Below are 128,182 nucleotides of genomic sequence, written 5' to 3' on the forward strand. Positions count from 1 at the left end.
AAATACAAAATGAGTTACGCAGAATGTTAGATGTCTAGATGGAACTAGTATATACTATGCATAAATATACTACTAGGAACAGCCTTTTAGTCAAGTGTTATATAGTACAGTATAACACATTACTATGATCAAAAGTAAACATACGATATTTTTGCTATAATATATGGTTACAGTGGTCAATGTGGCTGCTACAAAGTATACATGCAATTAAATTTCCTCAATAAGCCTATAATTACAGGCTTCTTCAAGTTCAAGTTAAAGTATGTTTATTGAGACAAGAAAAAATACATCTCAAAGGGATAGAGTAGCTTAGGCTATTTCTACCCCCCTCTACTTCAAGTCCCTCAAGGGGCGCACAAATTCAGTGAGTACAGATACACAAATCACAATACAACATTTAACATTGCATATTAATATAGTAAGTGTTACAATCACTGGGGCAAAATTCTTGTAGTTCCTAAGTATTCTGTCTATCATATCATTATCACACATCCAAACAATTTGAAGTGGTACACTACTTATTTCCTTATTTCTATGGTTATCCATAAGTTGACACTTTAATACATAATGGTCTTCCAAGTTCAAGTAGGTTTATTGAGACAAGTTAAAAAAAACAAAAAAACTCAAAGATTAGCTTAGGCTATTTCTACCCCTTCCCATACTTCAAGTCCCTCAAGGGGCGCACAAATTCAGTGAGTACAAATACAAGAATCCCATATAACATATCAGGTTAATATAGTACTATCTAAGAGTATAATAGTGTACATCCACCGCACTAGATTTTAACCCATTAACGCTCCAAGATAATATTCTCACTCTACTTTCATCCATGATTTAATAAAATTACCTTTGCCCTGTCTGTCACATTCCATGAGATACGAGATTTTCTCAGACAGACTCTCCCAACACTGTAACATTTTTGCTTTCTCCTCATTTGCACAACAGCTACTAACATCAAAGGTGATCTTATTCATATCTAAGTTCTTTCTTATTTCTCTATACCGTTTTACTTTAACCTTTGTTTCAACATTTGTCACTACAGAAGGTTGAACGCTAACACTACTAGAAAGTTCATTTTCCTGACTATCCTCTATCATCAATACGTCATGTTCTTCCTTACTTTCTTCAACGCACATTTCACGTCCTGTTTCACTTTCCACTTCACGTCCTATTTCACTTACTATTTCACGTCCTGTTTGGCTTTCCATTTCACGTCCTGTTTCACTTTCCATTTCACGTCCTGTTTCACTTTCCATTTCACGTCCTGTTTCACTTTCCATTTCACGTCCTGTTTCACTTTCCACTTCACGTCCTGTTTCACTAATAGAGGCTAATAGATCAGCATTAAGTATTTTGTTCTCCCCTAATTCCATGTATGACTGGCCATCCTGTGAGGTGAGGATGTTGGGTGAGCTTGTAGCTGGTTTTTGATCTACACTGTGTGGTCCTTTATACAGAATAGGGAAGCAGCACATTGCTGTGTATACCTAAACATGTTTAAAAATACATTAAATACTATTAAACAGTAAATCAGAGAGCGTGTAAGGTTCCGTGTTCCATGTCCGAAGAAACAGGGAGATTTTACATAAATACAGTACATGATAGTTTAAGTAGCGAACGCATACCAACAAATAACGATTAGTATCTATAACAAAAATATTGTTCTATGGAGTTGATTTAACTTCCAACCATGTATTTTTAAATAATCTTTAACGTTTTCTGGCTAGTTATGTTAGATTTGATTAAAAATACGCATTCTACTTGTTAATATCGTTAGATTTGATTAAAAATACGCATTCTACTTGTTAACATCATAAATTAAATTTGCGATAATTTGAGCAGAGAAGTTCGACGACTGGATCACTGTGTACAGAAGGTTGATATGCCAGCAAACACTTTCCAGAGAGCAATATATCTTGGATAAGTCGCTCCACGATATTGTTGCTTGGACCATCGACTTCCTTTGATATTACATATTTACATCTTATTTTGTTATGAAATTATATTTTTTCAGAGTAAAATTATGTTTTCTCATTTTCTGCATCCAGCATCCACATTATAGTGAGTAAATATACCATATTACTTCATTGCTTACGTAATGCTAGGAAGGTTTGAGTAGCTTTGGGTCTTTAGTGGACAGAATCTCCAATAGATGGGGCGAGAGTCGCCCCATCTCTCTCGACCGGGCGGGACTCGAAACTTAAATTAAAATTGCTATATCATTGGTCTCCAACATGATATATTTCCTTTGATGCACTCACAATAACGATTATAGCTCTGTCTTTCTGGAGGCATGTAATATTTTAGGCTTTATTAGCGTATCTTTGTTAATTACACAACATATTGGCAAGTGCGTAGGCGTCTGCACTCCATGACCGAAAAGCTACTGAACGCCACTATAAAAACATATATATCTTCACTTGAGCTTTAAATATGTCTAATGTAATGTATTTAAAATAAAGCTTATATTTCTATCTTTCTTAAGACGTGTAAAACATTTGTGTTTATTAACGAATTTACGTAAAATAAACATTCTTCTGAGAGAGTTGCTCTGTCGCTCAGTCTATGCGGGGGTCGGAGCTCGGCGATTATTAAAATACATGAATCTTCATTAGAACTTTAATTATGTCTATGATAAAGTGTTTAAAATGAGCCTTATATTCCTATCTTTCTTGAGGCATATAAAAAATTTACGATTATTTACAAATTTACGTGAAATAAGCATTGTTCTGAGAGAGAGTTGCTCCGTCGATCGATCTGTCCGGAGTCGGAGCTCGGCTATTATAAAAGTACACGTATCTTCGCTTTAAATTTAAATATGCCCATGGTAAGGTATTTAGAACGAAGCTTATATATCTGTCTTTCTTGTGACATATAAAACTCTTACGTTTATTAAGGAATCTGCGTGAAATAGGCATGGTTCTGAGATGAATGCTGTGGTTTTCGATTTTAACGAGCGATGAAAACTGCCACTTTTATACAACTACAAATATCTTCGGTTTTACTTAAAATATTTGTCTGGTAGAGGTTTTACATATAGATCGCGTTTCTGTCTTTCTTCTGACTAATAAATAATTTTGGTTTAATCAGTTATCAAGATGTTTTCAACAATATTCTTTCAGCGTTCGTCTTTTCCATCTTGGGCGACCCTTTTGGAAGCGCGATACTTGGGTTAACCCATCCTATAGTTGGGTCTGTTTCCAACTGGGGTTCGAATATATATAGGCCTTCAGCCTACTTAAAATTGTCTTAGAATAAGGACCTGCCCGAAACGCTGCGCGTACTAGTGGCTTTACAAGAATGTAATTACTATGCTATGTATCCCCCAATGTACCTTCTTGTATATCTATAAATAAATAAATATAAGCAATGTTCAATGATTCTTTCACCAATCGCAGCTGCATTCGTCAACCTTCATTTGAATCTAACCCCACCGAAAATGATAGCATAATCTGATAATATTGAACTTTCAAAGGAGTGGAAAAGTGATTGCACCATCTGATGCTGGAAATTATTTTATATATAGCATATGCTGCTTTAATCTATCCATTTAAAAAGCGTTCTTCCTTTCATATTCTAGGTAAAAACTTATATATTTGCCAAGTGTTTATATTTAAAAAAATATATCTTTTGTCTGATTAATACCATTTAATATTTGTTGAATACAAATATATTTCAAATTATGATGCAATAATACAAGGAATGAAAACTGAGGAAAAGTATACAAGTTCCCCCTCAACACATATCTTTCGTTCTCTTTAACCCACACATAACTATAAAAGAAAACCTTTCGTCCTAATTTTATAATGTTTATTATTTGAATAAAGGTTCTATATGATTTCTCGTGACAACTACGCACTCATTAAATATTTAGGAAGGATATACAAGCAGGGAAGGCGTATATTGGGCGTAATAGTGAAGACCATAGCGCAGCGTGGAGGAGCAGACAGTAGGGACGGCCTGACCCACCTCACGCTATTATACTTCACCTCCTCCAGAACATTCTCCCAAACAGCCAATTATGACAGACAGTGAATGGGACTCGGTGACAGTACTTCGCAAGAAGCCTCAAAAGTCTTCACAGCTGAAGAGCGAGCAGGTAGTGTGTGTGTGTGGCGAGGGCGGCGTGGAGGGAGATAATAAGGTGCGTGGGAGAAGGTCCAGGACTCCTGGCATGGTGGCCTCGGCCAGCCACAGCCTCCCATGGCACCCCTCGCTCCCAGCTCTTGGCACTGGGTTATGACACTGTGGGAGAAGAAGGAGAGACACACAGCTTAGGTGGTTGGGCAGTGCTGCTCCCCCTACACTTCCTCCTATATGCCTCGTCACATAACTCATTGCTCTCTTTCTGCTCAAGTAAACTCTAATTCAACTCGCTCCTATGCTACAACTGACTATTCTAATACAGTATATCCTAAGCTACTTCAACACGTCAAGAAATTGTATTCAAGTAATGGCTTTATTAGTTAACTTGTCCTGACAACCTGCTCCTTGATGGCCTCTTAGAGACGTGTGTAGGTGTCTTGGGCTGGTTTCTTAGTTTCTTATTCCATGTTGATATTCAGATAATACCAAACTCTTGAAAGCATTTGAAAGTACAAGGCCAAAATGTCACTTCGAGTTAGTCCTGCATTTCTTGACTAATTGATATGCTAGGTTATATTACGCTAGGTTATATTTGGCTGTGTAGAGACTGGGGTAACATAGTTTAGAATTGACAAGTACATAGGCCACTATTTTTGCACATTTGGATTATAAATCCTTATCAGAACAGTGAAATGATTTGTTTTGTCGAGTAGAGAAAATGCCTAGCTGCCTGGTTGTTAGTTCATTGGTTTTCAGAGGCAACAAGAGGTAGACTAGAGGTAGGCTTGTACTGACGTCCCTCCGAGGTCAAATTACATACTCCTCCCGGTCCAACTGCACAACAGTTGCCGAACTCCCGAGCACCTATTTACTACTAGTTGAGCACTGGCATTAAGTGAAAGGAAATGTGCCAAACCGTTTCTTCTTCTTCATATCGGCAGTCTCAATTTTGCTTTTATCCATCATGTACTTTCTTTGAGACATCTGACTGTTTCAGTTTCTTCATTCTGATACTTTTGCTGAGATTGTGTTAACCCCTGTACAGTGCCTGTTTCATGTGGTAACTTTTTGGTGCTGGGCTTAATGAATTAACATCAACCTCATAATTTAAAAAATATGAAAACTATCAAAATATAGCCAAACAACCATTTTCATTTTGAATCACAGAGTGGAAAAGAAAATTAAAAAAATTAAAATATTGCTAAATTAATTTTTTTTTACACCACTCGTTGAGCGCCTTAACCATGTTCAATGTTTGTTGACCATACTCAGTGCAGGGGTTAAGCAAGCTACCCCTTACCTTAAAAGATCTTCTTCTTTGGATGTCTCCTTTGTTCTGTGGGGGCCTCTACCTCCATTACTTGACTTACTTTATAATGCTCTAGGATTTTTGGGTTGGGTGTCTAATGTTATTGTGACTTATCAGCTGCATCTGTTTACTGATGTGTATCACATGGGCTCAAGCTATGTCTCCAGCCATTACCCTGTGGAACAGTGGTCTCTGGCATTAGTGCAATTTCATATCGTTGTTTGGGAGATTCCAGTATTGTTGATTGCAACGGAGTTCGGAGGTTTCTGGTGGATCAGTGCTTTAACTGGGAAGTCTTTCTGATCCCTATTGTACTGTACTGTCTTTTCAGGCTTCTCATTCTTTAGTCTTAATAGCGTTCCACATTCTTAGGGTGTGTGTATGTGAGCCACTGCTCGGTTTTTATCTCTTATTTAACTGATTATTATTGCAGCAACTTGTGTAATTATGAAAACTTATTTATTGTTTTTGTTAATTAATACCCATCAGTGTTTAATAGTATTTTTTTTTTTTTAAGGCTGTGAATCAAGCAAGACGAAGTGGAGCCCAAATAGAAACCAGCTCAAAATGCAAGTACAGTACTAGTATTCTTTCTTTATAGATTCAAGTGCACTTTCTTTCCTACGATACTTAAGCCCTTGCATATGTTAATTCATTGGACATACTGTAATAGTTTCTCAGCCAAGAACACACTCGTATTCAAAAAATAGTTACAGTACATGCATTAAGTTAAAATTTGTTTCATCCATTTCCTCAAAAGCCTGAATTTTACATAAAATATGATGCAGACTGGTTGAATCACACAACCTCACGAGTGTGTTGAGCTTACCGAACCATACAGTAGATGGGCTGTGCTCCCAAGTTTGCAGCAAAACTCCTTACCAGTCTAGCACCTTGTACCTTCTTGCATGTTTATAACAGTTTCTGTAGGAATTACTTATGTTTGGCACTACAACTTCCAGTGGATAGTGTACAGTATATGATATCCATCATGGAGTAGCAGTGGGGAAAAAAAAAAAAGAGCACAAGTCATTGATAGGTGTATCCCAGTGTGATTGCAACTGAAGCTCTGTCATCATTGGGGAAAAAGGTCCCATAATCATGGAATCATGTGTCTAGGTGTACCTTTCCTTATTTTTATTTCTGCCTCACCTTCCCCTCTCACCTTATTTTGCCTTCATTCTGCCTCTTTTTCCCCTCTCTTCCTTTCTTTTCCTCCTCCCCCTTTCTCCTCCTTATCCTCTTTTTGAAGCATCTTTTCCTTCCTCTCACCTTTTCCACCTTCTCACCCATTTAGTTCACATTCCCCAACTCCTAACTACATTTTACAATTTCTTCCCTGTTCACTCATTCCTTCTAGTCCTCTGTTTTAATGTACTTTTTCTTGTCTTCTTCCACCTCCTCTCATACACTACAGTACTTCAGAATGTAAATAATTAAATGATTTAACTTTGTACATTTATTAGTTGTCTAAACTTTGACTAAATGCATACTAATGTTATGCACAGATGGAGCTGCAAGCAATAAGCAGCATGGTACATCTATGAACACAGCCAAGCTTGACAGGGAGACAGAGGAGCTCAAGCATGAGAAGATAACGCCAGATGTGGGTAGACTCATCCAGCAGGGTCGTCAGGCTAAAAATTGGACTCAAAAGGACCTTGCTACTGTGAGTGTAACCCTCTTGACACCTGTAGAACCATTATCCATCTTACCATAAACACTTTGTTGTTGATGCATTCCGAGTTTAATGATTATTATAAATTTCTATGGTTGCTCTTTCTGCTTAAATGCTCTTTTAGGTCGCAAGAGAGGCTAGAGACATTCACAGCTCATATCCTAAATTATTGGGATCGTCTCAAAGCTCTCCAAATGTACTCACTAGAAAGGAGATGAGAGAAAGAGAGAAAATAATATACACGTGGAAAATACTGGAGGGCCAGGTCCCAAATCTACACTGTAAAATAACATACTAGAGTGAACTATATGGAAGAAAATGCAGAATAGAACCAGTGAAGAGCATGGGTGCCATAGGCACAATCAGAGAACACTGTATAAACATCAAGAGGTCCATGGCTGTTCAACATACTCCCAGTGAGTATCAGAAATATTGCCTCAACAAACGTGGACATCGTCAAGAGAAAACTAGATAGTTTTCTTCGAAAAGTGCCAGACCAACCGGGCTGTGATGGATATGTGGGCCTGCAGGCCACTCAAAGTAACAGCCTGTTGGACCAAGCTCTCACAAGTTGAGCCTGGCCCCAGGCCGGGCTTGGAGAATAGAAGAACTCCCAAGACCCCCAGCCAGCAGGTATCCAGGTATATATCCATCCATCCACACAACACTTCACTCTGTGGATGTAAAGTACAAACTATGAAATGCATGCAAATGGGGATTGTGCAATTTATAGAAGGGTTGAGAAAGGAGCAGCAACTAAGCCTAACATTTCCTAGGTACACACATACATTATTATGCCTAAGATTATGCTTATTTAGGCCAAGGCAGTTTAAGGTAAGTTGTTGTAGTTTTTGTTATGTCCTTTATTATACCATTTGTACAAAACTTTACCCTTATATTCTTTGGGTGCAACACTCCAAATTTTGTACATTTCATCCACTGTCATTACATGCACTGTAATTTTTGGATGATGTTTTTTTTTTAATAGGAATAGATGAAATATTGATTTTGAAGCCTCTGAAATGCATCTCTATTTTGCTCATATATTCTGTATGTATGTCTGTATGTACTATATGTATAGTATTCCTAACTTAAATTTTCATGTTAATCTGAAATAGAAATCGATACTTTGCTAAATCAAGTTCACTGCACATAGTCACCATTTATGATACCATCAATGATAGTGATTTTTAAAGATAGATTTGTGTATTCATCTCTCAAAAATTCAATGTTTTACATCACAAGACTGCTAATTTGATCTAATTATACTGTCCTCCCTTTCTATCTTTGTGAAAGTAATGAACAAGGAAGGTTTATTGCTTATTTACTGCATTGCAGTGCTAAACAGTTGTATGTCCTAAGAATGTTGTTGTAATGTACAGTAGATTCAATTTTGTCCAACTACATCAGCTTGCAATGTTGCCCAGGGCTGACTGCTTGCAAAGTTATCTAAGAAGTACTATATGTAGATGCTAAAGCAGCAGCACATGATCTTAGATCAACTCACTGATGTTGGGCCTTGCAGTGGATGCTTCCCTCAGACAGGTGTTCCAGAGATCATGGTTCTACTAGATCATGCAAATCTCCGGCACAACACTTAGGTCTGGAGAGTCTTGGAGGTCCTAATCACATTTATTAACACTTTGAGGTTCCACAGACTGACTATCTCGTCACTCATTTTTCTACTGAATGTGTTCCAACGACGCAGTACTGAGTCACTCATTAAAATATTTTTTAAAAATTTAAATTTTATCAGATCAATCTGGTAGTGGTTTTAAAATAAGCGCCTTTAGATTGCACACAATTTGATACCAAAATCAAAGATATAACATGAAACCTGATGTCCAAACACTTAAAATATTATAAATAGGCCTATGGTCCGAATATTAAAATATTTGTTAAAATTCTATTTATTGTCCTATTATCTTGGGACTAGTTTTAAAATGCGCGCCTTTTTATTGCGAACAATTTGATACCAAAATGAAAGATGTAACACAAATATTTATGTCAGAACACTGGAAAGTTATAAATAAATTTGTGATGATGAGCGTCCAGAATTAAAATATTTGTTAAAAATCCAGTTATTGCTCTATTATTCTGGGACTAGTTTTAAAATACTCGCCTTTTTATTGCGAACAATTTGATACCAAAACGAGCGACGTAGCACGAAATTTGATGTTATCAAATTGAACGAGTTGAACATTAGGTTGCAATGTACAAAATGGCGCTCGTTCACAGGTAACTTTAGGCTTTTCTGCGGGGAGGTACTCCAGCCTTTTGTACATTTTATTCATACACATCTGTAGGGAATTTAATTGCGAACACAATGATACCAAAATGAGCAACGTAGCACGAGAATTAAGGTAAAAAAATGGAACGAGAATGCACATGTTACTGATTTTGTGCGTTTTTGCCGACTTTACGCTTTGCTGTTGGGAGTCACGCTAGGCTTTTGGACATTATATTTATACACACCTGTAGAGAATTTAATTGCGAACACAATGATACCAAAACGAGCGACGTAGCACGAGAATTAAGGTGAGAAAGCTGGAACGAGTATACACATTTGGGTGTCACCGCGCGCTTACCCGCACAGAGGGGCCACGTTCCCCCTGTCAACCGCGAGTTTCCACGGAGCGCGAAAGTGTTAAGTATGAATAGCACTATCATCATTTATTAGATAAGACCTTTGTTTTGAAGTCCCTTTAAATTTTGAAGTATTCTCGCTTCAACTGTAAATAATGATTCTAATTTTATTCGTATACTGTATTAATTTTAGTAAGTAACTAATAGTTAACATTGCTGAGCACCTTTGTGCAGTGATTTCACCAACTGGCTGATAAGAAGAAATTATACATAACTTGAGCATGTTACTGGCTAACTTAGAATGACTTCTTTACTCTCTCCTCCTCCCTGATGGCTGCCTTCTTTAGATGCGCAACCCTAGCTATGTATTGGCCAATATAAGGCGAGCACTTTTTCTGGCTTCTTTCTAATAGGCTGTTCCGAAAATGTAAGCTGGAACCTTGCCAATATCAATACTGGTGGTCAAAATGGTTGGAAGTCTGCTCTGACCCCACTTTCTTCTTAAGTCATAGTAGTTTGTAACAGCCAGGATGGATACCAGTTATATTTTATTTATACTCAATAGGATTTATCCAAGAATTGACAAATTTAGAATCCAGTGCACTCTGCCTGTGCACCTCCCCCACCCTCCCATCACAGCTACTTTATAGGCAAATATTAAAATTACATTAAATTAGGAAGTACTTTCATTGTAACATTTGACCCATTTAGTACTGGGAACAATTTTGATCACATTCAATACTGTATCTGCTATTTCACTTGTGCGTGCACACACATACATTCATAGGCAATTACAAATACACATTGGACTTCTTTTTATGTGTAATTTCACTAATTTTGCTATTTTGCTTTCTTGTAGCGTATTAATGAGAAGCCACAGGTGATCCAAGAGTATGAACAGGGTAAGGCAGTGCCAAATCAGAATGTCCTCGGAAAAATTGAGAGGGCTATAGGTGAGTGTTGGCTTGCACTTTGGCTATAAATGCATGAGGAAGGCAATGGACTTTGTTGGTTGGGGTGAGGGGCTATGTCTATATCTGGATCTTGTTTGGCATTATTTGGCAATAATACGCCCAAAATAATTTGGCAGTAATACTCGGTTATTATATGTTAAGTTCATATGCCCAAGCACAGAAAAGTGAGGAGGCGAGTACATATTTTGATAGTTTTGATTCTTTTATATTGCAATGAATGTTCTGATTGGAAAATTAAGGTAGAAATAGATGATGTCGGGAGTACATGAAGGAGTGTTACTTGCCTAGTGTTGACCCTTATGAACACATGTGAAATGGTGGTTTGGTTGGAATGTGAAATATCAAGATTTAAAGCAGTAGAATTGAATAGTCTGAGAATCGTGTGCATTTAAAAAATAAATTATAGAATGAAAATGTCTTTGAGAGATGGCAAGTGAGAGTGAGTTAACAAACCACAAAATTATTAAGAACCGACTGAGCAATGGTTTTGAGCATGTTGAACAAATGAATGTTATGGTAGACTGAAAATGAGTAAGTATTTATGTGAATTTGAGGGTAGATGGAGGGAAGAATGGCAGAAAAGGAGCAAACGGTGAGTGCGTGTGTTAGAAAATTAAATTGAACGTGTACAACACGGGATATGGCAAGGGTGGGTGTAAACAGTTTGTTTAGATAGCATTCATGCATTTGTTTATCTTCCTCATGACAATTCATGAGTAGCACTGTACATTTGGCATGTGGAGATGTAGGATGCTGTTGTAGATTTTTGCTGAGTATGTAGTATGTTTGGTGTTTCTTCATGTGTGATGCTATATAGTGTGAATTATATGATGAATGAAGGGATGAGTGATGCATTTTTTTATATCTGTACTGTTATTTCAGTATATAGCATTGTTTTCATTTTTTACTCCGTGCTTTTGCCTTCCATTCCATTAAACTGGGAAGGTGGGTAATAATGATGTTCATTGTGTGTGTTAATCATGCTTGTTGGTGAAGTATCATTTTAAACTCTTTGGAAGTGTCTTGAGTCAATTGGGCCTTGTTTTCTTTATATAAGTTGGAGAGACCTGCAGATTAATGTAACTAATTTAATTTTATTAATATCGCTAGAGTGTGTCTCTGCTTGGTAAATTAATATTCTAGGTTTAAGCCCTGACCTTCATCAATCAGTTTGAAAGATCTTGTGATGGTAAGGAAAAAAAAAACTCGTACTGAAAATTGATATGATTCATACTAAACATTTTCAGGGCTACGCCTGAGGGGGAAGGACAAAGGCCAAATTATGCAGCCTATTGTGAACAAGAAGAAGTAAAGTGAAGCAGATCGTAGCTTGCTGTATTCACAAGGCTTACACCATGCAACCTGAGTTGTTTGGCTTCACATTTTAATTTGGTAACCCAAGTCTGTGTGAATGCTTTATTGCTTTATAAAGCTTTGTTTATTAATTGTGTAAGGAGCTTATAGGTTTTGTTAATATTTATTTTTCTTGGAAAGGAAGGACTGTTACTTGTTAATGTTGGAAACGTATGCAAAACTTGGAACTGCTTTATATTAAAGGATTCTACTGTTTTTATTTCATTGTTATCTCTCTTAAGAAAAATTATGCTGTAATTGACCAATGTAATCAATGAAATTTGTAAGGAAGTTATTTTGCTGATCACATCTTCTGCATTACTTCCTCTTGATGTTAAGCTTTCCAACATAATATGTTTTGATACCTCTGTATCCATGCAGTTTGATGGGTAAATATTTGAGAGGGTCTTTAGGCTACCAGACATTTTGAGTGTTTACAAACAAAGACAGGTAATGGTAAATTAAGGAGGAATGAGTTAGTCATTGGATCTTTAATTTGTTTCGTTCGGCATACCTAATTGTTAAACTTTTTTTTTCAATTTTTTAAGGTGTATGCTGAATAAAGACCTTTCAAATTTCTGCATAGTAGTTTTGAAGTATCCTAAAGTGAAGCTGTAAATAAGTACTCCAGCGAGTGTACACACTTTACCTTGCAGTATTACAAAACTTATTTTGACTTGCAAATTTATTTGCAAAAATATTGGCTTTGTCTCAATGACGCTGTCTTTCTGAGAATTTTTCCTGAAGGGCCACAAACAGCACTTTGCAGGCCTCCGATTCATTAACTGTCCAGGTGTAAAGGCGAGTTTTTTAACTATGAAAAACATTTTTCACTGCTGTATCTAATATTTAGCTGCAACAGCTACTATGCACTTGCACTGATAAAAAAATGTCAAGGAAGGAAAACACTCAATTCAGGAGAGAGGGAGAGAGATATGTAAAAAATACAGTGCACACTCAAAAATGTGGACTGAATCGTTCCAGACATTGTGTGGACATCTAAAAGATTGCCGCTTTTTTTGGGGGAGGCTAATGAAATTGTACAGATTTTTCTTTAGCAAATGGTAACACTACACGTTTCAGCATATTTAGACATCCAAATAACACAATGTAAACATTTTTGTTCCTGGGTTATTTTATTACCTAATTGCTTATGCCTAAACAGTACAGAAATTAACTTTTCACTCAAACTTTGCTTGTGTAACTAGGACGGATTCTTTTGAAATACATCGCTCCAATGAGAAAACTGTTGAATTTTCATCTTTTTTGTTCACATAGTCTGAAAAGGCAACAAATGAATCAAATTAACATGTATTTATACTAAAGTTACACAAAAATTACCACAACAGATTTAGAAGCGAGTAGTTTTTAAGATTTATGCTTCCTGTGATCTGAGACGTACACTTTCACCCAACAAGTTGCACTGCCTGAGCCTAGAAGTCAAAAGCTCAGCACAGAACTTGGTGAGAGCAACATTGTTAATTAAGTCATTGAGGTCTTTTTGGTTTGGGAAGTATGGGTTTCTCTCCTCAGCTCCACTTCTGAAATTGTCGTCTGGATCTACAACATCTTCCCCGCTCCCAGACTTGCAGACAGCTGCACTCACTGGAAGAATGAGTATGGGGAGCTCAGCAGTGTGGCACCAAGGTGATGGATGAAGGAAGGTCCAGAGATGTGATAACAGGTGTATTCTTGCCAATCTGAAGTTTGGAAGGGTCCACCATGCAGAAGTAGCAGCCGCCCGAGTGGTTAGTGGCTTCCTGTCAAATTCTTGTTATAACAAATCTCATGCCTCTCTCTTTTTCCTCTATCATCCTACAAAAGAGCAAAGTAAAATTGAAATAATGAAACTTTGTTTCTTAATAAGTTTAATTCTAACTTTGTTTTATGTATCAACCATTTTAAATTCTGTTTTCTTAAATTTGTTTTATACTTCACACAGCTTCTAGTTTAATAATACATTTAACTTCATGACCTTAATATAGTACTGTTTATTCTTAACCATTTCTTTAATCACTCCAATATGTACATCTGTTATTGTGTCATCATTTCCACTAGTTGGAACGATTTTGAATTCTAAAAATCACATTACTGTACCTAAATGTAGATTACAAAACATCTTACACAAGATTGGTAATTAGAATAGCCTGGAAAAACATGATGTAATATGCTTCTTTTGGAACCTAACCTGTTCCAATATGTGGTATGTTGTGCACTCAACTGATACAATTATCAGTGTGAGAAAACAACCATTTAATTTCCTAGGATGCAGAAGTGTGTGAAATGGAAATGGTCAAGACAAGATTAATTCCAGTGACTTCCTGATGGAGAACGTGTGTTCAGATATCGAGGCAAGATTGTTGTCTGTAGGTAAGCGAGACTGAGCAGTTTTTTTTATGGCAAAAGTTAAGATTTCATTTTTCTGCTCCTTAGAATAATTGTATCCAGTATACATTTGACAGGTGTAAAGTGATGTTTTAAGATAACAAAATGACAGGTGTTCATAATGCTTGGCTCTGTTACAGAGCAAAATAGTGCACACAAGGGTGAAAATGAAATTTAGATGAAAAAGTGGACTTTAAAATTAATATGTAGGTGTTGCCTAAGTGTTTCAGTCAATTTCACCTGCAATATTTAGTCATTATTATAGAATATTTTGCATGTTCTAAGCAATGATGATAAAACATTTGTTACTATTCTTGAATTTTTTATGACAATTGTTAATCATCTACATTTTACAGGAATATAATATTTAAATGTCAGATATATAGCAGAAGGTAGCATATATCAAATCTATGAATAATTTAACATTAACCTTTTTTAACTGTAATACTGTACTGTAAGTGTATGATTCATTAATTATCATTGTTTATGGAATACTATATTTATTTATGATTATACTTTTAAAACCCCTAGAATTTAAAGCTTCAATAGTAAATGTTAAATTTTACAGGTTTTCTGTGAAAATTTTTACCCTGTTCTTCTTTTCCCAAGTCCTTGATGCCTTTCAAATTGATCATGCATTGCCCTAAATGGGAAATACGTCTGAACTCATTACTAGATTCATACCAAATGGATCTTTCCCAGTGTTTTGCAGTTTGTGTACTGTATGATGTATCAGAATATCTTAAATTTAAATTGTTCTCCATTACAGTATTCTGTACCAAAATTGTGATATTTGGATGATTACCATCATTAATTAACTTAACAAATCTGTTTTTAGCTTATTGTTTCATTGTTGGCAATTATAAAATTTTATCATTTATAGCAAAAATATGTAAAAATATAGATATCACTACTTGTAGATAGGTAGCAGGTATCTTCTGATAGTACCTACTACCGTTTGTCATTGTTCGCCCACCCTCCCTCGACCGCCCCTTGTGTGGCGCTGCCTCCCTCTCCATACCCCATTGGTATTTTAACCTCTCAACTATGTTCTTTGCTGGATTTACCTCTGGCCCCTTCCTCCTAACTTCACTGCACGTTTTCCCTAGTTTTGTGTGTCCTTTGCCTTAGTTTTTTTTCCTTTATTTGTCTTTTTCTTGACCTCTGGTCCTTACTCTGTTTATTTTTCAGTGGAATATTTAAAGTTTCTTTGCAAATTTTCCAGAACAACTTCTGAATTTTCAATTTTCGCCGCTTTGTGCCAGTCTCCAGGAGCCAATGCTTGGCAGTCGTCCTGGTCACTTTAGTTATGCTTTTCTTTCCTCCCCTGCTGCTTTTACCGAGACTCCTAACTAATGATTTCTTGATCTGGAATGATTTTCCCTTTGTCCCTCAACTTTAGTCAACAGTTCATTCTTCTGCAGCTCGTATATTTATAGGTTAATGGCACACTTGTTCCATTTTTATTCCCCTGCATGTTCTTTCAATTCTTGATCTTAGTTACCTCTTGGACTAATTTCTGGAGCCTGCACTTCTTTTGTGTGATCATAACTGTCAACATGTCCTCTGGGGTGAAGCTGATGAATACCCGAGGCCATCTCTTGGAACCTTTCGTCCTCTTTTTCTCCATTGTTTCTCCTAAAGTCTGTCGAGCCAGTTTGTGTTGACTCACACTTGCACCCTTTCCTGTGCAATCTTTTCATCTTTGCCTCTGCTCATTCTCCATTTATATAGACGTGGGATAGAGGGTCCTGGATAACCTCCATAACAGTGACCATTACCCCATTCTCGTAACACACTTCTTTCCACCTCTCTCGTTCCTTTGGTGGAGGTTTGATAAGGCGGACTGGAATCTTGTCGCCCTCTATGCTCTTACCAACCTATTCAATCTGCCACTCTGGCACCCCCCCCCCCCTCCACTTCCCCCTCCTTTTTCACAAGACCTTATTGAATATTGCCCCCCCCCCCCTTCCCTCATCTATTCCTCGCCGTGCCTCTCTCGTAGCTCGTGGAAATGGTGGAATTCACTGTGCTCAGGGTATACGCTGTAAGTGTGCAGTCTAGAAAAAGACATGTGCAGTGGCCCATAGGGCCTTCTGTACAACAGAATGGGAGAGTTGGAGATCTATGTCTCCACCATAGAATAGGGGAGGGGCCTGACAGCCAAATGGAAGCACTTCGGATTTGTAGTCCTGAGGTTCCAGGTTCAATCCCCGGTGGAGGCGGAAACAAATGGGCGGAGTTTCTTTCACCCTGAAGCCTCTGTTACCTAACAGTAAATAGGTACTGTACCTGGGAGTTAGACAGCTGCTATGAGCCACTTCCTGGAGGTGTGTAACAAAAAAAAGAGGCCTGGTTGAGGACCAGGCCGTGGGGACACTAAGCCCTGAAATCATCTCAAGATAATCATTGCAATTGACACTTCTCTCCATCAAAAGTAAATTTGTAAGATTGCTGGTAAATTTGTTCTAGCTATTTTGCTCGTCCTTCGTTTCCATGGTTCTGACCTGGTAAATCCTGGGTTTCTCGCGAACAAACTGGTTCCACTCTTTTCAGTCGTTAGCTCTGATACTCACCTTCCTCCTCCTTTCCTTACTTGTAAGGGGGGATGGAAATAGGGATGAAACTAAGCATTTTATTTATGAAATACTATTTGTGAAACAAATGTGTACGAGATAGTTAATTTAAGATACAGTAAAAAAAAAAGCAAAAGATTTAATTTATATACTGTATATTTATACGTGTTGGTCTATAACAAAGCACATTATATGTATTGAAATAACCTGGATTATTTTTTGGGGGGAACAAATGAAACTTGTTAAATATTAGAGGATTACACTTATCATTATAAAATACACCAATGAGTAAGATTTTAACACTTTCGCGCTATCTGGACGCGCCGGCGCGTTCGGTTTCGTCTAACGTAAACGCATAGTGGACATAAAGTTATGTCTACTTTTAAAATATTTGTATAAAATTCAATTTTTATCCGATTTACTTTGGGTTTGTTTCAAACTGCGCGCTATGAGGCTCTCTTTCTCACCACTAGGCTGCATGGTACAATAAGTTCATGAAAGGTGTGGATAACTTCGATCAAATGGTATTTTGTCCCAAACGGGTTGCAGGTGGGTGACTTTAGCCGTTTATACTGGTAATTCTTCCCCCATATCATGTATTATATGCATATGTCTGTTTAGGGAATTTTATTCCGATCAATATACAACCAAAAATAACTGTGTGCAACAAGAATAAACTTGACAAACATAACAAAAGTAAAAAATATTTCGTGTGTGTTTGACGCTCACTGATATGTTCTAGCGTTGTTTTATATTTGTCGCTATTCTAACTTACGCTTTGTTGATATTTTTTACCTATGGGCACATAGAACATTCTATTGCGAACACATTGACATAAAAATGAATGACGTACATAGAAAATTAATGTCATGAGAGTGAAATAAGTATAAACTTTCAAAGCGCCGTGCGTCGTCCCGTCACCGATACCGGGTAACAATTTCACCACTTCCCACACTCTTGCGGGCGGGCTGCATCATTATTCTACGCTTATATTCATATCACCGTGTTGGGAATTTCATTGCAAGTCCATTGATACCAAAATTAACGCTGTAGAACAAGTGTGGAGGTGATTACAATCCCAAGAGTAAAAACATTTTGTTGCTGATGGGCGCTCACGGCGAGTCATCTACGTAGTTATTTATTTGGTGCTGGTATCCCTATATGTTTCGTGACTTATTTTACTGATGTTCTTCTAGAGAATTTTATTGCGAACACGTTGGTACCAAAATGAAATACGTAGCATGAGAACTAAGGTCAGAAGAGTAAAAAGAGTACACACATTTTTGTTTTTACGCTTAAGCGATAAAAACGCAGCGCGCACATTCGGTTGGCTGAGTGACCTTTGCGGAGAGCGCGAAAGTGTTAACACCAACATTAATGAATGATTGTTGTATGTCATATACCTGTGTGTGTGTGTGTGTAATACACACATACATACATATACACACACCCTAACCACTAACTTCAGACATTTCTAATAGGTCCTGACCATTTACCGAATCTATTAAACATTTAAATAAATTTAAAATGTAGATCTTGGACAGCTATCATCACTAATCTAAGAGTGTCGCGTCCTCGTCTGAACTGAGAGTCCCTGAACTTAGAGCAACTTCCGTTGCTGCCTTTTGTTTAACATTTTCCTTGTACATTTTGCCATTTCCCAGCAGGGCAGCAGTGTCAGAAGTCTGGTTTGGATCACCATAATCCAAAATGTAAGGATCATCCAAGTCAGTTTCTTTTGGTACAGACTTGGTCTTTGAATGCTTTTGTCGAGATATCTTTGGCTGGTTATTTTTCATTTTTACCAATTCTTCACCCATTCTTTCAGCTGGAAAGAAAGATACAGTGTCTTTGTTGTTCAGCGATTGTTGGTCACTCGTAGTACATGGGTCTTCTTGCATCTTTTCCTGCCTCTCCAACTTAGCTTGTTGTAGAGATCTCTCCACACTATCCTCCTTGCTAATCTAAAATAGTAAAAGAATAAAAATTATCTCCTCCCTTGTGGAGTCAGGGTTATAATTTTATAATGATCATACAACCTATGATGCCACTCGTGCCCTTCATATTACATCACTGTATTCACAGATGTGAGTCATCAGATGAATACAGTAGTGAATATAGACTTGGGCTTCATCTTCAATTACCCAACAATGTTCTCAGCATGAATGAAAATTTGTTTCGAAGTCTGCAGCAACAATTCTGATATTGTCAACTGGTTAGCAGATGACCCCTAAGACACCTAAATCGCCCACTTATTTTCAGTATACCAAACCAGAGGTCTAAATTCCATCATTAAAAGATTGAATTTAATATAAAATGGCTCACCTTGATAATGGGTATAGTCTGCATACTCTGAGAATCCTCGGAACTGCTTCGCTGGTGTCCTGGCTGTGTACCATTTTGGGGTCGATTGTTCTTGCCTTGAGAATTCCTACGGAAGTCATCTATCTTCAGTATAGAAGATTCACGGCGGTGATAATCTGGTGGGATAACTTTTGTTGGCGTGTCAGGTTCTGCAGTTTTTTGTGGGTCAACCTTGTTTACAAGTCTTGTGGATCTTCCTTGTTTTAATTCTTTGTTCTGCAGAACCTTGTTCAGCTCCTGGACACATTCCTGTGGCATATTGTGCTTCAATTTATCTGTCTGAGGTCCGGATCCTTTTCTCCTTTCCTTTGGCGAGTCGATGCTTTGTCTATGACCAGCTTTAACCGAGGTTGACGAGTCTCGGTGACCGCTGTCATCAGACTCTTTCCTTTTTTGTGACATTCTAGTGGACTTGTGCTGGCTTCCAGAGCTTCGGTGCCGCCCTCTTTGTATCTTGGATAAACTTATTTCATCTTCATCTTTAATTCCATGCGAGGAGGAATTGCGCCTGTTCTTTGGTCTGGAATAAGGACTTCTTGGAGCAGATTCTGTACCTCTTTCTTTTTCCACTTCCTTCCGTTTATCATGCCGCCTGGCCTCTTGTTTTGGCATGACCGTATCTCCGCTGTCTATGGTTGGCGTGTCCTTCCCCGCTCTACGAGGCTCTGAGAGGGAGTCATCGAACACCTCAGACTGTCCCAGATCAGTGCCATCATCAGGCCAGGACCCATCATCCTTGCCCCTGGGAGAGGAAGGGAGGGGGACCAATGGGCCAATGTCTCCTGTGGGAATAATGCTATAAACAATATGCTGGAGTGAACAGAAGAGGCAAACTGATGGGAAATACTAATTACAATAAATTGAAATATGACTGAGAAGGCAGTATGCACCATACATTCACCATAAATATAAATATTTTTTTACAAAAGCCAATATGCTGTTTTTTAAACATCCAGAGTAAAGATTAACATACGCTATCAACTGAAATGCACAATGTATAATACAGTACAAAAATTATGCAAATTTAAATATAAACGAGAGGTTATACTAGACATGCCAGTTAGACTAGATTTCTTGTCAATTGGCTTCTCAGGATCACTGGTAGCATCAAGGCGTGCCCGTGGCATGGGTGTCAGTGGCACCACCCTGCCCCACCTGTTGAACGTATACATTCATTAAACACAGGAGCACAAGAAGAAAATTCTCCAGCAGGCCTACTAGCTTGTGCTAGGCTGGCTCTGACTTACATCCAAATATTTACATCCATGTATGTAGTGTATTAGATTAAGCTTGAGTTTTCTTTCAGTGACTGTTGAATCAATGCTTGCCTAATAGATATATTTTAAATATAAATGTCTAATTTGTATTCATTGTTACTAGTTCCTTCGTGACAATACTTTCAGCACCATACACACATATCTGCCCACAGCCAGGTACCCCATCTGGTACATTACCTCAAGTAGTATGACTGACCTAGTGGTTGGAGTTTCAGGGCGTCCCTTAATGCCAGAGCGAGCATCCAGGGCCTTGCGCTTCTCCGCTGACCTCTCATGGCGAAGCTGATCCTGTGGAGGGACTCGATCAGCACACATGATACAACAAAATACTGTAGATTAGATTTAAAATTCATTAGTGCAAACTTCTGGTTAAATACTGTATATCATTTCGTAAGCAAATATATTTAAATGGGAATTTAAAAATGCAGTTATGATTTAACGATATGAAAAATACTTCACATGGCTTGACACCATGTCGAGGCAGAAAATTAATTCTGCATTATTCCTCAACCAATCCTCGGACCAAGTCCATTCCATCCAGTGGTCGACCTCAATGACGCATTCATAAATTTTAACATGCCGTTCATTCAAAACAGGAATTTTATGAAATATAAAATTATTATTACATATATATTAGAATAGTGCCTATTTAGGCACTGGTCATCTTAGGGTAGGTGTTTAGGTTCTGTTGGCAATTATTTGTATTTGTAATACAGTACGTGGGTGAAGCATTTACAGTGTTGCGATTCGAAAAAAATTTGTCAGCATTTGTTCCGGAAGTGTTAGGACGTCATCAGTTGCAAGTCTTGTGTAAACTGTTTTTCATTTATAAACGGAGTTTGGCAGGTGCATGCAATGGACTTTTTGATCTTTGGAGGACAGGCTGTATTCCTACACCCTCTTACCCTGAGGTCGCTGTTGGCCTCCCTGAGGGCTGCTGTCAGGGATAATAGATAGTAGATTATCAGGACAAGGAGGAGGCCAGCTGGAATGACCACACCAGGAGAGGAGATGTAGTCAACTACAGGGTAGAGGGAGGTTGGGAGGCCTCCAATCAGTGTGGAGGTTGCCAGCTGGTAGATCCTGGGATAGTCACTGAAAGGCCCACAGTGCCACGATGGTTCCAGCCACACCACCGCATACCTGCCACAGATGGGAAGTTTGCTCATTTCATGGTAGAAAATGTGGCAACAACTTTGTGTGTAAAAAGGTAATCAGTATAGCATCTACAGGACTTTTGTTATTGAAGGAGAATTATTTAAGACATACTGCAGGAGTGCTTTAATGTTCTACAAACGGTGCAATAGTTGATGTTTGGGTAGAAAATATGTAGTGTCATCCCCACATAAATTTCACTAATTTGAAAATTGCAGAAGTTGTAGCGAGGTAGTATATTATCCGCAGGTGAATGTGGTCCAGTATATTAGCCAATTATGCGACTCACTGTAATCTTCATGCCACTTGTCCACAGGATGGGTAGTTGGTTAAACTAACATCCTGGGAGGTAGGAAAGCAATTTGTGGTTAGTGGAGGAGTGCCGCCATTGTGGTGGTCTCAGGGCGAGGTTCCCATGCTGCAATGGAGCTCCACTTGTCCATGGTTTTCCTGCCAAGGCATCTAACCTGGTCAGGTCCAAGATTAAGGCCAGGTATATATGTACAGCCGTCTTACAGGGAAGCCTCCTCAGGGGATAGAGGGGGGGGGGGGTTACAGTTAGGAGCACTTTCCAGTTTAATTTCAGATTTAAGTTTTTATTAACTGAAATTATTTTTGCTTTTGAAAAATTTGCTTCACCCAAGTGTTTTGCATTTGTTTTATAGGGAGAAGGAATAATTTATGTCCTCCCAGGGTTCCTTGTAGGAGCTTGTGGCATGCAAGAGGTCCCGCTCCCAAGTGACAAATGGAGTTTTTTCCAGTTAATTTCTAGCTCAATAAAAATCAGGACAAATTAGTGACCTTTAACATGCTGGTGGCTTTCCTGTCCTCATCGAGGCCACTAGATATATAATGACCCTCAAGTAAAACCGGGGGAGCCGGTCGGCCGAGCGGACAGCACGCTGGATTTGTGATCCTGTGGTCCTGGGTTCGATCCCAGGCGCCGGCGAGAAATAATGGGCAGAATTTCTTTCACCCTATGCCCCTGTTACCTAGCAGTAAAATAGGTACCTGGGAGTTAGTCAGCTGTCACGGGCTGCTTCCTGGGGGTGGAGGCCTGGTCGAGGACCGGGCCGCGGGGACACTAAAGCCCCGAAATCATCTCAAGATAACTCAAGATAAATGCAGGTAAATTTATTATACACCCATACTACGAGTGGTAGTGTAGAAGGTTACAGTAACACATTGGGTTCAGGAACTAGACGCTAATGTTCTATAATCTAAGCAATTTACAGCAGGAGACAATGATTGAGATGGGGACAAGTAACTAAGTCACCCCCTTAGAACAATAGACTACTTCCTTAGACCCCTACACTTTTAATAATAAAAGCTAGAAGAGGTCTAAGAGACCATAGCATTATCTTGGAACTATAGCTGGTTGGCAAACTACACTGCAGCACAAGTGGTTGAGGAAGGTGTATTAGAATAAGTACCAACAATATATAAATCTAGTGTATATTACACTTACTATTCATACAAGTTGTGACAGCTGTGAGGCCATTAGTATTAACATCAGTATTAGTAACAAGTACCGATAATCATATTGGTTGAACACATGACAAGGAACTTCTAGAAATTCTAGTTCAAATCTTTCAGCAATAAACCAGCATTCCTAGCAACCATTCAACTACAGTTTTTTTTATTATCTAAAACTTACCCAACAGGGAGGGTACAAAGGAAGAGCATAGTGAGGAGGAAGAGGAGGTAGAAGTTGTTATTGTTGGAGGCCTTGAAGACTGTCTCCGGTGGGACGTTGGAGGTGACGACCGCCCACGAGCGCACGTACAGCAACACCACCAGCTTAAACGTGTTGAGCGCCGGCAGCCCAGGCGAAAAAAACATTCCCATCCTGATGGAGGGGGAAGGAAGGATGCTCGCATGAATACCAGTGCCATATTTTACTATGGGCGAGAAGACTGGTATACATGACAGTGTGTCACTCAATACTAGCTGACACTTCTCACCCCCCTCCCAAGGACCCGGGCCCATCTACTCTTCCAAGATTCACTGTTCTAGGGGAAATCTCTTTTTTTCCATGAACATTAAGCTATTATAATGATCAAACCTTTTCCAGTTTGGCTGTCTTTGAACCCCACTAGTTTAAATCACTGCCATAGGATCATAACCGGTTTTAGAAGAGCTTCACATATCCTATGAGAGCCTCTACTCATCTACTCACCAGACCATGCCTTGATTGTTGACGAGATGGAGAATGTTCTCGGCTATCTTGAAATCCGGGTAGCCAGGGAACTGCTTCTCCAGGTCCCAGCAACAGCAGTTGTTGAAGACGCGCACAATCACCGCCCGGATGTAGTCCCCGATCACAATGGTAACAACTGTTACTACCTGTGGAGGAGACGGAGGGTAGAGGGACAGTCTATTAGGACCTAAGATAGATGAAGAAAAAAAAAATGGACAGACAACTTAAAGACAGTTGTGCATTCACTATTTGCTTATTGGCAGTTGACACTAATAAAAAGTTGATGATGTTATATTTACGACGCAATGTATAATCTTTACTTTTTAACATTGTGTTTTGAATTGTAGGTAGATTCACCATCTCTAAAAGAAAGGATAAGATGCTCTCACCCGAGACCATAGATAGTATAATAAACAGCTGCGAGGCAGGCAATGCACTAACTCACCATGTCCATAACAGTGAGCTTAATTATTTCCTGGCCAAACATGGTCTCCCAGCACAGCTTCCTAAGCCGCTGGCGCATCTTGCTCGGCAGCAGAGGCGCCCACTTCTCCGGGTTGTTCTTCATGGGCTGTACCAGGAAGTGTTGCGACTCAGGGCCCATCAATGGCGGTGGCGAAGCCTCGGACCCGGATATCGATGAAACGAAATCTGTAGCAGTGACTGTTGCCTCTGAGGCTTCAGTGGGTGCAGGTGATGTAGGCGTTACTGAAGTCAGTGGTGCAGTAGCACTCGACGTATATACTGGTGAAGTAGGGGCCGTCCTAGAGATCTGAGTGGATCTTAAAGTGGTGTCTTCTGTTGGCGCTGGAAAGGAAGAGTAGACGAAAGGTTGGGGTTGCATACACGTTGTCGAGACATCAAATTCGAATGGGATATTCCTGACTATAAAAACTAGTCACTTTGAAAACAAAATTAAATATTGCACACAATATCACCTGAAATTAATGTATTGCAAATTTTACACTACATAGTACATCTCTTGCTGAAAAAAATGCAAAAATATAATTTTAATGGTCAGGTTGAATTCATGGAGCATGTTAGCTACAAAAGTATCGTTTCCACAGGTATTTTGTCAACACCTTCGTCAACACTCCACCACACCGCCTTAGTCTTCAAACAAAAATATTCCCAAGTAAACTATCGATAAACAAGATAAACACATTATACTACAGTACTATTCTGCTTAATTAGCTACGATTCAGCAACACTTCAAAATGAATCTGTAGTTAAAGTGTAAGAATTTTACCTATAGAAAATATAGAACCTCGCAATCATGAGATAGGTATAGCATTTAACAGACGTTATAAAATTTAACTTGCAAATGCATGGTTAAACCTCATAAGCACAACTGATGACCTGTCAATATTCAGATTTATAATACTGGTAATCATGAAAGCCCAAGTCGTTGAGTGTCTTACCATCACACACTATAATATAACAATCATCGTCTTCAGGTTCAGAAGTCAAGCTCCAGGGTTCACCCATCTCTGCCATCCTCCAAGTGGCTGGTCGCGTTGAGTGCTCCGTCGACCACCGTGTCGCTGCTCCGTCTTCATACGTCAGCGATTCCGATGCATTTCCGTTTTCAGCATTCAGATTTTTTAACATTGTGTCCCAATAGCTGGCTCGATCATGGGTAGTCAGAGCGAGATGATCACCAGGTACCACGGAACTATATTGATCTGCTTCCACACTCTCCCTCACATTTAAATCATTCACTGCTTCAGTCTTTAAAGCTTCATTTTTCATCTCAAAACTTTTGTTTTCTTCCCCAAAATGTGGTTCAAAATCGATGCTGCCATCTGTTTCTAGTTTGAATCTTGGGGAATCAAGCAGATCATGAATACTCAAGCCCTCATAATCGTTGATGACTCTCTTCACACGGTTCTTGCCTCCTTGTTCTTGAGTCTTTCCATTGATGCCACGACTTATTTTGTATAGGTCTCGAGATCTTCGATCCACAACTCTAATCTCTCTGTTTTCACCTTGATTATTGAAGTCTCGATTTTTTTTAAGTCTTGTACGTTTTTTTTCATTCACCTCTTTAGCCATCTCGCGTTTCTTTGGGTAAGGCTTAAGTATTTCCCGTTTCATTCTTCTTACTGGAGAATCATTTGTATCAAGTGAATGTTTGTTTATGGTCTCATCTGATTGGCCTGCCCCATTCTCACTGGCATAATCTAGAAAAAGTGTGTTAAATCTTGCAGGAATGCCAGGAATGGCTCTTAAGAGATGCTCGAGCGCCTCATTTGAATTACCATTTCTTTCAGACGTTAAAGGCAATGATTCTGCATGATCAATAGGATCACCTGGAGAAAATATTTCTCGACTGACAGAATCCGGTGTTGCTGTTTCGTCTAGAAGTAGAGGCGCAGAGATTTCTGTTAAAACCGACTCTGTGCTTTCGAAAGGCTTTTTGGAAGCGTATGCTGTTGCATCATTTCCGCTAAAGTCTTTCGACGTAATGTTGGAATCTAACGTTTCTTCTAGATGCAAGGAGTTTAGCAAGAGATCTGTTCCATTAAGGGTCTCACTATTGAGGTAGCTCTCATTACCTAGACGAGTCTCAATTGTAGTTGTCCATGATGATTCTGCCGAGGTGGTGACGCCCCTTTGTGGTGAATCCTGCGAGGTGGTGATGGAGCCCCGTGGTGAATCTAGCGAGGTGGTGGTGGTGCTCCGTGGTGAATCCGGCAAGATGGTGGTGGTGCCCCGTGGTGAATCCGGCAAGATGGTGATGGTGCCCCGTGGTGAATCCGGCAAGGTGGTGGTGGTACCCCATGATGAATCCGGCAAGGTGGTGGTGATGGTGCCCCTTGGCGAATCCAGCAAGGTGGTGGTGTTACCAGGTAGTAGCACCGTTGTGGGATTTGTAGTGATGTTGTCGTCGTCATAAATATAAATTGCTCCCTCGTCATCAGGGGCTGGATCCTCAGTTACTTTGTCATAGGCAGCTCTGAGCCAGTCTTCATAATCCAATGTCGTCGGTGTGGTCAGCGGAGTAACTCCAGTGTTAACTTTCGAGGTGGTTGTTGGCGCTACTGTGGCCTCCGTAGGAGTGGGTGTAGTGACGTCCGATATGGAGGGTACCATGAGGCAAGGATGTGGCACCAGATGACAGTGAGGTGGAAGAGGCTCCTTCAGACTGGGATCGCTCTTTGACAGCGGTATACTGAAAGGAAAACAGCCGATAGTTAAGATTGTGTTTGCAGTCACTAGCATCAATGACTTGCACCCATTACATATAAACTAGTGAATAAACACACTAATGCAACAACTGGTATCACTTAACTCACCCTGTGAAGGCGGCAGCAGCCAGTAGTGACGTGGCCAGGGTGGCGCCGTGGCTCAAGTGCTGCCCTCCCGCTGCAGTCAGGGTGGCTGGGTCTGGCGACGCAGGTGGCAGAGACCAGGAGGCTGTGGTCAGCAGGTCCACTAAAGAGTTATTTATGCCTGGTAGCGAGGCATTTAATACATCATGCATGGACATACTTAAGGCATTAGGCAGGTTAGAGGCATCCGTAGAGTCTATGTAAGAGAACCAGGACGAGCGTGGGTCATCTGTGAGGAGCGGTGTAGTTTGGGAGAAGCCCATGGTGAAATCTAGCGTGGTCGATATGCTGTAAGTCTCTGTTAGATTGGTCTTCAGCTCCCCCAACTCTGTCGTCTGAAAGATCATTTCTACATCCTTTATTTATACAAACACGGGAATCTTACACTATCTCCAATTCTATATAAATGTTATTATCTCAGCAGGTAGAATTGCTTACCATGTCGTCGACCTTTGAGAAGAGGGCGAAGATGAGTGTGTAAAGGTTGAGGAGATTGAGAGCCATGATACGGCCCAGCTGCCACTGAAGCTGGTTCCTCGGGTGGCGCACCTCCAGGAGTCCCACCACCTGTCATACCCAGGGCGCCACGGTACATGTAATGCATGATAAAATGGTGGATGGTGCAGTGGTGTAGGATATTCAGGTTACAGAAGAGGGTGAAAATAATTACAAGATACATAATTACATGGTACGATACTAAAGGATGATACAACAGTATACTAAAGAACATCAGCACACAAAGTGCGACATAGGAAAATAATTATACTAATCACAATATTACGAGATATAATGAAGAAAAATGTGAATAAAATGAGCAATATACTTAGATAATAACATGAAATTAGCTTTTCATATATGCTGATATTCAAGATTCAGCTGTTGCCGATTCTGGAAGACATTGCAATAGTAGCGTCTGGCTAATCCTCTGTAATCAGTATAGCTCTTGTTGGGACCAACAACATCCTGATGTTGAAGTCAGATACTTGCAAGACCTCAGATTAGTATGCCAGTCATCTATATAGCCTAAATATCCACAAAGCTGCAGGATACAACAGGCTTGAATATTCGTTGAAAGACACAAGAACAAAACACGTGAGAAAGGAATGTTTAGAAATCTTACTACATTCCGTCCCTATAAATGAAGCTCTGGCAATTTCCTGGTATAGCAACGGGCAAGGAAATTGCTAGACCTGCCTCCGCATAGAATGCAACAAGATGGAGGTACTCAGGTTCTTAGAAGCCACTCTCCAGGGGTTCAACATGAGAGACAAACAGGTTGTCCTCAGCAAGCCGCCACTGGCGGATCTAGCATCACTCGCTCATGTAGCCATGAAGTTGACAGTCGCGTGTTGCTGCATGCGTCAAATGCTGAACAATATGGCCACCACAAGATCCTTATCCGAGTGCTTGACTCTGATGTCGTGGTGTTGGTGTTGCCTGTGGCACAAGGTCTGTAACCAAGAGATGGAATTTGTGCTGGTATTTGCAACTGGAATGGGCTTCCGGAACGTGGCAGTCCTCGAAATGGCAGCTGAGTTTGAACCAGAGAAGACCCGGGTATTGTCGATGCTTTATTCCAACATTAAGACATACACTACTCAAGGTGTATGTCTTCAACACCAATCACCATACCAGGAGGCTTCTGTCATGCATGGCAAAGTTTTGTCATCATCTTAAAAGACCAAACGCTGACAAAATTATGAAGAAGCATTAGCAAAAAGCTGAAATTCGAGCTGGACCCCAAGCAGATGACGACTAATATGACACATTGGACGCCTCTACCGGAGGCAACTTAGGCCTAATCAAGAATTGGTGTGTTTGCCAATGCAAGAATGATAGTGTAAAGCGATGAAGGCTCTACTTCCTTGCCGGGCCTTGTGTGTGACGAAGGAAGTTTTGTCAACACTGATATCCTAGTAAACCACGACCCACGGTTGAAATATCCACTGTCATTGTTGGGGTCAGTTTGATTAAAAAATCACAATGCTCAGTCTTTTGTAACTGTAATATTCAGTTAACGCCACTGACTATCTACTTCTTACTTTATTTTCTGGCAGGCATTTTGCAAGATGATTGGGATTTTATGATGCCAAAACAACTATCTGTTCACAACATATTGTACCGTAAAATACACAATTGGTTTAATATGCCGAACTACAAATAAACAATGAAGAGAAGATTGCAAATTCCAGAGGCATAATTTGTTAAAAGAACATTAAATTGTAAGGAAGAGCAAAGTGTTACTCACGTCGAAGATATTGGGGTAGACCATGGAGATGAGGGTGAGGGTGATGGTGAGTTCGTTCTGCCGGTACCAGGAGGAGGACCCGTCGACGTCTTCAGAGCGTTTGACTAGGAGCACCACGGCGTAGGCGCTGCCCATGATCAGCAGGAGTACTATCAGGTGAGCCAATACCCGCCGTACACGGAGCTTCCAGCTGGAGGAGGAAAGGGTGACGCAGGCGCCGTAACTTCTCTAGTCGATTAAGATTAAGCCATCCAAAAGGTGGCACGGGCATGAATACCCCGTAAGTCTCTAGTCTATTGGGACATGAGTAATATAACTGTCACTAAGGAGGAAAGTATAACCCCTCGTCCCAGAAACTAGCTTCCCTTACTCTCGTGCATAACCCGAATCACTACCTTTATACCTTATTTTCACTACTACCTACCTTACAGCGCAAAAAAATAATGAAACATATATTATATATGTATATATAATATATTATATATTTATACTATATATATATATATATATATATATATATATATATAATATATATATATATATATATATATATATATATATATTTTGAAAGGTCTGATGGTGTAGTGGGTTAAAGCATACTAGTTATGCCTGCTACTGGAAGGTAGTTGTGCTTTCTGGGTTCGAGTCCCACTGGTGGGTGTTGTCCAAAGATTATTTAATCTTCACTTGTGGTTTATGCAAGTATAGGCTTATAAGCTGGACACGAGTTCTCTCACATTGACAGTGGCTTGATGGAAAATGCAGACTGACCCCACACTCATCTGGTGCCTTCGGGAAGTAGAGATGTTTGAGATATATATATCTCGAACTATCTACTTCTTTTGAAAGGTCTGATGGTGTAGTGGGTTAAAGCATACTAGTTATGCCTGCTACTGGAAGGTAGTTGTGCTTTCTGGGTTCGAGTCCCACTGGTGGGTGTTGTCCAAAGATTATTTAATCTTCACTTGTGGTTTATGCAAGTATAGGCTTATAAGCTGGACACGAGTTCTCTCACATTGACAGTGGCTTGATGGAAAATGCAGACTGACCCCACACTCATCTGGTGCCTTCGGGAAGTAGAGATGTTTGAGATATATATATCTCGAACTATCTACTTCTTTTGAAAGGTCTGATGGTGTAGTGGGTTAAAGCATACTAGTTATGCCTGCTACTGGAAGGTAGTTGTGCTTTCTGGGTTCGAGTCCCACTGGTGGGTGTTGTCCAAAGATTATTTAATCTTCACTTGTGGTTTATGCAAGTATAGGCTTATAAGCTGGACACGAGTTCTCTCACATTGACAGTGGCTTGATGGAAAATGCAGACTGACCCCACACTCATCTGGTGCCTTCGGGAAGTAGAGATGTTTGAGATATATATATCTCGAACTATCTACTTCTTTTGAAAGGTCTGATGGTGTAGTGGGTTAAAGCATACTAGTTATGCCTGCTACTGGAAGGTAGTTGTGCTTTCTGGGTTCGAGTCCCACTGGTGGGTGTTGTCCAAAGATTATTTAATCTTCACTTGTGGTTTATGCAAGTATAGGCTTATAAGCTGGACACGAGTTCTCTCACATTGACAGTGGCTTGATGGAAAATGCAGACTGACCCCACACTCATCTGGTGCCTTCGGGAAGTAGAGATGTTTGAGATATATATATCTCGAACTATCTACTTCTTTTGAAAGGTCTGATGGTGTAGTGGGTTAAAGCATACTAGTTATGCCTGCTACTGGAAGGTAGTTGTGCTTTCTGGGTTCGAGTCCCACTGGTGGGTGTTGTCCAAAGATTATTTAATCTTCACTTGTGGTTTATGCAAGTATAGGCTTATAAGCTGGACACGAGTTCTCTCACATTGACAGTGGCTTGATGGAAAATGCAGACTGACCCCACACTCATCTGGTGCCTTCGGGAAGTAGAGATGTTTGAGATATATATATCTCGAACTATCTACTTCTTTTGAAAGGTCTGATGGTGTAGTGGGTTAAAGCATACTAGTTATGCCTGCTACTGGAAGGTAGTTGTGCTTTCTGGGTTCGAGTCCCACTGGTGGGTGTTGTCCAAAGATTATTTAATCTTCACTTGTGGTTTATGCAAGTATAGGCTTATATATATATATATATATATATATATATATATATATATATATATATATTTTGTGACGATAATCTCCTTCAAGAGATTGAGCCTGCTCTTCCCTCCACAATTACGTCGTTGAAATTATATAAAACTACTATGGAAGAAATGTCCAACAACGACAACAACACCAGCAAGGTTTGCCAGAGCGCAAAACGTATGCAGCCAGAGACACCTGCTCCGACTCAAACCGCCAAACTACCTGTCTTACTACTGGCTCCGCTGATTGGTCGCCGGTCTGGCTGCAACTGCACTCGCCATCCCCATACTACTTGATGTCTGGGGTCGCCACGACCTCAGACCTCAGAATATTCAGTGCTTTTGCAGTTACCACTCCTCCCGGCTAGACGTTAGCGTATACTGAGAGAGGTGGTAGCTTAAAGCCAATATTCCAGCACCTTACCTTTATTTTTGTATTGCACTTCTTGTTATTTTGTCTTAACGTAACTTTTCATTGTGTCATTTAATTATCCTTATTATTTTGATTGATTGATTTTATTATACAAATTTGTTTGTCCATTTTTTTTCATGTTTTGATTTATTTAACGTAATTAAAATTTCATTGTTAAAGTTTACTTGTGTTTTGTGTGTCTTCTCCTTACCTTACCACAGACGAAGTTCCAGTTTTTCTATTTTTTTTTAATAACTGTGACGAGGCCATACCCCTAGCCTTAAACAGCCGAACACCAACGCGTTACCGTCACAATATATATATATATTATATATATATTGTGACGGTAACGCGTTGGTGTTCGGCTGTTTAAGGCTAGGGGTATGGCCTCGTCACATAGTTATAAAAAAAAATAGAAAAAACTGGAACTTCGTCTGTGGTAAGGTAAGGAGAAGACACACAAAACACAAGTAAACTTTAACAATGAAATTTTAATTACGTTAATTAAATCAAAACATGAATAAAATGCACAAACAAATTCTTATAATAAAATCAATCAAAATAATAAGAATACTTAAATGACACAATGAAAAGTTACGTTAAGACAAAATAACAAGAAGTGCAATATACAAGTAAATGGGAGGTGCTGGAATATTGGCTTAAGCTACCACTTCCCTCAGTACACGCTAGCGTCTAGCCGGGAGGAGTGGTAACAACGAGAGCACTGAACATTCTGAGGTAGGAGGTTGGGGCGACCCCAGACATCAAGTAGTATGGGGGGGCGAGTGCAGGTACAGCCAGACCGGCGACCAATCAGCGGAGCCGGTAGCGATCAACATGTAGTTTGGTGGTTTGAGTCCGAACAGGTGGCTGGCTGCATATGCTTTGCTCACCCTGGCAAGCCTTGCTGGTGTTGTTGTTGTTGGACATGTCTTCCATAGTCGTTTTATATAATTTCAACGACGTGTTTGTGGAGGGAAGAGCAGGCTCAATCTCTTGAAGGAGATTATTGTCACAACTCTCCCCCGAAGCCTGCGGTTCTGGAAGAAGTACGTCGTTATGTGGTGGAGTAATGGATGGAGTCGCTTCTACTTTATAAACTCTGGAGAGATCATGGGCTAAGATGTTGTCAGACTCTTGGTATAGCGTGTCTCCAGGTTGAATTTCTGCAGGTAGCAAGCCCATAGTAGAAGACGTTGAGATGAGAAGTGGGCGTGCTGCAGGAGGTGTAGGGTGGTGTGGTCCGTATTGATGGTGGACCGAGCATTTTTCAGGTGTGATGTGAAGTGCTGAAGCTTCAGGATGAGGAAGAGTAGTTCCTTGCCAATTGTTCCGTCGTTCCTTGTAGCAGTAGTCGCTGACAGGTGTATTCTTCTCGCCTCGTTGCTGCATCACGACACCACCATCGTCGGTACCATTGGCGTCGACATGGAGGATGAAGGGCTTATCTGACGAGGTGAGAGTGGAATTAGAAGAGGGCAAAGGAGCACGATTATTATCCTGAAAGCATTTGGGAAGATCATTAAGGATTTCGGAATTAGAAAGCGCTGACTCCTTGTCAGTGCTTTCGGGAGGAGAAGCTGGGAAGGTCTCACTGTGGATGTAGGGTTCTGTGAATGTGGAATAGTTAGTCAAGACAGTGGGAGGAGTACCATTATATTGCTTCAGGAGGTTGACGTGGCACAGCTGGGTCTTCCGCCGCCTATCTGGAGTCTCTATGACGTAAGTGTTGTTGCTTCTGCACTCTTTGACGCAGTAGGGTCCTGAAAATCGGTTTTGTAAAGGTGAACCTGGGATAGGGAAATAGGCAAGGACGAAGTCTCCCGGCTTGAATTTTCTTACTTTGCTGGTCTGGTCGTAATGAGTCTTCATTCTCACCTGGGCTTTCAATAGATTATCATGGGCAAAGCGGTGGACTCTCTCTAGAATGTGTTGAAGGTTTTGAAGAAACTGGGGCACATTCTGATGCTCACTGAAGGTGGCATCTCTGAGAGAGTCTTTGAAAGCCTTAAGGGGAGTACGGCACTTACGGCCGTAGAGCATCTCATAAGGAGATACTCCTAGGGACTCATTGGGGAGACTTCTGAAAATACACATTATTAGGTCAATCTGCTTATCCCAATCCTTTGAGGTTTCACTACAAAACTTTTTCAAGAGTGCTTTGATGGTCTGATGACTACGTTCAAGAGAACCCTGTGAAGCAGGATGATAGGGGCTGGACAATACCTGTTTGATGTTGAACTCCTCCAGTGTCCTTTTGAAGAGATCACTGGTGAAGTTGGTGCCACAGTCACTTTGAATCTCCCTGGGAAATCCGTATTGAGTGAAGATCTTCAATAGATGTTTTATAACCGTAGCAGCCGTGATGTTCTTCACTGGAACTGCTATGGGAAATCTGGTGGTAGGACACAGGATGGTTAGGATGTAGGCGTTACCTGAACTGGTCCGAGGTAAAGGACCAACACAGTCTATTATGAGTCTGTGGAAAGGTTCCGCAGGCACCTGTATGGGAATCAGTGGTGCTCTGGGAATGGAGACGTTCGGTTTGCCTGCCATCTGACATGTATGACACTGTTTTACGTACTGTTTGACGTTATTTACCATACCTGGCCAGTAGTAGTCTTGACGAATCCCATGGTAAGTCTTGTTGAAGCCGTAGTGGGAGAATGCTCCGTGGGCCAGGTGTAGAATAGTGGGCCGCAGGCTGGTGGGAATCACAAGTTGTTCGATGTTGGCCCAATCGTCCTCCTCCTTCAGTTTACTGGGTCTATATCTGCGGTAGAGCAAGTCGTTCTCTAGGAAGAACCCAGGAATACTGTCGGGTTGAGTCTCAGCCTGGAAAAACAATGGTGTTAAAGTAAGATCTTCCCTCTGCAACTTACGGAACTCCAACTTGGTCAGATGCGGGGGGAGTTTCTGAGGGTCTTGAGGGACAGCGGTAGCAGTAGAGTCAGCTGGCTGTGGACGTGCGGCTTGTGCACGGGTGGTCACGAGAACCGGAGGAGAAACTTCATCACTCTCTTGAACCTCTGCTGGAACATACTCAAGAATAGGGTTTATTGGCACAGAGTTACACACCTGGGGTTTGTCCATGACGATCAGGTTGGTCGGTTGCAGGTCTTCTGCCAAGTCGTTGCCTAGGAGAAGTTGCACTCCAGGCATGGGAAAAGGCTTTTCCCTGACGGCGACTTGGACTTCCCCGTTCACGTAGGGACAATCCAGGTGGACTCTGGCGAGAGGGTATGGAGTGGTAGCAGTGAGGTCAGTGATGAAGACTGTTTCCCCGGTGTAGACTATGTTGGGCACAGCCGACTTCAAGATGATCGATTGTAGAGCCGCTGTGTCCCTCAAGATCTTCAATTTGAAACGTCCCTCCGGATTTGAACCGTTGGCAGAGACAGTTCCAGTATACAGGTGGTTACTGAAAAGAGAAAGATCATTAACATCAACACCAACATTCATCACAGGCTTACCGGACTTAGGAGGAGTTGGTTTGGGTCGTTGTTGGTCAGTGGTTCCCTTGTATTGAGACTTACCACACTTGTCTATGGTATGTCCATAGAGTCTACAATACTTGCAGTACAGTTGTGAACCAGCTTGATCGGGGCTCACCTTCTCGTAACTGTACCACGACTTCTTACTGGAGGATGGTTCGGGTGTCAGCCGGTGGATGAGGCTGTAAGTGTCAGCCGACTTAGCACACTTCAGGTAGTCGGTTTCTTCTTTATCTGCTAAGTAGAGGCGGACAGGAGGTGGCACACGTCTCAAGAATTCTTCAACAAGCATCAGGTTGACGAGTTCTGTAAAAGTAGAGACATGTGCTGCTTCCAGCCATTTCATGAAATACCTCCGTTTCGTGTTAGCAAACTCAAGGAAGGTAGTGGTACTTGCCTTCAGGTGGTCACGGAATTTCCTTCTATAACTTTCTGTGGAAAGTAGGTAGGCGTCCAACACTGCTTGTTTCAGAGTGTAGTAGTCATTCTCAGACGCCAAAGTACTGAGTGTGACTGCAGCTCTACCTGTAAGATGGACTCTGAGAAGTGTGGCCCATTGGTCGACAGGCCAACTGAGTTGATTAGCAAGGGTTTCAAAGGTGGTGAAAAACACATCAACTTCTGCTTCTACAAAGGATGGCATTAACTTACTTGCATGTGATATATTAAAACTGACGGGAAGATTGGCAGTAGCTTGCTGGCGTTGAGTGAAGTGTGAAGTTTCCAAGGCGATTTCGCGTTGACGACACTCTAGAGCCAGAGTCGCTTGTTGCTTGTCATGTTCGCGTTGTATTTCCAACTCGCGTTGTTTTGTTTCAAGCTGTACTCTCTCACGTTCATGGAGCAAGGCGACCTCACGTTCGTGGAGGGCGAGTCCACGTTCGTGTTCTTCTCTCCTCAAAGCAGCTTCGCGTTCTCTGAGGGTGATTTCTCGTTCTTGTTCTTCCCTCCTCAAAGCAGCTTCGCGTTCTTGTTCTTCCCTCCGTATGGCAGCTGCTTCTCTTTGCTGCTCACGTTCAATCTTGGCCAGCTCTAGTTTAAGTTTCATCGTTGCCAAGTCAGTTTTCTCTGCAATATAGTAAGTTTCATGAGTTTCAGAGTCTATCTTACCTTGCTCTAAATAGTAATCCAGCAACAGGTTGTGTAGGTCATTTTTGTTGGCTTGGTAGGAAACTTCTAGTTGATACTCATGTGCAAGAGTTTGTAATTCAGTCCTCTTGGCACGACTTAAAGTCCCTATTTCACCTGCTGGATTTGCACGGAAAGTTTGGAAACGAAACATGGTGAAATTAGCAAATAAAGGTACACGAATATTCAATAGTGAAATGTCAGAAACAGGACAACGTGGCAACTGGTACCTATCCTGTGTGATCTTTAACAATTAACGTTAAGTGAAAGATATTAAATGATTAAATTAAATCAAGGGCGCAGGAAATCTTGTACCCGGTACTCATGTAAGAGAATAAGGGCAAGAAAATCCTACTAACAAATGAAACAAAGTTTCGAAAACAAATGAAACAGTTAAATGCTTCAAAAGTAAAATTGGTAGTCCAAGGATGTAGGCATACCTTGCCAAGTCTCTATAGGACATAAAGCAAGTTTTTCCTACTGAATTTAATATGATACTTACAGAATTAGCGAACTTTTGTGCTCTGAAAAAATAAGCTAATTCCCTACCGTTGTATGTATCATCATCTCTGACTGACGTGTAGGGGTGCGAGGTGTCAACTGGTGACGAGAACTGCTGCTGAGGTCCCAATTCAGCAACTAAAGTTCGAGCTAGAGGAACTATGGCCCTCTTTGTCCTCCTACAGTCAGATTGCAGAAGATTGGGTACTCTTGACCCGGGGCAGACCACAGTACCAGGGTACCAATATGATGATCTGTCAGAATGAGAAATATTCAAGGGACATAGATGGTAAATACGAGTAATAACAAGGAGGGAGAGATGACCAATTAAGAGTATGACTGAGGCCTACAGTCACCACGTAATCCAAAGTTGTCTCACCTTCACTATATGTTACTCTCGTAATGCACAATACACCGCACCTTATAAAAAATGAAATTGAATATGAAAAATAGTAAAGCTACGTTAACAAAGTTAAATACGCTTACCATAAATTACCACTTGGCACCAGTACCTGAGTGAAGCTCCTGGACAGGCCCCCATATAACTTGTGACGGTAACGCGTTGGTGTTCGGCTGTTTAAGGCTAGGGGTATGGCCTCGTCACATAGTTATAAAAAAAATAGAAAAAACTGGAACTTCGTCTGTGGTAAGGTAAGGAGAAGACACACAAAACACAAGTAAACTTTAACAATGAAATTTTAATTACGTTAATTAAATCAAAACATGAATAAAATGCACAAACAAATTCTTATAATAAAATCAATCAAAATAATAAGAATACTTAAATGACACAATGAAAAGTTACGTTAAGACAAAATAACAAGAAGTGCAATATACAAGTAAATGGGAGGTGCTGGAATATTGGCTTAAGCTACCACTTCCCTCAGTACACGCTAGCGTCTAGCCGGGAGGAGTGGTAACAACGAGAGCACTGAACATTCTGAGGTAGGAGGTTGGGGCGACCCCAGACATCAAGTAGTATGGGGGGGCGAGTGCAGGTACAGCCAGACCGGCGACCAATCAGCGGAGCCGGTAGCGATCAACATGTAGTTTGGTGGTTTGAGTCCGAACAGGTGGCTGGCTGCATATGCTTTGCTCACCCTGGCAAGCCTTGCTGGTGTTGTTGTTGTTGGACATGTCTTCCATAGTCGTTTTATATAATTTCAACGACGTGTTTGTGGAGGGAAGAGCAGGCTCAATCTCTTGAAGGAGATTATTGTCACAATATATAAATATATATATATATATATATATATATATATATATATATATATATATATATATTATATATATTATTACACGCGCGCGCACACACACACACACACACACACGCAAGAGTTCTTGCGTTACATTGGACTTGTTACAAAAATGGTTTTCTTGTAGCACATTTAAGATCTCTCAAAACAAAAACAAAAAATTACTTCTCTCTGAAATAATAGTACTGATCTCATCTTTGTTCAAGATGGATACTTAACAATTTAAGTAAACATTAACAAATACTAACAGGAAATAATTAGAGATATGAAGCGTTATAAAAGCGACTCTAACGTTAATCTCCCCTTCCCATAGTGTACCGTCTTCCAGCCGAGGTTACTTTGCTTCGAGCAGTGCTCTGATATGTCCAATTGTAAGATGGCATTCTCTTATCTCATCCCCTACTTTTACCTTCTCCCCCACTTATCTCTACCTCTTCTCTTCCTTCTCGAGCTCCTTAGCTTCGAGCAGAGACTTCCCGGAAGCCGGTGTTGATAGCGGCCACTTTGTTCTGTGCCGCCTCCAGGTTGCCGATGGTGAAGTCCCAACCCGCCAGGAGACGCCAAGCGAAGGTACACTCCTCGTCCTCCGCCAGCTTCGACATGCGCGAGTTGGCTGCCATTCTGTCGAGCAGGTGGCACGCCTTAAGTCACGGTCCAGAACCCCCTCCCCTGTCCCCACACAAACTATTCAGGAAAAAGTATACAGAAGATTTGGGTGCCTTTTCCACTCACTTCCTCAGTATGGCGATGAAGCTGTAAGCATAGACGGCAAGGGAAGTGAGGAAGTAGGCGAGAGGGAGCCTGTAACCTTCTCTGGTGGTGGGGATCTTGCTGTAGTAGCCATAGAAAACCGGGGAGTACCGGAGGACGCCCTCGAAGTCCCACATTACCTTGAAGTCGTATGCTCTGACCCGGTCCTCTCTCAGAATGCTCTTGCGCTCTCCAGCCGCCGAACGCTCCGAGGCCAGGAACTGCAGGGGGAAGGGTTAATTGACCCAATGCTCAATTCAGTTCCTTAATTAATCGGCCTTGATTCATCCGTGATGAATTTACCCGTTTGTTGACTCACCCGAATTTGAATTACGTCTATTAAATTTCGTTGAAAATATAAGACAACAATCAAGAGGAAATATGACATTCCTAACGCGCAGTTCTCACCTCGGGGATGATGACAAAGGCGGCGAAGAGAGCAGTGAGGGCGACGTTGAGGCCAAGCACCCACCGGAGGAAGGTGAAGTAGGAGGCCACGGCAGACCCGAAGTGGGACTCTATGGTCTTGATGCGTCCCTGCCATGGCTCCAGCCCCGCCACCCAAAGGTACACGGCCCGTACCCCCGCTCGCGCCACCTGCGGTAGGGAGGTAGTGGATAGGATGATGGATACAGGTTTGTGGGGAGCAAAATTCATTTTTAAAATATTTCTTGTGTAAAAAACAATCATTGTTGGTTATACGGCTACCGCGGTCACCGTAATAATACTACATTACTCCTACCTGTCCTCGAGTAGAAATAACCTAATCCTCAAAAGCCTAGCTAAGCCAAGCCAAACTTGACCAAGCTAAAGGTAACCTCATCACTTACTTTCACCTCAAGTAGTTAATGTAGTCGTGTTCCCGTCACTATGTTATAGTAATAAACAGGTAAGTGGGAGTTGGGCAACTGTTGTGGGTTGCATCCTGGGAAAGTTCAGTGGCTGGCTTAGACCTAAAGGTGACCTCGATAAGCCTCACAGGCGTCCTGACTACGACTATGAGAAATAATAAACACCAAAAATTAAGACAGTTAATGTTTTACAGAGTGACCGAGAGAACTAACTTCCTAACAGGAAACGCTCGCCATTTATTTTCGCATTCATCGTTAAAATACTCATTACTATGAAACTATCACACTAAACGTTACCTGATGGTTGTAAAGTTGAGGCAGAGATGGACGAGAGCCAAAAAGAGAGCAAGTGACAATTAGAGAAGGGGAAAAGCAAATGAGAATGAAGAGGACGGGGAACCGACCCTCCTGACGCGTATGAAGTGTCTGAGGAGGACATCTTTGGTGCTGGAGCTCTGGGCCAGACGTTCCTCCAGCTCGCCCTCGTGCCGCTGAATATACTCTCTTGCTGACCGTGCCAGCCGTAGTTTCCTGCAAGACAATACACACTATTCGTGTACATCCATATACATACCACTCAGTAGTACCTGGCTCGCTACACTTTTACAAAACACCCAGTTCCAGTTGCGATTTCCAAAATTCTCCTTTCCCCCCCCCCCACAACTATTAGATACTTAACTAGGATCAGAGCCAGGAGAACTAGCAGTGTGGATGTGAACTTGCCTGGCGATCGGCCATGGTTGTTGGTTGACGCCGGCCAGCACCTCCTTATGGATCCGGAGGGTCTCCGCCACCTCGTCCGCAGTCGACTCCTCCACCTCCACCACCGTCCTGCCGCCACGCACAAATGTTACTGCCATATTTCACTGTCAGTGAACTTGCACACACTCACTAGGGAACTTACATACACACTCGCACAAAATATATTTGTACGGATGCCTACCAATACCTGGAACTTCTAGAGTTAACAATAACCAATAAACTTCTGGAGTTTACAATAACCCGTGTTGCGTTGACATCCTTCAACGATACTACTGCATACCTGATAAGAATTGTATTACTGTGTGCCCGACAACAAGAGCACTCTAGCGTGCCTGCCTACAAGTGTACTACTGCAAACCTGCCAATAAAGGCACTTCTGGGAGCTGATGACACTCCTAGTCGTCAAAAACAATCGTGACCCCCTGCTTTAAAACTCACTCTCCGGAGCTAGTAGTCATGGTGGAGGTCCTGCGAATCTTTTTCTTTTTCTTAGAGCCTCGTCTGGAGCCTTTAGAGTTAGAGCGCTTGAGGATGGCAGAGATGCTGGCGTTGAAGTCATCCTCGACGGGCGGCTCTTCCAGGGAGGTCCCACACGCTGACCAAGGAAACCCACACTATAGCACTTGTATACCAACATCAGAAAACTTAATAAAACACTAAATCTCATCAGGTTACAGTTTTGAACACGCCCACTATGTCCTTCAGAGTTATATCATAAATCAACAACAAGCTCTATAAACAAAAGTTCCCTTACTCTCTCCACCTTGGTTGCACCTCCACAGATCTCCAGTATCAGCTCTCGATACTGGTAATGGGTCAAAAGGGCCACCACTTACGGGCTATTCATGCCCGTGCCACCTTTTGGGTGGCTTAACCTTCATCAATCAATCATCTCTCCCCCATACCACACGCAGAACTTACCCGGGGAAGTGTGATGACGGGGGGCGGGTCGGGAGACATGGGACCCCGCGGGACCAGTGACACCGCGTCGCTGGACACTGATCTCTCACCATCAGCCCAGGTGACACTCAGACGGTCGCTGGGACACGGCGAGGCGGGGTCATCCTGCTCAGGGGGAGGTCACCATCATCAATAGTGAAACTTATAATATAGAGAACCTCAAAGAGCTATAGGAGAACTCGAGGGACTATAAGAGTCGTGATAGAGTTCAGGGGGTATGGGGAGAGCTTAGAGAACTATGGAGAGATCGGAGGGTCATGGAAGATTATATAGCAAGAAAAGCAAATACAATTTCTACTCTGAACACTACATAAGAATTGCTAACTAAATGTTTTCATTAAACAAACTTAGAGAACATATAGCTCTGACTAACAACAAAGTTTGGATGACCGTCGTCATCATCAAGGAACCAAGGAAAGTATAGGACACAATATTGACAATAAGATAAATATATTTAAAAACAACTTTAATCATATTTGTTTAATATAGAAGATAACTAGAAGATAACTTGTAGTAAAATAAGATTCAATCACAAAGTATTTCATTATATTATGATACAGCCCAGAGACAGTTATTCAATCCCAAATTAAAGCTACAGTATTATATGTGATGATTAAAAAGAAAAGCAGTGAACGAAGCAAAAGGTAAATGTAGTAGAGTACGATATAAGCACCGTGTAATGGCCCCAACACTTAGAAGCCGCGGTCCCTTACCTTGTCAGCCTTGAAGTCTACGGAGGCGGCTGAGGCCCGGCGAGGCTTGGCTGGATCGAGCCTAAGGATGCCGCCGCCGCCGCCACCTGCGGGACCTGACCACCGCCGGCCCTCTACCTCTGCCACTCCTCCCTGCTGCTGTCAAGCCAGAGACCAGAGTTAGCATAGCCACGGTGTTCCTGCAGGACTGAACTGTCAGCTCTTTGATCCCGTCCTTTCTAACCGTCCGTTGCAGGCGATGTCACAACATGGCTGAAGTATGTTGACCAGACTACACACTAGAAGTTGAAGGGACCACGACGTTTCGGTCCGTCTTGGACCATTCTCAAGTCGATTGTGAGAATGGTCCAGGACGGACCGAAACTTCGTCGTCCCTTCAACTTCTAGTGTGTGGTCTGGTCAAAATAACCGTCCGTCGTCTATTGTATCGATTCCCGACCTAATTTTCTTTATCATATCTACTACATGCATTTCTTTCTCTCTCACACCCTATCTCACATACATACACATCACTAGATTGCAGCCTGTTGCAGCTGTTTAACTTCCAGGTACCGATTTACTGCAAGGTGAGGAGAGGCATCAAGTGAAGGAATGCCCATTTATTTTTGCTTAAGAAAATCGTACCCGAGCCCTTTGCACTACGACTCCCCAGCACTGTCCATGAAGACTTGTGTATGTATTTACTATTCGTGCTTGCAGGATCGGAGGTGTTGGTACGCGTATTACGAGTGGATGCGTGCGTGCACGCGCATTACGGGTGGGTGGATGCGTGTGAGAGCATTATGGGCGTGTGCGTGTGTTTAGTGTTAACAAGATACATCAACAATGAGGCCCCTCCCCTGCCTCCGGCTTCTACACGAATACCACACGCTACACGATCATTTACAACACACCACACCTACCTACAATTCTATACACTCTTACGCAGTATTATACAACACCGCTCCTGTGCCAGGTAAGTCCACTACGGGCTCACCATAGCCCGTGCTACTTGGAACTTGATCCGAGTAGCTGAACCTATAACAACAACATATTACACAACGACACCATACATTACACTAGCTGGGCGCACACACAGTTCAGTCATAGTGACATAATTCAGCGTCAAGGACACAAGTAATATGACTACTTCAAGGACACAGTAATATGACTAATATGGCGTTTTCAGATTCGAGGACAAGAAACCTGTTAGGCCCATCCATAGGATTAGGGCCTCGATCAATTAACGACTGACCTTGCCCAGGATGTATCCCATAACAGGTGCCCAACTCCCGATACCTATTTATTGCTGGTGAACAGAGGCAGCACATGAAAGAAAAGTGGGCTAAACGGCTTACTTCCTGCCGCTGGAATTTAACTCTAGACCTCTGACCTGAATCTCTCAAAAGCGTTATGAAGCACGGCGATAGTTAATATGTTATTTGTTTATATTTTAATATACAATATAATATATATATACATGATGGCTGAAAATCTTGCAAAACACGCATTCGACATTATGAATTTCACGTAAATTTCCGTCTTCGTGCAGTCTAATTACCAGTTACCAATTCACCCCCACTCTGCTAGACCTACATTTGTTATGATGCGACACTATGGTATTCAACGCCTGAACTTGTTATATTATACTTTTGTAGACTCGATATATTATCGCTGATTTAGTGACGACAACTGATGGTAGGACCGCATGCGCCCACAGACTCAATATGAAGACTGCCGCCCGGGACACCCACTGTCACATGTAAACAAACATCACTGATCGTGCGACGTCACGAGCAAGAGGTCCACAGCGAAAATTCCAAAACACACTAAATTAGAGTACAATGCTTTTGACAACCCGTCCTCTAAACAAAGGCCCAAAAGTGACTACATGCACCCACCAAACCCGCTGTTTATGAATGAAAAACGATTTACACACGACTCACAACTGATTTCGTTCGAACGCTTCCGGAACAAGTGCTTCACTGACGAATTTTGTTCGAACCACAACGCTATAAATGCTTCACCCACGTACCACAAATGCAAATAATCGCCAACAGAACCTAACCACCTAACCTAACCTATGCCTATATATGCACAATATGCTAATATATTATATTAATTTATATTTGAGAAAAAGGTTTGTTTTGAATGAACAGAATGTTAAAACTGATGGAATGCGTCTTTGGGGTTGACCGCTGGATGGAATGGACTTGGTCTGAGGATGGGTTGGCTTTTGCATATACAGAAAGCATACTCAACATATAGTTAATTTTGCTAGATATTCCAAAACTAACAAATACTAAACAAAATTGTATTTGTTTTTACTATTAACAGCAAACAAAGGAGGCTTCAGTAATTACCTTGGGCTGTTGGTTTTCCTTAAGGCCAGAAACGTCCACAGGGGGGCTGCGGGAACCGGGGCTCTTCGCCCCCTCGTCCTCCTCTCCTGTTCCGCTCATCCTCCTATACTGCTGCCACCTCGATGCTTCAGGCTTCACTTCTCCAAGCCTGTGGCTCAATGTTTCAATACCTCGATGTTCCAGTTGCTGTGTTACCAAGGTTTCAAATTATGACGCCTGAAGGTAGCAATGTTCCAACGTCTCGACGTTTAGATGTTTAAACGTTCCGACGTCACAAATATGCGATATTCGAACATTCATTCAACTAAGCGATACTCCAGTGTTTACCTTCCTTCCGTCACCTGTGGTCAACTTCGTCAATTTCCATGTTTTTAAAAAGCAGTCATCACCAAAGCCCCACTTCATCAATTTGTCGCTTAGTAAACCTACTAGAGTCATATGGATTATCGATCAATCGGTTAAGGAGTTAATTAGTTAACCAATAGGTAAATTAACGGGTAACCTAGTCACTATCTTCGATTTACTCTACCAATAGGTCAATCAATCATTAGGTAGTTCAGTTTTGAGTTTTGTAATTATATATTACTAAACAAAATCAACCAATCCGTTAGTCACTCATTCGACCAGCCACTGCGTCATTCACTCAACCAAAGAACCAGTTAAGCAGTCATCCAAGCAAATCAATTCACCAGACCAATCATTCAGTAAGGCAACTTTTTCCAGAGTGTGACATAGTAATTGCCAGGATCAATTTGGGTTACGTTACCCTGTGGCAGGTGACTGCAAGTGATGAATCTCTCAACGCTGAGCACTCCTGATGTGACCTCAGCCCCACTCCTGTGCCAGGTAAGTCCACTACGGGCTCACCATAGCCCGTGCCACTTGGAACTTGTTCAGAGTAGCTGAATCTTAAATAACAACAAACAATCCTGATGTGAAGTCTCTCAGCAGGAACTGGGTCATGATATACACATTACTGAATGTCAAGTCACTAAACCCTTCACACCTACCGTTTATGAAGTACCAGGAGCTTTGCAACTATTTTATTTATTCTCATGCTCTTGATAATATCCTCATAATGCATCCAAAGTGTGTCAGTGCCGGCTAACTGATTACCTGTCTTTGATGACAAACCAACCTGAGAGGCGAAACTGTTAATATCACAGCCACCAACTCTGTAACCCTGCATATAGTACTCGCCTAGTAACTAAGGGTAGCGGTTATACCAAAGCTACCCTAAGTTTGGGTAGCTCTCTCTCTTTTGTGTGAGAGAGAGAGTCAGTAGGAGCCAAGGAGAAGATTTGAACCAGCACACTGGGTTCTCCCAAGCATATGCGGAGAGTACGCAATGTCCAGTACATCACGTTACTGTGATTTCTTTGTGCATTTGAAGAGAAGCGTTGAGGTAGAACTCGTACCATAGCCAGGGTACATGTGGGCAATGCATTAAACCACGATTGGACTTCAGTGGAAGCCTCAGGACTCCTAGCGGGATGCAATTGAATCCCAGGTTATATAGTTTTCAGCATATCGTGGCAGAGTGGTTTAGGGCATATGCTTGACAGTACCCAGTATGCAGGTTCGAATCCTCCTCATGGCTCCTATAGATTTTCTTTACAATATATGCCATATTTACTCCAACATATGTGTTGTTACACATGATATATATTGTGAGGCATCTCCTAGATATGAGAGTGCTGCTACACACATACACAGTATACACACTAGGTCACAGACCTTGTATCCCACTCTCGGACAAGCAACACCCGCCTCGTACCCTGACCGTAGGCGACTGGTGGCCGCCCTGGCTGCTTCTGACTCTCGCTTGTCTGTGTCAGGGGTTACATTTACGTAATGCCTAGTATTTTATTAGGTGATGTGTTTGTTGGGGAAAGCACGGGTTGCGTGTGGGCTGTCCGCCACTCCACTCTTAGTAGGTCACACATGTGTACAGTAATTCTTTTAATGGCCTCGTGCCCGAGGCGACTTCTGCGCTCCTCGATGTTGCGCATGCGTGTGTTTACCAAGCGGTGTATCCAGGATCGAGCCGCATCTCTTTAGCTCCGCCTTTCCAGTTGTCCATTGGCAAATGAAATTAATCACTTTCTTCGTGCATCGTATCATATTTTGTGGTTGACATTGCCTATTGAGTGCATCATGACAATATTACCTCTAGTTTAACCTATTCCACGTGTTTACATCTCTAGCTTTACAATAACACATAGCTTTCTGACATTTCTGACTCAATTGCATCTCCGGGTTTCCCACCTTGGTTCTTCGTCCCTATTATAATTTTCTTGTTTGAACATCATTTATTTGTCTACTCTGTCGAGTTATCTCACTAAGGTGTGATTGTAGGATGAATTCATTAGGGCCTAAGCCCATCTTTGTCCAATGCGCATTTTCTTTAGAAGTTCCCTTGAATGCCCAAGCGTAGCATTTCTCATCATTACCTTCTGTTTCTTTCTCGGAGGTATTCCCACATCACCCCAGCACTTTGTACAGGAACTGCTGGTGCACCTCGGTGCTCATCACTTTCTGCCGATCAAGGCAGCAGCAGTTTGATCACCCGTATCTCTACTGGCTTATTGTTACTTTGTCGCAGACATCTTACAGCTTCGTTAAGGACGCTCTGTATTTATTGAACTCATTAAGGTGTCTGGGGACTAACCATTTGCAGCGTGTGCAAAGATCTGGGAGTCATGACTAGTATGGAGGGAGGGAGGAAGGGTGACAGAAGGAAGATGAAAGAGGGATGGAAGGGTGACGAACGGAAGGAGGGTAATGAATGGAAGGTGAAGGAGGGTAATGAATGGAAGGTGAAGGAGGGCGTGAATAGTTACGGAGGGTGAGGGAGGGAGGAAGGGTGAGGGTGCGAGGGAGATGGGGACCGATATCATAATTAAGGTAATGCAGGGAGAGCCTAGCGTGCTACACGTTCTTCCCCTACAAGTCCATTGCACCTGCCTCGCCCACACTCCCTATAATCCTGCCCACATTCCCAGGCCAGCTTACACGTATGAATACTGAAACACTTGATGATATATTGGACTTGTACCCAAGAGTGACTATGTAATGCATCTGTTATACAATGCATGTACCTATAACCTGAGCTTGTAAAAGCATCTTAATCTCCTTCAGTGGTTAAGTGTTTAATATCACACTAGTTTCTATAGAAGCTATCTTACCCTGTCAAAGTAGGAGAGAAATAGGTGTATGTATGTATATATATGTATGTGTGTGTATTTGTATACAGGGTATGTGGAAACTGGTCAGAATTACATTTCTCCTTTGTAAATGCACATTAATGACACTGTGTAAAAGACACCTCGAACACTGTTTATGTAGGACAGACGTAAATCTGTGTATTTATGTTTGTAGGTTAGCTTAGCATTTTTAAAAGCACTACAATCACCTACTGTGGTTGATTGTTAAATAAATCGCTGAACTATATGTTTAACAGGGGCCAGATTCACGAAAGCACTTACTATTTGTGTGTAAACAATTGAGCTTCAGCTTTTGGTACCTGTCTTTCTTGCCACCGGGGTTGCTTCCTACTACCTCCTTGTCTAGTTTATTTAATTTCCCTGCTATTCCTAAGCTAAATATTTATTTTTGTCACCAGCATTCTGAAAACAGGAGTTTGACCCAACTTGGTATATATGATAAAAACAACAAGGGGGGTCTCATTGCTCTATAAAATTTGGTGATTTTGTTTTACTTTTTTTTCTACATTCTCGGACCATTCAGAAATTATCTAGAAGGTTTTTGAAATGGTTTAGTTGACATAAATTGTCATGGAATCATAACCAAGACTTAACGGTACAGACTTTGGACATACAATTTATTTTTATCATAACTTAGACTCAGTAGTAATGTAATATAAACATGCAAACATAGGCTATATTTAAGTAGATTAGCTGCGCTTGAACTCAGAATGGCTGAATAAGTATTCTGATATAGACAGGTGAAAGTTACACTAATAACATAATTTTCATTTCCCAGCGTCAAGGATACAGCTGAACAAACTTATCAACATCAGAATACAGTTCAGCTGGCATTAGCATAGCCTCCTAAAAAAACACCACGAGTAAAATAACTTAACAAGTTAAATCCAAGAACAGAAGCATGGTGATACATAACAATATTATCATCTTCATGGTTTCACCTCTCCAAACACGGAGAAAACACTCAGAAAAATCCAACACATTAATACAAGTGTAATTTAGCCTAGTGTCACACAAACTATTCTCGTCTCTCGTGTGCCCACCGCTGGCTCCCCAGCCATATACCTCTCTCGTCAGAAAAAGGAGGGCTTGACCGAAGCTTGACCGAGCCTCTCAAATATCTCTATACAGAGGTGCCGGAGATGCACCCGCTTCTCGGTATATATCCAATAAGTTTAGTGCCAGAATATGATCAAGATTAAAGTATACTTGCTGGATGGTCAGTAAGCTATTGTGGTGGCCTTAACCCTTCCGGGGTTTATAGGTCTTAAGTCCAACATCAAATTTGCTGGTTGGCCCGTAGCCATAATTAAACGTTCCCTGTGTTATAAAACATCCTTAAGCATTTCTTGTGTTAATAAGTACCACCCTTAAACATTTCTCGGGCTAATAAACACCATCCTTCAATGTTCCCTGTGTTAGCAAACACATACTTAAAGGTTCCTGTGTTAACAAACACCATATTTAAACGTATTATGTGTTAACAAACACATTGTTAAAATTCACTGTTTATCAACACCCACAACCAAAAAAAAATAGTGTTGACATATTCTACACTAATGACAAAAATTCTTATATAGCAATTGCAAAAAAAGGCAATTGAGATATGCTTCAACTGTAGTAGGGAAGTTGATCACTGATGGTAGAGTTGGTGCTTGATGGAGAGAAGGTATCAAGGGCGGAGGTGTGAACAGCGAAGGGCGACCAGCTGGACTTCTGATACAAGCAGTACTGGTTGTCTGGGAGAGAGAGAGAGAGAAACACCACCCTGTTACTGACTGGTTCTTCCTCACCCTTAATCCACACGAGGTTTAACATTTCTTACATTTTAAGACAGGTGATCTAGAACGTTAAAATGATCAACAGAGACAAGTTTGTACACAATGAAATCGCAGTAATGTGATATATGTTTGAGAAAACCTTTGAAGCCGTGTGTGGAATGGAACTGGGATGGGCCAGGACGCAAGCTCGAGTCCACAGACGGCTTCAAAGATATTTTCACCGTCACGTTAGTATATAGGAATATCCATGCATAATTTGGTCGCTAAAGCAAATGTTAAATTTCCCAGAAGCACCTGGTGTGCTTTGAATACTTTAATAAGCAAGGGATGCTGGAATGAAGCATGGATTGTACTGCTAACCTGCCCTCCAACCAACGAACTCTTCATGGCGCTGATTGTCCTGCTTCAGCCACTCTTCCAGGGGCCTGAAGTAGTCTCTCATGGCGGAGGCGTCTATCTCCCTCTGGCCCGTCAACGCCTCCAGCGCCTCTGGCCACGGCCTCGACTTCCCCAGCTGCATCATCGCCCTGTGGAATCAATGCATTTGCTGCCAAAAGAATACAAAGTAATGGTGGTGCTGCACGCCCTGATGCGGCACTTCAGGATTCCCTAACCAAGCTCATGTAGTTTTAGCATTATGGCCACTTTTTGAGTGTTCTCTCAAGTTATCTATTACTAAGAGAGCCTAACAAGGCTTCATCTACTCCTAGGAAACTGTCACAAACATACCGCATTGCGCTGCCAGCCTCCTTCGACTGATAGAAGTCGCACTTGTGGAGCGGCTTGGAAGGGTAGAGCGGATCGTATTCTCCTGCCTTGATGCACAGAGCCTTGTAGAACTGAAACTGCAGCACGATGCCAACAAAATACCTGCAATACACATTATACCCCTATTTAATACCCTTGTGACTCGCTAATCAACAACAAAATTCCACTATATATTCACTTGCTCTAAAACATAAATATATTAGGAGCACCGTTCGTCTGAGGCGGGAGAAATCAACCTATCCTCCTGAAATGACAGTACTTATAGTAACTATTTAGTCGAGAGTATCAATAGGTCGGACCACCAAAAAAAGTTTACTTTTTATACTATTAACGTTATAGTCCGGAAATATCAAACTAAAAATCAATCCCAAACATTCTTAGGCCTAGTATAGCACACATATATATACTATTATTAAGCCTAAGATAGCGTGTATTAAGCATATGATTGATAGGAGAGGTTAAACTAGGTTCTATTTTTATGTTGCTGTTTAACAGCTTTTCATTTGGCCAACATCAGTAATACAAAACGTCAACCTTTTGTTGGTCCATCACTACAGTTCGGTACTTTCTACCAAATAGTTACAATAAGTATTATAATTTTAGAAGGGTAAGTTGCGAGAAACAGATTCCCACGTGCAAGGGAATATTTCTCTAGGCCATCAGATATATTGGGACGAAGGATTAAAACATCATGAAGTTTAGCGATGTGAGTATTTTAAAGCGTGTATGAGGTCCTGAAACCCACCAGGTGTAGGAGACCCCTAAGGCCCACCTGGTATTTAAGACCCACCTGGTGTAGGAGACCCTCTGAGGCCCACCTGGTATTTGAGACCCACCAGGTGTAGGAGACCCCTAAGGCCCACCTGGTATTTAAGACCCACCTGGTGTAGGAGACCCTCTGAGGCCCACCTGGTATTTGAGACCCACCAGGTGTAGGAGACCCCTAAGGCCCACCTGGTATTTAAGACCCACCTGGTGTAGGAGACCCTCTGAGGCCCACCTGGTATTTGAGACCCACCTGGTGTAGGAGACCCTCTAAGGCCCACCTGGTATTTGAGACCCACCTGGTGTAGGAGACCCTCTGAGGCCCACCTGATATTTGAGACCCACCTGGTGAAGAAGACCCCTAAGGCCCACCTTGCATTTGAGACCCACCTGGTGAAGGAGAGGTCGGCGCCCACCTGGTACTTGGCTGCTGGGTCGAAGTCGTCCTCGCTGCGGAGCTCTGGAGGCTTCACGCCCTGAACGCTATATCTGCAGAAGACACCATAACGGATCATACTAGAGAAGCCCCACCAAGAAGTACAGACGAGATTTAGAACAGGCATTATATTATACGCTTAACTTCTGCACTAGGGCTACAGAGAGGCTACAGGCTACAACACGGCTGTAAATATGTAACTACATTTGGGCCAGCAAATAATGCATTTGCAATACATAGTTATTTTGTTTAAATTCACTAAATTATAGAGTAAAATAAATTTAAAAATGCATAATAATTTCACTAAATTTTCAAAATAAAACTGAATTGTATATTGTAAGAAAATTGGGTAAACTAAGAATATAACAAGAGAACCGAAATGTGGCGTGTTTAGCGCTGGTAATGTGGTGAGTCACTGGCCACCACACACTGCTAATGTGGTGACATTACTCAGCTGTCGTGCCTCACCTCAGGTCCCACCTGTAGCGCCTCACCTCAGGTCCCACCTGTAGCGCCTCACCTCAGGTCCCACCTGTAGCACCTCACCTCAGGTCCCACCTGCAGCACCTCACCTCAGGTCCCACCTGCAGCACCTCACCTCAGGTCCCACCTGTAGCGTCTCACCTCAGGTCCCACCTGCAGCACCTCACCTCAGGTCCCACCTGCAGAACCTCACCTCAGGTCCCACCTGCAGCACCTCACCTCAGGTCCCACCTGTAGCACCTCACCTCAGGTCCCACCTGCAGCACCTCACCTCAGGTCCCACCTGTAGCACCTCACCTCAGGTCCCACCTGTAGCACCTCACCTCAGGTCCCACCTGCAGCACCTCACCTCAGGTCCCACCCGCCTCACCTCAGGTCCCACCTGTAGCGCGTCACCTCAGGTCCCACCCGCCTCACCTCAGGTCCCACCTGTAGCACCTCACCTCAGGTCCCACCTGCAGCACCTCACCTCAGGTCCCACCCGCCTCACCTCAGGTCCCACCTGTAGCGCGTCACCTCAGGTCCCACCCGCCTCACCTCAGGTCCCACCTGCAGCGCCTCACCTCAGGTCCCACCTGCAGCACCTCACCTCAGGTCCCACCTATAGCGCCTCACCTCAGGTCCCACCTGTAGCGCCTCACCTCAGGTCCCACCTGTAGCGCCTCACCTCAGGTCCCACCTGCAGCACCTCACCTCAGGTCCCACCTGCAGCACCTCACCTCAGGTCCCACCTGCAGCACCTCACCTCAGGTCCCACCTGCAGCGCCTCACCTCAGGTCCCACCTGCAGCGCCTCACCTCAGGTCCCACCTGCAGCACCTCACCTCAGGTCCCACATGCAGCACCTCACCTCAGGTCCCACCTGCAGCACCTCACCTCAGGTCCCACCAGGCACAGTTCCAGTCCCTCTCCTTGTAGGTGCCGTCAAAGACCCGCCATCGCCACTGATCCATCAGATAAGCGTAGGGCATGAAAGCAAGTTTATCGGTGGCTTCCTGCAGAAGGAAGTTGATGTCAACCTCCGGCTCATCCTTCAGCGTCCTCAGGAGCCTCAGTTTCTGGAGATGCTGTGTCGTAGAGACACTCATCTGCACCGCGTTGCCTAGCGCCTCCTGGAAACCTGCACGGAAATTATGGGGTAAGAAATATCGTACAATTCGCCCTGGTGGATGGGAAAAAAGGCGGTGGCCACAAGGTTTAGGGACCTGAAAACCTTCATCGTGGGGAGGATTGCAGCTGAGGAATGCCTCCGTCAAGGGAACAATTGCAAGTTAATATTCATACACATGATAGCACATTTGCAGCCACTGACGTCCCTACCTGGAGTACACCTGTATTTAGTAGATAGCTACAACTGGATTATGGTAACGGCCACACCTGGATTATAGTGACGTCCACACATGCCTTCGCGCATCCGTTAGTATAATATTCTCCGTAAAGATCGACATATCCAACAGTGTCAACTGTACTAACGTAATGAAAACATTCAACATTTTGACCATTATGAGGCAACAACAGATACTTAGAATATATTCACGAAATATAGTTTTTAAAGGGTTTTGTCTCGTTGCCTAATACGCATTTAATAAAAAAAAAATCAATAATTGTTTAGATCAATATTAAGTTGAAGCTTAAGACTTTGCCAGGCCGATTAAGAGAACATCAATAAACAAGGATACCTGAAATGAGTTACCTGGCTCTCAGAGGTTGCTTGCTTTGTTGACTGGTGGTGATCCAGTAGTTCCCTGCGTTAATTGTAACTCTCAACACCAAGACACATAACCAAGACTATGTGTCACAATATACTTGAGAATGGTCCAGGACGAACCGAAACGTCGTCGTCCCTTCACCTTCTAGTGTGTGGTCTGGTCAACTTACTTTAGCCACGTTATTGTGACTCCTCGCCTGCATAACCAAGGCTACTAACGAACCCCTTAAAAAGGCCTGAGTATGGGCGTGGAGTGAGGAGTTACCTGGGTTGGCCCCCTGGCGGTAGACGTAGGGTAGGTGGCTGTAGTGGAGGAAGTACTGGAGGTGGGTTGTCTCGTGGTGGGTGGAGGCCAGGTCTTCCTCCCTCACCTCTGTGCACTGACTGATCCTGCAGCATCACTCTATATTAATATGTTGTTACTGCTGTTGCTTAGGGGGAAAAAATAATGTCAGAAAAATTACATCTCTCTTGCATTGTTTTATTTGATTTTAATGTTGTTGAAATATTTATAAAGAGAATTCGTGGGATCATTAACATCTACTGTAAACATCTAACAATGGCCCCATCGCGCCTACGTATGTTGTTGTTGTTTAAGATTCGCTACTTGGAACAAAAAGTTCCAAGTAGCACGGGCTATGGTGAGCCCATAGTTGACTACGTATGTACGTGAGAGTTTATAAGCTAATGAGTGTACCTGAAGTCTTTGCCGTTGCAGAAATCCCAGGCGGAGGCTTGGCAGATGACGTTCCTGTGGAGAGGCTTCTGGAGGAGGGAGTCGTGCCAGAAGGAGGGCGGCAGGCGCGGCAGGCCCAGTGAGGCGAAGAAGTCGTCTGCGACCTGAAACATCTTCCTGGGGTTGTACCACTGTGCGGGTCCTCCATCACCAGGCAAGGAGGGAAGAGGGGAGGGGAGATAAGAGTGCGCCTTCACACAAGCATCTTAATTACGGGCTATTCATGCCCGTGCCACCTCTGGGGTGGCTGAATCTGTATCACTCAATCAATCACAAGCGTCTCAGATACCCTTGATTTGATTTAGTTGCTATCATTTGTGTTTATAATTGTTTTTAGCACACTATAACCACCTGCACACACACACACACGTCCGTGTAAATACACGTGTAGTGATCACACAACCCCATGAACACACATTGCATTAGACAATCCCTAGCTCTTAAAACTGTGCTCAGGAACTATAGTTCAACCCTGCAAGGACTTTTGAAGTGAGACTTTAAAAGGTACACACACTCACATAAAGGTACCCTAAACATGCTTAAACATTCTTTTTACAAAGCTGGATGGAATAATTGAAATGAGAGTGATATATATTACGAAATGAACTTCCGATTCAAAACGACGTCATATGACAAATAGTATCGAGAAAACGGGATACCACCAGCGTAGCTCGCCTCGCATCCTGTAAATCCTGTAAGTAATTAGCATTAGTAGGCTCCAAACCGGGAAAACTATGTAGCACCAACTGTAGCTACATTTAGGTAATACTACTACCATAATTACGTAGGTTAATACTACTACTACTACGGTAATTACGCACATATACACACCTGCCTCTTCATCTCGAAGGTGGCACTGGGGCGGGTCTTGCCAGGGTAGGGAACGAGGATGTCCCAGATCTTCCACTGGTGTCCCCACAGGTCCCCCAGCAGGTGCGCAGGTAAGGGCCCTCGCTCCGTCACCACCTGTGGCCCGTACACCTGCACACCACCACACAGGTCACAGGTTAGGCACAGGCCACGCCACCACAGGAGGTTAGTGTAAAACAAATAATCTTTCTATAGAAACTCGTAACTTTCCTAACGTGGTCGATTTAGTTCTACTGTTAGAAAAAGTATCTAACACTTAAGTTGTTCAATATTATACTCACTAGAATAACAAATAATCGTAGAAGGCGTACTTTTTTATAATAAAACACAATCTACATTTTTTATATGATATTTCTATGTAGTTTTTGTCTTCATAAAACATATGACCAGTAAACACACACCTGCCGGAGTTTCCTCCTGGTGTAGGCATGCAGCTGGAGGTAGAGCGGCTGCAGCTGCTCCCAGGCCTTTTGCATCTGCTCTTTAAAGGCTCCGCCCCCATACTCCACCAGCTCCAGCTCCCCTTTGTTGGCGAGCCCTGTGGGGACGGCACTCTCCTGGGTCACACTCTACCTGACCTGACCTGGGACAACGTATCCTAGCCACAGCTAGGATGTCGTAGCCTCTGCTAAGGTATTACGCTTTCGGTTACCAGAAATAATCACCATAACTTTCTACCACTAACTCAGACATTAATATTCAACTTATCTCACAAAGCTTCATAATCACCATAACTCACCAGTCACTATCAGTCACTGTAACGAACGTGATACTGCCAGTCACCTTTTGTCACTAGATGCCTCGGACACCTCACCAAGCAGGGGTACTCACGGTTGGTCTGGGCAGCCAGGTTAGCCAGGTCGACGTATAGGGCGTAGGAGCTGCGTATTCCTCGAGTCTGAAGCCTCCACGACTTCCAGATGTAAGCCAGCTCCTTTACGTCTCTGCTACGCTGCATGATCTCATTTACTCCTGTGGCCGACGAGACACTTGGTCAGCTGGGGATGGTGGTGAGCCTAGATAGTGGTGATGGTGGTGACTTAGCTAGTGGTGGCGTGCCTAACTAGTGGTAGAGAACCAAATTAGTTGTAGAGTGATGGGTAATAATGACGTCTGCAGGTTGGGAGTTGCACCTACTCCAGTACCCAACTACCTACCTTCCTCGGGTGTAAGGCCACACTGCTGGGTGTTGTGGTAGTCGCAGACGGAGGCGCTGGAGTAGATGCCCTTCATCGCCTCCACAGTTCTCATGTACTGAAATATTTACAGATACATTACCTCAGAGCAGCACTTAAAACCACCACTCTGCGTGTGATTTCAGGAGTAGAAAATCTATATTTATTATTCTACTTTTTTGTATTCGTTTAATCGCTGCTAATTTTAGTCTTAATCTCTCATCCTTGAGCCTCCTTCATCCCTCACACTGGACCCCCCTCCCCTCACACTAGACCCCCTCCCTCATCCCTCACACTAGACCCCTTCCCTCATCCCTCACTCAGGACCCTTAAGGGCCCCTCCTCCCCTCCCCCTGCTCCTCACCGTGGCCAGGTAGGGGGTGGAGAGGGCAGCGGGGCTGAGGACAGACATGGCTTGCAGTTGGTATTTGATGGAAGGGTCCTCCAGGAAGTTGTCCACCGCTTTCCATCTCTGCACCAGCATCCACGAGTCCTTCTGCAGCACCCGGTAGTTCCTCCTGCGCCGCCAGCTGCAGGAGGGTGGAGGGAGGCGAGCGTGAATGGCAGGAAGAGTGATTTTGGATAGTTTCCTACGTATAACAATAGTTAAATATACAACTTTTATGCTGAAAGCCTATTAAACATAATAACCTAAAATAATAACAAAATCCTAAATAAGTATAACACTGAACGGCATAATAATAATAATAATAATAATAATAATAATAATAATAATAATAATAATAATAATAATAATAATAATAATAATAACAATAATAATAATATTTCCATATACAGTGTGTTGAGCAGAACACTCAAGCATAAGGTGCACACTGAAGAAGTATACTAGGCTTGGACCATTCTACACGACATATGTGAGGATCATTCTGGAGTATGTTGCCCTATAGCGAGGAACTGCAACCTAATGACAAATAAAACTAAACGAGAAATATTCCAGTTATTTGGGACTAGGCTCGTCGCAACGTTTGTGAGGATTAGGCTACAGTATTATGAAAGGTTCAGGCAGGTGAACCTCATAAATAGGAGGAGACACTAACTTGAGGCACAGACCACACACTAGAAAGTGAAGGGACGACGACGTTTCGGTCCGTCCTGGACCGAAATCGACTTGAGAATGGTCCAGGACGGACCGAAACGTCGTCGTCCCTTCACTTTCTAGTGTGTGGTCTGGAGAATAATGGCAGGAGATAAGTGAGCACCTTATACTCTCCTCCCCAATGGTCACGTACCAGGCGGAGCTTGTTGTAGAGGGTGCGGTTGGTGTGGTAGTTCCAGGAGGCGGTGATGGTCCTGGTACACTGATGGGAGAACAGTTGGTCTCGTTCCCTCAGGAACCTTGTGGCCGCCCTCTCCACCACCGCCCGCGACACCAGCACCTCGCCTGCAGGGACGCCCACAAGGAAAACATGGGGTCATTAGGAGACAAACTGCGGTTGCCGAGGTAATATTCTTTAAAGGTAACAAATAGGTACCATCAGATGTTATTAAGAGATTGAAAGAGGTCATGAAAGATCGCAAGATATCACTTGAGTTGACCAGACATTATAGGTCACTAGATGCCTCCAATATTATATCGATTTTTATCAAAAGTCTGTAAAAAAGATATCAAAGTAGGTAATCACATAAGCAGGGGTCATCAAAACTCACCTGAAGGCTACACAGTCTCATCGCTAGGCTTTAAATCTACGTGGTCACCCTATCCTAGTCAAAATGAACACCCTTCTTCCCCCAAATAAAATAAATCCCAGCTCTCAGCTTCAAATCTGAATGCTTCCATGTCTTTACATTCGTGTAACTGACAAGTGTTTTGATATTTCGGTGGGGGAGAGTTAGCCTACAGACACGAGAGCAACTTCCTAAGAGCTTACTGAACCTTACCTACATATTTCTGGCAAGTGACGGAGGGGAAGGCGACCAGGAGACACAGCCACAGCCCCTGCATGATGCTCGCTGCCTACTGCTGGCACGCCGCCCCTCTGACCTCGCCCGGCACTACCAGCACCACTGCTCATGCGCAAAATCTCCCCACGCGCATGCGCAAAATCACGCGTATGCGCGCACAGCATGGCCACCCATGTCAACAACAAAAAATCACACAAATAAGTTAACTTTGTCTATCTGAATATGTAATATATATATTTTTTAAACTTCTACGTATGATAACAATAATAGTTTTATATACAACTTTTATGCTGAAAGCCTATTAAACATAATAACCTAAAACAATAACCAAATCCTAATAATTATAATACTGTTTCTGAAAATAATAATACTGAAAATACGTTTCTTACTGAAATATTTCTACTCTTTTGTTAGCGCGTAACTGAAGAGTAAAATTTGGGGCTTTGAAGGACTTCCCCAGAGGCGCCCACCGGCAGCCATCATTATCCACATTTGGCCACATCAGAACCATTTTGGCTCCCCCATTTTATTAATTCAATAATAATAAGAAGAAGAAGAATTATTATTATTATTATTATTATTATTATTATTATTATTATTATTATTATTATTATACAAATATTTTATTTGCAAGATTCAATTGAAGAAGATTCAATTAATGGATATATAAATTACGAAGCGCGTTTTGGTATATTAGGCTGATATTCATTGCTTTTCGGGCTTGTCTAAAAATTAAAATGATTGGGGGATTGTTGTTTAAATTGTATATGCTGAGTGGTTGCATCTTATATAATATAAATCTTAGGCTAATACTTAAAACCAGTGAATATGCAGTATTTAATTTGAATTGTTGCAAAATATAATTACTATAAATACTGTAATTTGAAGACTGGAAAACTCTTTAGGCTGTCTCCTGCCCTATGGCCAGAAAAAACAGGAGACAAAGAGACTCTCAAATCACTGGTTGTTGTAGCTACTTGTAAGCCTTCCTGCTAATGTCCCAATATGTGTGTGTATGTGATATTTTAATTATTTTACAATAATTGAACCATACACTTTCAACCATAATGTAGTGGCGTGCTGCAGCCAGTAATCTACGTATGCCACTACTGAATTATGGTGTTTTGACCCTAACCGCTGACCCTCCCTCCAACCCGATTATACCCAGCCAACCAGCCCGTTATGCGGCCCAGCCTTCGAAAGGGGTGATGTTCGCCACTCGTTTGATTCCCTCCCTGCATCGGTGTGATGTTCACCAGTGATCTCTCAAACAAGTCCTGTGTAAGGAACTCTGCCTGCATGGCAGGATGTATAGAATACCCCCGTTGAAAAGCAGAGGTGCAATAGGTACTCTGAGAGAGAACTGTCAACATCAGAGGCCAGAGACTATTCAACATGCTTCCAATACACATAAGGGGAATAACTGGCCGACCCCTCACAGTGTTCAAGAGAGAACTTGATGAGCACCTCCAAAGGATACCTGAACAACCTGGCTGTGACTCATACGTCAGGCTGCGAGCAGCCGCGTCCAACAGTCTTGTTGACCAGTCCAGTAACGAGGAGGCTTGATTGAAGACCGGGCCGCGGGGACGCTAAGCACCGAAATGATCTCAAGGTATAGTAACTTCGCTTTCGGGTTACAAAGGTCAAGGACCTCGACAGGTGTTGCTGACGATGTCAATCACTAGTGAGTTTTGTACAAGTGGAGATACTGCCATAGTATAATGACCTCCATGCCTCAGGCAGGTTCTTCTCAAGGCCAGGGTTCCGTCCTCCCCCGAGCTAGGTGTTGTAAAAAGTGACCTGCGGTATGAACCTTTACACCACCGCCCACGGGATGGGTATGGGGTGCATAATAAAGAAAAGAAATGAAAATAGTATGGTGCTTACGCCTTCCTGGCTCCATTGACATTATATGAAGCCTCTTCTCTTGAGTTGACCTTCTAAAAATGGAACTGTTTCGCCTAAAAAGAAACGTTACTGACCACGGGCGTAGTGCCATCAGCCATTACTGACAACAACAGCAGTAGTAACAACAACCACTTTAACACAGAAAGAGCAGTAGCATCATCAAACAACAACTCCCTATAAAAGAAACAACAGCGGTGCCAGCAGCTTGAAACAACATCAGCCTGGAACAACAGCAACTTGGAACAACAACAGCTTGGAACAAGTGTAACAGCACAAGTACCAAAGGCAGCAGCCGAGGAGCTTGACAGTTGCTCTTGGGCACCATTTTTTTTCTTAAAATGCGCACTGATTAATTACATTTGAAACTTCATTACTTGCAATGAAGCATCTTTGTTCATTGTTTTCCTTGTCAGTCACCACCTGATATTAATCGACATAATGTAACTGCTGTATCACTGTTAAGATCAACCAATCAAGATCAATGTAGATGCAAGCCATCACGGTATTCCTGCATTATTATTGTTTTTTAGTATATGAGGATGGAGCAAAACAGTCGACGCGGGAGGCGAGGCTGCTGGAGGCGAGGCTGCTGGAGGCGAGGCTGCTGGAGGCCCCACAAGGTGGAGTCGACGCTGGGGTGCAGGACCACTTCCCCAACAGGTAGCGGACTCCGATGAAGGTTAGTATTCTCTAACCACACTGATAAATGACTTGTGAGTTATACTCTGGCCCTTATACTCCCCCGAATCAAGATTCATCAGGCACTTTTGAGTCTCGATATATATATATATATATACCTCTCATCGCGACCATGGCGGCTAAGTCTGTATATATATATATATATATATATATATATATATATATATATATATGTCGTACCTAGTAGCCAGAACGCACTTCTCAGCCTACTATGCAAGGCCCGATTTGCCTAATAAGCCACGTTTTCATGAAATAATGTTTTTTCGAGTACCTAACCTCCTAACCTAACATAAACTAACTTTTTCGGCTACCTAACCTAACCTAACCTATAAAGATAGGTTAGGTTAGGTTAGGTAGGGTTGGTTAGGTTCTGTCATATATCTACGTTAATTTTAACTCCAATAAAAAAAATTGACTTCATACATTAGGAAATGGGAAGCTTTATCATTTCATAAGAAAAAAAATTAGAGAAAATATATTAATTCAGGAAAACTTGGCATATTAGGCAAATCGGGCCTTGCATAGTAGGCTGAGAAGTGCGTTCTGGCTACTAGGTACGACATATATATATATATATATATATATATATATATATATATATATATATATATATATATATATATATATATATATATATATATATATATATATATATATATATATATATATATATATATATATATATATATATATATGAGAAGCTTTATCATTTCATAAGAAAAAAAATTAGAGAAAATATATTAATTCAGGAAAACTTGGCATATTAGGCAAATCGGGCCTTGCATAGTAGGCTGAGAAGTGCGTTCTGGCTACTAGGTACGACATATATATATATATATATATATATATATATATGTCGTACCTAGTAGCCAGAACTCACTTCTCAGCCTACTATGCAAGGCCCGATTTGCCTAATAAGCCAAGTTTTCATGAATTAATATATTTTCTCTAATTTTTTTCTTATGAAATGATAAAGCTACCCATTTCATTATGTATGAGGTAAATTTTTTTTTATTGGATTTAAAATTAATGTAGATATACGATCGAACCTAACCAACCCTACCTAACCTAACCTAACCTATCTTTATAGGTAATGTTAGGTTAGGTAGCCAAAAAAAGCTAGGTTAGGTTAGGTTAGGTAGGTTAGGTAGACGAAAAAACATTAATTCATGAAAACTTGGCTTATTAGGCAAATCGGGCCTTGCATAGTAGGCTGAGAAGTGAGTTCTGGCTATTAGGTACGACATATATATATATATATATATATATATATATATATATATATATATATATATATATATATATATATATATATATATATATGTCGTACCTAGTAGCCAGAACGCACTTCTCGGCTTACTATGCAAGGCCCGACTTGCCTAATAAGCCAAGTTTTCCTGAATTATTATATTTTCTCTAATTTTTTTCTTTTGAAATGATAAAGCTACCCATTTCATTATGTATGAGGTCAATTTTTTTTATTGGAGTTAAAATTAACGTAGATATATGACCGAACCTAACCAACCCTACCTAACCTAACCTAACCTATCTTTATAGGTTAGGTTAGGTTAGGTAGCCGAAAAAGTTAGGAAAAAAAAAGTTAGGTTGTCGAAAAACAATTAATTCATGAAAACTTGGCTTATTAGGCAAATTGGGCCTTGCATAGTAGGCTGAGAAGTGCGTTCTGGCTACTAGGTACGACATATATATATATATATATATATATATATATATATATATATATATATATATATATATATATATATATATATATATATATAATATATATATATATATATATATATATATATATATATATATGTCGTACCTAGTAGCCAGAACTCACTTCTATGCCTACTATGCAAGGCCCGATTTGCCTAATAAGCCAAGTTTTCATAAATTAATTGTTTTTCGACTACCTAACCTACCTAACCTAACCTAACCTAACTTTTTCCGCTACCTAACCTAACCTAACCTATAGAGATAGGTTAGGTTAGGTTAGGTAGGGTTGGTTAGGTTCGGTCATATATCTACGTTAATTTTAACTCCAATAAAAAAAAATTCACCTCATTCGTAATGAAATGGGTAGCTTTATCATTTCATAAGAAAAAAATTAGAGAAAATATATTAATTCAGGAAAACTTTGCTTATTAGGCAAATCGGGCCTTGCATAGTAGGCATAGAAGTGAGTTCTGGCTACTAGGTACGACATATATATATATATATATATATATATATATATATATATATATATATATATATATATATATATATATATATGTCGTACCTAGTAGCCAGAACTCACTTCTCAGCCTACTATGCATGGCCCGATTTGCCTAATAAGCCAAGTTTTCCTGAATTAATATATTTTCTCTAAATTTTTTCGTATGAAATGATAAAGCTACCCATTTCATTATGCATGAGTTCAATTTTTTTCATTGGAGTTAAAATTAACGTAGATATATGACCGAACCTAACCAACCCTACCTAACCTAACCTAACCTATCTCTATAAGTTAGGTTGGGTTATGTAGCCGAAAAAGTTAGGTTAGGTTAGGTTAGGTAGGTTCGGTAGCCAAAAAACTATTAATTCATGAAAACTTGGCTTATTAGGCAAATCGGGCCTCGCATAGTAGGCTGAGAAGTGAGTTCTGGCTACTAGGTACGACATATATATATATATATATATATATATATATATATATATATATATATATATATAATATATATATATATATATATATATATAATATATATATATATATATATATATATATATATATAATATATATATATATATATATATAATATATATATATATATATATATAATATATATATATATATATATATATATATATATATATATATATATATATATATATATATATATATATATATATATATATATATATATATATATATATATATAATATATATATATATATATAATATATATATATATATATATATATATATATATATATAATATATATATATATATATAATATATATATATATATATATATATATATATATATATATATATATATATATATATATATAATGTAGAGTGTACCCTGTTGCGTTGCGCCAGGTGGATGATGATACCTTGGCTGGTAGCGCCCCAGGGCGGGCCATTCTTGGGTATAGAGTCCGTACAGAGAGCATGGTATGCTGCCCTGGCCTGCGGGTCGTGAGGTCGACAGTCATGATACAGCCAGAAGGCGACGTGGATCCGGCCTTGTCGCTGCTAGATATCAACCTCTACCTGGCCTTGTGACACAAGGAGGGATCAAGCTCTGCCCAGGTTCATGGCACAGCCAGTGTCAATATCTACCTAACTTCGTGACACAGCCAGATGTCAAGGTCTACCTGGCCTCGTGACACAGCCAGATGTCATCAAGGTCTACCTGGCCTCGTGACACAGCTAGATGTCAAGATCTACCTGGCCTCGTGACACAGCTAGATGTCAAGATCTACCTGGCCTCGTGACACAGCCAGATGTCAAGGTCTACCTGGCCTCGTGATACAGCCAGATGTAAAGGTCTACCTGGCCTCGTGACACAGCCAGATGTCAAGGTCTACCTGGCCTCGTGACACAGCCAGATGTCAAGGTCTACCTGGCCTCGTGACACAGCCAGATGTCAAGGTCTACCTGGCCTCGTGACACAGCCAGATGTCAAGGTCTACCTGGCCTCGTGACACAGCCAGATGTCAAGGTCTACCTGGCCTCGTGACACAGCCAGATGTCAAGGTCTACCTGGCCTCGTGACACAGCCAGATGTCAAGGTATACCTGGCCTCGTGACATAAGAAAAGTGTGCAAATTCATGATGTGTTCACGCCCTCCTTGTTGGGTAAACCGCAGCCTCAAGCCCTCGTGTTCTGGGTAAGGTCTGCACCCAATTTTGTTTTTGTGAGACTCATAGAAAAACTTCCCGAGAGAGAGAGAAAGAGAGAGAGAGAGCAGATAAGAAACCTAATAAACCAAAATAGTTACTAAAGTAGCTTTCTGTGTTGGTTCCGACTGTTAGTAATGGAGGAAATATATGTATACATAAAGAAGAGAGACCTTATCTATGTCATCCTGCCTGTCCTCCCCTCCCCCTCCAGTACCCGTGACACCTGCTGTTTCGGCGGGGTACCAGACGCCACCAGCTAACGTTGTTGTTGTTTAAGATTAGCTACCTGGAACAAAAAGTTCCAAGTAGCACGGGCTATGGTGAGCCCTGACACACACACCACCAGCTAACGATCGTTTGCCTGCCGGCTGATTGTTAAACCTCCAGAATTCGCGCCAACTACGACGTCATGCCCCATATAAAAGGGCTTGCCAGCGTCCAGCTCAACCACGGGAGACATCTCCCGTCACGTAGGGTGCAGTCGCACCTCCACAGATCTCCAGTATCAGCTCTTGATACTGGTAATGGCTCAAAAGGGCCACCACTTACGGGCTATTCATGTCCATGCCACCTTTTGGGTAGCTTAATCTTCATCAATCAATCAATCCAGCTCAACAGACTACCCTTCGAGTGCTCTCAGCTGTAACATCTACTCTTGCCCCCCCCCCTCCCCCTGGGTGATGGTAGACGCACCCATCAGTTTGTATAAAATATTACCTGCACCATTATTATTTAACGTTAATTTCACACGTATATATTTCTTATTTTGATTGTGTGTAATGCCAAGTGGATAAAGGATTTTGTTTTCATTAATTGTTACTTGTCATTTTGTGTAAAATTAGTCATTTTTTATTATAAAAATGTTTGAAGTTTGTATTCTCTTTGGTTTTTACCCGCAGTTTTCACACAGTAGAGGTATCAAGCAGTTTTTTGTTTTGCTTTGTTACTAATGTGCGAAGGGCACAACACCTGCCCGACACCTGTTCCGTTATAATAACTGTTTAACTAGTTCGTTGGTATTGTGCACTAGTATTATCTAGTAACTACTGTAAAAGGAAAATGAATTCTTTGCTCACTTATCTAAGCCAGAATATTCCTTTGTTTCCCCAACTGCCTCAAACAGGACTAACGTGCCCAAAACTGTGTGGTAATCACCCGGCATTATGGAAAGATAGTTATCTTGAACGTGTTTAGCGATACCCGGAGTCTCGCCCTGGAGCCCCGCGCCAGAGACGAGCACCCAAGATGACCCTGCTGCAGGCGACGACGGCCAGGCAAAAAAGCAGAGATATAGCTGGCAGCGGCGGAGGTAGCCCTGGAGCGGTTATGGAGCAGAGCCAGTAGTCGTCCAGGGTCGTTCACATCCATGACTGTGTGAGGGAGGTGGGGGACAGGAAGGTGTTGTAAATTAGCCTGCGTAATCTAGTCTTCATTGCTCTCTTGTTAAGGTGGAAACATGTATTGCTGCGTCCTTGAGACGAGATTTGCTGTAAACCATATTATTGTTTTTCATTAAAACTTCAATTAATTATTTTATCGTTCATGATCAATACTTGGAATTGTACTGATGTGTCAGAATCTGTATAACGTTGATATTTCTTCAACATATATAACATTATATTTTCTATATTTTATTTCCCTATCATCGCATCACTTTCTTCTTTATTTCATGGTTTGCCTTCTAGTGCTTCCTTTCTTTATTTTAATCTTTTAGTTTTATCCCATTTAATTTATTCATTGTTATTTTATTGGATTTAAACTTCGTCAGTGGTCGATCTCTGTCCTCTCTCAGCTGCTGTCATCGTCCGCACGACACATGCTCCTTCCTCAGCTGGTGTCGTCGTCCACGTCTGTGGTGCGTGTTGTTACTGCTTGAGAAGTAACTAAGCCAACCTCTTGCCTGCCTCCACACAGCGGACAATAATACTGGAAAACAATTGGGTAGCAATACATAGAACCAAATCCTATCACTTGTAGCATCCTGCCTCAAATGTGAATTGACACGTTACAGCAGTGCCTATGGAACACTTTATGTAAAGGTGAGCTGATGACGCTTTTGACAATATTAATATGCACACCGCCAATTTTTTGAAGAGTCATGAAGTTGTAGAGATCCTATAGTGTTACTCTGGCACACAGCACCAGGAGGCAGCAGCATAGGCCTTGGGCTAGATTCACGAAAGCACTTACGAAAGTGTACATCTTTCCTCAATCTTCGAAGGCTTTGGTTACATTTATTTAACAGTTTACAAGCATGAAAACTTCCCATTCAACTGTTGTTATTGTTATAAACAGCCTCCTGGTGCTTCCTAGCTCATTAACTGTTTAATAATTGTAAACAAAGCTGCCAAAGATTGAGAAAAGATGTACAGGTTCGTAAGTGTTTGCGTAAGTGTTTTCGTGAATCTGGCCCCTTGACTCCATCCTCACTCACACTTATGTACCAAACATCCGAAAGGTTAACCACTGAGCGATGTCGAGTGTTTGGTATACAAGTCTCACGAATTCCAACATTTTTGTACAGCGTGGTCGAGCGGTTAAGGAACCAGGTACGCCAAGGTGCACAGTGCTCTTGGCTGTCTGGGTTCGAATCCTTCTGGTGTGTGGAGTTTTTAGTTATATATGTATATATTATATAATATTATATATGTATGGGACCAGCATCTAGAAAGGGTGGGTCCAAGAGCTAAAAGCTCTATTCTGCAGGCAGAAAAAAAGTGGAATACACCTACGTGGCCAGTCGCTTCATTCATCACTTGCAACTCGACCCATCGCAAACAGTCCTTAAACATTCTACCTGTTTATTAAGGTATAATGACACTTGTGTCAGTTCAAATTGACACTTGTTCCTTCGTTGTGGGGGGAAAATACCATGATATTATGAATGAGGAGAGTTACTTAGGACTTTAAATTCAGGACTGTATATAAAAACACAAAAATAAAACTTGCAAAGTCCTTAGCTAGGGTTGTAAATCCTACTCCTCTTTTCCTAGGAAAGAAAGTGGTCTGTAGGGAACAGGAAGGTTTCTGAAGGGTGAAAAGATTTGTTGATTTGGAGGCTCGCAATCTACCTGCAGGCATTTCAACACATCAGCTTGTATTTTATACAAGAGTAAGATAATAAAACAGTTCTATTACTGTGATCACTGGTTATGTTCTAGATCAAAGATTTTAACAAGATACACAGTCTAGTCTAGCTCTAAAATTATTGCAGCAGCCATTAAACAAATTATACTAATAAACACAAGGTAGTTGAATTATACAAGTATGATATATATGCAATTATTCAAATAATATATTACATTCAATATGATAAATTACTGTTATAACAATTATTGATGAATTACACACATACTTGTATATATAAAGCATGTATATATATATTATATAATTTCAGATTTATATGAAGAGATTCAGGCACGAAAAAATTAAAGTTAAATTCTTACCTATAATGGGGCATTGCCCCTCAGCTTTAACGACAAACAGATTTATTGAATAGATTAAGGCTATCACAGCATGCAAGTTGGCCAATCAACACTACAAATAACATTCAATAATTATAACTTATCCGGCAACTTATCAAATTGGATCTCTTTTTGAAGATAAGGCTCTGTATCTTGATAACATAGCAGCTTTGCTGTTGAATTTGTCCCTAGTAGCATTGCTAGGATACATGATGCGGTGGAGGCGGCTTCACGTCGTGAACCACTCTCTTCACTCTTATTTAGATTGAAGTATTGGGAATTTTTAAGTGTATATAGTCCAGGAACTCTCCCAGTATCTAGGGGAGTAATCACTGAGGATTTAATAAGTCGTTCGTGCGGTGAAGTCAGTTGAAAGTTTTCTCAGAGCACCGCACACTTGTACACACACTGTTTGTAAACACCAAGATCTGGCCCTGGGCGCTTGTGTTCCCAGGCGGCGGCTCCATCCTCTACAGTCAGGTATAGACAACGAATATCGATTGACTATTTTTATTGTTTAGACATTATTGTGAAGTTGAATTATAAGATAAATAGACAGAATTTTGTGCTTATAGGTAGTACAAACTGTACAATTGATCTTTTATTATGGATTTGGAAATACGCCACAGGAAGTTATAATTTAGTTTCAACAGTATTTCGATTATCAGCTCATTCTTGGAGCTTCTAGATCCTTTACGATTACATGTATCCTATGTAACGATTACGTCACTAAGTGGTTATCTAGGATCTAGTTGATGTACAAGATAATGAATCTTGTGTGATTCTGGAGGTAGGATATAGTAGAGATATGATTCCGATGTAAAATATAGGCATGATATAGAAGTAATACATTTCTTAGATAGATATAGTGGGTAAAATTTTCCCACATTCCTGTCAACTTTATTCTCGTGTCAAATGACTTAATAGGCACGAGTCCATTGGAGAAATAAAACAAGCCATTTGAAAATATTTTGCATTTGCATTAACAAAAGTAAACTTCGTTCAAGGTTCTAATTCAGGTTCCCTGTTGTACTTTTTGTTCATCGTGAACACTTTACGTTGACAGGAGTCAAGTCGGAATGTTCACTTCTCTGGCGCCTCACCTGGCAGTTGCCGCAGTGCATGCCGGGACCCTTCCCCAAGTGATCACTAGAATCATCACAAAACAAGTCGAGGACGGTTTTCATGACAACGTTTCTATTATATTAAAATTAGCAATCTCTCTCTCGGAGGTACTGAGGCATTGAACTGAATGTTTGTACTGCATGTTAAAAAAGCTACAATATTAAGTTACTATTTCAACATACAGAATATATTATATTTTATATATATTTAGTGTATATACATTTAGAGTATATAGACATTTAGTAAAAAAATTTTTTTTACATATATGAAACAGAATACACAAAAATATATATTAAAGAAGACGCTAAAAATTCACTTAATGCAAAACCCGTTTTATAACAAGGGTGTTGCTTAAACATATATATATATTAACAACCACTTTCCCATATCACTATACGAGAAATCTGAGCAGGGAGTCTTGTGCTAAACCTAATATAATAACCTATTGAATCTTAATTTAAAGAGATGAATGAGAGTGAGGGCGAGGAGCAGGAGCGACCTGGAGACCGGAGCTCCGCCAGCACCCGACGTCGACTTGGCTTTAGGCTTCTCCTTGGGCGCCTCGGATGTACACATCACTTCATCTGTCGAGAAAAATTGCACTCAGTGAGGCACACACTTTAGGGGTTTATCACGAAGCCCTTAGTCATTTCTGGTTCTCTCTATATTGATTAAAAAACTCGACATTTGTAGCCTATATTATATTATATAACATATATAATTATATATATAATATATTTTATACACACCACTTTCGACTACAGTATACAGGAAGAGAGGCGACCTAAACAACGAGTGATCATTGTAAAGCTGCAGCTAGACACATCTCACAAGTCTCCTTAGTCTCCCCTCTCCCCGTTTTCCTTCTCTCCAAGTTCCTAGAGCATTGCCTCCAACACTCCCACTATTAGCTAGCTTATCACACAGCGTCTACTCCACTCTAATATCAAATCATTCAAGTTACATTCAGTCTCTGAACACCTGACAATTACTAAAATATTTCACACTGTACAAACTTCATTTAAACGAGAACAGCAGTACCTCTAAATAACTCCATCATACGGTGCAACAGGAGGATTAAAAAACAAGCATAATCTACATGTTAATATGTCCACCAAATTAAAATTAAAAGTATAAAAATAATACATTTTCTCCACACTCGTCAAGTTATTGGGCAGTGAGCTATATATCCTGACCAAAACACTAACATGACTCCAACGTATAACACAAGCATATCAAATGAATGTTAGTGTTTACAAGAATTATCATCAAACAAGAATATATGACTTATTTTACAATTCCATAAATCCTAAATTATCAACAAGACCTACAACCTCCATCCTATACTAGAAGACAATACTAATAATAGGTGCAGAATGCTACAGGTACAGGTCAAGTACTGTAGTCTACCGACAACCCCTCCGCCTGGCAACTCAACATCATTACTTAGCTGTTACCACCACTGACACTGATGATGCTGTAGCCAAGACCCTGCAGGTGATCTTACCACCACTCTGGAGGCGAGTCAAAGTCAGTGGAGAGCGTGTGCTGTGGTGCTACACCTGTGTTGGCATCACTCTTAACATGGCTTGGGTAGTCTGTATCATTTAATGCAAATGTATCTGTATTAGTGCTCTAATTCGACTTTATAAATATAACAGTATCACAAAAGCTAAAGCCATGTTCTAACAGGGTGTTCACAGCAGTATCTCACAAAAGCTAAAGCCATGTTCTAACAGCAGTATCTCATAAAAGCTAAAGCTCTGTTCTAACAGGGAGTCCACAGCCGTGTCTCTCAAAAGCTCAGGATAGAGTTCACACACGCTGAAAGGGATGCTGGTAACTCACCGAGAGCGTAAGATATATTATAAACCTCGCCTCTTAGGCGAGCAACTGTTAGAAGAAGACACCAAGCCGAGGAGACTAGCACCTCGGAGGAGAGCTAAAACCATCTACATGATTTTCTTTTGCACGGCGTTATTATGTTTAGTGAGGCCACTCCAGACCGACAACCAGAACGCAACTCCATAGTCTCCTGAGACTGATGGATGCCTACTATTATGTTTAGTAAAAATGGATTTCTTCCGGAGACCGAGAAGAAATTGGTCTTGCCAATGCAAGACCAACAGTCAGAGTTGTTGTCAATGCAAGATCAGCCATCTGTGCTATTGCCAATGCAACACCGAGCAAATGGCTCTGTGTTGCACTGGCAACAGCACCTGGCCTAGCACCTGTAGCCCAGAGTACGTTTGCAATCGTTCTTAAAGCAAGGATGATGTACATGAAATGACCAACACAGATGAGGTTCACAAGGTGCGCTGATCATATTTCACGGCACAGTGGTCTACGTCGTCGACTTACAACAGAATCCTTGGTTTGAATCCCACGGAAAAAGACGGTGGGGTCAGGCTTTCTTTCACCTGATTGTGTATTCATTTTGCAGTAAATAGGAAGCCGGGAGTGAGGCAACTGTTGTAGGCTGTGTCCCAGAGAAGGTCAGTAGTTGACTCTGATCAGCTCAAGTACAGTCTCCGATAACGGGATACTTAACCAGAGTGAAGCGTTTAAGGCAGAATTCTTCATTAGCAGGTTGGCAGTTTTCTTGCTCTAAGTATATTGATAGTACAATATACTATAAGAGTAAGAAAACCGTAAACCTGCTAATGAAGAATTCTCCCAACACCAAGAAAAATGCCTTAAGAGAGACGAACGTCGTCTACACCTTCACATGCTCACTTGGGGATTGTCAGCCCCAACGATCTCAGTAACCCAAGACAATCCAGCGACCCCAAGAGGTATCGTGTCGAGGCACGAAGGGCAGGGGAATGTCCAGCTGTGCCAAGTGGAGTTGGAAAGTGGCACTACCATGAAAGCCAACAATTGTCTCCCAAACAACCTCCAGTAGGACGCGCCAGTGGGTCTCCTCTTAGGTCAGATGTGGTATCTGCCCCACAAGGAGTGGCACTCGCTCAGGTAGTCAATTAACAAAGGAACGAGGACGTTGGAAAACCAATCTCTGAAGGAGGCCATTAGAGTATCATCTTATATAGAGCTATATATATACCACCAGGAGAAGAGACTGAACCGAAAACGCAGTTGTACATATTTCTAAAAAAAAATGGTTGACACCGTGGCGTCCCGCTGCTAATTTCTTGATTTGTCTTTAGTAAAGTCAAATTCCTTTCAGAATATTTGTTTAAATCATCCAATTCATAACTTTAAAACAAAAATCGTGTATTAAACTACATTACAAATCATGGCAGAGAAGAAATATAATAGTATTTCTTCTTTACTGCCTAAAGTTGACATCTAAATGATGATCACCAAGCTCCAGATAATCATGATACAAAGTTAGTCGAAATATTGTAGATTAAAAATATGAAAGTCCATTTACACTGGCTAACGGATTCACACAAGCGTCGCGGCATATTTAGTGTGAGACTCACACAAGCGTCGCGGCATATTTAGTGTGCGAGAGAGAAACCCCTTACCAGTCTCCCAGCCAACAGACTCCCTATGGCGCTCATTGTCCTGTGTCAGCCACAGTTCCAGAGGCTTGAAGTACTCCCTGATGACCGAGGCGTCCATGTTGCGAGTGCCTGTTAGAGCTGCCATTGCCTCGGGCCACATCTTCGACGACCCCAGCTGCAGCATATCCCTGTGTAGGGAGGAAGCCTTGTTATCATTTATTGCTTTAAAATGTTCATTTAAAACGTCTTAGAAAGTCGCTAGAAATAACAATTAGTACTACAGAAAAGGAAAGAGCCCGACTTAAGAGCACTAAGCTCAAAGTAATCAACAGCAAAAACAAGTGGCAAAAATAATATAGAAAGTAATTCATATTAGCACATCTAAATTACTTTGATTTTTTCCATGTAGTTATTTAGAAAAAAAATACTGAATTTCAGGAACATCACATACCAAATTTAACACAAGTTATGATTCTGAAACTAGTACCGAATACAAAAAAAAAAAAATGAAATATCTGATTGCAAAATTAGAATCGTCTCACGACTGGATTGGAATAGTGTACTTGACTAACAAATCAGAATCTAGATCCTTGAGCAAGCACCACCCAGCAAGGTATGACACGAAGTGGCGCGTGCCACTAGAACACTGTGGTGGGTAGGTGGGCAGGTTACTTTCTCTGTAGTGCCTCCCTTGAGGCTCATGATATGTGGGAAAGAAAGCTAGTGTGCGCGTCAAGAGCTTCGGGTTATGGTGGGCTGCTAATGCGGAATGGGTGATAGTGGTAGGAGATGGGGTGAAACTGTGTCGTCACGAGGATGACTGTTGATGGGTCAGGGCCCCCATGATGCATCATGGGTCAGGGGCCCCCGTACAGGCGAGGAGTCACAACGTGGCTAAAGTATATTGACCAGACCACACAAGGTGAAGGGACGACGACGTTTCGGTCTGTCTTGGACCATTCTCAAGTCGATTGTAAGAATCGACTTTTAGAATGGTCCAGGACGAAACGTCGTCGTCCCTTCACTTTCAAGTGTGTGTTCTCGTCAACAGGGCCCCCGTGATGCGGGCTCACACACCCACAGGAAGGTGCAGGGAGCACGCCTCTACTGACCCGAGGGCGTTGCCAGCCTCAGTGGACTTGTAGATGTCACACTTGTGCAGGGGCTTGGAAGGGTCGAGGGGGTCGTACTCTCCCGCCTTCATGCACAGGGCCTTGTGGAACTGGAACTGCACCACAAAGCTCACAAAGTACCTGAAAATCACAATTTATATCCATTACTTTATTTACTACGACAAATATTTTTTGTCAATATTTATATCAAATTTAAGCGACAGTTCTACCAAATTTATTTACATTTATATTTACATTTTTTTATATTTTTACAAGATCTAGTCAGAAGTGCAGCCTGGTCACACTTATTAAGTTGTAGGGAGTGTCTGTAAGGAAGGGAAATACTTTTTGCTTTGTATACTTGCTATTGAATCTATTGACTATCGAGTTAATGGAATTATTGGCAACTAAAGGCATTGCCAGTGCCCCAAAAGTAACCTAACACTTCAGGTTAAATAACCTACCTCACCTTCTTCCTAACTCACTAATAGATTATCCTTCACCTGTCCTATCTCTCTCTCTCACCTGTCCCATATCCATAACCTTGTATGTTCTCAACATCAACTATAATTATATAGTTAAGTTCTTATTGCATTTATTTCTAAAATGATGTATCCTTTAACTAAAAACGGTTTTCTATACGTTTCTCCCAGTTGGTTAATCTCTCAGAAGTCTGCGAGTGTAGGCCACGTGTGTCAACACGAGACGTTCCCGTGTGACTCACCCGACATACGGCACGTTGGCCGGAATGTGGTACTTTGCTCCCGGGTCGAAGTCGTACTCTGAACGTTGGACTGGAGGCTTGATTCCCTGTATCTTGTATCTGAAAATACAAATTTTCTTTACATTGAGAAAGTTGCCAATATTTGGATGAAACAAGTGTCAACATGTTTGAGGAATATACATGACATCAATACAAGCAAGGCCCTGAACTGCATTAATGACTTTAATTACTAGGTGTTAATATACTGTGCCTAGTATTGCTATTCCAAGACTGCTTGAAAATACAATTTTAACAACATTGGTATTTAATATTTATTTGCATGACTATGACCTGTAATAAGCTAATGCCTGAGAATACAGACATTGGATACAAAAATGGCAACAATAAATATAATGGTGAAAATAAACACAAACTTGAGTGCCATACTTTGCGAATTCTGGCCAAGTGCATGTTCAAAGTATTGTTAATCTAAAGCCACTTTATCAGCTGATGGTGAAAACATTTTTGAACAAGCGTGGCAAACTGAAGATAACCAGTTCAAACAACTCTACAGTACCCTTCTGTACTCGAGTACAGCAGCCCCGGATAATATCCACTTGGCAACAATGTTTTGAAACCTTTATTTGGCTTGGGAGGAATACAGTAAACAAAAACAAAATCTTGACCAATCCACACTAGAAAATGAAGGGACGACGACGTTTCGGTCCGTCCTGGACCATTCTCAAGTCGATGTGGTTCTCAAGACTCATTCTCAGACAATCGACTGGAGAATGGTCCAGGACAGACCGAAACGTCGTCGTCCCTTCATTTTCTAGTGTGTGGTCTGGTCAACATACTTCAGCCACGTTATTGTGACTCATCGCTTGCCAAAAACAAAATCTAATCACCTAAGTTCCCACCAGGCGCAGTTCCAGTCCCGCTCAGAGATCCTGCCACTGAACACATCCCACCGCCACAAGTCCATCAGGTATCCGAAAGGCAGGAAAGTGATCTTATCAAGTGCCATGCTCATGAGGAAGTTGATGTCGACTTCCGGGTCGTCGTGTACCTCCTCCAGGAGCCCAATCTCGTGAAGATGCTTAGGTGTGGCGACGCTCAGGGCCAAGACGTCTCCCACCGCCTCGTGGAACCCTGAAAAATTCTTCCTATATTAAATTTAGATTTTTTATTCAGGTAAAGGTACATACATTGAAGACGAGTTACAAACAATGTTAGTTTCTTCTCTTCACAAAAGGAAAATTAATTTTATATTACATTAGAAAATAAGTTATGCATTACAGTAGAAAGCAAGCCGATTCTGCCTTACAAATGAAGTAAAGTAAATTGAGAAAATATTGCAATTCTGAAATTTATTAATGATATGGCAAAAGCATTCCCCCCTTCTCCCACTTCAGACCATTCGTCTATTGTTGGTAAGAACAATTCTTTGCTACTGTCTACCATTACCTGTGCTACCACAATTGCTAACACTACTAGTAATATACCACAACCACTAGTGCTACCACTACTAGTAATACTATAACCACTAGTATTACCACAACCACTAACTACTAGTATTACCACAACCACTAGTGCTAACGAAACAACTATTGCTAACAAAATTACTAATGCTACCACAACTACTAATGCCATCACAACTAGTAATACCACAACTACTACCACCACCACAAGTAAATACTGCTACTACCACAATCACTAGTACTGCCACTAGTAACTAATAGTACTACTAACTCAATTCCTACAACTTTACCAGTACTAAGACTTCTACTCTCACTACTACTACCACTAGTAGTACCATTAGTACTACCACTACTACTAAAGTGCTGGTATACATATACTAATGTTATGAGCCTAAATCATCCAAGTTTCCGAACTTGAGCCGAATCTTCTACCAAACAAACCCTTTTTAAAAACACAAGAGATGGCGGGAAAGTGCCGCGCGCCCCATCACCTGGGTTGGCGCCGTCGCGGAACACCTCTGGGAGGTGCTTGTACTGCAGGAAGTACTCTATGTGGCCCATTTCGTGGTGAACTGTTATCAGTTCATTCATTGTCACATCCGTACACTGTTTAATTCTGGGGGGGGAAAGCAAGGCATAGTGAGAAGCAGGTGCAGATCAATGTAAATGAGGCTTCGAGATGTTTTCGTACCGTCTCGAAGCTTCCAGTTACATGTATACACTGGCTATGGAAATGTGTGATCTCTTTTGTTTCTTAATACGTGTCCTGTCACCCCACATGCAAACTTAAAGACTACGAAGCATAATACCTTATAAGTTGACCAGACCACACACACTAGAAGGTGAAGGGACGACGACGTTTCGGTCCGTCCTGGACCATTCTCAATCGACTTGAGAATGGTCCAGGACGGACCGAAACGTCGTCGTTCCTTCACCTTGTATGTGGTCTGGTCAACATACTTTAGCCACGTTATTGTGACTCATCGCCTGCATACGTTATAAGCACTAGGAAGAACACACCCTTCAATGTCGGGTGAAGCTGTGGCAAGAGACGAGGATCACCCGCCAAGCACAACACAAGCGCCCTTACCTGGGTTAGCACCACTACGGAAAATCAGCGGGAGATGTTGGTACTGGAGGAAGTACTCTATGTGGCCCATCTCATGGTGCAACGTAATGAGGTCATCCATGGTCACTCTCGTGCACTGCATTATTCTTAAACAATCCAAAGCACCATCTAAACCTAATGGTTATACAGACTCAGACATGCTGGGTTATATATACAGAGTGCATCATGCATAGGTAATACAGTGGTTATCTGTAATTATTTACTAGTCAAAGTCTTGGTCCACCAACAGGCCTGGTCCACCAACAGGCCTGGTCCACCAACAGGCCTGGTCCACCAACAGGCCTGGTCCACCAACAGGCCTGGTCCACCAACAGGCCTGGTCCACCAACAGGCCTGGTCCACCAACAGGCCTGGTCGACCACAGGCCTGGTCCTCCAGAACACAGGCCTAGTCGTCCAGTCTCTGTCGACGATAGTATTGGTCAACTAGAATTCAGGTTTACTACTGTGCGATTACACTACAGTGTGGATAAACTACAGTGCTGGTCGGCTGCAGTGCAGGTGGATTACAGTGCTGTATCTCAAGAGCAACGGTGAAGTTTATAAATCATGCATTAATGTCATGCGGGTTAATCAGTGAATTAAATAACACTAATTCAATGTAAAGAGCTTGAGGAACTGTGGGAATATTTGAGAGGCAGGAGTAAGTGTACAGTTAGACCATCTACCAGTGTGAGAGGCAGGAGTGTACAGTTAGACCATCTACCAGTGTGAGAGGCAGGAGTGTACAGGTAGACCATCTACCAGTGTGAGAGGCAGGAGTAAGTGTACAGTTAGACCATCTACCAGTGTGAGAGGCAGAAGTGTACAGTTAGACCATCTACCAGTGTGAGAGGCAGGAGTAAGTGTACAGTTAGACCATCTACCAGTGTGAGAGGCAGAAGTGTACAGGTAGACCATCTACCAGTGTGAGAGGCAGAAGTGTACAGGTAGACCATCTACCAGTGTCTGAGAGGCAGAAGTGTACAGGTAGACCATCTACCAGTGTGAGAGGCAGAAGTGTACAGGTAGACCATCTACCAGTGTGAGAGGCAGAAGTGTACAGGTAGACCATCTACCAGTGTGAGAGGCAGAAGTGTACAGGTATACCATCTACCAGTGTGAGAGGCAGAAGTGTACAGTTAGACCATCTACCAGTGTGAGAGGCAGAAGTGTACAGGTAGACCATCTACCAGTGTCTGAGAGGCAGAAGTGTACAGGTAGACCATCTACCAGTGTCTGAGAGGCAGGAGTAAGTGTACAGTTAGACCATCTACCAGTGTGAGAGGCAGAAGTGTACAGGTAGACCATCTACCAGTGTGAGAGGCAGAAGTGTACAGTTAGACCATCTACCAGTGTGAGAGGCAGAAGTGTACAGTTAGACCATCTACCAGTGTGAGAGGCAGAAGTGTACAGGTAGACCATCTACCAGTGTCTGAGAGGCAGAAGTGTACAGGTAGACCATCTACCAGTGTGAGAGGCAGAAGTGTACAGGTATACCATCTACCAGTGTGAGAGGCAGAAGTGTACAGGTAGACCATCTACCAGTGTGAGGCAGAAGTGTACAGGTAGACCATCTACCAGTGTGAGAGGCAGAAGTGTACAGTTAGACCATCTACCAGTGTGAGAGGCAGAAGTGTACAGGTAGACCATCTACCAGTGTGAGAGGCAGAAGTTTACAGGTAGACCATCTACCAGTGTGAGAGGCAGAAGTGTACAGGTAGACCATCTACCAGTGTGAGAGGCAGAAGTGTACAGGTAGACCATCTACCAGTGTGAGAGGCAGAAGTGTACAGTTAGACCATCTACCAGTGTGAGAGGCAGAAGTGTACAGGTAGACCATCTACCAGTGTGAGAGGCAGAAGTGTACAGTTAGACCATCTACCAGTGTGAGAGGCAGAAGTGTACAGTTAGACCATCTACCAGTGTGAGAGGCAGGAGTGTACAGTTAGACCATCTACCAGTGTGAGAGGCAGAAGTGTACAGGTAGACCATCTACCAGTGTGAGAGGCAGAAGTGTACAGGTAGACCATCTACCAGTGTGAGAGGCAGAAGTGTACAGGTAGACCATCTACCAGTGTGAGAGGCAGAAGTGTACAGTTAGACCATCTACCAGTGTGAGAGGCAGGAGTGTACAGTTAGACCATCTACCAGTGTGAGAGGCAGAAGTGTACAGTTAGACCATCTACCAGTGTGAGAGGCAGAAGTGTACAGGTAGACCATCTACCAGTGTGAGAGGCAGAAGTGTACAGTTAGACCATCTACCAGTGTGAGAGGCAGAAGTGTACAGTTAGACCATCTACCAGTGTGAGAGGCAGAAGTGTACAGGTAGACCATCTACCAGTGTGAGAGGCAGAAGTGTACAGTTAGACCATCTACCAGTGTGAGAGGCAGAAGTGTACAGTTAGACCATCTACCAGTGTGAGAGGCAGGAGTGTACAGGTAGACCATCTACCAGTGTGAGAGGCAGAAGTGTACAGGTAGACCATCTACCAGTGTGAGAGGCAGGAGTAAGTGTACAGTTAGACCATCTACCAGTGTGAGAGGCAGAAGTGTACAGGTAGACCATCTACCAGTGTGAGAGGCAGAAGTGTACAGGTATACCATCTACCAGTGTGAGAGGCAGAAGTGTACAGGTAGACCATCTACCAGTGTGAGAGGCAGAAGTGTACAGGTAGACCATCTACCAGTGTCTGAGAGGCAGAAGTGTACAGGTAGACCATCTACCAGTGTGAGAGGCAGAAGTGTACAGGTAGACCATCTACCAGTGTGAGAGGCAGAAGTGTACAGTTAGACCATCTACCAGTGTGAGAGGCAGAAGTGTACAGTTAGACCATCTACCAGTGTGAGAGGCAGAAGTGTACAGGTAGACCATCTACCAGTGTGAGAGGCAGAAGTGTACAGTTAGACCATCTACCAGTGTGAGAGGCAGAAATGTACAGGTAGACCATCTACCAGTGTGAGAGGCAGAAGTGTACAGGTAGACCATCTACCAGTGTGAGAGGCAGAAGTGTACAGGTAGACCATCTACCAGTGTCTGAGAGGCAGAAGTGTACAGGTAGACCATCTACCAGTGTGAGAGGCAGAAGTGTACAGGTAGACCATCTACCAGTGTGAGAGGCAGAAGTGTACAGTTAGACCATCTACCAGTGTGAGAGGCAGAAGTGTACAGTTAGACCATCTACCAGTGTGAGAGGCAGAAGTGTACAGGTAGACCATCTACCAGTGTGAGAGGCAGAAGTGTACAGTTAGACCATCTACCAGTGTGAGAGGCAGAAGTGTACAGGTAGACCATCTACCAGTGTGAGAGGCAGAAGTGTACAGTTAGACCATCTACCAGTGTGAGAGGCAGAAGTGTACAGTTAGACCATCTACCAGTGTGAGAGGCAGGAGTGTACAGGTAGACCATCTACCAGTGTGAGAGGCAGAAGTGTACAGTTAGACCATCTACCAGTGTGAGAGGCAGAAGTGTACAGTTAGACCATCTACCAGTGTGAGAGGCAGAAGTGTACAGTTAGACCATCTACCAGTGTGAGAGGCAGGAGTGTACAGGTAGACCATCTACCAGTGTGAGAGGCAGAAGTGTACAGTTAGACCATCTACCAGTGTGAGAGGCAGAAGTGTACAGGTAGACCATCTACCAGTGTGAGAGGCAGAAGTGTACAGTTAGACCATCTACCAGTGTGAGAGGCAGAAGTGTACAGGTAGACCATCTACCAGTGTGAGAGGCAGAAGTGTACAGTTAGACCATCTACCAGTGTGAGAGGCAGAAGTGTACAGTTAGACCATCTACCAGTGTGAGAGGCAGGAGTGTACAGGTAGACCATCTACCAGTGTGAGAGGCAGAAGTGTACAGGTAGACCATCTACCAGTGTGAGAGGCAGGAGTGTACAGGTAGACCATCTACCAGTGTGAGAGGCAGGAGTGTACAGGTAGACCATCTACCAGTGTGAGAGGCAGGAGTGTACAGGTAGACCATCTACCAGTGTGAGAGGCAGAAGTGTACAGGTAGACCATCTACCAGTGTGAGAGGCAGAAGTGTACAGGTAGACCATCTACCAGTGTGAGAGGCAGAAGTGTACAGGTAGACCATCTACCAGTGTGAGAGGCAGGAGTGTACAGGTAGACCATCTACCAGTGTGAGAGGCAGAAGTGTACAGGTAGACCATCTACCAGTGTGAGAGGCAGAAGTGTACAGGTAGACCATCTACCAGTGTGAGAGGCAGGAGTGTACAGGTAGACCATCTACCAGTGTGAGAGGCAGAAGTGTACAGGTAGACCATCTACCAGTGTGAGAGGCAGAAGTGTACAGTTAGACCATCTACCAGTGTGAGAGGCAGAAGTGTACAGTTAGACCATCTACCAGTGTGAGAGGCAGAAGTGTACATGTACACCATCCTACCAGTGTGAGAGACAGCAGTGTACAGGTAGACCATCTACCAGTGTGAGAGGCAGAAGTGTACAGTTACACCATCTACCAGTGTGAGAGGCAGAAGTGTACAGTTAGACCATCTACCAGTGTGAGAGGCAGGAGTGTACAGGTAGACCATCTACCAGTGTCTGAGAGGCAGGAGTGTACAGGTAGACCATCTACCAGCGTCTGAGAGGCAGGAGTGTACAGGTAGACCATCTACCAGCGTCTGAGAGGCAGGAGTGTACAGGTAGACCATCTACCAGCGTCTGAGAGGCAGGAGTGTACAGGTAGACCAGTGTCTGAGAGGCAGGAGTGTACAGGTAGACCATCTACCAGCGTCTGAGAGGCAGGAGTGTACAGGTAGACCAGTGTCTGAGAGGCAGGAGTGTACAGGTAGACTAGTGTCTGAGAGGCAGGAGTGTACAGGTAGACCATCTACCAGCGTCTGAGAGGCAGGAGTGTACAGGTAGACCATCTACCAGCATCTGAGAGGCAGGAGTGAGTGTCCAAGGGTGCATAAGAAAACTAAATACCAGGGAGAATAGGTCCCAATATATGGAATACTTATGTCCTCTTAAGTAGCAGGAAATTTAATTAATACAAAAAATTAGTGCATAGTTTAAACATTTATAATTTGTGCAATTAAATATGATTAAGAACACCTACTGCTTTAAATGTTCTTGTGGCAGGAAATAACATAACTTCGTCTTAAGGTTTATAAGATTAATGAACATTAAAACTACAGAGTTAGACATCTATGTGATGTCTAGAATATGTATTCTAATTCAAAAGCTCCAATATTTAGAGGTTTTATACCACCATTTCCACCAAATTTGAAAACTATACATTATGCAACTACAGATGTGATTAAATAATTGACATCAATTACCCATTAAAGCAGTAGAAGAGAAAGAAGAGTTAAGAAAACACGAAAGACTTACTTGTGTCTATTCTGGAGAAGCGGAAGTTTATGGTTAAAAGGAAACAAAGAGCCCCATATTACTACCCGAGAAGCATACCATTGACTTCCCACAGCTAACCAATATTACTTCAAACATGCAATATTTTATTTTGACCAGACCACACACCAGAAGGTGAAGGGACGACGACGTTTCGGTCCGTCCTGGGCCATTCTCAAGTCTAATCAGCAATCGACTTGAGAATGGTCCAGGACGGACCGAAACGTCGTCGTCCCTTCACCTTTTAGTGTGTGGTCTGGTCAACAATTTAGCCACGTTATTGTGACTCATCGGCTGCAATATTTTATATACCATGTAAGTGTTCCCCTCTGTCCAGAGTGGTGACCATACGTCTGTAGGTGTTCAGTTTAAGTGTACAACATGTTCAGTTTAAGTGTACAACATGTACACTTTGTGTACACCATGACAAGCTTATCTTTGTATTCTCATCTATGTAACACTTAGAATATTCAGGAAATATTTATATCTTTCTATAACTCCAGGCTTGGGAATGTTTTAATTTCGTGTACATTCTGTACTTAAACATCTTGAAGAAATCAGTTTAAGGCTAATTCTAGAAGTTTCTTATTACTAAGTTGTAATAAATGTGTGTAACTTATTTTCATTCCAATGAATTATCAATTTAAAGTTCAATTCATTACTATTCTGAACAAATCCACAAGGGCCGTGACGAGGATTCGAATTACTATTATGTATAAATTCATTACTTTTTTATAAACATTACTTTTTTATTAATATTCATTACTATTCTGTATAAAGTTTAATTAGTCTTTTGCTGTTAAATTGTTATATGACCAAACGACTTCACTTGTAAAGCATAATGTAATATTTACACTAAACACCAAAGATGTCGTACCTAAAGTCCTTGCCGTTACAAAAGTCCCAAGCGGAGGCGTGACACACCAGGTCCCTGCCCTTGGGGCTTCTCTATGATGGAGTGCTGCCAGAACTCCTGCGGCATCCTCGTCAGATTGAGGGAGACGAAGAAGTCCTCAGCCAGCTCGAACATCCTCCGAGGCGTGTAGCCCTGCGCAATAACCATTCAGTAAGTTGACCAGACCACATACTAGAACGTGAAGGGACGACGACGTTTCGGTCCGTCCTGGACCATTCTCAAGTCCTAGAAGAATCGACTTGAGAACGGTCCAGGACGGACCAAAACGTCGTCGTTCCTTCACCTTCTAGTGTGTGGTCTGGTCAACATACTTCAGCCACGTTATTGTGACTCATTACCTGCAACCATTCAATAATTAATTACCAAAGTGTTACCTAAATGTGCAGCACTCAACATGCATGTGGCGATAAAGATCTCCCTGGAATGTGTAATGTATATCACAGGCGAGGCTTTAAAACATCAATGAACTCGAGGCACGAGCTTTGAAAACGAAAATAAAGTCTCAAGTCAGGAACGCTGAACACATTCCATCGATGGGTTTACATACTTGGTGGAGAGATTTAGTTTACCTGTTCCACCATTTGTGGGGTGATATCAACGGAGACCTTGCCAGGGAAGGGGATCATTAGGTCGTACACTTCACCCCAGTGCTGGGCCCACATATTGCCCAGTAGATGGGCTGGGATGGGACCACGACGACTCACATGCTCTTCGCCGTATTTCTGAAGATAATTGTGTTTATTTTCTTACATTTACTCAATGATAATTTCATGTGATTTTTAAAGGTAACATTTATATTTTTACAAAATTATGCGATAGGTTGAATGTCATAGAAGCTCGCCCACATTCTATCCATTCAAATGTAGATATGATAGAGCCCAGTAGGCTCAGGAATCTGTATATCAGTTGATTGACAGTTGAGGAGGGACCAAAGAGCCAGAGCTCAACCCCGGCGAGTATAATTAAGTAAGTACATTAGTCAGAGACGCCTCATCGTGACCACCTACCTCCCTCAGTTTCCTTCTGGCATAGGCAGTGCAGTTGCTGGTACAGAGGCATCAACTGATTCCATAACTCTGCTAGGTCACTCCGGAACTGTATTCGACTCGTATGGATACAGCCACATGTCTCCCATATTGTCAAAACCTGCAAGAAATGTTCGTTTCTGTATTTTATCAGTGGCTAAATGCTTGCATGACCTCGTCAATCACTAGTTTATGATGCTCCTTATGCTTTCCTTCTAGAATATTTAGGCGATACTTGCAATAAACAACCGTAAGGAGGTCTTGTATCTACGAATAAAGTCCAGAAGGTATTCATCGATTCCTTTTGATGGCAGATATATACATATAAATTAAGGGTATCACTATTCTTGTGACTTGTGTGCATCAACTTACGTTTGGTAAGTTGTTGCATGCAGCACACTACTCGGTGCAATAATCACAATGAACGTGTACGAACACACAGGTTGTAACACATACCGTTGAGCTTGGCCGCCTTGTTGGCCAGTTTGACGAAGAGCCTGTAGTGGTCTTTGATCCTGCGACCCGTCTGGAGGCGCCACATCTTCCACACATGCTCCAGCTCCTCGTAGTCCCGGCTCGTCCTCAGGATACGCGTCAGGTCTGCGCCACCAGGAATGAACATGATCTTATACTCGTCGACATCATTAGTTACACGCGGGCGACGAGTCACAATAACGTGGCTAAAGTAAGTTGACCAGACCACACACTAGAAGGTGAAGGGGACGACGACGTTTCGGTCCGTCCTGGACCATTCTCAAGTCGATGGTCGATTAGTTACACCGCTATTCTCATCACCACTGAAGTCTTATCAATCCTGTTATCTAAATTATGTTTATTCCAATGACAGACAGACAGATGCAGCGGCCGGCATAAGGCTAGCAGACCTCAATGAATGGATAAGAGTGATACTGGATAGAGAGGAGTACCTGAGCAAGACTGTCACGGTGAGGAGAGAGACCTAAGAGTGAGGATATGCTGCCAAAGGGGTCCTACAAGAGACAATGCTGAGCCTACTGTTGTTCATTATCTATGCTAATGATCTTTCGACGGGAAATTTCGCACTGTTAGGTGACGACGCGGTACTTATGAGGATAAATACAGTGAAAGCCTTGGGGGGGGGGGAAGGGGAAGAAAAAAGATACTTGGACAAACAGCAAGAATTGTGGAACAAGTGGTTACAACAGTTTACCTAGATGTCGCTGGGAGGAGCCACGACCCCTTCTAATGAACATAACCGTGCTATTGGAGTTTGAGAAGGAATATGAACAAACACACAGCCGGTTTTGTGGCTGAGCCGAGTGAGTGAGAGTGTGAGTGAGAATGTAAGTGAGAATGTAAGTTGTGTGTGTGTAAACAGGTCGACAATGAAGAGGAAAGTTGCCGAGCCAGCTTGGGTCAAGGCACTGTACACATATTTACACTACACTCTTACTGATATTTAGAGATGCTCGCTTCACTCGTGTCGCAAAACGTAAGGGTAATAGCAAGAGAAGTACTCACTGCCCCACAAGACACTTTCGTCTCCAGTGCACTTAACTCCAATTTAAAACACTTAACGCGAGACCAACTTACTGCGAGACAGAGATCAGCAAATCTCTGAACTATTTTGAATATGGAACCGCTTCCTTATACAATTCTATCCCCATTGTACTAGTTCATCATCCACCAGCATCCTTTCACCCAACCCCAACACCTCTATATACTGGCTAACATTGTAATCAACATCAGGGGTCGAGTGCTCAGTAACTCGCTACACGTTGCTGTTATAGATTCAGCTACTCGGAACAAGTTCCAAGTAGCACGGGCTATGGTGAGCCCGTAGTGGACTTACCTGGCACAGGAGCGGTGCTGATTTTAGTCCCGCTCGCTACACTTGTATATGTAGCTATATACATTTTACCCTTGTATTAGGTGAGTACACTGCACCAAATTACCTAGTAACAGCAAGGCCAACCAGTCACTCAATACGCAAATTTTGTATTCATTTAATTGTATATTTTTATTAATTATGAAGAGGGATCTATCTTGAGGTTATCTTGAGATGATTTCGGGGCTTTTAGTGTCCCCGCGGCCCGGTCCTCGACCAGACCTCCACCCCCAGGAGGCAGCCCGTGACAGCTGACTAACACCCAGGTACCTATTTTACTGCTAGGTAACAGGGGGATGCCCTCGAGCGTAACCCCATCACCGTCTCACCCCATCACCCTCGCCCACTAACCTCCCCCTTTCACCACACCCAATGCAGCTGGACATTTCAACATCCTTTCTCATTCTCAATCTACTCGATACATCAGCGCCCTCCAGGATAGGAATTGCTTAAATGGCAAACAGACTGATAAAATACAATTTATGGAGCCATAACAAAGTTAGTAACGCCGTGCAAACAAATATTTATCTAACCTTTTAAACAGGTGTACAGTATCGGCCCAACAGTAAGAGTCAAACCGGACGGAAAAGGTTCTATAGACTACGAACTTTATCCCCAATTCCCTCAATTAGATGCGGGAGAGCACAACACACACGCTACTGCCTCGAGGACCGCGATCCACCCACCACTTAGGGTCGTATCGCCCAAGGTAAAATTTACTGACGTGGACGGCAAGGGTAGAGGAAGAGGTGCTGGGAAAGATAATGTACACAGAGGCTTCTGCAAGAGTCTTTGAAGAGTACTTGCGACGGTACGTACCGGTATATCATATATATTCTTGTGTCACTGTCCCATTTCGCAGTCGTACCTCCACAGATCTTCAGTATCGGCTATTGATACTGGTAATAGCTCAAGAGGGCCACCACTTACGGGCTATTCATGCCCGTGCCACCTTTTGGGGTGGCTTAATCTTCAACTATTGATCAACTGTCCTCGTTAAGGTCATGACCTGTGCACCAGTGGAGGCCGGTTATGGAGGCCACAGCTGGCTCGTGCGCGATCCGGTTAACTTTCACTGTCCACAACACCACACCCATCTATCTATTTTTTTGCGAGGGGGGGGGGGGGGTTAGGGGGGGTGTTAGGCGAGTAAAAATGAACACATGAAGGAAAAGTTGCAGAAATGTTGAATGTAGTGTGAATTATGATCACAGCTCGGCTCTCCGCCTTGCTATCACGCTTTTGTTTGTTGATACATATATTTCCATTCCTTTTCAAAGTGGTTCGAGAATTCTATTGTCGGCTCGATTTTGATAGTAACGATATTGGTTATCCTGGGTGGCAGAATATTTAAGTTACATCATTCACGTATGTGACATATTATCCATGTTGGGGCGCGAGCACAAAAAGAGTAGGTGATGGGCATCTTCCCTATAGCACTCCACTTTTCAGTTTGATCTCGTCACCAAAGTGGCGGCCAATATCGACAATAACTATGCTACTCTCTGTGAAAATGCATAATGTGGCAGGGAATCTCTGGGAGAAACCCTAGTTTCTGGAATGGCAAACCAGGGCTATTGCTGTGTGGGGATCCTTTGTGTGGTGGTTTGAATCCATGTTGTCTGATGTTATACTTTAGTTGACCAGACTACTAGAAGCTGAAGGGACGACGACGTTTCGGTCCGTCCTGGACCATTCTCAAGTCGATTGTGAGAATGGAGTCACAATCGACATGTGAATGGTCCAGGACGGACCGAAACGTCGTCGTCCCTTCACCTTGTAGTATGTGGTCTGGTCAACATACTTTAGCCACGTTATTGTGACTCATCGCCTGCATATTCTTTAGTTCCTCTTCCCTGACCATTCACAACCCATAAACCCTCCCAAGCTAGTGGCTTTAATCCAGTTATCAAACGATTCTGCAGCGGAATTATTTAATCAATTAGTGACCATAAACACCTACAACCGCCAGTTCTCTCAAGATATATTTTATCACCATCTAGGACAGGTCCAAGTCCACTACTAAACTACAACTAGTCCCTCACTAGCCGTAAACTAGTTGGTAGGGAACCAATGTCTACCCAATAAAGACACGTGCTGGAAATACATATATTCCAATTCTTGTATAGCAAGTCATTAGTCATGAAACCACGAACCGGGTGTGATCAATTATCTTCCGTGCAGTGAATAGCCACACTGCCACTCCCGCCTACTGGACGGCCCGCCCCGTGCTGCTCTGTTGCGTCACTGTTGAGAGGCGAAACTCCAGGGTCTGGAAGCCTGTATGTTGTCACGTCCCAGAGTCTGGAAGCCTGTATGTTGTCACGTCCTAAGAGTCTGGAAGCCTGTATGTTGTCACGTCCCAGAGTCTGGAAGCCTGTATGTTGTCACGTCCCAGAGTCTGGAAGCCTGTATGTTGTCACGTCCTAAGAGTCTGGAAGCCTGTATGTTGTCACGTCCCAGAGTCTGGAAGCCTGTATGTTGTCGTCACGTCCCAGAGTCTGGAAGCCTGTAATTTGTCACGTCCCAGAGTCTATTACGCTGACTGTTATAGTGTCCCAGGTCCTGGGAGGCTGGGATGGCTGTGTATTGTGACGTCCCAGCGGTCTGGGAGGAGGGAGGGATGAGAGTCCTTAAGTTCAAGGTCAAACGCTTATACGTCCATCATTATACGTATACCTTGACTGGATACTGGAGTCCCCCATGACTATGCAACAGTTTACAGCGATAGTTTACAGTTTGTTAGGGATTCTCTACTTCCAGTAGAGCCCCCAAGTTATACTGGCATACTCATCATTATCATGCGGTACTGATCATTGTCCTGGTATAGTTGACTATAGAGCGCGTCTGGGAACACACTAGCATAGGTTCGAACTCTCGTCACGACTCGTGTGGATTTGTTCCATTACTGATAATGCTGTATTTCTGTAGTTAAACAGTGGTACTCAAGCTTCCATGCCCCATTACCCCCTACAACTATGTTGCTACCAATGGACCCCCTACACCCAATGTTCCCATTAATGAACCCCCCTTAGAACAAAATAGACCTAGCTAGCAACATTGGCAGTAGACATTGCTGCAACAAATACATCCATAGGTCACAAGACCTGCATTGTTATTCTCAGCTAAAGTTGCATGTAAAGGATAACAAGAGGCATTCAACACTCATAAGGTCTTATTTTGGTAAGAGCACAATACAATACTGGGTATTAGTTCCAGCTTGGGTACCACTGTATTAGTGCAACACTAAGTCATACTGGCAGACTCATCACTGCCAATACTCATCTTGGTCCATCAACCGAGCCATTAGAGAAACCGAATTATAGCTTTTCAAAGGTGGTAAATTATTATATTTTCATACTGTTCAATAACTACACAAACTAATTAAATCAATACTTGCACACACACACAGTCTCTCAGATAGTAAGTTTCCTCCGTACACAAAAGAGCCGAGTTTCCTGCGTACACAAAAGAGCAGAGTTTCCTGCGTACACTAAAGAGCAGAGTTTCCTCAGTACACAAAAGAGCAGAGTTTCCTCCGTACACTAAAGAACAGAGTTTCCTGCGTACACAAAAGAGCAGAGTTTCCTCAGTACACAAAAGAGCAGAGTTTCCTCCGTACACAAAAGAGCAGAGTTTCCTCAGTACACAAAAGAGCAGTTTCCTGCGTACACTAAAGAGCAGAGTTTCCTCAGTACACAAAAGAGCAGAGTTTCCTCCGTACACTAAAGAACAGAGTTTCCTGCGTACACAAAAGAGCAGAGTTTCCTCCGTACACAAAAGAGCAGAGTTTCCTCCGTACACAAAAGAGCAGAGTTTCCTCAGTAAACAAAAGAGCAGAGTTTCCTCCGTACACAGGTCTTGTAGTACACAAAACCGGTTATAATTGCGCTCCGCCTCCTCCAGTGGCAGCTTTATAAGCCCAGATACATAACAGGTTTTTAACGTTTTAAAACTAAACCTTAAACGACAACAATATATATTTTATGGACAATATAGCCATGGCGCGTGTGGCCGTAGGGAGCTGGAACCCTGCAAGTCTGTCAAAGCTGTACAGTTGTTCACCGGTTCAAGCTGGTGAACATTGCAGCAATGTATAGCCACGGTTGTGATGGATAACATATCCCTGGGAGAGCGGTCCTGGCCTCGTGGTCCCCCTGGCCTGGAGCCGAGGGGCTCGTGACATACAGAAGGGAGTCAATACTGTCAGCGGAGAGCTTGCTGATCCCATCTGAGTGAGAGGAGCCGGGTTGGTAGCATACAATCACCTTTTTACATAATACCCACTTTCACCCCGCACAACTCTTCTGTTTCTTTCATACCTGTCCACGAAGGGCCGGTGGGCGTGTACTACAGCCCGTCCCTGGGCGTGCACTACAGCCCGTCCGGTGGGCGTGCACTTCGTATCCCACGTGTGGTAGGGGAGACAGGGTGTGGTGCACCCCACACTATGTGCCCCACTCCACCACTGAACACCGCTCATAAAGAAGGAGAGGGATAATAACCGTGAAAGATTTGGGCAATGGCTGCTAAGTCAAGATGGAAGCGAGCTAGTGGTGCTCATCTCGTGTAAGGTTCGTTGCTCTTGCGAGAACCACCACAGTGCTTGGTTAGGTGAGGGCTTAGCGCCGCGGTGGACTCTTGGAGATTTCAATGGGTAGGCAGCACGGAATCCCCGACTTCAAGGGGCCAGATTCACGAAAGCACTTACGCAAACACTTACGAACGTGTACATCTTTCCTCAATCTTTGATGGCTTTGGTTACATTTATTAAACAGTTTACAAGCATGGAAAACGTCCCATTCAACTGTTATTGTTATAAACAGTCTCCTGGTGCTTCGGAGCTCATTAACCGTTTAATAATTGTAAACAAAGCCGCCAAAGATTGAGAAAAGATGTACAGGTTCGTAAAGTGTTTTCGTGAATCTGGCCCAAGAGCCCCAGGCACCAGAACTTGTGAAACAGCTGTGGGAAAAACAAATATTTTCCTTTGGTACTTCAGCACGAGCTATGCCTCAGTCACACTATTCCAACATATAACACTAACTCGCTCACTGTCTCCCACTCTTCTTTGTCACTATCTTCCTCCATCACACACACACACACAGTCTGTCTCTGTCTGTCCGTCTCTTACCCCCCACTCTCGCCTTCTCTGTCTCGCCCCACCATACAATCGACATTCATGACCTGGTTTTCTTCATCCTGCCCCACCGCCCATTGCCCCATCCCATACCCAGTTTTCTCCACACCACCACCTCTTCCTCCTTTCTACTTCTCCCTCTCAGCTATCATTGGTGTGTATGTGTGTGTGTGTGTGTGTGTGTGTGTGTGTGTGTGTGTGTGTGTGTGTGTGTGTGTGTGTGTGTATGTGTATGTGTATGTGTATGTCCGTCCGTGTCCGCGCGCTTGGACTGTATTCTTGTGGTGTGAGATGCCTACACAGACACGAATATGTAAGTCCATCAGAGGTAAATACACATAGCGACAAAAAGCCGCACACAACTTGGCCCTCGTCCAACAAGACATTTATATTTCAGACACAGTTGTGGGACCGTGTACCGTACTGTGAGTGGAATGTGTGTCGTACCGGCTGTCTTCTATGATGGACATCCGGCTCCTTGACCCCTGCTACTAGTTAGTAGTTTACTGGCGTAGTGACACCCAAGCATCTTGTGTGTTGCCGTACCAACACTGAACGCTGTGAGCAGAGTTTTTTCCACGTAATCTCCTAACCCCTCCCCCCCGCACACTCGTCTGCGTTCATTAGATTTATGCTTGCTTGCTTGCTTGCTTGCTCTCTCTCTCTCTCGTTATGACAGGATCGAGGGACGAGGCTGATATACGAGTTATAAAGCTCACAAAAAATCGAGGTTGAAAATTGTCGAGTTAATCAAAATCCTCTGTATGAGATACTGACTGCAGAGTCATCTGTAGAGCTTGGGGGTGTAGACAGTAAGTTTACTCACGAGTAAGACTATCAAATCGGAGTATTTCTTGAATTTATAAGATATTAGAGATATTTGTAACTAACTTCTCCAAATATTTTTTAGTTAGATAAGTGTGGTGATGCCCTGGTTTAGTGGCAGCGTGTCGGTCAGTAGACATAGCTGCTTGGTTAATACTTCTCAGGTCTTTTAGTGTTTCAGAGTCCGCCGCCGTAGCGTAATCTACGGGGACACCGGTCCCGTGTAGAGACCCGAGATCTTTCACCTGGGAACAGCACAAGTCTGGCATTGTCAGTGACATTAGTGCAGTTATCCTGCTTGCATTGGACAAACTCGTTATTTGTTGTGGTATAACCACGAACACGGCAGAAAAAGCAGTGGAGGATATCCCGAGACAGATCTAACCTTCAGGATCTTGACGTGATGCGCCATAACAGTCGGCCAGGAAAAAAAGAACTATAGACCAGCGCAGTCAGGTACCACACCAGAGAAAGAGTGTGGCCCTGTGGGGTGACCTAGGGGGTGAGGGAGGGAGCGGCACTGTGTAAACACACGCCCCACTACCTACGGGTCACAGGTCCTACTTACACACACACGGCGTGGCTAGAAAGGCGGGATCCAAGAGTCAATGCTCTATCCTGCAAGCACAAATAGGTGAGCACACACGTACGTCCTCGTAGCCGAGGGGCTCTCTTTCAGAGTGAAAAAAGAGGGAAAAGGACGAGGTAGGGAAAGAAATTAGGTAGAGCAAAGGGTGAGGTAGGAATGGGGTACGAGGTAAGGGGGAAGAAGAAGCGTTGCAAAGGAAAATCAGTCATCGGCTGGGGCGGGGGAGGATGGAAGATCATTCCTCGCTGCTGCTGCTGCTGCTGCTGCTGCTGCTGCTGCCTCCACTTCCTCGCCTCCAGCACCATGAATGAGTGAGAGAGGTGGCCAGGTCAACAATACAAAGAAGCGCACAATAACAATAGCCTTGTCTATTTAGAGACTCTGTGATCGTGGACGTAGAGGGCGCCGTCATAATGCTTGGCGTGTACGCCCACTGACCTCACAACAACCACCAATAACATTCACCGAGAAAAACGTCGTCGTCTCATCTACTGATGGCTTTGTCTTCTCACATACACACACATATACATTATATATATAATATAAAGTATATACGTGTATATATGTGTGTGTGTGTGTGTGATTTATCAATGATGAAATCAGTAGAAGCCATGAGTAGGGTTCGAACCTGCACACTGGTGGGAGTATACGCCCTGACTAACTCAGCCACGACATGCTCAAAAACAATGCAACCTGGGATTCAATTGAATTCTCTAAGGGCCCCTGAGGCTTCCACTGGGATTCATTTGCATCCCAGGTTGCATATGATTTTAAAATGTCGTGGCTAAGTTGTTTAGGGTGCATACTTGGGAGTACCCAGTGTGCAGGTTCGATGCCTCCTCATGGCTTCTACTGATTTCCTCAGAATTTATTGCTTATGTTCAAGAAATATCAACATATTTAACACAAAATTACACACTGCTAAAAACTTTAGCTTAATATCACAAATCCACATACTGATGGCAGTAGATATTATTTCGTTAAATGTAACTATATAAAACACACCGATTTTTGGCACGTGAACACTTGGGGGTTCGGTTCCCGGGCACGTGACTGTTTCTACCCCTTAACCTCTGGATGCATATTGAGGTGGGGGGGGGGGGGGGGGAGGAATACTGATCAAACTGGAACTCCGAGTTACTCTCTAGCTAAATGAACTAGAGGCATCTTCAAGAGGAAACTAGATTTATTCCTCCAAGGAGTGCCGGACCAGCCGGGTTGTGGTGGGTACGTGGGCCTGTGAGCCGCTCCAAGCAACAGCCTAGTAGACCAAACTCTCACAAGTCAAGCCTGGCCTCGGGCCGGGCTTGGGGAGTAGAAGAACTCCCAGAACCCCATCAACCAGGTAATCAACCAGAGGGTTCAGTTCCCGGACCGATTATGTGCCTCTGTAATCCTTTACACGGGATGGGTATGGGGTGCATAATAAAGAAATTGAAAATCCTCTATGACGTTGTCAAATTCCTCCAGCCTACCACAGCTCTTGCAATGGGGAGAAAATTAGCCTGGAAACGATTTTCGGGTACTAAGTAAACACAAATTATGACCCTTTTAATCTGGTCCACATTTGGTCACATAAGACACGCTGGTGAAGGACAAACATTGTACCTCAGCCACCTCTGGTGGGAGGAGTGAAACTACTATTGTTGACATTCTCCCGGCTGGTGGCGGAGTTCACCTGCCGCTTCAGGAGGCAGGTGTGACCACTTATGGCACCAATAAAACCTATTCCTATCTGTATACAACAAATTTAAGGTTCTTGAAATAATAAAGTACAAGCAACACTCACAGCCAGAGAAAATCCAGCCAAAGTGAACAAGAGCGCCAATATACTCTTCTATACAAGGAGAACGGCGCACACGCAACACATTCCTTTACGAAAGGTTGCATTCCTGATCTCTGTCATCACAAATAATTCAGTTTTGTTACTAGACTGTAGCTGAAATGGCAGGACCAGCGTCTGAAGGTGGACGCTACAACTTATCCACGTCACATTGTTAATATTTCCCTTTACCTCCTAAAAGCATTAGTATTTACACAAAATATAGCGTGTATAATTAGAGTAGGCCGTGCTAGCCGATGGACTCGCCAAACTAGCGCCAAGTGGTCGTAGAAGTCGCACTATTACGACATGCCTTCCAAAATAATGATAGTACTTGATAATGGAGAGATCTCGATCGACTTGAGAATGGTCCAGGACGGACCGAAACGTCGTCGTCCCTTCACCTTCTAGTGTGTGGTCTGGTCAACTTACTTTAGCCACGTTATTGTGACTCATCGCCTGCATAATGACAGTACCTTCAGAACACTGCACGAAAGTACACAACACTGGCAGTTGCACCCAAAACATGTACGGATTTTGTACTATTAATTGGGAAGACTATGTAGCACCTAACGTGTCCTAGACCTTCTATAGTGCATCTACGGCAGGTATTTTTAGCATCATTTTTTGCAGGATAGGGTGACTTATTGCTACTGGCAACAGATCTACTACTGCCTGATCCACCTTGGGGAGTAGAGGAACTCGCAGAACCCACTACAGGTATGCTCCAGGAATACCTAGTCCGACCCTGATTGATGAAGATTAAGCCACCTAAGAAGTGGCACGGGCATGAATAGCCCCTAAGAGCCTGACCCTGTTTAACCCCGCTCTCTACCTAGCTTGACCCACCACCACCACACCTCAACACTGTTCCTGCAACATGGAACAAACACTGCTGGCCAGTACAACATATATGGGTGACTGTGGCGATGGTGGAGGGGATGACTGTGGTGTTGGAGGGGTGCTAGAAGGGGTTGTTCTGTTGGAAGTGGTGGAGGGGGTGGTTGTGGTGGAGGGGGTGGTTGTGGTGGAAGTAGTCACTGTTAGACAAGCATTGAAGTAGCGAAGGGCTATACTAACAGGAACTGGTCCTCGGCCACAGGTGGCGCTGATGGACCAGAAGAAGGAGTCACTAGCTCTTTACTCGCTCTTTCCAAATACAGAAACTTGGGAGCAAGAAGTGGCAGAAACAACTGGTTCAGGTGTCGGCCACATCAGTGAGAACTACGAACATTGTGGTGGCGTGTGCTCACCTCAATGTTGCCTACTTACCTTCCAGCTCCTCGTTACAAGTGTGAAGTTCCTTTACAGTCGGCCATTTCTGCTCTATCTTACCAACGAAGAAATTTACATTTGATACCAAGTCGTTAACTATGGAGATTAAGCTCGACCAGGAAGTGTGATGACTTTGACAGTATTCATTACAATGTGATGCGCCTGATCTTCAAGGTAACTACAAGACATCTGCATGGCAAACGTGTAATAAGTACGGAGGCGAGTCACAAAGCCTACAAATCAGTCCCTTGTCATGTTTTATAAAGGGCGACCTTCAAGTGTAGGCTACATGTTTACATCTGATCAGCACGCCCCAGATAGCACAGCTACGCATGTATAAATGACGCCAGGATGCTGCTCTCCTGAAAAAGACAAGCCAGACATTTCCATACGATCAACTACCAACACAACCACTCCATCCACAGCTGGTCCACCCCACCCACAACTACGTCACCCACCAACGAACATCATCCTCGTACACTATTCTACCCACAACCATTTCCCCCCTCACACCTACCTGTACTATTCCACTCGACTATTTACCCCTATCCAGCGACTTTAACTACTCCACCCCAACTGCGTGCAACAGCTCTAACTACAACCACTGCACCCACACGCAAGACAGGTGGAGGAGCGGGAGGTGCCTTGCCCTGCACATGATGGTAGGGGGACATGGACCACCACCTCACGGCACCACACTACCACCCATTATGGTATTATTAACTCTCCGCCCTTGGACCCCGCCCTTGGACGCAGGCTGGCCGCTTCATAGATAAGATTTTAATGTTCTGGGCGTTATAACTGCCAATGTCAAACTTATTCTGGATGCTAATTTTAACTACATGTCAATGAATAAAAAGTCCATGGTCTGACGAATGATGCATCAAAAGTATATTTTAGCGTTAACATAATAAATGATTCCCATATCTACTTTGCTGGTTTATTGAATAAAGCATTCTATAAAATACATGACCAGTGTATAACACCTACCAGTCAACGACTTGACATTCTTCGTTGTGTCTTGATATGGTGATGTTACTAATACTTAATCTAATTCTTGGGAACGAAAAGGTTTTAAGTGAATATTAAAAGTAAAAGGTTGACATTTGGATACACACCAATAGTGATAATAGATTCACGTATCTACAGTCTTTACATAGTGACCTAATATATATACTAACTCAAATCTTGTCTTAATATCACCGTTACAATGGTTTTTCCACCTTGTGTGCTACCCCTGTATGTCGCTTAAGGTAATGAAGGATATAAACAAAGAAATATCACCCAGCAAAAATCTGCTATCAGAATAATATCAAATTCTGCTTTCAGACAACACAGCCCTCTTGTTTAACTCCCTAAACATGCTAAACATAATCTCACTCCACAAATTCTCTTGTGTCAACTGCATTTACAAAACCCTGTTCTTAAATGCAAATCCTTGTCTGAAACTCTTCCTGGACAGATGTAATAGGACCCATTATCACCACACCAGAAATAAATATCTCTTTGATATCCCCAGAGTTAAACTTAATCTGTGTAAACACTATGCAAATAAAGGGACCCAGTTTATGGAACTCACTCCCTACTGAATTGAAAAGCTGTCCAACTTTTACATCATTCAAAATCAATACTAAAAAGTACCTAATTTCATCTTCATAGTTTTTCACTTTTTGCCTTAAAATTGCACTGTATCAATTGCTACCCAATCTCCCAACCTTTATGTTCCCAATTTGAACATCTTTACCATTGTGATCATTGCTGTCTTCTTATATGTGCTGCCAATCTGTTGTATGGTGTTTATAAATCTTGTTTATCTGTATCTTTTGCTACCCAGTCTCCCAATCTTTATGTACCCAATCTGAACATTTTTAACATTGTGATCATTGCTGTCTTATATAGTGCTGTCAATCTGCTGTATGGTGTCAATCAATCTTGTTTAAATTACTAATCAAGCTGTCAATGTAATCAATCAGAGCTTTAATATAATAATGTGCTTTAATATACTTACTTATCTCTCTCATCTCATTTTTCTCTTGTAATGTATCTTTATCATTTATCAATTCTGATTGAAATTACCTACTTAAAATTATCTGCTAGATTAAGGACCTGCCCGAAACGCTGCGCGTACTAGTGGCTTTACAAGAATGTAAATACTGTACTATCCAATGTATTCTCACAAACCCAATGTACCTTCTTGTATATATATAAATAAATAAATAATAAATAAATAAATAAATAAATAATAAATAAATAAATAATAAATAAATAAATAAATAAATAAAATAATTACCCCCAAAAAAAAAACGTTAGATGGGGTGCAGCCTCATCAACCCTGAAGCCTAACGTTAGACACTGACCTGGTTCAAGCTCCAAATTGCAGTTTTTAGGGTTCTTGTAGTCGCAGATCTTAGCGGTGCTGTATAACGTCGACATCTCCGTCACCAGGTCGTTGTACTGTCATCAAACTTCATATTAGAATAAGGTACTACCACGACGGTAAATTGTATTAACTTCACATTGAACTTCAGTATCAGTTAACGCTATAATGATACGTCTATATACAATCTTGTGTAGATGTAATCTGCGAACACGATAGGACGCAGAGATCCAGCAATGTGTAGAAGGCAATAATTACTGTATATTAGCCACTAATAACTCTTATTAATCAATACGAGATCAAAACAGTCAAGTAGACAAATACAAGGAATGTTACTGGGAGTGAACCCGTGATAGCATGTTCCTTGCTTCAATCACCCGCCACAGGACTGTGTTCCGTACATATTGACCTTTAACTGTAGGGCGACTTACCTTCTCGAGGTCTTGTTTGGGGAGGGCGGCTGTGCCGAGGATAGACAAGAACTTGAACTGCCTCCTGAGGAAGGGATCGCTCAGGGTCTCCCACTTGCCGCGCCACTTCCGAACGCTCTCCCACGACTCCTTCTGCCATGCCGCATATTTCAATTGCGCTTTCGCCTGTTTTAGTTTTAATTATATTAAGATTTTGCACATTTGTAGAATATATCAAGTGACACTATTAGCAACGATGATATTAATTGTGAGTATTCAATTGGTTCCTAACGAGGAAGCCAGTGAGTGGAGTGACGCCAAATGCTAACACTAACGGTAGGTAATTATCAAAAGAAACCATCAAACCTGGAAGACACTTTAGCACGACCACTGATGATGCAGTACTCGCCTTTAGTTTCCTGTGTTCCTCTGTTATGTCGGAGGCATAATTCCAGCTGGCCATGGCGGACTCCGTGCACTCCTGTGACCCCCGCACGTCCAACTCCTGCAGGAAGTTCCTCGCATCCTCCTCTAGCTTCTCAGACTCGTTCCGGGCCAAGGCTGTGTCACACACATCATTAGTCACTCCTGAAGCTCTACATAATATTGCAAGTATTATTCAATTAATTTACTAACTGAGCCAAAAGTAACATGGCAGGCATACCAGTGCGCCACTGTAAAGACGATAATAAGATGGTTACTAGGGGCCGCCCAGCAATTAAAGATTGTGTTCATGCAGTGCATGTATCTGAACACTGTGTAGACACCACATGTGTGTAAATGTGTGGGGTGAGATCGTGACATGTGTTCGTGCGTCTTATCAGTTCATGTTATATGTACAGTTGTATACCGTTCAATGGAATGACAAAACGGTACCACTGCTGTACATATTTTTATATTATATATATAAACTGAAAACTCCACACCCCCAGAAGGACTCGAACCCAGACAGCCAGGAGCGCCATGCACCCCTTGGCGTACCTGGTACCTTAACTACTAGAGCAAACCTGACTGTACAGTCGTGGGTGGCGCGGATGGCGACTGATTGATTGATAAAGTTTAAGCCACCCAAAAGGTGGCACGGGCATGAATAGCCCGTAAGTGGTGGCCCTTTGGAGCCATTACCAGTATCATTAGCTGATACTAGAGATCTGTGGAGGTGCGACTGCACCCTGCGGAGAGGTCATGACCTCTGGCGGATGGCGATGTTGGCCGGGGCCTTGTACTCTCCTATTGTGCTTGTGGGGGTTGAGCTTTGGCTCTTTGGTCCCGCCTCTCAACAAGGTGAGGTGGTCCTCAGGAAGGATGTCCGTCGCGAGGACTTCTGCGGGTGCCCGACCCTGTGGCCCGTGATGCTGCCCCCCTGGTGTGCCGCCTCCTATGATGCAGCCCACAAGGACGTGTCTGGAGAGGTTGACCGGTGAAGAGGTTTTCGACGAAATACGTACTAGCGAGGCGCCCAAACAGTGGGAGCGGGTGTTGGCGATTCCTCTGTGCCCTGTCTATTATTTGGGTACCTCGTGTACGTGTTTTTATGTCCGGGGGTTCCAGAATTCATGGCGCGTCCTCGTGCACCTGTCCTATCCCGATATGGAGTGTCTTTGGGAGGCGTACCGTCTCCCGTTTCCGGTGGCGGACTTTCCGGAGAAGTGTGAGTAGGTGTGGCGTTGCTTGTTCTCGTCTACCGGTTGCTGTGGGCCCGTCAGGCGTTTTGTTGTGTGCCTTAACTTTTGTTTCTGTTCCGTGTTTTGTAGTTTATATCCACTGGGTCTCGGCGTGTTGGTCTCCTCCATACTCACCTTGTAGATCAACTAGCGACGCCTTAAGTACCACGTACCGCCCTACGGTGCGCCAAGTCTCCCCTTTACGTACGCCTCTTGTTCTCGTAGTCGCCTGCCTGCCTGCCTCTCTGCCTGCCTCTCTCTGCCTGCCTGCCTGCCTGCCTGCCTGCCTGCCTGCCTGCCTGCCTGCCTCTCTCTCTCTGCCTCTCTCTCTCTCTCTCTCTCTCTCTCTCTCTCTCTCTCTCTGCCTCTCTCTCTCTCTCTGGCTCAACGCAACACGCACTTTGCGACTTCTCATTCTCCACAAACGCGCGTCTCAACATCTGTACGGGTGCAGTCATCGGGAGGATACACCCCTTCATGCAAACTGCACCTCCTATCAAGAAGACTGTACAGTCAGTTTGGTCTAATTGACCAAAGCCAGGATCAGTTTGGTCCTGGCTGTCTGGGTTCGAAAACTTCTGGGGTGTCGAGTTTTCAGTTACATATTGGCTTGAGACCCATTCAAGCTTGTTCGCATATTTATATTATAAACTACAGTGAAAAAAAAGGTTAACAGTTTAGTGCTTCAACTCATTCGAGCCGTCATGAGAGCCAGACAGGAGAGATGTAGCCAAATGTAACCGATGCCAGTTAACGCTACGTGCTCAGAACCTCCAGTTTCCGATCGTCATTAAAAATTGTTCTGGCTAGTACGAGCAGTGCGACGTCAACAGATTGAATGACTGATAAAGATTGCGCCACCCAAGAAGTGGCATGGGCATGAGTAACCCGTAGGTGGTAGATGTTTGGAGTGAATGCGATCTCTGGCCATAAAAGGATGGTTGCAGAATGAGGAGAGATGTGCCGGTACAAGTGAACCAGGTGGTCACCCAAGCGGTTATCATGTTTTCCTGGTTACCAGGAGGCCTTTGGTCCTGGTGGGCTGTATACCGCGTGTTGAGCGCGCTTTGGATTGCTAGTCCTTACTTTGTGGCTGCTATCGTGGGGGAGGATACCGACGTCAACAGGAAACATTCACCCAAATATAACACTCTCCATCCTCCCATGTTGGATACTTCTCACCTGGGTGTGCTGCCGGGGTTGAATTACCTCCTAATTCCGCTTTCCGAGCATTTTGTAGACACTTTATGCAACACCTACAAAGAGCAGCAAGTCCTTTGCTGCTCAAGATCCTTAATCTGCCACACAAAACACAAATTTCTTCAGAGATCGAAAATATGTTTACCAATAAGTTTATTGTGAGGGAACACTGGTGAATAAGCTACATCGTCTCATGACAATTGCCTTAGTATTACCTACACATCCGTCTACCATTTACAAAGACACAATACAAAATACCGAACAAAAAAAAAAATCATCATCCCCCAACTCGTACAATGACGACCCTCACTTCAGAACGCTACGTGATTCTTGTTTGACATTGACTTGGGCCAGGCGCCCATGCAGTGGCTGGCTGGCCCACAAACTCTACCTACTTGCTACACAATTCCAGCCGCTTCCAGTTGCTAGGCTGCCTCTTCTACACATGGCCCACCATTCCTCAAAGTTTGATAACAATTCATATCTGACTATTTTACAAGCCAATACAAACACCATCACGTATATTTTATGAGTGGAGACCATTCATCTTGAGAGACCTCTTAAGTGTTGTGTTGGAGGACTGAGAATGGAATATGAAGTTCAGGGCTAGAGGCGAGACGATGGGACTAGTCATTCAGCACTACATCTGGTAGTTTATTATAGATGAATATTTATACCTTTTTTAGGTTTGCATTATGGGTTAAATCTTCTTATCGTATTTAATAAATCTAGATTTCTGTATTGCAATCCACTGTGTATACAGCGAGCAATCGACTCCGACATGTTCCAGTGTCTCACAGTAGATATTATATTGGGGAAAGGAAGTCTTTCCTTTCCCTTTTTTGTAGACTATACAAATATAAACCCTTGTGTAGGTTTATACATGCCGCATTGACCACTGTATATACACAGCTTTAGTTTTAACTCTTCATGACTATTATATTGGTTGGTTAGTAAGTTGCGTGGCTTTAACAACAGCTGAGGTTGCCAGGGGCTGAGCCCAACACCAAACGGATGTTTCCAGTAGATGTCTCTAGAGATCCCCGTGTCTGATGTTTTGTCTAACAAGAACATTATTTTAACTCGGACTGCTATGGGGAAAACAAACTGGCAATGTGGCCCTTATTTTCTTTAGTTTATTTCAAGTAGCAAAGCTGCATTTACTTTCCCCAACTGTATCTTGTATTATTCCTTTGACGTGAGGAATGGCGATGTTGCCAGAAACTGGCAACGATGAGGCTACAGGTGCCTCTTACTGCTTATTGTCCTCCCTGCCAGCAGAGCTCTAATGATCTATTATTACCGCCGGCGGCGGGTAATTACGTGCTAGGGATCCTTTCTTCGGGAAGACCAACACCTGTACATGTTTATTATCTCGGGATACTTCACTGTGGGAGAACATGCAATTCAGTCTAACACCTTTCGCTTCCTACTCCCTTGACCAGGTATGGAGCCCTCCTGATATCAAACTACTTTAAGACTCATTAGAGAATATGTATTTAAATCTGTTGTCCTCGGTATAATCCACATACTTATTTTGCCGTATTTGCGGCGATACACAAGGACATATACACCGTGTGGTGTACTCCACTTCTCGGTGTATGGATACAGTTTACTCAAGTCCTGAATTATGTTCAGAACTAAGATATCGATGCTGGTTAGGTGATAAGCTAATGTCTCAACGATCTAGAGGTTGATTGGCTTAAAGCCTAACACCAAACCGAGAATGTACTTAATGTTTTACACAAGAAGAGAAGCTTGCATGCACGAAAGTCATTTTGAATTGAATACTTCCTGTGGGCATTTGCAGTCTTACACACGCACTCCTAGGGGCACGACCCCAGCTCATATTTTCATTTCCATGTATTTTTTTTATATTATATTTTCTTTAATTCTTCCTTCTTTCTCTTAATCTCTCTTATCCTTAAATTTTTTTTTTTTTTTTTGCATTTGCCTACAAGTATTTACGTCGAGGTATTGAGCTTATAATCCACATTATAATATAATACATCGTGTAAAAATGTAGGAATTAACCCGTTTCACGAGACAGAATATAAGAGGGGTTTGAAATGTCTGTGGCCTGCTCCAAGAGGCACAGGGAAGGGATCTGGGGCGGTCTGTGGCCTGCTCCACCAACGTTTAACAGTTTATATAAACCTATTGGTCTTTGACTTTAAAGTTTATTTAGAGGAAAAGTAAACTACCTACACATTATTATGCAAGCAACTTTCTACGTCCCGGGTGGAGCAATATTTTACAAAAACAGGCCACAAACAATTTTACTGTCTAGCATGCAGTTAATAATACCAAACTGAAGTTCCGTAAGACATCAGATAGCAGAAATACAAGAGACAGAAGTGGGAGGGAAAAGCAGGAATGGCATTGCTGCTTAAAAGATCAAAATACTTTACGAGATCAATATCGAGGAGAAAAACAGCTATGCTGTTTCGCGAGAATCATTTCAGTAGAAGAAAAACAATTTAACTCACCAAGGACTCAGAATACAATACCACATCAAAATTCTAAAAAAAGTAAATCAGAAATGGAACAAATGAAAAGCACGCGAGACATAATGGAATATATATATCGAGAAAAATTAAAAAAGCTGAAGAGATGTAAACAACATCCATATGGGGAGGGGATTGGGTATTAAGAAAAACGTTAATCTAAGGTTTAAGAGGCCCCCCCCCCAAAAAAAAAGAGCATGGAAGGAATAAAGAGAGTACATAACATAAGGGAACCACAACATGCATAAGAGTAAGGAATGAGAAAGAAGTCGCAGATGTCAGAAGCTTCAGCGAAAGTGTAGAAAACAAATTCAAAGAATTTAATAAAGACGATGCTAGCTCAATACAAATATTTCATTTAAATACAAACTACTGAATACTTTATACACTAAACTAAGCCCCTCGTTAGCACAGTCAAGTCTACAAACACAGCCTAGCTAGTACCCGGAGTGGGCCAACCGGGTCCAACTAGTACAGCGGGTCCTGTGTGAGAGAACATGCCCAGCACAATACCCAGGCGCTGAGTGAAAGTCAGCTGCAGTGAAGAACAGGTTCACTGACAGCATTTACTTTCCGATAGCCAACAAAAGATGAGGTTACCAAGGAGATTCATGCAAGGTTCCACTAGTCAACGTTTCCTTCATGCCTCAGCCCGTCTTATGCAAATAAAACTCTAATGTTACAGTTTTAGTTATATCAGGCCAAGAACAGTAGTGTCAGTGTGCCTTGTAATCGTGGAAACTTAACGCAAGAGAGAAAGCTAATTATTCAGAGATTAATTCAGCTAAAAGAGAAATCAAATGAGAACTACCAGAGGTCTGGAAAAAAACTAATGAAGGAAAACGAGAACCACTGGACTCGTAGCTCGCTAAACGAGAACCATTAAATTTAAGTCTCTAAGCTAGACCAGTATCTCGACACTGAACTATTGGATCAGTTTCCAAACAACGTGGATTCAGAAAAAAAATCCTGAGTGACAAATATAGTGTTTTATAAAATGACGGCAATTAAACAGCAGAGAGGGGGGGGGGCTCGACAGACTATCTTCCTCGACTGTCAAAGGCTTCTACACCATCGTCCTTGACAGAAGCGTCTACTTAAGCTAGAGACAGGTATGTGTATCAGGAGTGATATGGTGGGCGAGGGAGAAATTCTCAGAAATAAGGGAAAGTGTCTTAATGAGAGGGAAAATATCAGAATAGAAAAAAAATAATGAGTACTACTAGAGCTCATTCTGCTCATAATAACGCCATCGACAATATTTTCCGTTGACTCAAAAGCTAATAGATTGCGATACACTTCAAAATTAATTAAGACTACAACTTGTCTGAATAATGGCTACTAATTAACCTATATGTAAAGCTCTGAGAACACTGAGTGAGAAGACAATACAAAAAACGCAGTACAGAATAAAGGGAAGGAAGCTTTTTACAACACAAAAGGAACAAGTTGTTGTTGTAACCCCCGAATATAAGGACGCGCGCGATATGACCTTCATCTGCAGCTTGTGGTCGTTGAAGAACATCCAGGAGGATGCCTGTACCAATATTATCTTGCTAAAAACCATCTAGTGATATGCGTAGCAAGGGTCGTAGTTTGAACGTCCGGTATTATCAAGGATGACCGTCATACTGACAAAACATATGATTATGTGTATACACGCTTCGGCTTACCTGTAACACCTACAGCGGCCACTGTACACCACAACAGCAGGCTGCTACAGCCTGCCTTTGCTGGGTACAGCGGGCTGCTATTGTGGGTTACAGAGAACCACGAAGCGCGTATACACAATGACACGTTTTGTCAGTTTGACAAGTCATCTTTTATAATCACGGATGTTCAAACTGCTTCCCTTGTTGTTCCTACCGCTAGATTTGTTTAGAGTTAATGTAGCCCACAACGGTAGGCCGTCGTACGCCACAACAGCAGAATATCATGGAGCGTGCACTCCCATTTAGATGCTTAAAACAGGGAACATTCATCGACAAATTAAGAAAACCATTAGGATACATCTAAATTCTAAGTCACTTGCCTATCGCGAGCCGTCCTGCATTTCCAAATCATACTCTTAAGCATGCCCGAGTTAAATTCTATGATACTGAATAAATTAAAAAATACAATGGAAACTAACAGCAATTGTACCAATTATAACTTAATAGATCAATTATAAAAGACAAGAGAATTTAATCTACCCATTTCAAGACAGACTTATATTTAACAATACAATGCTTAAAACAGAGAACATTCATTGACAAATTAAGAAAACCATTAGGTTTTTTGATTTGCCATGAATTAATACACAAGCCTGCAATTCCTAAAATTATTGACAACTTTGAGAACTACATTTAAAATTAAAATAAAATAATGTTATGGAAACCATATTGATTTACATAATCATTAGCTTATTTAGTTTGAATGACTAGCATTTTACAGTTGCTTACCTAGTAGTTATATAATAGACGAGGGGGAGGGGTTACCTGGGGTTGCCAAATCTTAATTTCATATTATCTTCAATGTAACCATCTTTACTACACAACCATTATCAATATATCCACTTTCACCTCATTGCTAACCATTTTCACTACATACTATCATTATCTTCACTACCCGGGCACCGCCTGATACTTTTCTACAACCAACATCACTACATTCCCTCTTCATTACATTTCCTAACCTTCACTACCATAGATTTCAAAATAATATCGTTTGTCATTTCATGCAAATGAGAGGAGAGGATGGAGGTCGAGCCCGGCCCGCACTGAGACCATTCCGAACACAAAACCAATCATCTTGCAAGGCTTAAAAAGAGTAACCCCAAACATCATGCCTCCAACTTCGAAACACGATCTCTTTTGTACATAGATGTTGATACAGGTATTTGACTTGTCATAAAATACACATTTCATTAGAGTTAGATACTAGGGGTATACATGATTGGACAGTGATTCGCCGATGGAGATTTCTAAGGCACCAGATTGTGTAGTCTAAACGTAGGGGGCTAGCTAGCCTCGCCGAACTTTGTAGGGTGATCGGTCTTTGTTCCGAGAATGGTTATAGGCGGGTCGAGGTCGACCTCCATGTCATCCCCTTTGCATGAAATGACATTAATTTTGAGTCTGAAGTGTCAGGTAATGGAGTATGAGGAATGGTGAATGGGATGCATGGAATGCCTTTTCTATCAGGCATTAGCCTATGGCCAGTAAATGCATATTATTATATAATGTTAAATAAAAACATGGTTTAATGACCCTGATACAATCAATACATTGAAAACCCATCCCAAATATGGTTTTAGTGGGGCTTTCTGAGGGTTCGCTCTCTATAGCCTAGGTCATGATGAACACATGTTTAAGCTAATAATAAATACTTTGGTTCAATGACCTTGACATATTCAAATCATTGAAAAATGCACGAGGTGCATTTGCACCTTCCTCCACACATGCACCTTCCTCCACACATTCTCTTGTGTCAACTACATTTACAAAACCCTGTTCTTAAATGCAAACCATGTTCTGAAACTCTCCCTGGGACAGATGTAATAGGACCCATTATCACCACACCAGAAATAAATATCTCTTTGATATCCCCAGGGTCAAACTTAATCTGTGTAAACACTATGCAAATTAAGGGACCCAGTCTATGGAACTCACTCCCTAGTGAATTGAAAAACTGTAAAACTTTTGCCTTATTTAAAAGCAAAACCAAAGAGTACCTAACTTCATCCATTTAGTTTCCTACACTGAGCTTTAAATTTGCTCTGTACCTAGTGTTACCCAATCTCCTAATTTTTATGTAATATCAAACAACCTTATCATTGTGTTCATTGCTGTCTTCTTTTATGTGCTAGCCATATGCTGTATTGTGACTACCAATTTTTGTCAACTACCATTCAAGCTGTCATTGCAATCAATCTTATATTGTTTCTGCTGTATTGTGCCTACCAATTTGTTGTCAACTACCATTTTAAGCTGTCATTGCAATCAATCATAGCTACCTATGTGCTTTAATATACTGTACCTATAATTTTCTCTCATCTTTTTTTTTTCCATTCCATGTAATCTGTTATCATTTTTTTGTCTATAAATTTTGCAAGTATTTACCTCCTTAAAATTTTCTTAGATTAAGGACCTGCCCGAAACGCTGCGCGTGCTAGTGGCTTTACTAAGACTGTAATTACCATATTTGTATCCTCACATTCCTTATGTACATTCTTGTATATGCATAAATAAATAAAAATAAATAAAAGGTGAATTCTGAGTAGTTTTGGAAGTACCACCCGAGGCAACCCTACAGTGACAACAGAGGCAACCCTACAGTGACAACAGAGGCAACCCTACAGTGACAACAGAGGCAACCCTACAGTGACAACAGAGGCAACCCTACAGTGACAACAGAGGCAACCCTACAGTGCCCCCAAAGGCAACCCTACAGTGCCATCCGAGGCAGCACCGCCCGAAACAGCCCTGTAAGTGTTGTTATTGTTTTGGATTTAGCAAATCAGTAGTTTCCCCATGTAGCACGGGCTATAGTGAGCCCGTAACTATAGCCCGAGTGGAATGGACACGAGTATAACGTTTGTATGGTCATGCCTAAACGTCAGAGAGCGGCCTTAACCTGTGCCCTTTGGTAGTTTGGTCAGTGACTATAAGGTCACGCAGACCTTATAGTCTGCCTCGTGCAATTACCAAACATCAAAATAATACAATTCTAAAGCACTTCAAACTCATGTAGAATGTTATTTATGTATATATTATACAGGTACAAATAAGACTTCACAAAAATATTACGAAAATATGGAACTACAGAGGCAGAGTAAAGTTTATTAGCAGAGAAAATTAACTAACGGTAGCCATTACTCGGATAGGCTTTATCTCTTAATATGTAGCGTGTCACAGCTCACAACAAAGCAATATAATTTCGTACTTGCTATTAGAGGAGGAGACTGCTGGGCGTCAGCAGTGACGCAGCCTAGCACACACAACCACACTACTAACATCGTGGGAGACACTGACTCGCCGGACTATCCCACACCTGACTTATATACATGCTTTGCCCTGGCCACTTCACATGTGCGCATGCGCACCTTTCTTATACACTATAGACACTATAGCGTCATTCTTATCGAATGAACCGTGTAAAGGGGAATATATTTGTGTTGATATCTAACTATAAAGGCATGTATATCTCTCAAGTTTGTGAATTAGTGAAAAATATACGTTTTGCTATTTTGTTCAATGGGTGGCAACACCTGGACTTTGATCCACCACCACAAGTGCTAGACCAAGCAAGCCTGCACCACACCCACCACCATAAGTGCTAGACTAAGCCTGCACCACACCCACCACCACAAGTCCTAGACCAAGCAAGCCTGCACCACACCCACCACCACAAGTGCTAGACCAAGCAAGCCTGCACCACACCCACCACCACAGGTGTTAGATCAAGCCTGCACCACACCCACCACCGCAGGTGCTAAACCAAGCCTGCACCACACCCACCACCAAAGGTGTTAGACCAAGCCAGCACCACACCCATCACCACAGGTGCTAGACAAAGCCTGCACTACACCCACCACCACAAGTGTTATACCAAGCCTGCACCACAGGTGCTAGACCTGTGGTGGTGGGTGTGGTATCATCATGTACAATTGTATCATATACAAATTTATTTTGTACAGATACAATTATCCCTACGAGGACTGTTTCTAACAAATAGTTTTCCAAAAGTAGTTTCGTAATTAAACAATACATGTCAGATTTAGCATAGAATGGAATAGATTTGTAGGATAAAATTCTGTTGAAGTACCAGATTTCAGAAAAAAACTGATTTTAATGGCCTAAGAAATTTTTTGGGTGTAGTATCTCTGTACTGTATTTACTAAAGAGGAACTTATGTGCCTCTGTAACCCTTTTCACCTCCGCCCACGGGATGGATATGGGATGCATAATAAAGAAATTGAATTGATTCATGAAAAGAAGAAATTTTAACATTATGCCTTTAGCCGAACAAGTCTATGTTAGTGGGGGAAGAGGACAGGTTGACTAGTTTAGCAGTTACCAGGGAGGATGTTATTAATAAATAAATAGTTAAATTCAAGCCATACAAATCCCCAGGGCCGGACGAAGTGTTTGGCAGGGAGCTTAAAAAAATGCAAAGAGGAGCTCTGCGAGTCATTGTCTGCCATATTTAATAAGTCATTAGAGTCAGGCAGACTGCGATAGCCCCATAATGGAAAAAGACTGCCACAACAATGCTTGAAAACGCAGATGATGAGAACAAAGCTCGTCTCCTAGCGGTAACAGCACCTCATGCAGGGGATTTTTTATTTGCTGTGCCCAGTGCAGGCCTGGGAACTCGCGTCAATCATAACACTCTCCAGATTGGAGTTGCTCTTCGCCTTGCCGCCTCCATCCTCACCGAACATAGGTTGTTCGGAAACGCGATGACAGACCAATAGGTCTTCATGGTCTGGTATGTCGTAAATCACAGGTTAAGATTGCAAGACATGAAGTCAACGACATCATAAAGAGGCAAAATATTGTAATATATATATAAAAGTATTTTAATGTTTCGAGTGACTAACTTGAAGGCGAGGACAGTTGTGAACGCCAGCTAGCGCACAAGTTACAACAGCGCTCTTAATACTTTTAACACAGAAGATATGTGGAGACAGGCGTGTACTTTATGACGTTGTTTTTATTAAATAATTATTAATATTACATGTTATATATACAGTTATTGATTACTGTATATATATAACATTCGTGTTAATCTAAAATCTAAATCTATACGAAACGTACAAATTTCGTGTCGGAGATGGTAAGCATATACTATGTGTGTACGAACCGTCATGTGTACCAAGTGACTAGTATCCGTTCAACATGAGTTACTAGTGTGTGGTCACTGCTCTTGGTCACTGCTCGTGGTCACTGTCACTGCTCGTCCTGTGGTTGTAGGGACTCGTGTACAGCACTAGAGAGAGATGGAGCCAGAGGAGACAGGTGATACTGGACTTGGGGACGGGGCCTTGTGGAAGCATTCTTTACTACTACTACTACAACTTATTACGAGTCTTTAAAACATTATATTACATTATATTTTAAATCTCTCGTGATGAATCCTCATACATTGTAATATATATTTATTTTAAACATGTCACTAGCACATGTTGTGTTATTTATGGCTTGTATATATTTAAATATATGAATGTGAATATTTCACCCCTGATCAACCCACTGTTGACTTGGCCACATTTATTTATTTATTTATTTATTTATTTATTTATTTATTTTATTTATTTGTATTTATAAACAAGAAGGGACATATATATATTGGGTTGTGAGAGTACATAACATTGGTGTTTGAGCATTATATTCTTTCACTATACTAACACATAAGTTATTATAAATTGGTAGATTGTAGCAGAATTTGAGTCATTATATTTATTTATATGTACAAGAGTTTTTACATTCTTGTACAGCCACTAGCACAGCATAGCATTTCGGGCAGGTCCATGATCTTAATTTTCCCCAGGAATATGACCCGTAAAATAGTTTAACAACCAGGTACCCATTCACTGCTGGGTGAACAGAGCCTACAGTTAAGGAGTGGTGCCCAGTCAATCCTCCCCAGCCAGGATATGAACCCAGGCCAAAGCACTTGCAAAGTGCCGAGAGACTTATTTTTTGTGTACAGTAAAGCCTTCTTAATAAACATAATTTAAGGAATTTACTGCATAATTTAATCATTCAAAAGTGTACATGCTTATTTTGCATTCCCGTAGGCAAGTGGAATTTACTGCAGAGAAAATGCAGACATCGTGGTTACAGACCCGGGGCAGGTGGGCACATTGGCAGTGATGTCGGGGGAATGGTTCCGTCAGCTCTTGTGCATCCTTTCCCATCAAGGTATGACATTTTTTGTTTAGTAGGTTTCTCTGGTTTATATTCTCTATTTGTTTGAATATGTGTAAAGCTTGGCTTAGTTATTTTCCATGTTCTGTATGTACTTTATCAAGGATAAGTAATCTATTTACTATCAATCAAAAAAAAATGTACTGAATATACAGTATATCAAATCAAATTAATATCAAAATGTCAATTCAAATAAAAGTACATCCATAGAAGATGAGTTACAGCCTTAATGTTGTAACTTTAAAACTTATAAATCATAATTTATAGACAAACTTAAAATTTATAGATAGAGCGTGTACATACAATACCTAAAGCCACTAATACGCAAAGTGTTTCAGGCAAAATATATATACTACATTTTGAATTTCTATGATTCTGTTATACAGGTGGGTTCCAAATTGCTGTACAGCCTTCCTGGATCAAAATCCAGGCTGGGTTTTAAATTACAGCTGGAAAAGTTCATCAGGGCAAATGGGGGGGGAGGACCTTTGGCAAGCTACAGGCTTCCTGTCCTCATCTAGGCCACTAGTATTAGTGACCCTTGGGTAAATTCAGGTACTGTACAGTACTGTAGTAACGTTTTGGCATTCATGGTAAGATTACTCCAATCTTAGAAATATATAAAGATTGATAAAAATGCTAGCTTAACCATTTTGAGCCAGGAAGGTTGTACAGTAGTTTGGAACCCCGCCTGTGCAACAGATTTATAGGAATTCAAAATATATATAAATATTTTTTTTATTGACGGTAAATAGATTACTTATCCTTGATAAAAATAAAACTGATTTGGATATAGTTGTCCATATTGTTGCTGGGAGTCCATAAATAGTGCATAATATCAGTCGGTAAGCACTGTTAGATACACATGCAAACGCACATGCACCTAAATATATTATTGCATTTTTTGCTACTATTGGATTGATTCAAAAGTGTACTTACATAACTGGAGAATGAGATCCCACTCTGCCTCCTCCCCCTCAAAGCTCTCATATCTACTGTACTGTATTTATTAATGATGGTACAATAAAATAAATAAAAATTTAAATTAATTTTAATAGCTAATTTTGTATTAAAAGCAGATTTTTTTTCAGTGAAAAAGATTGTGTGTTGGACAATGAGACTTCATCCTGTTTTATGCATAGTTTTCAAAATGTGTCTGCAAATTTATCATCTCCTTATCTTCTAAGTACACAGGTATGTTACTCTGGCTTATCTTCATAGTTTCCTCATCTTGTTCAGAAAATAGGATATTTACTTGATTTACTTACTACACATAAGTAGTATTACTTTACTTACTACACATAAGGGGCATAACTGGCCAACCCCTCACAGTGTTCAAGAGAGAACTGGATAAGCACCTCCAAAGGATACCTGATCAACCAGGCTGTGACTCATACGTCAGGCTGCGAGCAGCCGCGTCCAACAGCCTGGTTGATCAGTCCAGCAACCAGGAGGCCTGGTCGACGACCAGGCCGCGGGGACGCTAAGCCCCGGAAGCACCTCAAGGTAACCTCAAGGGCCACTACTAGTGGCCTTGATGAGGACAGGGAGCCAGCAGCTTGTTAAAGGTCCCCCATTTGCCTTGATGATCCTTTTTTAGGGGGATTTTAAAACCTAACAGAGTTTTGCGTTCAGGTGGGTAGGCAGTTCCTTGGGTTTATAATCATGTGGATGAAAAAGTATTTCCTGTTCTCAGTCCTACATAGAGGTTTGTTGAGCTTGAAACCGTTGCTCCTCGTTTGTGTTTAATCTGATCTTTTAAAAAAGTTGTCAGCATCAACATCCTTCCAACTTGTTCAGTATTTTAAAAGTTTCAATGAGATCCGCCCTGTCATGACCTGGTTTGCAGTGTTAAGCCTGTGGCCCTCAACCGTTCCTGATACGAGAGATGACTTTGCTCTGGAATGACTTTTGTTGTCTGGTGTTGAACTTTCTCCAGAGCAGCTGTCCTTCTGTAGATGAAGATGTGTACATTTTGATAGAAAAACTGTGTAAAATGGAATATTATTATATTTGATGGTGTTGCCAAAAATCTGTGTTGCCAGCACAGCACAGCCTCAAGTGTGTAATTTTGGTACTGAAGCATTCACCAGTGATTCATCATATATGATACAAATCATATACAGTACAAGAACTTCCACTAAAATTAAGCATGCATAATAAATTTACATGCAGTTTGAGGGTTAAAATGGGAATTGATGGTTCTGCCACCAAGTGTGGTGGCAAGTGCTGTCACCTGATGGTGTTTAGGATAGTATTTATGTACTGAACAGCTTCTGGCTGGAATAAATAGCTTACCTTGCATTTCTAATTATCACTTGCAGGGGGTATTGAGGATGTTGTCCATTCTTTTGTCTTATAGTGAACTTGTCCCTTGATGGTGGCTTGTTTCTCGACAATTGCTGTCTTGGGAAAGCTTTGAACATACTTAAAAAAAAATAGTTTAAAAATATATATATATATATATATATTCTAACCCTTTTTTATCTATCATAATTTTGTGTTTTATATAATGAATATAGAAAATTTAATGAGAGCCAAACATGGGCAAATCTGTATTTTGCAGATATTCTTGTACTGTACTTAATTATTCTGTAAAAATATTTCAGACACCTTCACCCGTGGCTCCATTGCATAGAGTGATGAGCCCTCCATCTATAACCCTAAACCTTGATCATGTGGTCCATTGTTCACCAAATACTCAGACTATGGATTTGAAGAGTCTACATTATCAGGTAATATTTTTTGTATTAAGTACAGTACTGTTTATGAATGCCAAAGTAAATATTGTTGACAAAGTAAATATTATAAATACTTATAATTATAAGTTGACACTTGCTGTGTTGGCCAACCCTGTGCTTTCCATACAAGTACAGTGTGACCCTTTTTTTATTCTCCATATTAATATTTAACATTTGTATGCATTTTACTTTGTATATTTAGTATCATTATTAGAGATGAAAACATGTCGTGCAAGAATAGAAAAGGTTAAATCGGGTATGACTAACTTCCATACAATGGGCAAGAAGGTAGTTATTAGAGATATACTTTACTATGGATATTTAGCAGTACATTGATGAAGCTTAAGCCGCACTGAAACACAGAAAAGAAGTCAGGTTGCCAAACAGGAAGGTGTTGTGTAACAAATCATTGTGACTTTTGATAGAGCCACAGTGATCTTGCAAGAAAGAAAGAGTTAGGCTGACTTGTGTATTGTGCACCTGAAGGCACAGAGCCTGCTCCCTTGCCCAGTTGCTCAAAACCTTAAGCGAACCCTTTATTCAATGCTTTGCAAATGGAGAGGTGTTGAAAGCCTCTATGAGCATGCAAGGATGAGTAAACACATGCACCACTTGTTGAGGAGACTGTAATTGCCAATTCTGCATTCTATGATTTATCCAAGGGGGTGGCAATAATCTCAGTGGTGGTGTGCTTGGAGCCCTGAGCCTAGGGTTGGGTCAGCACTCAGAGTCCAGGGAATATTTGCTGGGTGACTCCATAGAATCCATTCAAAGGGCCTCATCTTTGGGCCCATTGGCAGACATGGGCGAACACAGCACAAAGCTACTGCAAGGAACACAATGAAGAGTGTACATGATGAGCACCCAGACTGTGTTACTTGGATTTCATTGCATAATAATCTACAGTACTTTAAAAAGGCTATTTAATTTATAGACAACAAAATGTTGATATATCAGTGATCACTGTACAGTATTTCAAAATTCATTTATTTTCTAGGTACAAGAAATTCAAAATAAGTTGTCAGGTGATGTCACGGGAAGTAAAGAATTCCAGGAGCTACTTTCCGAGAAGCTGAATTTGGAAAAAGTCTTGGGGTTAGTAATGTTTTGTTGTATGTATGCAATACATTGTTCTATTTAATACTGTTACTCCCACAGGGAGTAACAGTATTTACAATCATTAGATTGTAAAAGTAATTCTTAATTTTTATAGTACTGTACGTATACTGTATTGGTTATATGCCTACTGTATTTTGCTTATGTAATATTTGTCATTACTAAAATGCAAAATATTCTTAAAACATTATGTAGAGTGAATGTGTCCTTTTTGGTGTTCATGATACACTAACTAAGGGCTAGCTGGCATCGAGTATCCCATCCCTTCTAAAGCAACAATTAAATATTTTATTTACCCTGTACTTGTTTGTATCTGAGAAGACACGGCAATCTGTTCCTCCCAACTCTTGGGCCCATGGAAACGTCAGAATCTGCATTTTGAATATCCGAGTAATGGCAGTCAAGTAAACATTGGCGCCCAACTGTTGCTGAGTGCACCGTAGAGTGTAATTTCTTACCACAAGGAAGTTTAGTTTTGACAGTTGGCTATATAGTAATATTCTGTACAGAAATTCATTTGTATATATATAGGGCATTTGGTATAAGGAAACTCAGGTCAATGGCATTGAATTGTACATTATTTTGATAAATAATGTAAAGTATTGGTAAAAATTATTGTAGAAAATGCCCTGTGCTGACACCAGATGCAGTGGATTTGGGATGAACAGGTAGGAGGTTACTCTCTAATATGTCTGAATGTATACAAAGTATACATTAGTTTTAATGAGCTGAAATGCTATACTGCACTCTTGGTGTTGAAGTATTTGGGGAAAATTTTACAAAAAACTAACTCATAGGGAAAGGTAAATACTCTTGTAGTGGGAATGTTCAATAATATATAACAATTAAGTTAGTGTGTGATTGAAAAGGAAGGTATATTAAGTGAACCATAAACATTTATAATTTATGGAATGTCTATTTGTAAATATTCTGACTCTGATTACTCCCTACCCTTTATTACCCCGTTTATTATACTGCTGTCAGCAAAGTTTGTCTTTTACAGGCCTGTAATAAGATAAAATTATCTGCGAGCACACAGCACCTTGGATAAAAACTGACACTTCTCTGTTTTACTCTGTCGTGTTCCCCCATCCCACCCACCCATATTAACAATGTTATATATGTTTAGTAGTGTGCAGTAATATTATAGCACAAGTCTTGTTTTAACAGGTCCACAGAATATTCACTTAAAAGAATTATGACTGCATATAATGATCTAAAGAAGAACACATCTGCCTCTGAACAGGAGTTTTTGCTAAAGGTATTTTATTTTCAGTTCTTGTATAAATTTTATTGATAGTTGTTTTCTCAGAAGTATTATTTATGATAATGAGCAAAATGTATGCATCAAATTTTTAACTAAAATTCCAAATTAAGATTTTTTGTACAAGTCTCGGTATTTCATAGATGACGGTCACTGTATGATGTCTACATTCTTAATACTGTCCTGTCTTGCCTAATCAATGCAAGGTGGCTTTGAGCTGCTACAATTATATGTTGGTCTTGTGCCTTCAATTTGAATATGCTTGGTCTTAATAGAAATGTAATGCATTATAAAAGTTATAGTAGGTAACTTCTCTAGCAAAAATTGTGTAGACGAAATGTCTTTCCAGACCGTCTCCCAGCCCCATTCTATTCTCAGTGTCCCATATCCCCCTTCCCACAATCTCTCGTTCCTTCTTCCACACTCGCCATCCCTTCTCCCCTATCCCTAGACCCACATTACCACTACCCCTTTCCCCCTTCAATACAACCCCCCCCCCACTCCTCCCTCCTATTATATGCCTTGCTCCACCTGCTCACCCCTCCACACCCTCAAAACCTTTATCCCTTTCCCTGCCCAGCCATCCTCTCCCACACTGCTTCTGACTCCCACCGATACTTATCCAGCCCCTGCCACCACACGTGCACAATGTTATCGGTGATTTTGATTATACTGTAATCAATAGGCTACATTCCACTGATGGATAATTGTAATTATTTCAGCTGGATGATATACAGGAAAAGTACAGAGCCCTTGGTGAAAGACATAGTGTAACAAAGAATCAGTTGACTAGAATGAATGAATATCTGAAAGATCTTCCTACGCTCAATGAGCATCAGCAGCTTCAACAGGAAATTGCTAATAAATCTGCACAAATTTCACATATTTCTAGTAAAGTCGAACATTTATCTCGTAAGTTGAAATGGATGTGGTTTATTAAGTAGTCTCTCGTGTTTGCATTTCTCGGAGATAAAGCAGTAGTTCAAATACTGTACAGTAGAAAAGTAAAAACATTAGCCAAGGTTCTCTCAGAATTAAGTACAGGATTTAAAATTGATAATTGTGCACATGCTTACCTCAAATGGTTTATGCATTGAAGTAAAGCAGTTTTTATATGGTATGACAGTGATATTGATGATGAGTGATCATTAACAAGGTCACATTTTGGGGGTCCACAACATTGAACGATCATAATTATAAGACTTTTTCTTGGTTCCAAAATTTTGACATGCTTTCATGCCAGGATAGTAATCATCTGGCAAGTCTCCATGAATTAAAAGGTTTGGTGGCATTCAGTGGTGATTTAAGTGACTACTGAGAAAGAGGAGATGGGGTTTGTGAAATCAAGCTTTTTATGCCCCGTCTCTCAGCCTTTTATAACTGGTTCGTTAATTACATCGCTTAGCATTAAAGTTTCCATCATATTTTTCTTAATTGTAAGTGGAATTGGCTTGAACAACCTCTTCTTTCATTGTTATTCTCTTGCCAACTTCCTGTACCTGGTATGAAAATTTCCTTGCATCTCTACAACTCTATTGCATGTCCAACTTCCACCAATGTATCCTTTTTCCTACCTTTTTAACTTAAATAGGCTTCCTTAATATACTTTGTCTATTACCCTCTGGCTCTTCCATATACATGTAGTGATCATATCCTCCATTTCTTCTCTCCTCTAAGGTTAAGGATGAATTCTCTCAACCAGTCCTCATAGCTGAGCTTTTTAAATTCTGGTACTAATCTATTTGCAAATTTTAGAACTGTCAGAAGTATTTATTTTTGGACTTTGCAAGGTATAGGTTCCATGCTGGTGCTGTATACTCAAGTAGTGGCAATTACAGTAATTACACTGGCATTGTAATTACCCAAGTATAGTTATAGGATGAGAGCTACACTCATGGTGTTGTCTTCTCAGTACTCCATTATATGATGCTTTGAAACTACTGATGGTTTTGGCATCCACCACATGCAGATGATGAGTCACAATAATGTGACTGAAGAATGTTGACCAAACCCCACACTAGATGATGAAAAGACTGACAACCTTCTTACTTAACTTGTTCCAATCATCTACCACACTGTATGCAAAAGAACTTTCTAATATTTTTTCAGCATCTTTGTTTGCTTAGTTCCTGAGGTTGCAGTTTTCAAAAATTCCTCTGCCAATTTTATTGATTCCTGTTACTATTTTGTATGTAGTGATCATATCTCCTCTTTTAATTCTTCCAGCTTTAGCAAATCAACACCACTATCTTCTCCTCAGTAGCTCTTTTTTTTTTTCTCTCCAGTGTATCTAGACTTGAGAGCATCCTTGTTTAGATTCTTAAATGAGATTTGTATGTTTGCTAACTTCTCAAATGTTCCTGATGTTAACCCGGTTACATGAGCAGCTGGTGTTAGTATTGGGATTATGTCTACTCCCAAATTTTTTTAATTTAATATAAATGAAATATAAAATGTGTTTATAAAAAATGGATTATGTATAACATTAGTTACAAAAAAAAATTGCATGATTTCAGAGCAAGTGAAGAAGTTGGCCAAGAAAGAGAGTGAACAAGAAGCCATAATAGAAGGTCTGACCCGGGAAAGGGATGACTTCTCACTAAAATTGAACCTTGCTGAAAACCTCATGAAAGTAGGTCAATGTCTCGATTTCTATACAGTAGTTTACTTTACCAGTTTATTTACAGGTAATTTAATTATTTATCTTGAGAATAAGTATAGATAAGAGGCAAAGTAAAACTTTACAGTAAACCTGGAAATAACATTCAATTTTATTTCTCAATTGCAAAGCAATGCTAGACATTAATTACTCTAGGCAACTATTTCCAAACTGTTGGGCAATGGTAAACGTCCTGAAAGACCTGTGAAGATTCATTATAGGTACAGTACACCATGCAGTGAGTACATATGGCGACAAGAGTGGTTAGAAAATAGGGTTGGGAATCTTCTCAGAATTTTTTTAATTCCTATTTTAATATGAAATTTAAAAAATCTGAGAAGCCAAAAATTATCATACACCATTTTATGTTGTCATCAGGAGCTGGAGAATCAGAGGGAAGCATCTTCTAAGGAAGGTGAATACAGCAAAGAGGATTTACTGTGGACTTTAGACCAACAAAAGAAGGAACTAGAAAGTGCTGGAAAGGTAAGATTTGAGGTGATATCTATAGATTTAACACTTTCGGCGGGCGGGAACGGAAATTGCGTCGGTAAATACAGTAACTCTATGGATGTTCAGCGAGGACACATGTTGTGTCCAAAATTAAAATATTTGTTAAAATTCCATTTACTGTTCAAAAATTATGGGACTAGTTTTTAAAATACACGCCTTTAGATTGCAGACAATTTGATACCAAATGAACGACATAACTTAAACAGTTGAGGTGAAGAAACGGAAGAGACCATACACATATTAGTGAGTGTTGTGGGTGTGCGGATGGGTGTTTGCTCACAGGTAATGCTCAGCGGATTTTTCTGGTTTGCTGTGGGTAGCATGCCTGTTTTTTTTTCATCTTACAGTACAGTATATGCATATATCTCTTTAGAGAATTTTATTGCAAACAATTTGATACCAAAATGAATGGCGTAGCACAAAAATTGAGGTCAGAACAATGGAAAGAGTATAAACATTTTAGTGTGGGTGCGCTCTCACGAGTAATGCCAGGTCAACCTTGGGGTGGGCTGGGGCGTGCACCACGGGCTGCGCAAGGTATTAACTTGCATTGCTATTTCATTTCTATCCTCAGTCTTTTTCATCTTGAAGATGAGAAGTAAATGTGAATATTTTGTGTTCGTTATTTATTTGTATTGATTCATCTTTTAATGTTCAGTATAATAGTATTTCACTAGTCTTAGTAGCCTTCGATTAAATAAGGTAAATTATTTTAGAGTAATTTATTGCTCCTAAATTTTCTGCATCCAAGATACAATACAGTATTTTTTTTTTTTGTTACATGCATGCATCGGTGTTTTATATATATATACAGTATATATAAATGTCTACTTTTTTATACAGTATGTGTTGATCTTAACCCAATCATCACATAACTGGACATTCATCAAAGCTTTCATATTTGTCATTTAAACAGGCTAGGTAAACTGACGATCTTAGGGTGATACTTTATATAACTTGGGTTCCTTGTATGAGTCACTATATATGTATACCAATTCTGAATATACTGTACTGTATATATATATATATATATATATATATATATATATATATATATATATATATATATAACTTATAAAATGCATGCACACACATGCATCGTAACTTAAATATATACATAAAACCAACCAAATTGCTTTCTCTCTATATATTTTTCTTTCATTTGCAGCTGCTAACTTACAGGAAGCAAAAATTACAGTCTTTTCAAAAAGAGCTAGTAATGCAAGATAAGAAGCATGCAGAGAAGCTTCAGGCAGAAGTAGACCTTGTTGAGAAACTCAAAGAAACTGTTTGGCAATTAGAAAGAGAGTTAGAACAACACAAGCAGACGGAGGAAGTGGTAAGCAATTTTGTCTTGATTTTTTCTGAAGAAATTCAATGTGTAAGGGCATACCTGACAGGAAAGTCAGTGTTGGAATTCTAAATGTGGGAAGTAGAAAGTAGGATCCTTTAAGGCTTGATCCTAGGACTACCCCTCTCCTCCCTACTGTTCCTGATCTTCCATATATACCAGTATAATTGTTGTCATCATGTAATGACTTCTGGATGAAAAATTCCTGATTATTTCATACACTGTATTTAATGTAACTAGCTTTTTAAATCTTTACATGCTGTTTATAATATGAATACATTCTCCTTTGACAAATTATTAATTATTTATATAGTTGTCTCTTTCCCCTGAAAACAAAAAATATAACAAAATATACTGCATAAAATCAATTGGCTCAGAAGGCAACTCTACTGCCGAACCACGCCCACTTGGATATTTTTCTACCGTTACTTTGATGTAATCCAGTGACCTCGTGTCTAATGTACAGTCTTGTTATTCAGCAACATGTTCTGCAAGTCTGTAACCTCATTACCAAATCTATATTTACCTAATTTTTAATATAAACGTGATTTTAATCCATTGGTTTGTGCTCTGTTTTGTCTATATATATTTAGGATCCAATTAATATAATCTTTTATCCATTGGTATACGCCAGCTATGTGCAACACCAGCATTGTCACACAGTAATCTTTTAAACTGACTTCTTCAAATGTGTTTGAAAGGAATGAAAGTAAATTGCTTACAAATTAATGTTTTTTTTGCAAAGCCATACTGCAAGTCCTTTAGTAATGTGTTTTTCAAGATATACAGTATATGAACTGGCATTTGTTCATGTTATTTTCCACGAGTGATATCAAGCTAATTGGTCAGTAGTTAAGTGCAATGATTTTTCTTCAAAATCAGTACAGTATAACCTTATAACTCTTTAATATTAGTACGGCTCACCTTTTTATTATATATGCAAAACTGGTTCAAATAACTCTGCCACAAAAATCATTAAAGAAATAACTTGATTCAATGTAGTGGAAAATATATGAAGATACAGTATATTCATAATTTTAATAAACTTTCTTGAATTAATCATAATTTTTTATTGACAGATGAAAAACAAGTTGGCAAGTGCAGAAGAGAAGCAGAAAAAGTTGGAAGAGCGACTTGAGATGGCAGTAGAACAAGTGACTTCTAATAGCAAGATGTCATCTCTCATAAAGTCCCTTTTGACAAACCTGCACATTGCTGTTAAACAGGCCAGTTTTATAAGAAGTATTTTTATTTAGTTGCTTGTATAGTTTACTCCAGAGTTTTTACTGTGGAAAAATTTTGTCTATTGCATCATCACTCTGGCTCCACCTACCATAGGTCATTGAAATCTTATGATTTGTGATTATTGTTAAATTTTTGTATTTTCCTTTATTTTCCTTTCCTGTTCTCTTGACTTAACTGAGCTATCTCACTAGGTTACTCCCTAAGGTGAGATAGACTGTGTCTGTAAGACAAAATTATGCATAGCCAAGCAGGGCAACATTCTTCCACTGGTGCCGCACGGTACTGTTTGTATAAACTGATCAGAAGAATCATTTTTCTCATAATTGTATTGGTGGCAAATGTGAGTGTATACTGTATATACATTATTATACAGTACATTCTATACTGACTTATTATGAAGTATATAAGGACAAATTTTTATCAAATTTCAAACAGTCTAGAATCCTTAGCACAACTTGATATGGCACATCGAGCCTAATCTTTCTAAAAACATCAACTTCCTGCAAGTTTTCAAGGAATAAAATTGTTTTGCAATTTATTTTTAGAAAGGTTGTTTTCTATAAATACTAAATGTCACAAAATAATTTAATTTTTTATTGTATTTGTACCAACAGTTAAGGGACATGGTGACCATCTCCCATCAAATCAGTAAGGGCACTTCCCCAGACATGTCTCTGCTGCTCAGTTTCTCAGGTGAGTGGAACATGTGTGCGTATCCAATGTTTATTAAACTTTCATTACAAAAGGGGGAGGATTCTTTTATTAGTCTTGTATTTAATTTATTAATACTCTTACCTTTTGAGCTGAATCCTCTTAGATGTTTCCTGATCAAGAAACAATATGGCTTTGCCAGGACTTGTATTTGCTACTAGGACCTTGTTGACCATGGTCAATAAGAAGGCTTCTTCTTCTCCACCACCATTGAAGACATCTTTACAAGTGGTTTATTAAGTAAATAAGGGTAGGGAGTCAGTTGCAAGTTACTGGAGGGACCAGCTCAATTTTATGCAAAAGAAGGAAGAATACCCTTAATACCCCACAAGGAATGTCAAATACCACTCCCCGGAGGAGGCAGAAACAAATGGGCACTAGGTTCTTTCACCCTGATACTCCTGTTCACCTAGCAATAAATAGATACCTGGGAGTTAGACAGCTGCCATGGGCTGCATCCTGGGGATGTGTAACAAAAAGGGAGGCCTGGTCAAGGACCGGGCCGCGGGGATGATAAGTCCCGAAATCATCTCGAGATAACTTCAAGATACTGTACATTATTTGCATTGCTTAACTTGTTTTAAGAAATGTTTTCATGCACTAGAAATTTAATTATAAATGTTGAGCTTAGTGCTATTATTCTATTCAATTACACCTTTTAGGATTTTCATAACAAAACAATGCTGTGGAATGCCGGACTACAAACTTTTTCACGCTGCTATTGCTTTCTGATATTTTTGCAGTAGATTAGAAACAATTTAGTTAATAAACAGTGATTGGTATTCAGTTTTGTTCATCAATAGCATTTGTTCATTTTATAAAAGAAACACGTTGGTCCATATCCCATTGTTGGTACAGTATTATATAACAAGTTATACAGTACAGTAAATTGGTTTTAGGAATTCGCCTCTCGAGTTGGTGCTTACCTGTTGGTGACTATGTAGGAGATCTAGCTCTTTATGCCCCACCTAGCTATTTATACCTGGTGTGCTAAATGCACATCTCGACATTTAACATTTTCATCATTTTTTTTCTTAATGTTGTAGATGGAATTAGCTTCAACAACCCCTTCCTTCAATGCATTCTATTTGTTAACCACTCTTAGGTAGGAACAGGAATTTCCTTACACTTCAAATCCAGCTTCCAGTGATGGTCCCTTGTCCTACCTCTTTTTTTTTTTTTTTTTTTTTTTTTTTTTAAATAGGCATCTTTTGCCTATTCCTCTCAGGATCTTCTATGTCATGGTCATATCTTCCCTGAAGGTTTTGAGGATTGTTCCCTTAACCTGTCATCATAGTGCCTTCTCAATTCTAGTACTAATCTAATTGCAAATCTCTGACCTTTCACAAGCAGCATGTATGGATGTAAAAAGCCTTCTTGTCTAGATCTTTATGGTTGGTAACATGCAACTTATGTAAGATGTTTGTCTTAGTTGCCACTTGATACCAAGAAGTTCCCATCAAGGTAAATCAAATATGAAGCACAATTTAGGTGAAAATAATGAAAATAGATACCATATATAAGATTTTAGGATTTCATTGATCACATGCTTAAATATATTTATATCTTTTCAGATTTTTCTGAAGATATTGAAGGTGAAAATTTCACTAATGATGGACTGACAGCTAAACTGAAGGAAGTTCGAAGTTTAATCCATCAGTTGGAAGAGGCCAGAACTCATTTACAGGAGCAGTACGCTCACCAGTTGGCTAAAGATGTGACTTGTGCACAAATGTAAATGAAATGTACAAAACCTATGCTGTATAAATGTTGTAACATATTACAGACATGGCTGAGGATGGTAATACACCAAATAATTTCATCAAGTTTACTATCATTGCAAACTTTACCCAGACTCATGTCTTAAGAATTACACATTTGAAAGCGTTTAAAACTGTTTAAATTACTTTTTTTTTTTTTTAATGTTTGCAAATGTAGTCCATATTGCAGGTGGTGGTGTTTTGTTATACATTTGTTAATCAAGATACAGAAATGAAGTACAGCTATTGTCTGTTTGGCCATTGTGCCTTAGTATTTGTGCAGAGAAAAAAAAAATTAAAAAAATTGAATACTACAAACCCTCTTTCCCCCCCCCCCCCATTTTTTTTTTGGACGCATAAAGTGCTGTAACTGGTTTGTTACAGACACTTGAGATATAGCCAAAAAATTTACTAGTCTTTGTAATTTAGTTTTATGAAATGACTATTATGTGATTAATAAAAGCCTCATGGGGGTATTTGCTTAGTTTAAATGTCTTTTTTCTTATACAGCCTCTGGCACATCTTTGTGAGGGTCACTTATGCTAGATAACCTCAACCAACACTTTTTATTTTCTGAAATGTTCATTGTACAGTATTTAAAACTTGTTTAATATTTTCATGTATTTTTGTATGCATACAAATAAAATGTAATGTTTATGCTCGATGATTAGAAAACCTTTAGGCATATATTTCTGTTACTTGGTTCCCCTTTTGTCCTAAAGATATTTGCAGTCGTAATGGCTAACAGTGTTCAGGTGTGAACATGAAGAATAAAGCTGCAGAGCAGTAGGAAAATGTGAAGAACGAAAATGTTACATTACACAAATCTGCACAGCAAGAACGAAGAGTACATTGTGATGGTTTGGCCCTGCAGAACAAATAAGATAAATTCTAGATTATTTGAAGGTAGGTAGAAGAAAGACAGGAAGTGAGTCTACAATGCATGGAATATGGCGAGGTGTAAGATTGTGTTGTGGTGGTTTATAGGGAGTAAATGCATTTGTATACTGTATACATGTACTGTAATTTATAGAAATTTGCCTTGTTGCAGTGAGGGAACTCGCGTAAGACTCCCAGGGGTTGATGGAGCATGGGTTGCCATCCCTCTCTTGGCATTGTACAAATTTCCCCATTCCCCTTTAAAGGGTTCTGTCATATCATGGTGATGGGGGAGGGGGTGCTTCAACCCCTCAGGGCAAACCGGTCCTAGACTCAAGTTCATTACATTCAGCAGTCGACCCCACAGATGCATTCATAAACTTTTACATGCTGTTCAGTCAAAATGGGAATTTTCTTAAATATAAATTATAATAATATATTAGCATATTGTGCATATATAGGCATAGGTTAGGTGTTTAGGCTCTGTTGGCCATTTTGTGTATTTGTAGTATTTGGGTGAAGCATTTATAGCGTAGTTCGAACAAAATTCGTCAGTGAAGCACTTGTTCCTGGTTGAAGTGTTCGAACGAAATCGGTAGTCGTGTGTAAACCAATTTTCATTCATAAACAGCGGGTTTAGCGGGTGAATGTAATCGCTTTTGGGTCTTTGAAGGACGGGCTGCTCAGGGCATTGTAAGTTTTAACAGTGAAGCAGAGCACCTGTTCAGGTCATCATTGGAGGGGGTTGCCCATGAGGGGTACTGTTGAGGTTGGTGTCTAGGGCACCAACTGCCCTTAAAATGACCTTTGTCTATGTAGAATCTACGATACAGTATTCCTGCATTGGCCAGAGCACTGCCATTGTTATTAGTACGTGGGGCTCAACCTATTAATGGACTAAATGGTGACTACCTTGTCACAACTGAAGGTGGAGCCACTTCAGGTGATAACTACCTTACCTCCTTAATGGGGAAGGATCACGGCAGTAATCACACTCTAGGGTCTTTCAGATTCCTTAAGCAGGCGGCTGCCTTCTTATAGCACTTTCTTCCTGCATTCGAGACAAATTCAAGTCGCCAAAAATTATCAAAAAGCACCAAGCTGGAGACTAGCAAGGTCACCAAAAAAATTTAAAATGCCTGCATTGACAGTCATTTTCCCACACCATGTTGCAACAAGGTAGGCATCTCTTAAAGATTTAAAATATATTAACCTTAGATCTCAAATACATCTTTGCACCACCCTGCTCCTTATTGTACCTCTTAGTTATGCATATCCTTGTTGAATGTCCTGGACAAGCGTCTTGCTTTCCAATCATCCCCCAAGGTTACTTATCCGAGCGGACAGCACACTGGACTTGTGATCCTGTGGTCCCGAGTTCGATCCCGGA

The 128,182-nt window shown here is 41.5% G+C and overlaps 6 protein-coding genes across 6 annotated transcripts; 2 read left to right on the forward strand and 4 right to left on the reverse strand.

The window, feature by feature from the left end:
• The first annotated feature begins 3,915 nt into the window (after window positions 1–3,915).
• Window positions 3,916–12,565, forward strand: mbf1 (multiprotein bridging factor 1). The gene is made up of 5 exons (XM_045729537.2): window positions 3,916–4,099; window positions 5,913–5,964; window positions 6,904–7,064; window positions 10,519–10,612; window positions 11,881–12,565. The coding sequence occupies exons 1-5, from the start codon at window positions 4,022–4,024 to the stop codon at window positions 11,943–11,945; spliced, it is 450 nt and encodes a 149-aa protein (XP_045585493.1). The 5' UTR covers window positions 3,916–4,021; the 3' UTR covers window positions 11,946–12,565.
• A 4,439-nt stretch (window positions 12,566–17,004) lies between these two features.
• LOC123747372 (transmembrane channel-like protein) lies at window positions 17,005–41,397 on the reverse strand. The gene is given in 19 exon segments (XM_069319740.1): window positions 17,005–18,911; window positions 19,273–20,093; window positions 20,369–20,466; window positions 20,785–20,876; window positions 21,494–21,731; window positions 23,401–23,592; window positions 23,923–24,089; window positions 24,389–24,750; window positions 25,365–27,118; window positions 27,243–27,634; window positions 27,717–27,845; window positions 29,527–29,716; window positions 38,859–38,899; window positions 38,901–39,048; window positions 39,160–39,398; window positions 39,586–39,774; window positions 40,433–40,559; window positions 40,752–40,859; window positions 41,229–41,397. Coding segments are annotated over 19 exon segments (5,718 nt in total). The 5' UTR covers window positions 41,249–41,397; the 3' UTR covers window positions 17,005–18,500.
• Window positions 41,398–41,487: 90 nt separating this feature from the next.
• LOC138359906 (uncharacterized) lies at window positions 41,488–45,448 on the reverse strand. Its single transcript, XM_069319741.1, has 3 exons — window positions 44,806–45,448; window positions 42,464–42,601; window positions 41,488–41,855 (listed from the first exon to the last, which is right to left on the reverse strand). The coding sequence occupies exons 1-3, from the start codon at window positions 44,902–44,904 to the stop codon at window positions 41,679–41,681; spliced, it is 414 nt and encodes a 137-aa protein (XP_069175842.1). The 5' UTR covers window positions 44,905–45,448; the 3' UTR covers window positions 41,488–41,678.
• Window positions 45,449–48,484: 3,036 nt separating this feature from the next.
• On the reverse strand, window positions 48,485–59,147 carry LOC123747373 (angiotensin-converting enzyme). The gene is given in 15 exon segments (XM_045729540.2): window positions 48,485–49,771; window positions 50,174–50,340; window positions 50,543–50,683; window positions 51,737–51,835; window positions 53,141–53,384; window positions 54,238–54,362; window positions 54,670–54,839; window positions 55,540–55,689; window positions 55,980–56,116; window positions 56,410–56,550; window positions 56,736–56,832; window positions 57,118–57,264; window positions 57,266–57,283; window positions 58,004–58,155; window positions 58,653–59,147. Coding segments are annotated over 15 exon segments (1,980 nt in total). The 5' UTR covers window positions 58,717–59,147; the 3' UTR covers window positions 48,485–49,643.
• A 10,464-nt stretch (window positions 59,148–69,611) lies between these two features.
• LOC123747374 (angiotensin-converting enzyme) lies at window positions 69,612–109,698 on the reverse strand. The gene is given in 17 exon segments (XM_045729541.2): window positions 69,612–70,361; window positions 73,269–73,435; window positions 74,360–74,500; window positions 75,084–75,182; window positions 75,971–76,214; window positions 77,035–77,159; window positions 83,901–83,965; window positions 83,967–84,071; window positions 84,509–84,661; window positions 84,947–84,973; window positions 84,975–85,037; window positions 85,039–85,085; window positions 85,421–85,564; window positions 98,840–98,936; window positions 99,291–99,455; window positions 99,679–99,830; window positions 109,564–109,698. Coding segments are annotated over 17 exon segments (2,022 nt in total). The 5' UTR covers window positions 109,637–109,698; the 3' UTR covers window positions 69,612–70,206.
• Window positions 109,699–111,487: 1,789 nt separating this feature from the next.
• On the forward strand, window positions 111,488–126,570 carry LOC123747375 (centrosomal protein of 85 kDa). The gene is made up of 13 exons (XM_045729544.2): window positions 111,488–111,641; window positions 112,424–112,547; window positions 113,645–113,747; window positions 115,163–115,288; window positions 116,292–116,389; window positions 117,581–117,671; window positions 118,397–118,586; window positions 120,191–120,306; window positions 120,712–120,819; window positions 122,015–122,185; window positions 123,277–123,423; window positions 124,057–124,135; window positions 125,728–126,570. Exons 1-13 carry the CDS (start codon window positions 111,623–111,625, stop codon window positions 125,889–125,891), a joined length of 1,536 nt encoding a protein of 511 aa, XP_045585500.1. The 5' UTR covers window positions 111,488–111,622; the 3' UTR covers window positions 125,892–126,570.
• The last annotated feature ends 1,612 nt before the right edge of the window (window positions 126,571–128,182 follow it).

This window comes from Procambarus clarkii, chromosome 94 (genome assembly GCF_040958095.1).
Source record: "Procambarus clarkii isolate CNS0578487 chromosome 94, FALCON_Pclarkii_2.0, whole genome shotgun sequence".
NCBI classification, from domain to species: domain Eukaryota; kingdom Metazoa; phylum Arthropoda; class Malacostraca; order Decapoda; family Cambaridae; genus Procambarus; species Procambarus clarkii.

Bases quoted from the DNA above. Each gene is read 5' to 3' on its own strand.
- mbf1 (XM_045729537.2), top strand. From the start codon at position 4,022: ATGACAGACAGTGAATGGGACTCGGTGACAGTACTTCGCAAGAAGCCT. The intron at 5,965-6,903 runs GCAAGTACAGTA...TGTTATGCACAG, and splicing joins AATAGAAACCAGCTCAAAAT to ATGGAGCTGCAAGCAATAAG. The intron at 10,613-11,880 runs GTGAGTGTTGGC...AAACATTTTCAG, and splicing joins AAAAATTGAGAGGGCTATAG to GGCTACGCCTGAGGGGGAAG.
- LOC138359906 (XM_069319741.1), bottom strand. From the start codon at position 44,904: ATGAGCGGAACAGGAGAGGAGGACGAGGGGGCGAAGAGCCCCGGTTCC. The intron at 42,602-44,805 runs GTAATTACTGAA...CTGGCTTGACAG, and splicing joins AGGAAAACCAACAGCCCAAG to CAGCAGGGAGGAGTGGCAGA. The intron at 41,856-42,463 runs GTAAGGGACCGC...CCCCCTGAGCAG, and splicing joins TAGACTTCAAGGCTGACAAG to GATGACCCCGCCTCGCCGTG.
- LOC123747375 (XM_045729544.2), top strand. The intron at 113,748-115,162 runs GTATGTTACTCT...AAAATATTTCAG, and splicing joins CTTATCTTCTAAGTACACAG to ACACCTTCACCCGTGGCTCC. The intron at 122,186-123,276 runs GTAAGCAATTTT...TTTTATTGACAG, and splicing joins ACAAGCAGACGGAGGAAGTG to ATGAAAAACAAGTTGGCAAG.